The following is a 144,179-nucleotide window of genomic DNA, read 5'->3' on the forward strand; positions in this document are numbered from 1 at the left end:
GATCCACGATCCGCGGATTTGCGGATCGTGGATCCGCGGATTTTGCGGATTTACGGATTTGTGGATTTGGGCTGATGAATGAGTCACTGAATTTGAGCTTCAACTAGTTCCAGCGGCCATGTGTATGTTACTATGCAATCGCCCCGAAGGGCGCAGGGGTCCCTTGGGTGAGCTGTCCATCATAGTGGGTCAATGGCGGGAAGACGGTGCACACCGCGAGTGGGCGGGGCTTCCATGCAAGTGCACATGCCTCTTGTGTGTATAAAAGGTCTGAGACCGATCAGAGCAGTAGATGAAGAGACAGAAGCTCCTGGTCACAGGAACAGCAAAGTGATTGCGCTCGTGAAAGTCAAGGATGCAAAGGCCTCTATCCAGCATCACAGCTGATTTTCGACGGTAGATTTGGGAAGAAGGCACACCTCCCCAGCCTCGACGACGCTCACGATTGTTTTTGGGCTGATGAATAAGTCACTTAATTTGAGCTTCAGCTAGTTCCAGCGACCATGTGTGTGTTACTATGCAATAGCCCCGAAGGGGGCAGGGGTCCCTTCAGCTCCTGGCCACAGGAACAGCACGAGGATTGCACTCGTGAAAGTCAAGGATGCAAAGGCCTCTATCCGGCTTCCATGCGAGTCCATGCCTCTTGTGTGTATCAAAGGTCAGAGACCGATCAGGAAGCACTAATAGATAAAATAAAGCAGGTGCTCGAGCACCTGCTTTATTTTATCTATTAGTGCTTCCTGTTGAAGCTAACTTAGCTGACTTTGTAACAATTTTAGGATGGCGCTGGCAGCTTGCCGGCGCCATCCTAAAATAGTTACAACTTCAAGCTTGAATGCTTGAACTTTTGCCCCCCGAATCCGCAGTTCGCGGATTCGCGGATTTTCGGTAAATTCGCGGGACTGCACGGATTGCGGATTTACCAAAAATCCGCGAAATCCGTGAGCGAAACGGATTTGACGCTCATGCTTAGCTGGGATGAGCTGCCACCGGAACCAGGTATCGAACCGTGTGCCCCGTGCTCCAGAGTCAGTTTCCCTGGTCGCTGCCCCACATACAACAGGTGTTGTATAGATAATAGTACGAGGGATGGTGTTGGGGTCACTTAACGTACACAGGCCAGCAGCATCGCAGAGTGCCAAGCAGCGTTAGGTGGTTAGGACTTTAATGAAAGCTCCATGGTGGTTTAGGTTTGTGCACAGGGCTGTTTGCTGGGGTGTCCTTATTACTTGCGTCTTTCACAATGTAGATAATCTTTTAGCATGCGCGAGTCCCGTCGCGGTGGGTACAGAGTTCGGGTGTACCCTGTGTTGGGTTGTAGTTATCCTGACGGGCAAGGTTTGTATCCTCCATACTCCTACCTCCAGGTCTGTTCTCTGCTATTGTGTGCTCTCTAAAATGTCTGCCTGTGCCTTGTTCTCCCTCACTGTGCTCCAACTTCAATGAGTGTTTATGAAGAGAGTTCTGTGATATATCCCCTTACTCCACCCTGACTTTTCCCAGACCTCATTCTACTACTGTCTACAATGCACTACCCTATTTCTCACCCTATACCACTCTCAATATATCCTCTACCTCAACTCTCTGTGTCATCTCAACCTCATTCTACTACTCTTTCCAATGTACTACCCTATTTCTTACCCTAAACCTCTCTCAATATATATCCTCTACCTCCACACTCTCATTCATCTCAAACTCCATACCACTACTATGATCCCAAAAATAACCCTTTCTAGACTCTTCCTTCCCCTACCCCTCCAAGAATCATCTCATACCTCTTTTACAATTTAGATCTCTCAAACAAGCCTTTCTAAACCCTTCCCTCTGACTCTTCCCTTTCCACCTCCCAAACCCCTCCTACAGCTATGAACTCCTCCAAAAAAGGAACAAAACTTCCTAGACCCTTCCCTCTACTATCCCCCAATCCAAATAACAGACTAACATGTCCACTGTTCAAATTAATTTCATATTTCCCTGTACTAATTCCCCACTAACCCTGCTTGGGTTCCGGAGTAGCGTACTACCCACCAAAAAGCGCTTCAACATCTCATCAGGGGGTAGCAAGAGCTATATAAATGCAAACCTTTCCCTTTCCATCCCTCCACTATCCTTTTACAATCCAAATAACATGCTAACGTCCATCGATCAAGTTAATTTCATATTTCCCTATACTAATTCCCCACTAATCCTGTTTGGCTTCTGGAGTGGCATGCTAGTCACCGAAAAGTGCGTTAACACCTCATCAGGGATAGAAAGTGCTATAGAAATGCAAACCTTTCCCTCTTCTATCCGTCCACACTCTTTGTCAATCCAATAACAGAATAGCATATCCACGGCTCCAACTAATTTAATATTTTACTATGCTAATTCACCACTAATCCTTTTGGGTTCTCGAGTAGCATGTTCCTCCCCGAAAAAGTGCTTTGACTCCTCATCATGGGCAGCAAGCTCTACATAAATGCAAACCTTTCCCTCTTCTATCACTCCACTATCCGTCTCAATCAAAATAACAAATTAACATATCCACCGCTCAGATTAATTTCATATTTCTGTGTACTAAATCACAACTAATCCCGTAGGTTTACGGAGTAGCATGCTACTCACCTAAAAAAATATTCAACGCCTCGTCAGGGGGAGTAAGCGCCATTTAAGTGCAATTTCAATACAATACAATGTCAAAAATATCATCAAAAGGAGTATGGAAGGTAAAAATATGTTTTTAATATTATTGTAACAAATATTTATGTAGAAAACATTGCTGTATGTCATATTGTTAGTACGTGTTAATTAGTATGTAACTTTCTGTAGTGTGTTGGATTCTACATGTTTATTGATTTTTTATTTGTGCTTTTAGTAATGTAACTTATTAATTATGAAATTGCAACATTTTAATTTTCAGATGTACTAATTACATAAATAATGGTTTTAGTAGTGAGATATAATCATTCATAATCATTTAAATTATATAAACAGTATTAATTACAAAATGTAAATATTAAACAAATACATTTTAAACAATAACAAATAAAAATGTATAACTATTTCTTTTAGTAAAGAAAAATAATCAGAATCTTTTTATCATTTTTGTGAGAAATGCATTTTTTTATTCAAACATTTGAAAATGTTTGTTTTAAAATTACAATTTTAGAAGAAAATATATTTTTTTGTTAATTGGGTTATATATTGTATGATTGTTAATTATTTAGTATGATTGTTTTTTTAATTTTCTGGTTTAAAGATTAGAAATGGTAGAAAATATTAAAAAATATAGATGAATAATAGTAATACAAATATTTTATGTTAATGTTTAAATATAAATAGATAGGTTTGTAGCTTTGGTTAGTGTGGTTTAGATTACATTTTAGTTTAATTTATGATTACATGATTTTGTGTAAGTAGGGAATAATAATTGTGTATATAAAATGTCTAGTTTGTAATATCTTGTATAAAGTATTTTAGAATTTGTGAAAATAGTAAATTTCACCTCTTTAGTGTCCAACACTTTCTGTCCAACATCTTCCCCAAATTGGTATAGATTGGAGCGTGAATAGTAAATGACACCCCTTTAATGTCCAACACCTCCCCCAATATGGTTAGATTGGAGTAATAATAGTGAAGGTCACTCTTTAGTGTCCAACATATTCCTCAAAATGGTTAGATTGGAGTGGGAATAGCAAGTGTCACACCTTTAGTGTCCAACACCATCCCCTAGTAATTGGAGTGGAAATAGTAAATGTTACCCTTTTAGTGTCAAAACACCTTGCCCATATTGGATGAATTTGGAGTGGGAATAATAAATGCCATTCCCCTGCTAATCAACACCTTCCACGAAGTAGTTTATGTTGGAGTGGGGATTTAAATGTCACCCTTTTAGTATTCAACACCTTCTTCAAATTGATACAGACTGGAGTGGGAATCGTAAATGTTGCCGTTTTAGTATCCAACACCTTTCCCAAATTCGTATAGGGTGGAGAGGGAACAATAAATTACACCCTTTTAGTGTACAACACCTTCCTCAAATCAGTTTAGATTGGAGTGGGAATTGTATATGTCATCTCTTTAGTGTCCAACACTATCCCCAAATTGGTTTAGTTTAGAGTGGGAATGGTATTTTTCAACCCTTTAATCTCCAACACCTTGTTCAAATTAATATAGATTGGAATGGGAATAGTACATTTTACCCTTTTAGTGTTTGAAACCTTACCCAAATTGGTATAGGTTGGAGTGGGAATAGTAAACAACCTTGTGTGTCTAACACTGTCCACAAACTGCTTTTGGTTGGAGAGGTAATAGGAAATGTCACCCCTTTAGCATCAAATACTGCCTCAAATTGCTTTTGATTGGAATGAGAATGGTAAATATCACCCCTTTAGTGTCCAACACTTTCGTCAAAATGGTTTATGTGATTATTTAATTGAATGATTTTAGTCAGAAATTCTTTGTTTTGCTTTTATTTACATGTAGTAGAAATAGTTTGTGATATTTAATTAACATTGTTGGTTTTTACAAATATAATAAAAAAGATAGTTGTATGTTTATAATCAATATTATAATTATTTACATTTTCTTATTGAATAAAGGCATGTAACACATTTTTCTTATTTTACTTACTTAATATATATTTTTCAATTTTAAACATATATTTCAACTTAGAAATAAAGACCTAGGGGCCGATTATGATTGCGTTTTTTCCGCATCCGCATATTAGGATGGCTGGTGGGTCTGGAATTCCGTCCGCCGCTCTTCCGCAGCGGTCGCATTGCGACCGTGGCAGAAATGCCCTAATGCGGTGGCGGTGTCTAACAGACACCGCCAGCCATATTGGGATGGTGGGAAAGACATGCTTTTCCGCGGCGGCTTTTACGCCGTGGAAAAGCATACAGACTTTCACTTCGGGGGCCCGTTGCGGGCCCCCTGGGTGAAGTGGTTGTGGGGGGTGCACATGGGGGGTACCTATGGTACCCCCCTGCATTTGCGTGTACAAAGCAGCAGGCACTGCGCGGTGCCTGCCGCTTTGTGCATGCAAAAGCGATGCATGCATTTTTGACTTTGCGGCGGGTGCAGCTTGATGCTGCACCCGTCGCAATGTTAAAGATAGAGGATGTGACCGCCACCCTGGCGGTCACATCCTAATCTGCTTGGAGGGAACGCCGCAGCCCCTGCGAACATTCCCTCCTCCTCAGGGTTCGCGTGCGGACTCAAGTCCGTCCGCGATCCTAATCGGGCCCTTAACTAGTTGAATAAAAAAAGATTTCAAAAAAATATTTATTACTTTCATATATAACAAATCAGGAGTGTGCGTACACCGCAATCTTATATCAATAGACCATTATTAATTCATTACAATGCAAGTTCATCGCACCCACCCCATCTTCTTCCCTCCCCCTTGTGCTGGGTCTTAATTGCTGGAGTCTGTCTTTGCAGATCATATCTTAGGGCATTCCTTTGGTGTGTTGTTTTCCCTATCCACCTCCTTCCACTCCCATGTGTTTTGCTTCAAGTGAATAAACAGGTATTAAACCGGCTAATCCTCTATGCCCCCAGTGTCACAGGCCCGTCAGCTCTTCTTGTGTTTCTTTTATAGCCTCTATTTCTATTGACCTTTTTTCATACCCTCTTCCCAATTTTTTTAGGATGGCGCCGTGTCACATCACCACTTCTGTGCTATGTCTGTTTTGGCTATTATAAATCCCATATTCACTAAGGTCTTCTAGCACATTCTGAGGTCTCAGACATTTTTTATTATTAAATAATAAATGCTAATTATATTTAAATAGTATTGTATGTTGTACCTTTTCTACTTTTTCCTATGTTTATTTTTTATTTTTCTTAAATCATTTTATATTCATATTTTCCACATTATTTTACCATACGTTTAAAAAATATAATAATCATATATATTATATTGTACATATTTTATACTATTATTTCATTTATAATTTACAATTTCTTTTTGTTTTTCATAACATATGACATGCTTGACATGTTTGAAAAATGCAAATATTTTTCATACATTAATTCAACATTTTTACATTAGTTCTCATTCATTTCTATGGGGAGATAGTCTAGTATAATTTAGTGGCCATTGTTTGCTGTACCGTTACCTTCTATTTTGTGATCAATTTGTGTTATTTGTGGTCTACTTTCCAGGAAACAGGTTGTGGTAAGGCCCTGCTGTTCATGTTAACAGGTAAATCCTTTTTTAAGGATTTTGTGGGTGTGGGTTTTGGGGGGTGAAGGACTAGAATTTAGTTATGCTGTTGTTTGTAGGTTTTTTGTTGTATTCGTGTTTTTTACTAGCTTGTAGTTTTGAGCATCGTACACTGTTTTAGTAATGTATTGTTATGTAAAATTTTGATATATCACTTATTTTTTGATGATTAATTGTGATGTATATGTATTTTTGGGAAGTAGTGTGTTTTACTGGTGAGATTTCTAGTTTGCTTTACAGTTTTTTTCTACAAACTTTTCCTATGAGCATTGGGATTTTCCCCCAACCACCACACCACTGAGAGTTCGCCAGTCCGATGGACCTCCAAACTCGTATACAGGCCCTAAATTGTTTGGCTGATTTTATTGGTTAAAGTTGCTTACAATTAGATTTTATTGGTATAGTTAGTTTTAGTTTCAATCTATTTATCAGGTATATCCTCCTATGATAATGTAATTTAAGTTTTGTTTATAATGTGAGATATATTTGAGTTTGGCAGTCTTGGAGCAGGCCGCAACACTAGAGCCCAACTCCAAGATAGTCAAACCCATAAAGAGACTGCTTGCCGGATTCTGACTGGAATCCAGGTCGGGTGGCCCTTCGGCAGCCTGCCCACAGCGGTGCCATGCTAAGGCTCATCAGTGAGCCTTTGCAAAGCACTACAATGGGAACACCATTGCACGTTCAAGCATGGACTGTGAGGTCCATGCTGTGCAGGAACTGGGGGTGAATGCAGAGGGGGAGGTATAACCTGCATACATTCCCTGATGCAGAGGCAACAGGCCTTAGTTTCCTTAGGGCACACTTTTCATGGCAGGCTCACTGCCATGAAACCTGTGGCAGCGAGGAAGCTCGTAATATGCTTGGCAGTGCTGCAGTGGCACAGCCAGCATTTTGCAGCCTCAGAGCGCTGCACCACCGTTGAGGGATCGCGAATCCCCGGTGGTAGCAGTGGTCCATTTGCAGTCCGACCACCACAGTCAGAATATGGCTGGTGGACTTCCAGGCTGCCGGTCGATTGACCGCCACCATTAGTACAGCCCACCGTAGTTGTAAAAAGGGCCTATATCTATATATGTATATATATATATATAAATATATATATATATATATTCACTGAAAAAACCATAGGTTTCACACAAGTTATAGTTAGCTGGAAATTTTACGCGCATAAAACCATTGAAATTCCCACGTTATAGTTAGTTGGACTCACTATAACCTGCGCGGCAATGCACTGCTGATGACGTCACATATTACATCACTCATGACATGGTCAGTGACATCACTCATGACATCACTGATGACACCATCCAGTGAATGTGTGTCTTTTTAAAAAATAAATATGTGTTATATATGTATATGTAAAGGTTGATGGAAGAATAAATGTTTAAATAAGTGTTTACATGGAGGTTTAAAAAAAAAAATTGATTGGTTAACTGGTTTATTAAGGATATCTTAATGAATACATATATTAGAGAGTAATGTTTAAATATTTAAATATATGTATTAGTGTTTCACTTTGTGTATAAGTGGCTGCATGGGTTGGTGAGTAGCTACATGTGTATGTATATGGGTTATTAGATGTTTTTCTTAGTATCAGTATGAGTGTTTGTATGGTTTGGTGGGGGTATTACTTAGCACATAGATGCATGAATGACTGACTCTCTCTTTGTATGTGTTTTGAAGACAGCATATGTGCAGGACTGTATGGGTGGATGAGTGTGTATATGTGTGTGTTAGTGAGTGAATGACTGTCTCACTAGTGTCTTTATCAGTAACTACATATGTTTTAATCTAGTATATGTGAATATTGATGTATATAAATGAGTATATGTGAGAGTAAGGGATTGTAAGAGTTCCTGTTTAAATTAGTATGTGTTTCTATAAGTGATTGTTTAAGAGAGTAAGTATGTGTAAGTTTCCTTAGAAGTAAAGTGGTAGTGAGTGTATAGCTGTATATGCAAATAAATGGATGTTCAATAGTTTATTTGCATGTGTGAGTATGTGTGAGAGTATCTTTTGGATGACTGTCGGTGTGTAACAGGATGTATAGGTGTATCACTACATATGATGAGTGAGTATACGTATGAGTGACTATATAGAACTGTTGGTGCATGAGTGGATGTGTATATAGATGGTGGATTTATTGAATTGGTTGTTGTAACTGGTATGGGTATCTCCATTTTTTTGAAAATTTTAGTTTCTATTTTTGAATATGTGTTTCCAGGGTTACATTACAGTGAAAGGAGGTCTGTCACTCTGTCACAAGGATGGTGTCATCAGTGATGTCATGAGTGATGTCACTGACCATGTCATGAGTGATGTAATATGTGACGTCATCAGCAGTGCATTGCACGCGCAAGTTATAGTGAGTCCAACTAACTATAACGTGGGAATTTCAATGGTTTTATGCGAGTAAAATTTCCAGCTAACTATAACTGGTGTGAAACCTATGGTTTTTTCAGTGAATTTAATAGGTTTTTTAAATGCTAATTCCTAACTATAACTGGTGTGAAACCTATGGTTTTTTCAGTGAATTTCATAGGTTTTTTAAATGCTAATTCCTAACTATAACTGGTGTGAAACCTATGGTTTTTTTTCAGTGAATTTCATAGGATTTGTAAATGCTAATTCCTAACTCTATATAGGGCCTCAAACCTAAGTTTTTTTCAGTGAATTTCATATGTTTTTTAATAGCTAATATCTGTAGCTATGATATATAATATTTTTATAATAAATCCTATATTGTATATTTATATAATACTTTTTTTATGTAAATTTTCCCTTTTCCTATTTTATTTTTTTGCCTTGGTGCGCTCCCAAGGGGGCGTACCGATGCGCTCACCGGTAAGCGCAGCGTTACGTGTCCCGTTGCGCGTACCGGTGAGCTTCCCGTTAGCGCTATTGCCGCGAACGAAAACATCATTGTGACGTATTGCGTAGCTGCGTAAGCGCACCAGGAAGCGCCCGAGCGCATACGATCGGGCAACGTAAGCGCCGCCGGGCGCGCCCCCAGGAGCGCACAGGGGCGCGTAGTGTAAGCGCGTCGGGTCATGTGACCTGAAAATAACACTTTTCATTGGTTCAGACCAGTTTTGGTTTCCGAATGATGAAAGCCCGGATCATGTGACTTGAAAATAACACTTTTCATTGGTTCAGAACAGTTTTGTTTTCCAAATGATGAAAGCCCCCACCTTTTTTCCTCATTCTCACTTTGTTCTTTGAGTGAGGAAGACCTGCTTTTTGCTTACAGATATGGCTACAGTACTATCAGCAGCTGGAGCATCTGCCCCACCACCACCACCACCACCACAATGACCACCAGAACATCACTTTGGTGGTCAAGAAGAGGAGGAGGAGGAGGAGGAAGAGGAGGAAGAGAGAAGGCAGTTCCTGCCTGAAGACTCAACCCCATACAATCGTAGGGAGCACTTCATATGGGAGTTTTATAAAATCCCAAGGGGTTCCAAAAAAGTGAACGCTGCGAAGGTAACCTGTCTGATCTGTGGTGCTGTGCTATCCAGGGGGAACCCTGCAAAAAAATATTCCTTTGGGAATCATACAATGATTCGGCACATGCAGCGTTTGCACCCAAATAACTATTCTGCAGCAGAGGTGAGAGAACTCTGCAGAAACCTACCCCAATCATCTTCTCGAACCTCGACAACCAAAGAACCCACTCCATCGGGTCCAGAGGCAAGTCAGATGATTCCAAATATACAAACAAAGTTTGGGGGATACAAAAGTGTTTATATATATTGTAACAAAACAATTAGTTATGGTGAGCAAAGCATTACCCTAATCAATGTTGCTGGTGATAACCACAAATGCCCCAAGAAACCTTAATTTTTCCAGATTTTTTTTTTGCTCCAGTTGAGCCGTTTTCAATGCCCTGTTTTTTGTTTCTCCCAATAAAAATACAAAAAAATATAAAACTGTTCAGAAAAGCCCAAAAAAGTTAAAAATGTTCAAAAAAGCAATAAATAAAAATATAAAACAACAAAAAGAATAAAAAAAACAGTTCTTTTTAGAACTACCTCTAATTTATAAAAAAAAAAAACATTTTTAAAAAACTCTGTCATTCTTTTTTCTCCACGGTACGCGTAACGGTACGCTCCCCGGTACAAGGTACCGGGGCGCGCACCAAAAAAAAAAGAAAAAAAAAAAGAATGAAGAAGTGAGCATGAGGGAAAGGGACAGAGAGAGTGATGTTAAGAGAAAGAGAGCTAGAGGGAGCAACACAAAGGAACTGTGTATTAGATAGTAAAACAGTGAGGGAGGATTAGAAAAGAGCAGTGACTCTAAGTAAAGAGGGGTGAAAGAGGGTGGATAAAAGTGAATAAGGTTAAGACATGGGTAGTGACAGAGAGAAAGGAGAGAGAGAGTAAAGGAAGGAGTGACTGAAAGGGATTAAGTGAAGCAGCAAAGAAAGGTAAATGAAGGAGTGTGGGTGAGTTGTAGGGAGTGAGCATGACGGAAGAGTATTGACAGAATTAGGGGACAGAGACAGCGACGGTAAGAGAGACAGACTGAGGAATCAGAAGTGAGGAACTGTGAGGACAGACGGACTGAGAGAAGGAGTGACAGGAGTGAAGTAAATGATTAAGGGAAAGAGAATGAGTGAGGGAGCAAAGGAAGAGAACAGAGGGTCAGGGAAGTAAAGCAGGGGGACTGAAAGAAGTTGAATGTGGAAGGGGATTTAGAGAAAGGGGAGTAAACATGGAGGATAAGAATAAGTGAGGGAAGCAGAGTAAGGAAACAGGAGTGAGGTAGGGTGAGAGAATAATAGTGAGGTTAAAGCAAAGGGTGATGACAAACTACATTTTTTTAGTCACACTTACCATATAATTAATGTAACTTTAATTACATTTTTTTACTACACTTTGTATCTGTGAAAGAGAGAAGAAAAAATAAGTTATAATTAGTCAAATATATATTTTAAAATAAAAGATACAAATGAAGAGGTTAACAATCATAACAGTGTATTAAGAAATAAAGTATGAGTGAAAGACACAGAAAGGGAAATAAAGTAATGTAGAAGGACACAAAGAGGGTAAAAGAAATAGAAGGAGAGCAAATTACTGAGAGTAAGGCATATAGATTCACTGACAGAGAGGAAGATAAGAAGAGAGAAATGAACTGAAGGTAAGAAATATACTAAAAGAATGTGAGTTAGCAAAACTAAATCAGGAAACAGGAGTAAGTAAAAAGACAATGACTGAGAGGGAAAGGAGTCTAATTAAGGATGCATTTAGAAGAATGAGGAATGGAAGATAACTGAGAGTAAGTGAAGGAGAATCATAGAGTGAAGGGATGAAGGGAGAGAGGATAATATAGAAGGATTGAGGGAAAAGGATTGAGGAAGTTAGTACACAGAGAGACTAAGGGAAGGACTGAGTGAAGTGGAATACAATGAGTGAGGAAAGGAAAATGAGTAAGGGAGCAAAAGAAGGAAAGAGAGGGTAAGAGGAGTAAAGCAATGGAACAGAGAGAATGTGATTCGGTGATGAAAGTAAAGAGAAGGACACTGAATAATAGGAAATGAGAAGTAGTAATGGAACCGGAGTAAAAAAAAAAGGAGATGAAGAACTATGAGAGAGGAGCAGTGAATTTGAATTAGGAGAAATGATAGAAGCTAGATAAACATAAGTGAGCATAACACAAGGAGAGTCAGGGACTGAGGACATAGAGGTAGTGAAGGAAAAAAAAAGAGAAGAGGACAAAAGAAAAGAGCATAGAAAGATAAGTCAGGGAGAGTGGGTGAGTTATAGTGACAGACTACGACAAAAGAGCTGAATGAGTAAAGAGGAATTACTAAAACAGGAAAGAAGGAAAACACGGAAAAGGGAAATAAAACAGAGAGACTGAAAGTTGAAAACTGATGCAAGGGAGAGAGGGGATGCAGACAGTTGAAATGGGAATAAGGGGTTGTGAATGAAGTGGAGTAAAGGAACAGTGGTGAAACAGAGTGAGAGAAAGACATTATAAGTGATTAAAAAGAGCTGAAAGAGGGTGCAAAAAGGAAAGTGAGTGTGAGACAATTGGAATGCAATTTAAATTACACAATATAAACTATAGAATAACTTGGACAACATGTTACATAGTTTATTTTTGCTGTTCTCACAATATATTGAATTTCACTTAAAACAGTGAGTTCAAACTACTCATCATATGACAGCGGGAAAAAAACCCACAATCAAAAAGATTGTGTTTTAAAAAAAACATATAAACTTAAAAATCACAAATGTACACTAATCTTTGATTCACTTACTTTTCCTTTAGGCCAAATAGTACATCATGAAGGTCCTTTTCGTTGGAAAGTACTCTGCTGTTCACTAAAAAATCCATTTCATCGACTTTCTAGAAGAAAAGCTCTAAGAACATCTGAAATATGTTTCAATATTTTCATATACTCCTTTTTTTCAGTCATGACTCTTTGCTCATTCCTTCACTTTTCCTTAAGGCCAAATAGTGTCAGATGTATCAGTATATTTTCAAATTACTTAAAACAAACTCTGAAATTACCGTTTTCCCGATGTTCTGAAAGAAAGGCTTATACAACATTTTCACAATATTTAAATATTCATAATTCCATATCTGGCTCACTCATGTTCAACATTTCGTATGATACTAATATCATTTACTATGAGATCCACTTACAGTACCTATATGACATCTCAATTTTTTATATTATCTTGATCAATTTTACTCAGAATATAATTTTAAACAATAAACTAACTTTTATTAACTGCTCCCGTCTTCATAGGCCAATTACCTTTACTTAAATTTTGGTTCTAAAAACACTAGGTATGAGTTTTTTAAGTCAAAAGGCAAACGTTGTTTGAAAGTCAAATGAGTATCATTACACAACTTCCATCCTTTTTGACATTTTAAATAGCATGTGTAATGCCCTGATCTTGTCGATGGACCTTCATGATAAATAATAGCTACAGTTGCAAAGGTTCTTCCTGAAATTGATAACTGAGAAGCCACAAAATTTTTAACAGAAGTTATCAATTTCGTTCCATCAGGTCTACATTGTTGGAACATTAAAATTACATAGTGACCATAACTTTGTAGAAATAATGTGGACAGCATTGCAGACTTACATTGGGTACATACCATATTGTGATCATCTGCTTTAACTAGATTATTGAAAGACACTGATTTGCAGTCTGGTAAAGTCAAATATATAAATATTTCAGTGTCTATTCTAGTACTACTTGATAAACTACAATTGTCACAGTCGTGCTGCCATTGATAAGAAAGGCCAAATAGATTTTCTACATCTACACCTTCATCTTCTAATACACCAAACATATACATTAAAAATTCCTGACAATACTGCTGAATATTCTGTGAAAATTGATTTTGACCAGAACATATATGTAAAAGATTTTGAATTTCTGAAACACTTTCTATTTTTGCTCTATCACTGTTACATTTCTCAAACACAGAATTCAATAAACAGCAGAATGTTTGATCTCGATTTTCAACAATCTGTTCTTGTAGATTTTGAAGAAATAAAACAATATTAACCACTACATTAGCATAGCAGTTGACACCAGAACTGTTTTAAACGTGAAATCCAACAACATCTTCAACAGAATCCTTTTTCTGTCTGCTTACAATTACAGTTTCATCTACTTTTTGTCTTTTTGCTAGTACCTCACTGCATTTATTCTAATTTCTTCTTTTTCGGCCTACCACACGTTTTTCAAACAGAGGATATTGAGGCAAATGTGGAGCATACTCTCCTCTTAACCTATTGTATTGTTTAACACAATCTAGATCTGCACAAATCTTTGTCTCATCACACTCAACCAAGTACAATCCTGATAAAGTTCTGACTCGTGATAATGCCACATATGCCATACCCTCTTTAAACACAGAATTTCCAATGTTCACCAAAGCACTATCTACACTTAAACCTTGAGATTTATGAATTGTCACCGCATATGCCAAACAAACAGGAAACTGTTTTCGGCGAACATATAAGTCTTTTACAAGCAAAAATCGAGCAGAACAATGACTGATTTGTTGTACTTCCTCAATGCCATCAAATTTAATTTTTAAAAATTCAATTCCATCTCTCTTTCTGTAATTCACAAAATCAACAACATGACCCATTGCTCCATTTACCAGACCTCTTTCAATATTTAAATTCCTTCTCAAAATGATACGACAATTTAAACACACATTCAGAGTCTTTTCAAAACCAGCAGTTTTAGATATACTCTTCTCTAATGAATCCAATTTTGATTTCAAATTTTAAGACAAAATAATTGTTGCTCCCATATGCTCTATTTTATCTATAGCTTCCAGTTTCACAATCTCTTCATTTTCTAACTTTAACATTTTGTTGTTGAACATGGAACATTCTTTCACAGTTGGCATCAAACATATCCCAGATTTGTTGTCAGTAATTTTCATAGAAATATCCTCTGGAAGAATGTTTTCATCTGGATACAAGTTTGAAATTAATCGTGCATGTAAAGCTTCCTTCCCATGCTCACTTAGTTTTCCGATTCTTACATCTTGTAGAATATTTTTATAATCTTCATCCTTTGCCTGTCGCATATTTTGAAGCAGTTCTGCATATTTGAAGTTTAACCATATATTAACGTTTCCAATGCTTCCTAGGCACTTCCTGGTATCTTCATGCGTGAGCATTTTAAACACAGGTTGTCCTTTCACTGGAGTCAACTGCAGTAGATCTCCAAAAACAATAATGTGTTTTCCTCCAAATAACACATCATAGTCTGTTCTAAGAATTTCTTGCATTCTCAAATGCACAAAAGCAAGCATTAGATTTGAGACCATGCTTACTTCATCAATGATAAGAAGTTTCATTTTCTTCAGGATTCTCGAAACTTCAGAACACGCATCTCCAGATAACTTGTGGTATTGCAATGTATTATCATGCTCAACTGGTAGCATCAGTAAACGATGTAGAGTGATCCCTTTAATGTTATGTGCTGCCAGCCCAGTTGGAGCGGTTACAACACAAGACAGCGGTGATTCAGTCCTTTTCTGCAAATAAGTTGCAATTTGCTTTAATCAGAAAACTTTTTCTAGTTCCCGCTTCTCCACTCACGTACATTCGGACAGGCTTAAATGATATACATGAGCACTCTTTTTTCTCATGACTGAATCCATGTTCAATCTGTTCTGTGACTTCGTCATATATCTGTTTCTGCTCAATGTTTAGTTGTTTCACCAAATCTTCTAGGTTAATTACATCCTCTTCAGCTTGTTCCATAGCTCTTTCCACCTCATCCATGGCAGTGGCAGTCTCATTTTGAATAATTGGTCCTCCTAGTGGATCCTGACTCAATGAAGTAGAACTCTGACTGTCTTGAGAACTGTCTCTAGCAATCTCTGCAGCAATTGTTGCTTCTTGCTCTATTTCTTCGTTCAACATTTGCAGATAATTTGGAAAAACAGGACATTCTATGGTATCCTTGGTTGCATTAAAAGAATCTTCGCAACAGAGAAAATCTCCAAGTAGTTCCTCTTCTGTACGCCATGGTTAAAAGAGTTGCAAAAGAGCCAAATAGTAAAATTCCCCTTTGTCTGCATTTTCGCAACTCAATTTTCGATGATTAATCAAATGACCTTTTCTGTGTTTCACTAGACATCCTTCACATCCAATGACAGCATATATTCCATTATTGATATCTTCTCTGATGTTCCTCTTATAAATATAGCTTTGCAGAGCTTCATAGAGACAAGCGTTCTCAAGGTGAGGACTTCTATTTGGATAGTGTGTATCCAACATGTTTGTCTTCAAAATATCTGTACTTTCTGGTTCTTTCTCCGCCAAATACTCGATTTCTTGTACAGATTTCAAAACTCGGTTTCGTGTTGTAGCAAGACCTAGACTTACCCAAATGATGGTTCTAGATTTGGCATATAGACTTGCTGATGACAATCGATCAGAACATTCATATGCTCCAATTTCTCGATGTGACAACATCTTCAGACTGTAACTGTATAATTTCTTGCTTAGGCTCTTTTCATGTGAAATATCCTCCCACATTTCCTTCAGTTCTGTCTTTTCTTTTTTTGTGATGTAAGACGTCACATATCGAGCCACAGCAATAGAGTTGTCAGCAACGAATTGAATATCCATGTTAGCATTCCACATGGACAAAATCACTGGGTTGTAGTCGTTGATGTACTTGGATTCTTCGTTTCTTTTAAATTGTATGTATTTTTGGGTCATTTCCTCGTCACAGTATGTCGTAGAGAAGACATCAAATTATTTACTCTTCCTTTAGAAATCACTGGTCGTGGAAAGCCGAAACGACATTTTGTGTAGAACTTTTCCTTGTTTTTGAATTTTCGACGACAATACTTCCCACAACGATGGGATTGAAAGCGTAAAACTTGTTGCCTTAAACTGTTTTCCTCGGTAGTTTTCGGAACAGCACATGTTGAATACTCTTCAATGAAACTCATCACTGTTTCATCCGAATCTGTTCCAAATTTGGGTGCATCTTTAATCCACAACAACATATGTATGTGAGGAGCACCTCTCGCTTGATACTCCTTTCTCCAAAAAAAATCCAAAACCTCTCCAAGGGGAGGATTTTTTTTGTTGGTAATAAAAGACATCATAGCATCAAATCTATGATTAAAATATCTGCATACATTCACTGGATCCAAAGGACACAGTTCTCCAGGTGTTTTGAATTCTATATTTTGTATATTTGCATTTGCCTCGCGTATAAATTAAAGTAAGTCGTCCCATGCATACTCGGCACAGCTAAGAGTGAGGAACTATGTAGGAGTTCCTAAGTTTCTTAGCATACATTTCAATTCCCCATGACGACGGTACCAATACTCGTTTGTACCACGCTGACTTGCCATGAGATTGATTAGATGAGATTCCAAAATATTATCTTGCAGATTCACTTTCTCCATAAAGTCCCTCGCCGAAACATTTTGCAGATGTGCTCCACTTTTCAGTATATGATTTACTGCATAAGAAAGCCCAGACAAGTCACTTTCATACAGTAGATGAAACAAATATGGAATGCATTGACGAAACCTTGAATCGTAAGCATATAATCTTAAAGTCCGGTATTCAGATGTTGGAATTTGAAGTGGTCGATCATCATATCGTCCACCTCGACCTGTTGGAAATAGCTGTGGAAAAGAACGAGCTTCCAAACTTTCTTCCCATACACTAATGGGACTTCCTTTCGCTGCTTTCATTTGAAACAATTCAATTGCATTCCCCATTACTACTTTGGAATGCAAAGGATGAACAGTATAATGTTCATATATTTCTTCACTTCTAGACACATCAACTTTTTCAATTTGGCCGCCTGAACACTCACTGTCTTCTTCTGCAGCTATTTCCTCTGCTCCAACACATACATGTTTGTAGTACTCATTGTTTTTGACTAAATACAACGTTGCCTTTTTGACTTTCCTAACATCCACTAAATCTTGCCAAATGTTCTTACTCTTTGTCGGAACTAAGGGTGGGCGTAGTGGGCGTAGTGGGGCTTCGCAAAGCTACGTGAAGTGGGCAAAAAACTACGCCCACCCACGCACTTCGCGTAGACCCACTACGCGCCACCCGCCTCCCTCCCGCCCTCCCTAAATGCTTACATTAATATAGAAATGAAGTATAAATCCACTTACCTTGTCAGCCGCGTCCCCAGGGCTCCCGCTCGTCATCGCGCCACCGGCGCTCGCGTCTTGGATTCCAATGAGCATGCGCGGCCACCCGCGCAAGCGCATTTCTCATGAGCAATGCGCATGCGTGGGCGGCCGCGCATGCGCATTAGAATCCAAGACGCGCGCGCCGGCGGCGCGATGACGAGCGGGAGCCCCGGGGACGCGGCGGACAAGGTAAGTGGTTTTATACTTCATTTCTATATTAATGTAAGCATTTAGGGAGGGCGGGAGGGAGGCGGGTGGCGGGCAACTTTGCTACGCCCACAAAGTGGGCATAGTGTTGCCTGCTTCGCCTACTTTGCAAAGGGCGAAGTAGGCCTAGTCGGAACCCCATGAACTAGAATAACTAAAGGTTCCTCTTACACTTTTTCTACACCAATTGTATCAATATTTTTCTTGAAATCTAGAGGCAAATAAACAACTCTTCCCTTTAATCCTCTCTGTAAATCTGAAGGAGGCAATTTCCCTATCTTAGGCTCCATGCGAACAATAGCCTGAAAAGGATGGACACATTGAATCAAAATAGATTCATATGTATTTAAATCCATCAATTCAGCAGGAATGTCTACCAACTCAAGATTATTATGAACAGCTCTAGCAGGCATTCTGTTTTCATTTAATTTATTATAACAATATTTACAAATACGCTGATCAGAACTCATATCAAAAGAATTCTCCACCAACAAATAAGTTGCAAAATTCTTCCATTCACTATTATTTTCCATTTCACTTTTTGCATATAAATCAATTAACCTAGCCTGAATCTTATAATGAGTCCGTCGACAACACACACAAGTAAATTTAGGCCTTTCACTTGATTTCTCCTTAAACTTGGTAATTTTCTGGTCAAACTTTTCTGTACTTGAAATCTGTACATTGTCTTCCACATTACCTTGTAATACTGTGTCAATTTCTACACTGTCCTATTTTTCACAAAAATAACAAATCTCAATTTCTTCACAAATCTTCTTCACATCTAATTCAGTTCAATGCAAAAGAGCACTATTTAACTGTTTAAGCTTAAGTGCTGGACTTTTTGCATAATACAACCTTCACACTAATTTCCTCACTTTGTTATGATGCACTGCTAACATCCTAAAATGATGAAAAACACTCTGACATACTTTTCTTGAAAGACAAGCCAGTGAATGTCCATGCAAACCTGTGTTTCCTCTCACTCTACAAGGATCTAAGTCTTGCAACATCTTCATTTTCTGTTTTAGACTTTTCTTACTATATATACGTAAGAAATTACGAAGCACATCGATTGAATCCTGTCGCACACTACAAATACTACTACACTTCCAAGTGTACACTGGACCCTTAGTACGTCTCCCTAAAACTTCATCAGCTAACACCTCTTCTGCATCTCTAGACACAAGTTTCTCTTTTTCAATCGGACAACCATCTTTCACCTCATATACTCGACCACTGGTGTCAAATGCATGCACCAAATCCTTCTCCTGGAAGTAACTCTCCTCATTAAAAAATGGCTCACAACTTGACCTATGCATCCATTCTCCAGAAAAAACTTTACAAAAATTAGTTCGATTAATTACTCTTTTGCATCTACTGTTTGATTTGAAAATATCAACTGTCTTGTTAAGTGTCCTAATTCTATTAATTACTAAAATAAATAATTTTTTCTTAACTTCAAAAGCTTGATCAACAATCTTCTCTACATTTTTCTTTTTCTTGTAAAAAGCAGCTCTCTGTTTACCTTTCTTAACGTTTTTTTAACAAATTTAAAACTACCCTATTGCGAAACATTTGTTTACGAATGTCCCTAAATTGATTTTGCCTTCTATTCCTATACATATTATTGTCTCCTGCTGCAGTAGTAACATTTTTGGGGGGCCGCGCCTTCCTCTTCAAATTTGCTCTCTCCTTCTGTAAATTCACATGTATATTATCTTTTTTTTTTTTATCTACATATGTTCCGAAAAAAAGACTTAGTTGTCTTACCAGGAGCTTTTTTCGCGTTTTTGGAAGTATTTGTTGTAGGAGACTGCTTTAATTCCGTTGCTGTTTTTGTTTTTTTCCGCTTAGCATCTTTCCTTTTCCTCTGCCTTGAGGGCATATTTCCTTACTATTGAAATCTTGATATCAATCTGTGGTAAACAAAAAAAAACCACATTATAGACCACTATTCCCAAACAACAAAGCAATGACAATAAGTAAACAATATAAACACTATAATGCTTATACATATGACCTTATCTCTGTTTTTTAAATGTTATTCTAAAAAAATATTTCGGGCACATGAATTGGTTTTACATTATTGACAAGGATTAGATAATATCTGCATGATTAAAAAAATATATTAGCACATTTCACAATCATATCACCTGTGTTTCCTCAGATTAGTAAGCAGATTGTACACATGAGGTAAGGCCTGTCCTGGGGAGCATAGGTGGTGAGGCCGGTGTCTAAGAGTGCACTGGACTGCACTTCATGAAGCCTATCCCCCCACTACACTCTTAGACACAGCCCTCACCTCCTTTCCACCCCTGGACAGACCTCTCTCCCACTACACTCTTCAACACAGGCATCACCTCCTATGCACCCCTGGACAAGCCTCACCTCATCTGCAACCCTGAATAGACCTCAACTCATCTGCACCATTAGACAGGCCTCAGTTCATCTACACCCCTGGACATGCCTCATCTCATCTGCACCCTGTTACCATCAATTATACTCAATGTATTGAGGCCTGTCCAAGGGGCACAGATTAGATAATGCTTGTCTAAGGGTCAGAGGAGGTAAGTCCTCTCCATTGCACTCATGAACACAGGCCTCAACTCCTTTGCACCCCTGGACATGCCTCACCTCATCTGCACAATCCACTTCCTAATTTGAGGAAACACAGGTAACATACATTTCCTCTCTCTTGCAAACATTCCTACCAAGCATTACCAGAAAAATGACACAAATCAACCGCAAAGAAGCTCAGTGTCCTTCCTAATCTGAAGTAACACAGGTGACATGATTGTGAAAGGTTCAAATATTTTTATTTAATCATGCACACACTATTTATTCCTTCTCAAAAATGTAAAACCCATTGATTTGCCCTAAAATTGTTTTTTAAATAACATTTTAGAAACAGAGCACAGGTCCTATGTACAAGCATTCCATTTCAGTACTGAAACCTCACTAATTTACAAAGTACATTTCCTCTCTCTTGCAAACATTCCTACCAAGCATTACCAAAAAAATGACACAAACCAACAGCAAAGAAGGTCAGTATGCTTCCTAATCTGAGCTAACACAGTTGACATGATTGTGAAAGGTTCAAATATTTTTATGTAATCATGCACACACTATTTATTCCTTCTCAAAAATGTAAAAGCCATTGATTTGCCCTAAAATCGTTTTTTAAATAACATTTTAGAAACAGAGCGCAGGTCCTATGTACAAGCATTCAATTTCACTACTGAAACCTCACTATTTCACAAAATACAAATCCTCTATCTTGCCAATGTAGATACTAAGCATTATCAAAAAACATGACACAAACCAACAGCAAAGAAGGTCAGTGTGCTTCCTAATCTGAGGTAACACAGGTGACATGATTGTAAAAGGTTCAAATATTTTTTTTAATCATGCACACACTATTTATTCCTACTCAAAAATATAAAAACCATTGATTTGCCCCAAAATCGTTTTTTAAATACCATTTTAGAAACAGAGCGCAGGTCCTATGTACAAGCATTCAATTCACTACTGAAACCCATTGATTTGCCCTAAAATCGTTTTTTAAATTACATTTTAGAAACAGAGCGCAGTTCCTATGTACAAGCATTCCATTCACTACTAAAACCTCACTATTTCACAAAATACAAATCCTCTATCTTGCAAATATTGATACCATGCATTTTCAAAAAGCATGACACAAACCAACAGCAAAGAAGCTCAATGTGCTTCCTAATCTGAACTCTCTATCTATATTAAATGAATCATAACTCACCTTTACAAATGCTTTGGGAGATTGAGAACAGGGTCAGATACACACACCGATATTTCTTTAGCAGAGCAAAAGGTATGTACTCCAGGCACTGCAACCATGAATGGCACAGAAAACGAACCCTGGGCGAAGCACTACGCTACGCTCGCTTAGTTTGCGAAGTTTGCGCAACTTCGCAGTACGTGAGCTGCACGTAGCACAGTGCGAACACGCGTAGCGCAGCATAGCGTAGTGCAGCGGTCATTTTTTGCTTGGTCGCGGTCCTCAACGTCATGTTCGCGACCGCGAGCAAGCAAAATGACATCCCGGCGAGACTCTCAACGCGGGGAGGTCAGGTTTCTCATTGCGAGTGGTCATGCATGCTCGCGACCGCTCGTGAGGAGAAACTACCAGTTCGCGTTGAGAAAGCTGCCGCTCGAGTAAAAACCTACTCGAGCGGCAGAAAACTACAGCTCGCACTGTGCAAGATGCAGTTTTCAATGATTGCAGTGCCAGATGCTTGTTCGCACTGTGCAATCATTGAAAATGCATCTTGCACAGTGCGAACATGCTACTACGCAGCTCGCGTAGTGCTACGTGAAGTTCGCGTAGTGCAAAGTGCACTTCGCGTAGCTTCGCATAGCTTCGCGTAGCGCTACTTCGCGAACTACGCCCACCCTTACAGAAAACCTCTAATTCTACACATATATCCATTATATTAACCAATGAAAACTCTTCCCTCTCTATTTTCAAACCAACACCCTTCTGCCCCTCAGCCCTTTCTACCTGTTACCGTAGCAACTCCCTCCTCACTGAGCTCTCAATCAATCAATCAATCAATCATGGCATTTGTATCGCGCGCTACTCACCCGGAAGGGTCTCAGAGCGCTGGGGGGAGGGGGTTGCTACTGCTCGAACAGCCAGGTCTTGAGTTGTTTCCTGAAGGCGAGGTGGTCCTGTGTCAGCTGGAGGTGGATGGGGAGGGAGTTCCATGTCTTGGCTGCCAGGTAGGAGAAGGATCTTCCTCCGGCGGTGGCTCTTCGGATGCGTGGTACGGCGGCGAGGGCGAGGCTTGTAGAGCGTAGCTGGCAGGTGGGTGTGTCGAAGGTCAGGCGGTCGTTGAGGTACTTGGGGCCCAGGTCGTGGAGAGACTTGTGAGCGTGGGTGAGAAGCCTGAACGTGATCCTTTTGCTGACGGGGAGCCAGTGCAGGTCCCTCAGGTGTCCGGAGATGTGGCTGCATCGGGGGATGTCCAAGATGAGTCGGGCGGAGGTGTTCTGTATGCGCTGGAGTTTTTTCTGTAGTTTGGCTGTGGTTCCCGCGTAGAGGGTGTTACCGTAGTCCAGTCGGCTGGTGACGAGTGCCTGGGTGAAGCTCTCAGGGTTAAAAGTTTATTCTACAATGTTGCAAATGAACTCAGCAAGGATGTGTGACCTCTCAATACACCAGCTTATCAGGTGCAATGTTTCTTTACATGACTTTTTCTTAACCATTCAAATTACTTCTTTCACAGAACAGAACCATGCACCCTAACTTTCAGTTTTCAACTATCTGAATCCACCAATCTTTGCTTGTGATTCTGCACTGCACTGAAACTCCACAGTTTTTTTTTGCAAACTCCTACTGTTCCAACTGCCATTTTATTCCTACACTTCATCTGACTGCACCAGAACCTCCTCTCACCATGTATTCTGTCTGGATTATTGGACATAGCTACATCCACTGGGCTCCAAGTTATGGAGCTCTCAGAAATTTTCACAACCTTGATTTACCAAATGTGCACATCAAGTGGATTGGCCAAAGAGGATTGAGATGTCATCAATTGATACCATTGGTGAAAACCTTTCACCATCTGCCACACCCTGACCTTATAAATGTGCACTGTGGTGGAAATGACCTAGGCACTTTGACTGGGGTAGGTCTGGAAATAGTTTTAAAGGACACCTTTGGGCAATTGATGACACTTTTTCCACAAACTGCCTTGGTATATTCCAATATATGCCAAAGACAGAAATGGAAGTGGTCCAGCCAATTTTTTCCACAATTTGAGAAAGCACGGAAACATGTGAATAAATCTGTTTCTGCTTACATGAGAGACTATGGAATGGGTTCTATATACAACAATAACTTGCGTTACAACATGCAAGATATCTACAGAGGAGATGGTGTCCACTTCTCAGATGAGGGGAATAGAATATTTCTCCTGAATTTTAAGACTGTGCATCGGACCCTACTTGTAGGTACCTAAATCAGCCACAGAACCCAAAAGCTCTTTTCAGGGCTATCCTACCTCTGATCACTCAAAATGATTACTTTACTCTAACTTTTTTCACTGTTTTTCACCAAAGTACGCTCCCCGGTACGCTCCCCGGTGCGCGTGCCGGGCGCTCCCCCGCGAATTTTTTTTTAAAAAAAATTGTGGTTTTTTGGCATATATATGCGCCTCCTAAGACCCCCTCGGAAAACCTAGGGGGTCAGGGGGTGTCTACCGTGCCCCCTTTTACCCATTCCCAACGTTGTTTGTCCTCCATCTTATGTCTCAATTCTTCCGAAACACAAGATGGAGGACTTCCGTAGCGCTGCCGGTACGCGTACTGGGGCGCTCACCGGTAAGCACTCCCAAAAAATGTTAAAAGTTAATTTACATAAAAACCTCTGTAGAAATGTTCACCAAATATAGAATAGGCCATACTACATACCAGTCCCTACCATTTTCCCAAATTTGGTGGAATTCCATTGAGCCATTTGGCCTGTAGCCCTGCATAATATCCTGAGGTAAATTACATGACAAAAACACATCTGAAGTGTTAGAATTTACAACCAATTAAAATGTTACTTTCATTTTCTACTATTATTTCCTGACATTTAATTGGTTATGTACATGAATATAAATGAAAAAAGAGGGAAACACAGCCATTTTGACTACAACTACCTGAGGTACATCTTGAAAGGATTTTCGCATTTTTTCTTCTTACCTCTCTGTAAAGTAAGTTGTTAATTTGTAAGGGGCACTTTAAGTTAATTTGTAAAAACGTTTTCTGATAGTTATTTACTGTCCCGCTGTTATAGTTATAAATTGAGATAGGCTTCTCTGTTATATTTATGGATTGAGTTAGGCTTCTCTGGTATAATTATGAATTTACTTAGGCTTCATCACATGCATTTTTTAATATTTATACTTCCTACCCGATACCATACACTGCCCAAATATAAATTGAGTATTAAAAAATCAGAACTACCTGTCTGAACTTAAACCCAACAGTGCCCTAACTCTACTGATATAGTTATTTTTTATGCAATTTACAGCAAGAAAATGGAAGGAGAGCAAGAAAAAATCAATGTTTCTTTCGAAATTACAAATGAAGAGATTCTTCAAGATGATTTGGTTGACGAGGATTTTATGGATGAGTCTTTGGACCAAAAATGTATTGACTGTTTACAAGATATTGAATCATGCAATTTTGAGGAGATTCCAGATGAACTAATGCTGGAAGTTTTATTAAACTATGAAGATTGTAACCAATACATTTTTATTTCATAATTAAAAATTGTTTCAGACTTTATTCATTTTTATATGTAATTCATAAAGTACTACCAAAATGATTATATTTATATTATAATATGAAGTGAAACTTACAGTATACTGTGCAATTTTAAAACATCATAAGGGAGCAGGGTAGACTACCCATGATCCCCTAGGTCTTCTCAGGGAGTGCTTGAAAGGATCTGTTTCTGCTTTCCTGACAGATTATGGTATGGATTCCATATACCACAATAACTTCTGTAACAACATGCAAGATATCTACAGAAAAAAAGGTGTACATTGAATTTAAGACTCTGCATTGGTAACTACATGTTGGTACTTAAATCACCCATACAACACAACAACTCTATTCAGAGCTACCCTACCTCTAAGCACTTTAAATTATTATTTTACTGTTTCACTGGGTTTTCCCCATGGTACGCTCCCCGGTGCGCGTACCGGGCGTTCCCCCCGCGAAAATCGTTTTTTTCCCCCCGCGGGGCCCTTTTATGGCCCCCACATCAAACCTAGGGGGTCAGGGGGGTCTACCCTACCCCCTTTTAGTGATTTCCCCCTTAGTTTTTGCCACCTCTTGTGTCTCGATCCTACCGAGACACAAGATGGCGGCCGCTCTGGACTGTTTGGAATGTTGACAAGACACCCGAGAGCCAATCAGCTTTTCACTCGCAAACTCGCGCGTACCGGGGCGCGCTTATCGATATATATATTTTTTGGAACCTAAATTACTCAGAATCCACTGGAGCACATATCTTGAGACATATCAAAGGCACATCGGGCTACCAGTCCCTACAATTTTGCCAAGTTTTGTGAAAATCCATTCAGCCGTTCGAGCTAAAAGTGAGTCCAACCGCCCTATGGAAATTAACGTGGGGAAAACACGTTTTGGGACCCCACTTTTATCTCGGCCCCCGCTTGACGAATCCCCCCCAAACTTTCAGGGAAGGAGCAGAGCGGAGCGGGCCATCTTCTGTGAGAAATTCGCGAAGATTCGTCCACCGGCGCCAAAGTTATTCCCAATAGAATGTTAGATCCTAACTATAACTACCTACTGGCGACCCCCAGTAGGTAATATATATATATTATACATATCAGTGATGTCAATTGAGATGTCATCTGTAGTGTCATCAGTGATGTCACTGACTACGTCATGAATGATGTAATATGTGACGTCATCAGCAGTGCATTGCGTGGACGCGAGTTATAGTTAGCTGAACTAACTATTACGTGGGAATTTCTATTGTTTTGTACGATTGAAATGTGCAACTAACTATAACATCCCTGAAACCTATGGTTTTTTCTGGGAATTTCTAAGGTTTTTTAAATGCTAATTTCTAACTGTAACATGCCTGAAACCTATGTTTTTTTCCTGTGAATTTCAATGTTTTTTTAAATGCTAATATCGAACTATAACATACCCTAAACCTATGGTTTTTTTCAGAGAATTTCAATGGTTATTTAAATGCTAAATTCTAACTATGCTACACAGGTAGGACATGTGAAGAAAGAGGACGAAAAGCGCAGAAAGAAGCAAGACAAATGCTGAAAGAGTCAACAGGAGTCCATAAAGACGAACAAAAGTGCAGAAAGATCCAACAAAGGAGCAGAAAGTCCTCATGTGCCCCCAACTTTCTACTGACAGGTAATGGTGGTAACTGACTCTGACTAACCAGGACTGGAGCCAGTGCTATGGTAAAAGACACTTAGAATACAGTGAAAGCACCTACATACAGTAGGAACACTATGTGCTGGGGTACCCTGTAATTAGCATGACCTCCTCTGTATTTGCCATGAGTTAGTGCCTGTGTCACTGCATGATTACATGGGTGTTGAGTGGATGATTAGAGAACTGCAAGGAGAGTGTATGGTGAATTTATAAGTGCTTGGGTTTTGGCGGAGTGATTGGATAAGTACATGGTCCTGGCTGGGTGATTGGAGGAGTGCATGGGTAGTGACAAGGAGATGGCTGGACAGACTCAGTAGTGCTCAGGGGATTGCAGCAGTGCATGTGTTACTGCCTGGGTCATTGCATGAGTACAGTGGTAGTGACTGGATGGTTAGAGTGCTGCAAGGACAGTGCATGGTGATTTTATAGCTGCTTGGGTTTTGGCGGAGTGATTGGATAAGTACATGATACTGGATGGGTGTTTTGAGGAGTGCATGAGTAGTGACAGAGTGATTTCTGGACTGCATGGGTACAATCTGGGTAATTGGAGGACTGAATCAGTACTGTGTAGATGGTTAGAGGTCTGCATGGGTAGTGCAAAGGGGATAGTAGCAGTGCATGTGTTAGGGCCTGGGTCATTCCATGAGTACATGGGTACTGACTGGAATATTAAAGTACAGCAAGGGGAACGCATGGTGAATTTATCAGTGCTTGGGTTTTGATGGAGTGATTGGATAAATACATGGTGCTGACTGCATGATTAAAAGAGTGCATGGGTACTGACGGAGATGGCTGGACTGTATGGTTAATGCTCAGAGGATTGTAGCAGTGCATGTCTTAATGCCTGGGTCATTGCATACATACATGGGTACTGATTGGATGATTAGAGTACTGCAAGGACAGTGCATGGTAAATGTATAAGTGCCTGGATTTTGACGGAGTGATTGGATAAGTACATGGTGCTCACTGGGTGATTGGAGGTGTGCATGGGTAGTGACAGGGTGATGGCTGGACTGCATGGGTACTGCTCAGGGTATTGTAGCAGTGCATAAGTTAGTGCATGGGTCATTGCATGAGTGGATGGGTAGTGACTGGATGATTACCGTGCTGCAAGGAGAGTGCATGGTGACTTTAGCAGTGCTTGGATTCTGGCAGAGGGAATGCATAAGTACACACACATGTCACATTAGGCCCGCCCCCTCCCTTCACCACTATGCAAACACCCCGCCTGGCGGGCTTTAACCTCTTCGGTGCTGCGAACGGCCCCTGGCTGTCCCACGTCATGGTGGGCATGTATGGAGGATGGCCGGGGGCCGTCCGAATCCCGCTCACTCGTTAATTTGCCTGCACAGCGGTAGAATTAGCACAGCGTGCAAGGGGTTACGTTGGTGAATTAATTCCCCTTGAATCCTGAGGGTCCCTGGGGGTCAACTAGCCCACCAAGTACCTCCATTAAGCACCACAGAGCTGTGTTGCCAAGAGGTATCCGAGGCAATGCCCCTTTTTACACCTCTCTGCAAAGTAACTCTGTGGCACTTACTGGATGTACCTGGTGGGTAGTTGGCCCCCAGGGACCCTCAAGATTCAAGGGGACTTAATTCCCCAACTTAAAACACACCACAGGGCGCGTTTGCACACTTGTCACATCAGGCCATCCCCGGTCCCTGCACCACTGTGCAAACGCAACCCCTGGTGCGTTGCAAATTGAGGGATTAAGTCCCCTTGAGTCCTGAGGGTACCTAGGGGCCAAATAGCCCACCAGCTACCTCAAGTAAGCTGCACAGAGCTGCGTTGCAGAGTGGTGTAAAAAGGAGGCATGGCCTTGGACCACCTCTCTGCAACGCAGCTCCCTGGAGCTTACTGGAGGTACCTGGTGGGCTAGTCGACCCACAGGGACCCTCTAGATTCAAGGGGGCTTAATCCCCTAACTTATAACACGCCACAGGGTATGTTTGCACACTTGTTACATCAGGCCACGCCCCATCCATGCACCCCTGTGCAAACACGCCCCCTGGAGCATTGTCAATTGGGAGGAAAAGGGGCATGGCCTCTAAACACCACTCTGCAACACAGTTCCCTGGCGCATACTGTAGGCACCTAGTGGGCTAGCTGGCCAGCAAGGACCCTTAGGATTGAAGGGGACTTCATCCTCCAATTCAAAACGCGCCACAGGGCACGTTTGTACACTTGTCAAATCAGGCCAGGCCCCCTCCCTGCACCACTGTGCAAACGCGCACCCTGGTGCATTGTAAATTAGGGGATTAAATCCCCTTGAGTCCTGATGGTCCCTGGGGTCCAACTAGCCCACCAGGTAGCTCAATTAAGCGTCACAGAGCTGCATTGCAGAGCGGTGTAAAAGGGGCCATGGCCTTGAACCACCTATTTGCAAGGCAGCCCTGTGGCGCATACTGGAGGTACCTGGTGGGCTAGTTGGCCCCCAGGAACCCCCAGTATTGAAGGGGAATTAAGTCCCCATCGTCAAAATGCACCACCGGGTGCGTTTGCAGAGAGTTGCTGCAAGGTGACGGGCCCTGGGGTCCCATTCTCCCAAGGTCTGGAAGTAATATATTATTTTACGTTTAAGAACACTAGAAATTGAAGAAAACAAAGGTTAATTGACTGTAGGAATATACCCCTTTTGCATGGCCAACCCCATTTTGTGCTAGATTTTTCTGCAGGATTTTGGACTCTGCAAACTGGGACTCTACTGTCCATTTCTCAGTATATGAACTCTGACCCTTAAAAACATGTCAGATTGGCTCTGATGGCAATTAATATGTTTACCTTACCTGTAAGTCTGAATAATATGGAACAACTCATAGTCAGGGACTGTAAGTAAATTTCACTACTGAACTGCAGCACATCTTGTGCCACAGCTAAAGTAAACATGCACAGCATATCTCCAGGTCTGCCCCTTCAACCTCTGTAGGCCGTGTTAGCCCTGCCAATTTGACATGCAAAATAATTCAAGACTCATTTTAATGATAATTTAAAATCCAAATTAATGGTCAAGTAGGATTTTAGATTGCTACACTCAAGAAGACACACTTAGAAGTAATCATTTTACTGCATGGGCCAAATCTGCCTTTCTTCCAGTGTTCCTTTTCATCGGACTGTTAATAGCTCCCCTGTGGAGAAATGTGTATTGATTCCAGACAGTGGCCAGAGGGCTTGGGTTAGGGGGGAGATGTTTTATCCCTGACAGGATGGCCATCTGGGATGTACCCAGGAACTTAAATAACTTCAAAGGCTGCCTACGCTGTCACAGGCCGATGTAGCTCACACCTTCTCCTTACTTCTCTAGTGTTCTGCTAAACATCCAGGCACCAATGAGAGTGAGCAAGGTGCTGCCCCCAGAACTGATTCTGTGTGACCATAATGGAGAACTTGCTCATAATCATAGCCATATCTCTGGGTGAGCACAGGGATCTCTGAATAGGTAAAGAAAGTTTCTGCCATATTGCTTTTAGGTAGAAAGGGGCACTGTGAAATGCTGTAAAAGTGGGCAGGGGGTGGCAAGGAGTTTTCCCACTCACAGGTTGGCACTGGAAATAAATATGGAACCTCCAGTACTCTCTGAAGAACACCTCTGGACCTGCAGAAAACAGAAGAAGGACTGAAACTGCTCTTGTGACCTGTAAGGATACCTCCCCAAGGGCTGGACCTGTTCCCGCTTGTGCTCAAGACTTAAAATGGCGCTCGAAGGATCAGTTACCTGACCTCATTTTTAAGCAACAGGAACACACAAGCTGCAAGAAGGTGTTTTCCTAATACCAGCTAAAACATGAGACTTAGGAACTCGATGACCAGTACAAACCTACCAAGTCAAACCAAAAAAGGTGTGTTGCTGCTGGGCCGAAGATTCAGGTTGCTTCTGCACAAAGCTTTTACACATCATCAATCCCATTTCAACAGGAACAGATAAGGGTTCCATCTCATGGAGCCCTGTTCAGTTACGGCTTGCAGAATTTCACCATTAGAAGAATCCATGCTCCAAAAACATGTGTGAAGGTAATAATCTTCAGGGGGAAAATGCATTAAAAGTATCAAGTCAGTGAGGCACCTTCTTTGGGTGTGAATTTTGGATTTCTCGCAATCTAAGCTTTTTTGCCAAACATCAGTGCTCCACCAGAACTTTGTCCAAAGGCTATGTGGCTTAGTGGAATCCATCTCACCCGCAACCTGCTGCCTTGGCCCACGAGGATTTTTTGCTTCCATTTCAGAAACTAAGTCAGAAGGTAAAGCTTCCAACTGGGAGGACCTCAAATCTTATCTTTACCTCAATCTAGTGTGATGACTGCAGTTAACCTTTGCACGTTGTGGTGCTATGTTTGAATAAATAAAGAGTCATGCATATTTCTGGTTCCTATTGCAGAATTTTTGTTGTCATTTTGTTAATTCAAATGTTTATTTTTATTGTGTTGTGTTTTTTTACTTTTTAACTGTTTTTGTACTTCTATATGTTTTTCACATTTTATTAAGTGGATTGTTTCTGCTCTGTGACATAACTACCAAGGGATGAGCTCAGGTTTAAGAAACAGAAGGCTTTACTGGGTCTAACAGGAACAGTGACACTATTACTTGTGGTGGGATACTATCCACCTTAACTAATAATCCACTTTCTCACAGTGGCATTTTAGTAAAGTGAAGAAGCCAGCTAAAAAATAAAATAAAAAATACACTGAAATTCACCATTTATAGTTGACTGAACTAATTATAACTTGTGTCCCACCCATGCAGTGCTTATGACCGCACATATTACATCAGCCCTGACATGCTCACTAACATCATTGATGACATCACTGAGAAATAATGTAGTTCTATTTTGCTGTTTAACATCCCAAACAAATCTTATCTATATCATTTACAATATGTAATAGTAATTGCTATTGTTTTAGAGAAACATTTAAGCCCTCGTTATGAGTTAGCCAATATTTGTTGTAAGAGAACATCAAAATCCAGCTATTAGTGTGTTTTTTAGCTGAAATAGGGAAAAGCAGCTTGGAACCAGATTTTCAAGCAGTTTGTCCCCATTTTGTAAATAAAATGTACTTTCTGGCAGTGGGTTAGGGGCTTCTAGGGCACCATTCTTCTTGTAGAAGAGGAGCATTGACTGCTCCACTAGGCTACTGTCCTCCTATCCCCTACAGCTAATGTGACAGGCTTGGTGTGTCCAGGCCCAAAATTATAGGGTCTGCAGCTTTTCGACTTGATAATTTCAGGCCTCAAGACTCATAATTCTGACTTCCGTGTTTGGTGGGTGGCCTAAAACATTCGCATTAATCCATTAAGCATCTATTTTCATCTCCTGGCTTCCGCCTTCATAAGCATTCGGGATATTATACCCAACATCATCCCTCTGGCTGAAATGTCAAACTTTTAATCAGGGCCTAGTTCGAGAGACTAAAAGAGTTATTTAATACATGCATTCTAATCTTGTTGGTTGTCACTTAGGTTGAACCATTTCCAATCTAATTTCCTCTGCTCTTTCACCATTAGCTATATCTGTTAGCCACCCTTTGATTGTGGATGGTTCATGGTTCATCCATTTTACCGCGGTTTTTCATTTAGCCATACATTATAGCAATCTTTAATTTCCAAGCAATTGTGTTTCCAGAGATTTTTTTTAATTCACAATGCATTTAACACCCTTTATATTCTCAGCACCTGGAGATATTGCTGAGTCTCACTACCCTGCATTAATGTATTTAAGCAATGATATTAAGGACATTAATGCTCTCATTCCAAGTTGAATAAGTCAGATGAAAGTTGGACAACAAAAAAAAAGAGGCAACGTTTTTTCAATCAGTTACAAAAAAATCTTTAACTCAAAGTCCAAATAATAAGGCACCAGAAATTCCCAATGAGTGTTGTTTAAAAGCAGTTCTTAATTAATTGTCTCTTCATGATAAAACAGCCAAAACAGCCAACGTGTTTCACTCATGCAAGAGCTTCATCAGGGCTGGAATGTACAAAAGAGCCAACTATTAAAATCTATAATCACGTATTAAAATAAAAACATACACGTTTGATTACATTCTTGCGAAACCGTGCAAAATGGTCTAACAAATGAACTGGCAGGCAAAATCAATATTCAATCCAATAAAGTACCTGAAAAAAAAATATCATTATGATATTTTCTTCTCTGTACACAATTGGAAATTTTCGGGAAACGTATTATTTCTACTTTGAACTAAAGAGTTGTTTGTAGCTTATTTTAAACACGCTGCTTCTCTTTTTTTGTGGTATAATTCTTAATACTGTGATGTTGGGCAGCTAACCCAGAGAGGTGGGCAACGATCTGATACAAATAGTAAAGGAAATTATTAGTGGTACAGTGTATCGGTCCTTAGCTCTCCTAGATATTTGACTTGTTCAGAAGTAAGTTGCACATTGTGGCGAGGGGGTTGTTTGCCTGCAGGTGTTTCAGGTTTGTAAACCATAGAAAAAAACGAAAATGTGCTATTATAATGTTATCACTCGCACTCTGGTGCAAAAATTAGACTGGTGCAAACAATGCTCAACGTTTCTATAGAATATCATTAGGTGTCTGCAATTAACTGGGGTTGTATTACGAGTGCTCCCCAGTCACAATAGGCATGTGCCCCTGCTTTGCGTGTGCCCGGCACACTTTGGTATTACAGAAAGGGCAGCAGACGCTTGTGCGTCTACTTCTGTGATACCGATGAATGTGTGACATTGATCCACATTCTGTCCATCATTGTTGTGTTTGCAGTTACCGATAGGGATGGCACTTCCATCATAGGGCATTCCCTCATTTGCCCCATGCAAATGAAGGAATCCCTTTGCATCTGTGCCAACATCATATTACAAATGCGGGCACCGAGGCAAAGAAGCATTCAGAAGGTATACTGACAGTGCGCTACCTAAAAGGTGGCACTCTGTCAATGAGCCTCTTGATGGCAGCCCTCTAGAGGGGGAAAAGGAGTCCCATGGACCCCACCAGATATCCCCTTACAGGTGGGTGCAGTCACACACTGCCCCCACCTGCAAGGATACCTCTAAACCCCATTAAAAGTGCAGGAAGGTTTCTGCCTCCACAGAGAAACACTGAGTGGCTGCTTTAAAGTATGGGTGGGTGGAATTTGCGTAAAGCTCCGTGAAATGGTAAAAAAGTTCTGCGAGCCCACAGAGTTCCGCGAACACGTGGAATTGGTTGAACCACCCCTTCGCGATGCTTTTTTCCTGTTCGCGAACGCTGTTTGCATGCTCGGTGGAAATACCTTGCGAACATGCATTTTGAAAGCCCGAACAAGCAAAAAATTCTGGAAAGTCGCGTAATGTGAAATAACCCAAATTCCGCTAATTCCTTGAGCAGAACGGAATTTTCCGCAAATACCTTGAGCAGAATGGAATTTTCCGCCCAGGCCTACTTTAAAGCCGCTCTATTTTTGATATGAAAGCCTGCCCCCTGGGCAGCACGAGTTTGTGGCTGACCAGGGGACAGTGCATTCATCCAAAAACACCACATTTTCCTTGTTTGCGCTGGGCGCACCTTTTAAAAGGTGCGCCCTGGACTTATAAGCAAAATGCGCTGCATTTGAAAAGGGGGGGCCCTCGGCCCCCCCGCACGCATGGCGGCGCGGCGACCGTCTCCCCCCCTTTCCCCTCGTGTCATTCGACGGTGGGGGCGTGCCCTGGGGGCGCGGCCCACCGCCGATTGGCCGGCGCCCCTCCTGACCCGGATTCAATGGAGTGGTTCCGGGTCGGGAGGGGCGGGCGATAGGAGGGGCCACCCGGCCCCTCGGGAATAAGAGGTAGGGAGCGCCCAGGAGACCCCCTTGTCCCTGGACGCTCCCTCGCTGAACGTTGTGCCCCGCGTTTGGGGCTTCTTTGTTTTAATAAATCCCGTGTTCCTTTTTTCTTCCAGGTGGTGAAACGCGGGAGCCGGTTTCCAGTACTGAAAAGGACGGTCTGGGTTCGGAGCGGTGCTGCGGGGAGAGAGCTGCGGACATCGCCAGAGGAGTATCGTGTGGCAGGGGATCAGGCATTAGCTTGCTCGGATTCAGAGGTATTCCTCGGGGGGATTGCGCATCGGCCGACCAGGTCCACGCTTGATGCGGTGCCAGCCGATCGTTGGTGAACGGAGCTGTTCCAGTATTGTCCGGACTCAGTCACAGTAATATCGGGCAATTCGGGGGAGCGTTGTAACAAGGCGCATTTGCGTGGTGCATCAAAGGGGCGCGGATTCCAGCGTACATTTCCCGCCATCCTTTGCTAGCGCGGTTTTCTTCGGTGTGCCCCACGTTGGGTTGTGATTTGTCCCGTGTTTTCTGTGCTCTGCACCTGCCCCCCCCCCCTCTTTGCTAGCGCGGGTTTTCTTCGGTGTGCCCCACGTTGGGTTGTGATTTGTCCCGTGTTTTCTGTGCCCTAGACCTGCCCCCCCCCTGCATCCGCTAATTATCTCCTCGTGCGGGCACTTTCAGCAAGCTGACGCTAGAGGAGCAATCGGGCTGAATAATTGTTGTCAAATCGCACGGACTGTGAAGAGAGGCGAAGCAGGGTCAGGCAGGGTAGGCCCTGGAAGGGAGACCTGAGTGGAGGGGAGGCAATTCTGTGTTTTCTAATAAAATCCGGTGATTTTGCATGACAGAAGTTTTTAATTATTCAAGGCCACCTCTACTAGGTTAAGTGTGGGGCTATTGGCCAATGTGGGGATTTAACAACTTTGTGTTTTTAAATTACAAATAAGTGCAGCCTTGTGGGTGGTTAACAGTGGGGGTGCGAGCCTCCAAGAAGTTCAATCTTTGTGTTCTAAATTCTGCTCATGCTTTATAGTCCCCATAGTCAGTAACTGTGGTAGGCGTATTGCATTGCCTGATCTAACCTAGTAATTGCTTAATCTGTACTTAAGATTATGATTAAATAACCGTGTAATTACGTGTATATAGTGCCCATACAGGGTGTTTTACTGGCGCACATCTGCAGTGCGATCTGTCAGGGAGGGTCAAATATTCCTCTGTATTAAGACTAGGTTTCTCCTCATCTGCTCCTACTTTTATACACGGTGTTAATATATTTCTCGATTCCAGGCTATTTTACAAACATTACCGGTACAAGTCACTCGCAGACAAGACGTGGTGGCATTCAGCACGCAACGTGGTGTGGGGCGTGAGCGCAGATCATCATCGCCGGCGAGGACACGGGACTGATCGGTAAGAGGGGTACGGGGGGCTAGCACTCATCGCTCCTGGTGGCCGCCGGGTGGGTCTACATTAGGTTTACTCACCCCTTACATAAGCGGACAAGCCGCTAGTGTTGCGGTCGCCGTTGCATGGTGCTGAAAGCCCCCTGGTGACCCTCCATCTGAAAGGTACACACAGTTGACCTGTTGGGAACTAAGAGAGTAGGCAGCGGGTGTTTTCTGGGGTAAGCGTCATGCCAGGTCCAAGGGGTGGAAAAAGGGGGTCCAACATGGAGGCTATGATGCGGGCTATGATGCGGGAGATGAGCGACATTAAGCAACAGCTAGGAAAAATTAAGGAGCGGGAAGCTCAGTTGGATGACAGAGAGGGTGATGCACCGGGCCCGTCCGGGAGACCGATCCGCAAGAGGGTGGCACCATTGCCAAGAGGGGAATTTGTCACCCCGCAAGGGAAACCTAGGTCCAAAAGACCCAAGGAGGCGGTCCCCACCCCAGGCCCAGTGGATCCGTTACCCGCCGCACCGCCCGCGGTGGTCCCACCCCCGCATGTGCCTACACCCATTGCCCCTGTGGTGCCGGTGCCGGCAGGTCAACCAGTAGACGCTGGGTCTGCTCCCGCACCGGTGCCCACAATCCCGGGGACAGGCTGGCCTCACCCGGCGCCCGCCCTGCCACCTGTGCCAGGACCACCGGGCTTAACCCCAGTGGTACCTGTTGTCCCGGGGGGTAATGTAGATTCGATGCCACCCGAATTGGTATCTCAGTTAACGGCCATGATGCCATGGCTCCAAAAAGGGGGAGCCTTCCCGAATTCTGCAGACCATGCAGCAGAGGCGGCAAGGTTTGTAGAAAAAATCAGATCGGCACCGGTCACCGACAGTGTTGCATTGCCAATATCTTCTCCCCTTGCAGGTACAAGTGTTCCCCAGCCGGACGGAGTTAAGGGGCAGCCGCCCTCGGTGCCCACACCTGGTAAGGAAGTGGCATTGCCGCTCTTGGGGGACGGTGTGATACCTTCCAGGAGCGAAAATCTAGTTCAGCATGTGTCATTAGCTGTGAAAGAAATGATTTGGGCTGATAAATACGTGTACATTTATTCTTTATTGTTGGATAATAGGGAAATGGAGCAGGCAAAAGCACTAAAAGAGTGGATGCTCCCAAGTGAGTGGAGGGCGCAGTGTACTAGATTCAGGGTTGAGGAAAATCTCAATAATTGGATGCAAGCATGGGCTGTATTCACTGCAATTAAAGCTGAGCGTCCTCCAGATCTACAGGCTGCATTGGCTTGCTACTCGAGCAGGATTGTGGGGTGGAGTCAACAGTATTCTGGGGAAGCATGGAAGGGTTATGATGTCAATTTTAGGAAGGCATTGGAATTCAATAGATCGTTGCCATGGGACTCGGTAGATTCCATGGCTTGGCACAAACAGTTCTCTGACACTGCACCTCCCCCTCAGTTCGGTGCGGTCAAGGTGTTCACTAGACCGCAGCAGCCCTTTCGGCCCCCCCAAACGAGTGAGGTACCTGGGAAATTTAGGGCAGGTGGGCCAGAGAAAAAAGGGGTGTGCTGGGATTTTAATAGGCGCACCTGCACAAGGGCCGCGTGTAAGTTTAGACATGCATGTTCCTCCTGTGGGCACCCCTCTCATCCAGAAACTACCTGTAGGTCCAAGCAAGGTAACACAGGACAGAGGGGTAGGGGAAAGCCACTATAAGTCAGACAGGTTACGCCCCCCCACTCCAGTGGATGTTGTGGCAATGATTCCATGGTTGAACAGATACCCTGACCACAAATCGGCCACCCTACTCCAGGAAGGTTTTTCTAAAGGTTTTAGGATCCCGGCCGGGGGATACACAGGCAGTGCGCACTGTAGAAATCAATTATCAGTCAAACACAATCCGGCTGTTGTGGCCGCCAAAATTGACAAGGAGCTTTCATTAGGCAGGATAGCTGGCCCTTTTCCTGAAGTGCCAGTACCCAATTTTGTGTGTTCCCCACTGGGAGTTGTCCCCAAGAAAGAGAAGGGGCAATTCAGATTGATTCATAACCTGTCAGCACCAAAGGGGGCGTCACTGAATGATGCCATTGACGAGGGTATCTGTAGTGTTAAGTACGCCTCTTTTGATCAGGCTGTTACCTTATTGCAGGCCACAGGACCCGGGGCGCTGATGGCGAAATCAGACATAGAATCCGCCTTCCGCCTCCTCCCAGTCCACCCGGCGGACCAGCATCTTTTAGGTTTCACCTTTAGGGATAGGTTCTACATGGACAAATGCATGCCTATGGGTTGTTCTATTTCTTGCGCCTACTTTGAGATGTTTAGTTCCTTTCTTGAATGGGCCATGAGACAAGTGACGGGCCATCAAAGGGTCATGCATTACTTAGATGATTTCCTCTTCCTCGGTACAGCGGGATCTCAGGAGTGCGCACTGGCATTGCAGGAATTTTGCGTGCTCATGCGGGCTTTTGGGGTCCCGCTTGCGCCTGGGAAGACGGTGGGCCCGACCACCTGCTTAGAATTTCTTGGCATCGAGATTGACTCAATGGAGAGATGTTTTAGACTACCTAAGGACAAGGTGTGCAAATTCAAGACATCGCTACAGTTATGCCTCCGGAAGGAGAAGGTCACTTTGCAGCAATTACAGGAGGTGGTAGGGCAATTGAATTTCGCACTAAGAATTATCCCAATGGCTCGCCCCTTCTCTCGCTCCATCGCACACGCGATGAGGGGGCTGAGGGAAAAGCACCACCGCACGCGCCTATCGTCTGAAATTCGCCAGGATATGCTTATTTGGATGGCATTCCTGGAGGATTTTAACGGTAGGGTGGTCTGGCCCGGCCCGCTCACGACATCGGCGGAGTTGGGACTATGGACTGATGCGGCCGGTAGTGTGGGCTTTGGTGCCATCCTAGGGAATAGGTGGGTCGCTCAACAATGGCCAGAAGAATGGAAAACATGGGGTCTGATCAGCAACATTGGCTTCCTTGAACTCTTCCCAATATGGGTGGCACTGATGGTTTGGCCCGAACACCTATGTAACCAATCAGTGGTGTTTTGGTCAGATAACATGACAGTGGTGGAATGTATCAATCAGCAGGGGGCGCGGTGTCCTTTCATACTTCGTCTGATCAAAGAAATTGTTCTGCGGTGCCTTAAACTGAATGCAAATTTTAGAGCCAAACATGTCCCTGGTGTTTTAAACAATGCGGCTGACTCCCTTTCTCGCTTCAAAATGCAGGTTTTCAGGGAACATCTTCCCACAGCAGACCCCTCGCCAGCACACTTCCCAGCAGTACTTTGGCAGATTGGTGCCCCAGATTACAGGACCTCGTGGTCGCTAGCCTAGCCCCCAGGACCAAGACGGCTTACGAAGGGGCGTTTCTGTCTTATTGTTCTTTCTTGGGGCCACAGTGGGAAGTGCTTTGGGCGAAGGAGGATGGGTTTGCAGCCTATTTAGAATGGATGCACAAGGAGGGGCGCTCGGTGGCAGCGGCGACCAGACATAGGGCAGCAGTATCATTCTTCGCTCAAGCTAGGGGCTTCCGGGATCCCACTAATACCTTTATGATACGTAAGGCTTTAAGGGGATGGCGCCGTATTCAGGGACACCAGAAGGATAAGAGGAAGCCCATGGGGTTGGCCCGGCTAACAGCCTTACTGGGCACGCTGGAGACTGTTTGTAACTCGGAGTGGGAAGTGCTTCTTTTTAAGGCGGCATTCTCCCTGGCATTCTATGGGGCGCTGAGAATTAGTGAACTTGTGACAGGGTCCAAGTCTGACCTACTAGGCGGCTTGCAGAAGGCTGGGGTGACGATAAGGGGTGACACCATGTGGGTGACTATCCAGAAATCAAAGACCGACCAAGAAGCTAGGGGTCACACCATAGTTCTGCAACGGGCCCCCGCCAACCCGTGCTGCCCGGTGAGGCACGTAGAATCACTCATTGGACTATTGGTAGGTTCAGCGGGCAGGGCATTGCTCTGTCACGCCGACGGGAGCCCCTTGACCAGGTATCAATTCAGGAGAGTGTTCGAAATAGGGGTTACAAAAGCGGGTCTTGATCCTAGAGATTTTGGATCTCATTCCTTCAGGATTGGGGCAGCAACTGAGGCGGTGGCGGGGGGCCTCCCGGTGGAAAGAGTGAAGACAATTGGGAGGTGGTCTTCAGACTACTATAAACGTTATGTTCGGATTGACATGCTATGATTACTTGTCACTCACGCTTGGTCTCTTTCCGCTCTCTTACAGTTTCTCAGACCTGTTACGCAGGGGAGGAATTTGTCGTCGGGCACCGCCAATATTCATCGGCACGGAGCGGCGAACAGGAAACAACAAAGAACAATGTCTGGATTGTCGGTCATTCATATGTGAAGCGAGCAGAATGTGTCTTCCTGTCAGGTGACAAGAAGGAAAGGGCGGCACAACTAGGGTTGAACATCACGTTCTTTGGCAGAGGAGGGTTGTGTCTTCACGAGTTTAGGGGATTCTTCCAAGGGCTGTTAGCACGCCAGCAGTCTCCACTGTCAGTGGTGATACTTCACCTGGGGAGAACGACTTGGCAACACTGGGCAGGCACATCTTGATTGAGGAGATTATCTCAACGGCGGGTTGGATAGCTAGGACCTGCCCCGGGTGCACACTAGTATGGTCACAACTCATACCTCGACTTCAGTGGCGGGGGGGTCATTCGGTCAGGGCGTTGAATCACTCGGTAAAGAGGATCAACACACGGTTGGATAGGTTGTTTCGAACCCCCTTGTTACAGTCAATACCTCATGGGTGCATCTGGGGTCACAAGTATTACTTGAAGGACGGGGTTCACTTGACAGAAGAGGGTAATGTCCTATGGTCTGACAATATCTGGGCTTGGCTAGAGGGCTTTGAAAGGAGGAGTGTGTCCTTAGGCAGGGGCTTGAGGGGGAGGCCAGATCGTCGGTTAACAATACTGGCCTGTGGCGGTAAGGTCATTATCGGTGAGCACATATTTGAGGTCTGAGGGGGCGGGCATCATCCTATGGAGGTTCCCGCCCGGGGGGAGGGGCCTGCGGGCCACTCCCAGTACTCCAGGGGCAAGGTAATATGCAAAGGAGCGCGGGTAGGAGTAGTTCACGCTTTCCTTAGGCTGGTAGCCACCCCGCGCGCGTGGACTCATGACGCTACCGGCGCAGAGTAAGGGCCCTCCTTTAGTGGGTAAATGGAGTTTAGGGCGTAGACCGGGCAACTCCCGGGGTAACACTGCGCATGCGCACTTCTAGGGGGGAGGCGCAGCTTGTAGGACCTGACACCGGTAGTGACCCTGCCATATGGCCAGAAATGTACAAAAATCAAGTGTAGGATGTTTAGTTTAAGCTAGGAACAACATGTATTAGAGTTTTGTTAAGGTCAGGCTCTCAAACTTGTTGATAACAATTGTATAACTGAATGTCCTGCTGATTTTTGTATTCATTGTTGATTATGCAATTAAAACCTTTTTTAATTTCATACTTTAATAAATACGGCCGGGCGACTAGCGCCCGCCTTCCAAAAGTAAAACACGTCTCGTGTCCACGTTCCTGGGTGTTGGGTGCCGGATTGGGGGGGAGGCGGCAGCTAGTCGCTGACCATGTGAAAAGGGGGGGCCCTCGGCCCCCCAGCACGCATGGCGGCGCGGCGACCGTCTCCCCCCCTTTCCCCTCGTGTCATTCGACGGTGGGGGCGTGCCCTGGGGGCGCGGCCCACCGCCGATTGGCCGGCGCCCCTCCTGACCCGGATTCAATGGAGTGGTTCCGGGTCGGGAGGGGCGGGCGATAGGAGGGGCCACCCGGCCCCTCGGGAATAAGAGGTAGGGAGCGCCCAGGAGACCCCCTTGTCCCTGGACGCTCCCTCGCTGAACGTTGTGCCCCGCGTTCGGGGCTTCTTTGTTTCCCACCCACCATCCCTTGGTACAAAGTTTAAGCAGCGTTATGTCCGGTTTAATGATAAGTTTCAAAGGTATGGACCACGGGAGAGAGTAGGCTGTTGGTGTATTTTGTTATCTGTTGTTTAGGAATTTTTTCCCCTTTGTAGAAAAGTGATGTGTGAAGTGAACTGTATTTGAAGATATGTGTCTTTAGGCCTTTTTTCCCTTTATAGCTATACGTTGATATTGTGATTTTGAGTAACATGAGTGAACCGAATTGTAATTTTATGCCATGTGTCGTTAGGCCTTTTTTCCCTTTTAGCTATGCGTGGATACTGTTATTTATTAGCCAGTGTAGTTGTCCTTTAGAATTTTTTCCATAGGTCGTCGTATTTATTAGGTATGGGGCATGCGGTAAGGTCATTATCGGTGAGCACATATTTGAGGTCTGAGGGGGCGGGCATCATCCTATGGAGGTTCCCGCCCGGGGGAGGGGCCTGCGGGCCACTCCCAGTACTCCAGGGGCAAGGTAATATGCAAAGGAGCGCGGGTAGGAGTAGTTCACGCTTTCCTTAGGCTGGTAGCCACCCCGCGCGCGTGGACTCATGACGCCACCGGCGCAGAGTAAGGGCCCTCCTTTAGTGGGTAAATGGAGTTTAGGGCGTAGACCGGGCAACTCCCGGGGTAACACTGCGCATGCGCACTTCTAGGGGGGAGGCGCAGCTTGTAGGACCTGACACCGGTAGTGACCCTGCCATATGGCCAGAAATGTACAAAAATCAAGTGTAGGATGTTTAGTTTAAGCTAGGAACAACATGTATTAGAGTTTTGTTAAGGTCAGGCTCTCAAACTTGTTGATAACAATTGTATAACTGAATGTCCTGCTGATTTTTGTATTCATTGTTGATTATGCAATTAAAACCTTTTTTAATTTCATACTTTAATAAATACGGCCGGGCGACTAGCGCCCGCCTTCCAAAAGTAAAACACGTCTCGTGTCCACGTTCCTGGGTGTTGGGTGCCGGATTGGGGGGGAGGCGGCAGCTAGTCGCTGACCATGGTAAAATACGGCCCATGGTGCGCAATTTGCATTTATGACGGTGCAACAATTAGAATGAAGCCCTACATGTTTCATTCTGAGGTGGCTGCAGAGTGCAAAATTGTGTACAAATCCCTGCTATTCCACAACCACGTCTCACTCCTAATTTCTTTCACGAACATTTACCACCTGGTCCTATGTTCTGGAAGCTGCCATAAATAACTGTGATCTAATATAAAAAAAGTATGCAATTAATTACAATAGAATGCTTGCCCACATTATTCTCCAATGTTATATTGATGTGCAAATTGCATCCGATACCTGCCACAAAATGTATTACCATCCATTGTAACCAAAGCAAATGAATCATTCAAGCTGAATGCCTTCTATAAAGTATCATTTTCAAGATACAAACAATGGTTACAAGGTCACACTTTTCCATGATTTAATTTGCATCATTGCGTTCTGAGACAAGCTAGGAGTAGGCTGAACCTTGTTCTTAAAGAGTTCCTTTCCTGGCTTTGGGAAATGTATTTTCTATCCTTCAGAAGCCATTTTTTGCTTTCATTCCAGAAGCTTCAAAATAGGCTTGCTGGTTGGTCTAAGTCATGTACTATTATACAGTAGGTCAGAATGGCTTATCGAATTAAAGGTCGCCTTGAGACAGAATATATTCCTGCCATGCAAACTCGTGACATTTATAGAGTAATTCATATTATAATTCAGAATTATGCGGCCAGGCCGTGACAGGCTGGATGTACATTACGAAACGTGAAGCCTCCTTGTCTGGCCTGGATTTAGTATCTGAAGCTATGGACATCCTCGGGACGTACAGCTCATATTTAGTGCAATTTATCAGGTCATTAGTTACCCACCGTGACTGAGGGATATCGAAAATCATGCAAAGCGATCTGAATCATTAGCTGCATAAGAGTTCGCATTCACCTCAAAGTAAGTCCCTGCCGATGAAGCCTTCTTCTGTGTCTATTGTTGCCAGACATACCTCAAATGTCTTTTTTAAGCAAGCGGCAGGGGTCGTATCGCACGGGACGCTCTGATATTGCAGGGTACAGTACTTTTTGTGTACACTGGTTCCTACATATTGACCTCATTCTTCCCGCTGCACACGTCACTTGGAAGTGCAGTAATTCTGCAATAGTCGTAATCCCCATTCCACTGTAAAATCATGTTTATGGCCTAATCTGCGTTACAGTAATACTTATAATGACGAGGGCCTATGTTTTAGGTCTGAAATGTACTTCAAAACAGATCAAAGCAAATATTTTACCTAACATAATTTGTGGGCAGGGTCAACACTTCTTGCACCAAGCTTTATTCCTTTGAGATATAACTTTTCTTTCAATGTGTATCACTGATAAATTGTCATAATTTGATTTAAAAATGAATTACAGGAAGTAAACATTAATTGGCTTGGCTTTGATGACTTCGTCTCAAACAATTCTTTAAGAATGCAATTAGCAAATATATAAACAGCGGCGCATATATGGACACTGGAATTTATATGTCAGCAAATAATTAAATCATATTGCAGCTAGAGTAGAGAATCTTCGGGAAAGGAGTTAAGGAGAAAGTGTTCCTTTCCACAGTAACTAACTCACCAATAGGCAATCATGATTCCAAAAGAAAACTTAGTTATCAAGCAAACAGATGGCTGGGAATGTCCTACCCATGCTTGATTGCATAGTCGGTATAAAACATAAAATGTTTCAAAGACCGGCCCCCTTCATAAAATGGGTGCACTCTTCATAGAAAGAGGCGAGGTGCCCTGCCCACCGATGTTAATTACCTAATACATTATTTGATTACCCGGCGTTCATAAGAAGTCAGACATCTTGGCGAGGTAATTGAATCAATCTCCGCTGACACCCGTAAGTGAGCTGTTAATCAGTCAGCGTGTAAAAGCGGCCTAATCGCTGTTTGAGGAACTCAGTCAGGGCAGGGGCGCCTTTCACCCTCTACACACCCTTCATTTTTCTATTTCTCTAAAACTGCCTTCGCGGTTGTCATCAGAAATAACTCAAACACTTAATAGTCAAACGCGTCGCCTTCCTGAATGTGTTCACGTGCGGCAGCTCAACAAGTTTCATGGCCATTAATAAGAAGCAGTTACTCTGCAAGTCTCTGTAGATTTTCTGAATGACCCCTGTGGGTCCGAGAAGCCAACTCAGGGGTCGGCAACTGTGTCATAACATTGAATAATATTAAACGTAGTAAATTAAAATCAATAAAGTAAATATAAATAGAGAAGCAACGTTGAAAATGTGAAAACTTCTATATTTGACTGTGAATTACACAAAATATCTCAATGTTTTAAGTATTTATTTGGTGCATACCTGTTTTAGTTTATTGTTGTGAAGTTCAAATCATAAAAGATGCATAAGTTGGGGTTTCCAGCTTCCAGTGATGATTCAGTGGGGCTCCCCACATTCCATTAATGATTTAATGGGGGTCGATCGACAGAAGTCTACAGATTGAGAACTGCTGCTGTAGCTTATGTTATGAATGCACTGATCATTAGCAACAAGGCACGTTGAAACACCTTAAAACCAAGCAGCCATATTGTTTTGGAGAATGCTATGGGAAGGTTAGCTTGATGGCCTCTATTTTAAATAACTCTAGATTAAAATAATTACTGGGAACAATAATTTCCAACTCCAACACAGAGGGCTTCATATATCAAAGGGTCGCCACTCTGTGTCTACAGACAAATGCTCTGATGCATAAGGACCTTTGTTCAGAGTCTTGCCCCAAACAAGTGGAGCTACTTATTATGGAACAATACGACAAGACGTTTTCTGCCAAATGTCAGATTGTAATTCAAATATAAAAAAAGGTGGAGGTGTGTTATTTGTATCACTATATTGATTAATATTTACGAACAATAAGTGATTGTCAAATGTAGACCACACGCCATGCTGGATGATTGAACCCAATGTAGGCGATGACCAAGAACACAAATCTCAGGCAGTGCATAATGTGGTTGTGCCACGATTGAGAACGATGTATAGCTGCGGGACTCCTATATGTCTTACTTGAAGCGATGGTCTCAAACCCCTTTATACTGTCCTTGTTTACTAATGTTTTCAACTGTTTCCAAGTTCCCCTGCTTGCTGGATTATAAGGCCACAAAAGGAACAAGGAACTGTTAGTAATCTGTTCTTGTATATTTGCAACCGAATAAGGAAAATCTATCGAATATATTCTGTGAAAAATTACAGTATTCATAAGAATTTCGGGACATTGACAAGAGGCAATTCGTGCAACTAGAATATCTGTAACAGAAGTTCTGTATGTCCTTGTGCATGAAGGCAGGCTAAGTATTGCTTAAAACCATGCGACTGGCCATTTATATTTTCATATTCACACTGTCAATGTTCCAGTATGGATTAGGGTTTTACTTGCAAGTGACCCATAAAACAAAAATACAACTGTGAACGAGAGGAAGAACATTTTTGTAATAAGCAGTGTGGCTTTCGGAGTCTTAATGGGTTCAACAGATGGCTCGCTTATTTGACAAACTGGTCCTTTAAAGATAATTCTTCTCTCGAGTGAGAATGTAATACCTTCAATCTGTGTTTACTTTATGATGCCTCTAATGGTGAATTCTAAATTGGTCCAAAATGGCAAATGGACGCAGCTGGTCCTCGGCTTTCCCAACTGCGAGTGCTTTACAATGAATGTGGGATCAGCATGCACAGCTTGAGCGCCTTCATGAACCGCAGGCATGACTTACAGGGGACGGGGAGTGGAGTTTTCAAGGGAATTTATAGTGATGTACTGGCGACCATATTGGCAAAGTGGTGCGTCATGAGGGTGGGGAGGTTTGTCCTGCAATTACTGAGTTCAATAAAAAAAGGAGGTACTCATGTGGACATTGTGCATTATGAAAATATAGATGAATTTGCATCTGTTTCAAACGGTATTTGTCATCCAATTAAAGGCGAAATTCAACCATGCACAAATGCAGGTTCTTTTTTAGCTGCATATGTGGCAGAGCACAATAAAATAATACAAAATGTACATTACAATAGGCTCCTGATAAACCCCTTCATGGCATGTTAATTTCAGATGGAAATACTTTGTGTCATTTTCACACGTTTCCTGCATCTGTTTATTTCAGACCTCGCATTTTTTACATTGTGGGTTTTGTTTGGTGGGAGGAATTCTGTTTGATTTACTGCTCGTTAAACGGTTACCTTATTTACATAGTGCCCTTCAGTCTGCCGCAGCAGTAGCTGTTTGTGAGGCAAGAGCAGTTAGGCAGATTGAATTCTATTGGTTGCTGCCCACTTCCTGGTTGGTCAGCGGTCTAGCACTCAGGGCCGGACAGGAAATCCAAAGCAGCCCTAGCAATTTTGTTGGACTAGCCCTGAGGGTGTGGGAGAGGCTGCAAGTTTGAAGCACTGCTGCTTGATACTGAGCCCCATATTGCAGCACCACTGCAAAGCCACCCCACCACTATAAAACCAGCCCCCACTATTCCAGCCTCCTGGGGAAACGTCCAATACCTGCAATGGCCAGTCCGGCTCTGCTAGCGCTCATCTCGGCTGCACTTATTTCAGCCAGATGACAGCATGGACGCACCGAAGGCAGAGATCAGTGTCAGAGGTACTGTCCTTTAACAGATGGCTGATTTCTTAAAAGAGCAGACTCAAATAATTACCATGGGTCCTTTTAAATCTTGTCTGGTTTCCATTACCAAAAGAGTACCGAAGGGCTCATTGTTGAGACCTATGCAGTTAAATATCTATGTTGCTCCTTTTCGCCGATTGTTAAAACATCTGGTTTTGAAGTACTTTCCTTCTTATGCCAATGACGCTCAGCTGATCATCTCTTTGGGACAGGTCATTGATGGTAGTATGTGCCTTTTTCGAGATTGCATGAGGAATATTGCAGCCTGGATGTCCAAGTACTGTCTTCAGCATAATAGAGAGAAGACAGAAATCCTGCTGCTTGGCAAAGGCCAACATCTCTGGTTCACTGACTGGTGGCCTTCTGAATTTGGGTCTGCCCCCTGCTCAGGCCAATCGGCAAAAAATCTAGGTATCAAAATTGACAAAGAATAGTCTAAGAATAGCCTTGTAGCCGCTACAAGAGGAAATGCTTTGCCACCATGCGGATTTTCCCATGGCTTTCGTCCTCGACTAAGAAAATCTGGGTACAGGTTTTGATAATTAGCCATTTAGTCTATAGCAATGCTTTGCTTATCGCAGCATATGACACCCGCCTGACCAAACTACAGGTGGAGCAAAATACGAATGCCCGGTTAGTTTGTAACATTCCGGCAGGCTCTTCTTCTGCCCCCATCCTCAGATCCCTTCACTGGCTTCTGGTGAGAAAGCGCATTGTCTTTAAAATATGCTGTCTTGCCCACAAAGCTTTGTTGGGCAAATCCCCTCTGTATCTTAAAAAAAATTACACTACTATTGTCTCTCTCGCACATTGAGACCCAGTGATAAGTGATAAGGCAGTTCTCTCCATTCCCCACATCCATACCTCAAGAGCTGGGTGCAGAGTGTTCTCCTATGCTGCCCAGATGGCGTGGAATAAGCTTCCAGGCCACCTTCGCTGCTGCTCAAACCCTACCCAATTCAAAAGATTGTTTAAAACCTGGTTGTTTTAATTACTAGATGCAACTTATGTGGAGTTTGAGCACCGAGATACACTTACGGGTGTGATTCTCTGATCTTTAATAAATAAATATAACATAACATTTTGACGGATAGTGAATGTAAATATGCCACAGTCAGATACTTGTTCAACTATTCTGAAAAGATTTTTAATAAACCAGCATTAAATATGATTAAGAACATATTGGGTCTTCTTCATAAAATGCTAGTTGTTAATTGTGACATGATTTGCAATACGTCAGCTTTCACATGTGGGGCTGGCCTCATAATCAGTATTTGGTGGGGATTCTAAAACATTTCCATCTGCATTGGATATACATTTCAAGTGGGGTTCTATGCTCATGTAAAATGTTTCTGTAGAATGGGAAAAATATGATCTTAGATGGCTTTCACAGTCACAAGGAAAATTCAGTATAGCACCTGCATTTGGAACATCAATTGAGTTATTGCAGCACTTAATAAACGTGCAAAATAGTTGTCTATGATGGGTTTATGTACCAGGAACAATTTATTGATTGTCTTTCAATTTTCCCCATCTGAAAAGTACAGTAAGGCCAAGTACAACAAGCATTGATAAGGTCAATACATCCGGTGTTGATTAAGAGCCATTTTGGTTTTGTCAATGCTTGTTATGTTTTGTCATGGCTTTTGTAAAACTATCGTTGGGAGAGCTGCTAGCCCTTCATTAAAATAAAAAATAAAACATTGTCTGAAAGCAAACTTTTTTATTCTCAAAAATCACACATTGCTATTGTAGTCATAGGTACTAAAGGAAAGTACTTTATGTGTAGATGTGCTCCTTTTGAAAGAGCGCAATGCTGTCACTCAGAGTGAAGTTAGCCAATAGCTAAATTGGGCTGACTCAATGCCCCTAGTGAGTGGAATGGGGGAGTGAATGGAATCAAAAATATGAATGACACAAGAAACTTCCATGACAAAACAAAATTCCAACGGCTGAAGTGCGCTGGCAAAAGTTCATATTAGTAAGTATTTTAGGGATGACATTTTAGTAAAATCAAAAGATCTTAGCAAATGGCAGTCTTGAAAATAATGTAACCCACAGCCAGAGAAAACCAAGCAAATTGTTGCTTCTGTTATGTGAAATATCAGTTTAATCCAAAGGCATTTAATCCTCTATCGGTAGTAACTTAGGGCCCTATTTATAATTTCACGGGTGCCCCGTCCTCCACCAGGGTGACGGAGTAAGGTACTCTGTTGCCCTGACAGAGGTGACACCCGCCAAATTATCAAATGTCCACTCGTTCAGCTGACATTTCAAGCATTGATAGGTTCCTGCCAATATCTTGTAACTGTGCTGGGCAACTCCATCAAACATGACGGAGCCATACATCAAAGTTGCATTTTTTTATATAGAAAAAAAATCTCAGAGTGGGAAAACAATGCCCCCATCATCATGACAGTTTCCTCCCTAGGCGAGGGTAGCATTGAGTACTTTTCAGTTACCCTTGCTGCCAGGTTTTTCCTGTCGGTGACAGGCATTAAAAAACGGCTATATATCCGCACATCTAAATTAGGTGGGCAGATATATAGCTATGCTACCGACGTTCATTACTCCATCGGGCCGTCAGAGTAGATCGATCATGGCAGAGACAGAGTAGTCGCCGCCATTGTCAAAGTATGGTCTGCCTGAATGGAAATTAGGCGTGTGTACCATAGTCTAAGCAGGGAGGAACGTCTGTCGCTGTTATGACCGATTAACCTCTCTGCCAAGGTATAAATCAGGCCCTTAATTTCCAGTTTGTGGATCAATACCTCTTCTCAAATGCTCTGTTTTTGCAATTGTAGTTGTTTGATTTTGCTGCATCGGGCCTCCTCTCACCTCTTCATACCCCAACTCAATAGTTGTGCTTCAAGAAGTGACATTCATATCCGGAACCTTACTCACACATAACTGTCATATAAGGCTCATATGTTTATCACATATGCAAAATACTCTTTTTATAAGTAAGTCAGGGGAGGTGTGGAATTGCCCTGAAAATATTCAAAGTATGTTACTACAAGTTTGCAACCTATTATTAAACTATCTATCAGAATTGTTTACTTATTGTTAAAAAGTGCTTGGCAAATATTTCCTTATTTGCAACATCAAGAAAGTGTATGTTGTGCAGAATGAATTGCAAATAACCTACAATGTTGCTTACTCACAGCTTTGAAACCTCACTTGCCGTTAACAATATAAGTGGCATAAAATAATGTATCACCATGTATTAAGAGTATCCCTTGTGCTTAGGTGCAGATAACCATCTTTGGACAGCTGACACATTTTTGAAAGCTGTTTAATATTTTACCATTGGTGTTGTCTATTCATGTTTTGCACATTCACATAAAATCACTTTTCTTCGGAAAACATTACTAATCTTGTCAAAGAGTAAACATCGGAGTCCAGGTGTCTTATGGCAATTATACATGTGATATGTCTTAAAGTATTTGTAGATGTGCTTTTTTCCTTTTGCTATTTCTTCTTTCGAGAGATACTTCAACTTTTAAAAAAAATCTATTTTATTGTTGCCTCAAACGTCTCTCATTTCGTTAACTTGACAGGTGTAATAACATTTATTTTAATGTGAATATTCCATTGGCTATGGGGGCGGTAGTTAAGAAACTTGATCTACATATTTTTGATTTCACAGTGACATCAATGGGGCAACTTTTTACAGCCCTTTTTTTTAAAGACTTTGGGCCAGATGTAGGTGGGCAAATACCGGTCGGTAACGGTGAAATTCGTTAAATTTCACCGTTACCGACCGGTATTTAGCGGTGTGGAATGTAGGGAAGGAATCGGTAATAAGGAATAGGTAAATACCGATACCTTATTGGCCTTGCATTTAAGGAATCGGTAATACCGATTCCTTACATGCAATGTAGGTAGCACTTAAAACAGTGCACCTCAGCCTTAAGGAATCGCTATTTACCACGAACTTCAAGTTAGTGGTAAGTAGCGATTTCCTTTCAAAAAGCACTTTTTTGCTTTTTGAAATGTGCCATGTGGCACACATCCATGCCCTTAGGGCATGCATGTGTGCCACATGTGCACACATGCACATTTCAGGGGTGCAACAGGGTGTCCTTTGGACACCCTGGCACCCTTGAAATACCTCCCAGTATTACCGATTCGGTAATACCGAATCGGTAATACCGAATGTCTTCACATTCATTCCTATGGGCCTCCAAACCCATAGGAATGAATGGGTAGGTATTCGTTATTACTGAATCTCAATTACCGATTTGGTAATAACGAATATTAAGAATTAATGATTTTTTACCGAATTCTTACCTACATCTGAAATACTGATTTCTAAATACCGAATCGGTAAAATTCGGTATTTAGGAATCAGTATTTCCCTATTACCTATATCGGGCCCTTTGCAGTTTATTGGTCATTTTTCATCTTCCGCCCCCCCTTCCCGAAGTCATACTCTGGGCCTTAATTTTTATTAAAAACAATTTCTTTCTGGTTGCTTCAAAGAACAAGTGTGATCGTTGACCGGTCTACTACAGTTTCTCAATTGTTCTTTGTTTTTATGTTGGCATATCTCACTTGATCTTCTTTAACACTCTTCCAAATTATTTTGTTCTTTTATCCACCTGAAATTGTTTCTGACAGTTGACACATCCCCTAGCCCCTAGTTGTAAGTGAAGTGGTAATGCCTGTTGCGATTTTCACAACACTAGGAATTACCACTCCCAGGCTGGTAAAACTTTATCTTTTAACATATTTTTTTATTAAGCAGAATTTCATTAAAACGAAAACTTTTAATTCATCAATCATGATTACAAATAATCATAAATTGGGGAAAATCCAAATGAAAATAACATTCAGAAAAATACATTTTAAACCTATTGATAGATTGATAAATGCAGGATATCTAAACATTCATTTATAAGGTTTCCGAAAAGAGCAAAGTAAGAAAAACATAAAAAAAATATTCATTACTGCTGTTCCTTTCAGATATAATAAAGTGCATATGTGTAGTTTATAAAGTTCATATAAAATTGAATAATATTTATTATGGCAATTCCTTACTGATATAATAAAGTGCTTGATGCAAAACCCATATAGTATTGAAAAGGACCCCATCTCGCTATAAATGCAGAAGGAAAAGATACTCTGACAACAAAGTGCAGCAAGCCAGCAATGGTGTTTTCAATCAACCTGGATTAATTCAGCTAAAACAGTGTCATAATAAAAAAGAACTGTGGTCCGTCCTCGGGGACATATAAAATTAATGAATATACAATACCTAAAGTGCTTTATAAATATAGTAAAGTATATATGCATGTGCAAATTCAACTAGTATCCAAAGTTTCTTCAACTATCAAGTGCATAGACAAGTATTGATATGTTCATCTCACAAAATTAGATCAATCATTCGGCCTATAGCCCATTAAAAACAGCACTACAGCCCTTTACTTAAAGGCATATTACAAGTGGAGGAGATCTCAAAGTGTACTGGGCCCCCAGTCCCTGGTTTTCAATCAAGTCGAAATATTGCCAGTGTGCATAAAATAGCTTTAAGCCCCGACCCTCTTTGCATAGGCTTCTTCAAATTGCTTTGTTCTGATCATTTTTTTCAGCCATACTTGATAGACAGGAACTTTACAGGCTCGCCACATGTGCACAATCAAAGATTAAGCTATAATAAAACCAATTGACAAGAACCTCTTTCCTGCTTTTACCAAGTTCGAAGAGTGCCAGTTTAAAAAAAAAACATAAGTACCAAGGCATGATCTAAATCAATCGTTACCCCCATGGCAGAGCCCAAAACTGTAGACAACCGCCTCCAGGAGGAGATTAACTTAGGGCAAGAATAAAAAATTGGCAAACAACCCCCTTCGCCCTGCTGCTTACAATGAAAACAACAATTGTCCAGTGTTGGATACATTCTATTCAAGGCTTCAGGAGCCTAATATGCCATCCAAAGAGAGAGGAACAACATCTTAAATTTTGCTGCTCTCAATGACTTATGTCCTAAAAGTGATATGGTCTGCCATTCACCCTCTGAGAAATGGCAGTGTATTCTACACAGATGTTTTCTAAAATATTCTTAATAAAATCAGATCGTCCCTCTAAATTCTGTATTAAGCAATACCAATTCCCTATCCCAACCATCCTAGACCTAAGAAAATCTCAAAATAGAGAGTGGGTATCCATACTAGAATCAAAGAGTTGAGCCCTTGATAAAGAAAAAATCTGATTATAGCCCAGAGAAAGTTGTGGCCCATCTTCACTGCACCGAGCAAAAACCTCAAGCCATATCATCCATCTACCTTGCAAAAGAAAATGTCCCAACTCTCTTAACCCAGGATGGCCCCAAAGGCTAACTTCAGCATAGGAAATGGTCAAACCAAAATGCCCTAATTACTGAAGTGTGAGAAAATCCAGCATCAGGAAAAATCACGAGAACAATATATATTCAAGAGTCTTACTCTTAAATCTAAAAAACCTTACATCTGGTATTTTTGGGAATTTCTAAACCCTAATAAAAAATGGCAGTTGAGCACCGACATCCTGCATCATTATATATAAAAAAATAATCAATCATGCGTCTGCCGTCCGGAACCCTTGTGCACTAATCTAAAAGAGCTGCCTGATAATAACTCTGAAAATGGGGTAAAGCCAATCTCCCTTGTAAGTTATCCAACCGTAAGGCAGAATTTCACCCTGGGTGCTTTGTTGTTCCAGATGAACTGCTTTAAAAGCACATCCAAATCAGCAAAATAGCTGCTGTTCACTTTAATAAGGACATTAGAAAAAAGAAACAGCAAAAACAGAAGAGACATTTTACTAAGAGGGGCTCTCCTAATCAAGGTACAAGGAAGCAAAGTCCATCTATCAAGTAGCCCCTTGATTTTATAGTACATTGGGAGATAGTTTCATTGAAAAAGTTTAGAATATTCTTGGGTGACATAAACCCCAAAGTAGCGAATCAGTGACTGATCTCGGGCCTGTGATTGTTAAAGGGCCAGGAGAGCATTGGCAGAAGAATTAAAAAGCAAAACTTCTGTATTTATTAGTTTTATCGTATATCCCTCAATCACTTTAAAATAAACAAATGCCTCTAAAACGTTCAAGCTATTGCTTTTTTCTGGTTGCAAATAAAGAATAACATCGTCTGCGAACATTTGTAACATAGTCATACCTGAAAGAGGGGCCTCATTTGCCTGGGAAGCCCTAATCCTGATTATAAGAGGTTCTATAAAAAAAGTAAGGAAAATGGGTGAAAGGGGGCGCCCCTGTCGGGTTCCCCTATTTATCGCCACAGTGCCTGCTAGTTACGAGTTAACAAAAATGTGGGCATTAGCCCCATGATAGACATTTGATAACATTCTAATAAAGTGCTGAGGAAATTCAAATGTTTCGAAGCCAAAGAATAACGTATCCCAGTTAACCTGATCAAAGGCTTTTTCTGCATCAACCATTATAACTACAGCCATTGTCTGATTAACTGAGAAAAAAATCAATTGCCTGAAACAAAAGAGCTCTATTTGCATCACCTCTCTGATACCTGTGAATTAAAGCCAGAGCAAGCCGAGTGAAACAAATTGCCCATAGTTTCATGAACAGTTCATAATCAGCATTGAGCAAATTAAGAGGCATGTAGGAATTTACATCCTCAGGATCCTTGCCCTTTTTTGAAAAACTGACTATAGTTGATTCCTTAAAATAGGATAAAACTTCACCTCCATCTTTAATATGATTGAATAATTCAACCAAGATAGGCAATAATTCAACAGTGCAAACTTTATAAATTTCAGCGGGAAAGCCATCATTACCACAGACCTTGCCATTATGCATTCTGGCTAGAGCAACTTTTGCCTCTTTAAGAGAAAAAGCGTTTATAAAATTGTCCATCTGATTTTCTCACAGAGATGGCATTCTAATAGCCTGAAAATATTGGTCTAAACTTAAGTGGGAAGTAGAATAACTGATTTCATATACATGCTTGTAATGATCTACAAAGAGCTCATAGACTTGTTCCTTATTCACTACTCTATCTCCTGATTCTGGATTTTTCGATTTCTTAACAATTCAGGCTCTTGTTTTTCCCAAGCTGACCAGCCCAAAAAACCTACCAATCTGTTGACTTTGTTCATATAATTGCTGATGAAAGGCCATTGAGCTGGTAATTTCTTGCGCCACAAAATAATCCCTCAAATTCTGCTTGCCATAAGCCTATGAATATCTACAACCATTTGCAACTGAGCAATTTTGTCTTCTGTATGTTGATTTGACTGATAGGCTATATTTTGCCCTCTAGCTGAAGCCTTAAAAGCTTTCCATATAGTAAACCAAGATACCATACCCTTATGTTGTTAAAAATTCAAAAATAAATGTTCTCATACCAATAAGCCATTGTTGATACAACAGTAACGAGCGGTCCAGCTGCCACCTGGGTCTATCCTTCCGGTTTCCTGCCACCTCTATAACAACTGAAATAAGTGAAGGATCAGAAAAAGAACTGATCCAAAAATCACAGCCTGTCTTAGTAATCGAATGAGAAAGTAAAAAAATCAATACAAAAGGCTGTCTGGTACCGACCTGAAAAACAAGTGAATTGTTTAAAACCAGGGTGGTCTGACCTCCATGGCTCTACCAAATCGAAATCCAACTTACGGGTATCAATGACCTTTTTAATTTGAGGTTTTAATTGTTTTTTTTGTTTTATTGGAAGTGTCCTTGGCAAGCTCCTGGATGTAATTAAAATCTCCCCACTATGATCGACCCGACCACCCCCACCTCATTCCTCAATCTGCTGTAATGGTCCGCGCTCATCCATCACGGAGGCATAATAGTTTACTAAATGTAGGGGAAGCCCTTTTAACCTAACTTTAACCCGCAAGCGACAACCCTGTGGATTCTTTATCATATTGTTAAGATCCCAGTCCAGCACTCTGCCTAGATAGATAGCAACTCCTCTTACTGCAGGGCCAGCTGAGGCAAACAAACCATGTGAATTTGCCTTGGTATGTGCGCCTTCAGCACATTAACCTTGAGATGAGTCTCTTGTAAACATAATATTTCAGCAGAAAAAGAAGCCACTCATCTCATCAATGCTCCACCATTTATTTTTCCCTCTACAATCTCCCTAAGAAAATCTATACAGAACCCCTCACTCATTTCTAACAAGGGCTCTAAACAAGCTGCTTGATTCTTAAAGTGCAAAAAAAACTAAACCCACAACTTTTTCCTTTAGAAATTCATTACAAAACTGCTAATTTTTGGATATGTGCACCTACCACCTAACCCTACCACAACATCCCAGTGACCCCTGAAGAAATATACCATAAGGAGACCACAGAAAAATCTTCAACCCCACCGAGAAGGGAATGTACCCACCATTCCCCTCCCAAAGTGCACCTACCTAATCAGGGTGCCATGACACTGTTGTCTATGCATTTTACAAGAAGAAAAATAGTTGCACTCTTCTAAATGTTGACAAAATTCCACTTTATATCTTCTGGGTGAGTAAAACTGTGTAGGGTGCAGGTGGATGTCACCCACCGATCAGAGGAGTAAACTACAAATAGACAGGTTATGATTGCCTTGTCCTGGAGTTGGACAATGTCCCCACTTTGCACTCCAATAATGATTTTCAAGATTTTTCATTTTTTCTTTTGAAGGTAAACAATCAGTAATCAGTTCTTGTAATGTAAATCTTATTTCATTCCATTTTGCAATAATTCCTATCAATAATGTTGAAGCATCACACTATGATGGAAACAATTTCCGATGCCTTTACGAGGAATCCCAATGCATTTCGGAACTAATCCTTCATAAGATGAAATTGTCCTAAACCATAATTAAATATAATCAACTACTCAAATTTCCACAGTCACTTTATGATTAAAGGTGAACTAGAGACTAAAAATCTGTGCGTTCATTCAGCAAGTAAAACATCCATGTGTCCGTGAGTGCAATAAGAAATACTGGGTGAAGAAATAGGCTCTTGCCAGTAAAGAAAAAAGTTTGTGCAAGTCAAAGGTGATAACTGACTTTAATTAAATGATAATTGCGACAAACTTCTTGCATCTATGTCAATTTTAATAGTTAAACCATGCAGTAATGTTGAAGTAACAACGCATTACATAAACATAAATCCGTCAAAACTGAAGCAAAAAAGAATGGGGGCATGCAAGCCGAGTGAACCATTCGTCAAAGTGCTGAAATTATACCTGAGTTTTGATGTGGATGCAAGTTTCTAAATAGTTTTTTAAATAGATGGAATCTTGCGTCTAGAGGTCGACGATCTTCCCGAGTGAAATGCATGCCGAACACACTTGTGTCTTTAAGATAACAGGTTAAAGTCGTAACCACCCAGTAAAAATACAGATAGAAATGAGGCTACGTTTCAAGGAGCAAAACCATGCTGTAGTGAATCCCTTTTAATATTGAAGTAACCATGCATTAAGCAAACCAAACACATCCTAAGTGAAAGAAAAATCAACATGGGTATTCAAACCGAGTGAACCGCTCGATAACGTGCCTAAAAGTACAATCGTGTTCGTGATGTGAGTGTAAATTTCTGAATACTCATGCTCAATAATTACCTACCATGAATCTCCTAAACACACACGTCTGTTGGTCAGTGATCTCCCCGACTGAATGCATGCCGAACTCACTCGAGCCATTTAAAGTGTTGAGTTGGAGTCAGAATCAGAATCAGAAACAGCTTTATTCGAATGCAATTTCATACAATCATAAAAGCTCATAAAAAAAGCATACATGCTATTACACACAAGAGTTTAAAAACATATTAAATGACAACTGCTGTTTCAAACAATCATAAAAAACATATAAAATGGACAAATAATATCAGCAAAGTTCTATGTTTAAAATCATAACTAATATTAATATGCCCTATGCAACTATTCTGCCTTATACTTATGTAACAATACTTTCACTAAGGCTGACTACTTTCTTTAACAACATTGCTGTTCACCATACGATATGTACATCTAAGAATTGTACTGCAATGAACGCTGGTTGACACTGTCTCAACCCCAAAGATTTAAAATAGGTACCATCCGTATTTTTCTTAATTCATTATTCCATTTACAAAATAAAAATACATGAATAGTGGATTGGTCTTAGTGGTTGTCACAGGACACAATTGCAGTTTACGTCCCCAGTCGTTCATTTTAGGGAAGCTGACAATTCTATGAAGGATCCCAAACCTAAATCATGTTAATAAGTACCTATCGTAGCCACCTGGAACAGTTTTAAGAAAGGTTAAATACTAAAAGTAGTTAAAATTGTCGGATTGTGCAGGACACTAGGCTTAATAATTTCAGCTGAAAGTCTTATCTTGTCCAGCAGCAAAAGGCCCTCTTTTTTTAAGTCCTTTCTCCCTACCATCTGCATGGTATTTGGGTCAGTAAAGTATTCTAAATGTCCCATATCATGCATAAAAATTCGGACATACCTAAGCCAAGGGATCTTTTAACACTGTTTCCAGCTTTAAACTGTTGATTAGAATGTCCCTATTTAAGTGGGTCTCCATTTTCGTCCAGATCCAGTGCCATAAAAGAACAGGCTCCATTTTTATCAGATCAGAAAGGTATGGTAAACCCAGTTCGGCATGGGAATCGTACGAGGATGTACTACCTGGGACTGACAAAATATATCTCAGAAATGATTTTCCAGTGTTTGTAGTGAGTGCGTATCAGTAAAGCCCCAGACCCCTGCTCCACACATTGCTGTGGAGATGCATTTAGCTTTATAAATCTGCAAGAGCTCCACTAGCGGTCTCCTAGCTAATTTTCTTGAGAAATAGATGAGAGTGGTAATAGTTCTTGAAAATAATATTTTTTAGCTGGTACAGCTTGAGCCCACGAATCGTGTTGGTCAAAGAGTGTTCCTAAATATGAAAATCTCTTTGTGGGCCCTATTACCTGTCCGTACACAAACATATCCCTACACCTCCGACTGCCACAGCAACACCTCATTATGAAGGTCTTTGTCGTGTTCACCTTAAGACCCACATCATTCATCCATTTGGAAAAACTGTCTAAAACCCTTTTGCAGACCGACATGGGTACGTAACATTATAACTGCGTTGTCTGCATATAAAAGGGTGGGAATAGGGCATCCCGCTATCGGAGGAAAATCTTTATTATCCATTAGCAGAGCATCTCCAGGGCCATTAATATATAAATTAAAAAGGAAGGGGGCCAGGACACATCCTTGCCTAACTCCCCTCCTGTCAGGAATGGGGGAAGTGCAATCACCGATCGGACTGAATCGAACTCGCGTCTGAGCGTTGCAATAAAAGCGTTTAAGAAAATGTATAATTGGTGTTTCCACCCCCAACTCCTCAAGGATCTCCCAGAGCTTAGCATGTCTTACGGAATCAAAGGCTGCAGTGAGATCCACAAAAGCTAAAAAAAAAGTCTACCCTCCTTAACCTGTGTATATTTCCCAATAAGGATACTTGAATTCAGGCTCTGCTTGATCGTCCCCATGCCCTCCTGAAAACCATATTGGATGTCAGAGAGGACTTTGTTATCCTCGGCCCACACATGTAATCATTCGAGAATTATTCGGCCCATTACCTTAGTCATGGAGTCCAATAAGGAGATGGGCCTGTAACATCCCAGGTCCTCACGATTTTCCTTTTTATATATTGGTACAATGACAGTTTCAACCCAGGTCGGCAATAAAGGTGTAAAACAACTGGCATGTATACCCTCGGTGATGATTGGCCCCCATAAAGTCATATTTGACTAAAGCAGGTCTACTGGAACACGGTCCGGACCGGGGACCATCCCGCCCCGATTTACTTTGTCCAAAGTAAATTGAAGACCAGGGTATTGTGTCAAGGAATCTGAGGTAATAACCTCTTTGTCTTTATCAATTCCACCCACACCGTTAAATACCATTGAGAAATGTTTACTCCATTGCTCCTCATTTATCGCAATTTCTATTGTGGGACCATCTCCAGGGGTCAAAAAAGGTGCTTTAACAGCTTTCCAAAAAGCCGAACTATTTCCCCTTAAGGAGGCCATATGCAAAGAACCCCATGCTTCATTTCTCAAAACTAGTGGTCTCCCTTTTTTGACTTCTGAACAAACAATGCCTCCCTTACGGCCCCTGATATTATTTGAAAAGAAGTCAAAATGCTCTTTGGGGTAGCTGCATCACTTAGGCCGATCTAAAAAGCCTGTTTGGATTTAGATATTACTTGCTTAGTGTAGAAATGGGGGTCTCTAGTTGGCAATGGCTGGGCCAATGTCCAAATAGGGACCCTTCTTCCTAAGTCAGGGCAAGTGGGCTACCCCCTTTGACAACCGCTGCTCAACCCTGTGGTAACGTAGCACGAACAGTTAGGCCTATCTCAGAGGCAGTGTGTGAAGCATTTATGACCATGTACAACAAGTCAGTAACGACACCACAAAAGGACACAACTCAGGTAGATATAGAAAAATAGTATCTTTATCCAACAGTTTAACTCAAAACTCTCAAAAAAGGTAATGTATTCACTAGAACGTGGAAATGACTGAGTTTAAGGCCGGGGCCTATGCGACCCGTTGCGCACCAGATACCTGCCGTTGAAACAGGACACGCAGCTTCTCAGAGAAGCGGAGACGATGACAGGCGGACTCCCAGCGACCACAAGTCTTGGCTGCAGAGGTCCACAGCATGCACCCACAATGATTCAGGCACTCGGGTACAGGTGGTCTCTCAGCAGCAGCTGCACGTGGCTGTGGCGGCCCGGCTGGTGGGGTCGATGATTCTTGTCTTGCCGCTCCGTGGTGGGCTTACAACAGCAGCAGCTCTCTCTTAGCTGCGGTGGCCCACAAGACAATAGCGACAATCCTCGACAGTGGGGAACAAGATGCGGGCACTCCGCAGCAACAGCTCTCTCTTAGCTGCGGTGGCCCACGGGACAATCCACAATGACGCAAAGAGGACAAAGGTGCGGGCACTCAGCAGCAGCAGCTCTCCCTTAGCTGCGACGGCCCGCTGGACAAATCTCAATGGGGCAAGGATAGCAAAGGTGCGGGCACTCAGTGGCAGCAGCTCTCCTTTAGCTGCGACGGCCCACAGGACAAATCACAATGAGGCAAAGTGAGCAAAGGTGCGGGCACTCAGCGGCACCAGCTCTCTCTTAGTTGCAGCAGCCCACAAGACGAAGGGTGATGCAAAGTTGGCAAAGGTGTGGGAGCTCAGCGGTGGCAGCTCTATCTTAGCTGCAGCGGCCCACACGGATTCAGAGAGGGTTTCAAAGTTTTAAATTCAGGTGGACTCTCAGCGGCGGCAGCTCTCTCTCAGCTGCAGCGACCTACACGGATTCAGCGACAGTTCCAAGGGTTCAGACTCAGGCGGGCTCTCAGAGGCGACAGCTCTCTCTTAGCTGCAGCGGCCCACCCAGGTTCAGCGAAAGTTTAGAAGGTTCAAATTCAGGTGGGCTCTCAGCGGCGGCAGCTCTCTCTCTCAGCTGCAGCGGCCCACACAGATTCAGCAAAAGTTTCAAAATTTCAGTCCGCAGTCTTCACAGTAGAACTAGAGGCTTCGGATTACTCTACGGAGGCCTCACCTGCAAGCAGAATTCCTCGCACAGGAATTCCGACAGCTGACGGGCGAAGTCTAATGTCCCTGAGACTTCTGCAGGAGGCGCTCTTGATTCAGGCCCTCGGGTAGTGTCTTCTGCAAGCTTGGTGAAAGTTTCAAAGAGCTTTCCTCTTTTCACATGGACAGAGTTTCGTCTTGACATCCAAAAGGAACACACCTGGTTCTAGCGCAGCGTTTTATACCTAAAAAGTCTTTGTTCTTTAAAGTCACAAATAACTCGGGCCAGTCAGAACCAGTTCGGTGGGGTCGGGGAGCACTTGGTTTATGAGGTGACATCCTGCCCTTTCAGAATGAGGGGGTCTGCTATCAGACACCCAGTGGGAGGTGGAGCCAACATTCACCTTGCCAGGCACGGCTCTGCACGGATCAAAGAGTCACCCCTCCCCATTCCCTGAATACCGATCTCTCTCTCCAGCCAGGTCTGACCCAGCTGGCCCTGCTGCTCCAAAACCAGACGGCCAATAAACATGCTCGCCAAGCCTACAGTAACACTTAGGCAAAAAACGACTGCGTTTTCAAAAGAGGCATTTCCCAACATGGGATACATATACTGTCCTTACTAAAAGGTGTCTCTCAATGTCCTGAAAATAAACATATCAAACTCGAAGTTCCTATAAGGTTCCTGGGGTTAGATGGGATGATAGAAGGTAATCCTCCATTGGCCCATTGTGGCCTATGAGAGCGGATCGTATCACAGTAGCGACAGTGAAGGGGAGGGTAACTGACTCTTAGAACATGCTACACAGATCTAGGCATTATGGTTATCCTAATTCATATAGTCATATGTACACGGGGAGCATCCGCACTGTGGCACTGATTAGCAGTGGCACAGCGCCCAGAGCATATAAATCCAGCCAACATAACAGAGAGGAAGAGAAAAGAGGTAGGGTGACCCACGCCAATGATGCCAGGTCTAACACTTAGTAATCGATGGGGGGTCCAACAGTGACCAGCACAATGAATAACCATTTGTCTTATCGATTATGATATTTGATTACATCTGGTCATCTTTGAGACATCTATCAGAGTTAATTAACAGCAAGGATACAGACAGAATGGAAAATCGCTCAATGAATTATCACCAACATGAAAAGTACGGAGTCGCGATGCATACTTATTCGACAATAATATATAATCTATAGTGGAACTTAGCCCCCTTCCATTAAAGGTATAACACATGGGGATGGGAGTGGGGCATAACTCATTTGCAAAACCCAGGTCAGTGCCAAGCACCAGGTCATTAAACATTTCACCTAGTGTAGAATGACAAAAATGGGTATTACTAGTCCCTTCTTCATTCATAAGACCACACAGTTTTCCATCATCATTAGGACACAAGGCACAATTAAAATCCCCTCCCACAATTACCATTGTATCTTTAGTGGTCCTACAACATAAATAATTTATATCATTGCCCACTTTTTTACTACAGGACCTATTTTCATAGATGGAATGTTGTAAAAGTTAGATAATGCAATAAATAATTTAACATCTATATCAATTTTAATCAATTGGTAATAAATTTCCCCCGCATACAACTCTATCTTTTTTGGTTCCAACCTATTTGATATATAAGTGCAAAGCCCTCCCTTTGCCCTACCACTTAATCCCTCAATTGCCGAGGTGTGGACGGTTTTGAACCCATTAATGTGAATTATATCTCTAGCTCACGTCTCTTGGATACATAATACATCATTTTTTAATAAAAATTCACAACAGATAGGGTTGGTCAACTTGGAGTGCAAACCCGCAATATACCATGAGGCAAAATTACAAAGGGTTTCTACCCCCTTGCCTGGAGAGCCTACTAGAGCTATTGGGCTTGATACAAGGCCACCAACAGTAGTATGTGCCAGTTCTCTAGTTGTACTTGCTATATCCTCAGAACGCAAGCCCCAAGCCACGTTATAAATACCCATACTCTTTTCTGTCTCCTCAGTGGTGGCCTGACATAGCTCGTTAATTACTAAAGCTGTCTGAGAATGAGCAGGGTTAGTTTCAACATTTTGTAGTTTATGACATCGATATCCCTTATATTCCTGTTTGTTGATTGTGGGAGGAGGTCTTGGGCTGGTCAGTCAGTCTATGTCTTCAAATAAATCTAAGATTTCATAAGGATTACCAAGAGGAACCGTGCATCTAGGCTGTCTACAATACGTGAGTGTCTCCCCCCCAGTCACACCAGAGATTGGGTTGATAGAAGAACCCCAAAGGGAGAATATTTATACCATTAGTCAAAATGTGTCGATTTCCAGCCCTATCCAAAATATGCTGTACCAAATTTGGGGATTTAAAAGTTAGGACCACACAATCGCCGGGTAGAAACTTGGTTGATTTACCAACCCAAGCTAATCTACGTGCCATTTTGAACTCCGAAAAAAGTGTGGTTTTTATGCCAGTCCTAGTATTCAATAAATGTAATGACTTATTGTGTAGTGTTGGCCAATGTTCATAGGCATTAGACGGTAATAAGGGAACTTTTGCCAGGACGACTTTATAAGGAGTTGCTTGTGGCAGAAAATGCTAATTCAAATTTAAATTAGGAATAAGTCCATGGTTTGATGACTGATAACTCTGTGTATGTGAGGCTCGAGAGCCTTCCCCTGATGAGTTACTATTCTGCTTGACTACAGTAAGCCCTTCTGGGGGAACCGGAGTCAGGGTCAGGAACAGATTAAGGACTATTCTGAGGCCCCAAATGAGCTGGTGCAGGAGGTGTACCACTTTCATCTAAACGACTATTTCGATTTGACTCAGTAATTCTGCCTACAGATATTGAAGGGCAATGTACTTTAATTGCAGGGCTACTAGCCTCTTTTCCTCTTCCCCTCATAAGCAGTGTATCATCAGTCCCCCTATATGAGCACCCAGCCGCATTTGCTATGGGAGTGCTAATGATGGACTGCTCTAGCATGGTTAATCTATCTTCAATTAAAGTCAATTTCTGTAGTAATGGTTCCAATAAAGCTGATACCCTTGTTTCCAACCCTTTATAAAACTCTTCCTCGTTTGTCCATGGAAAAGTTCCATTTATACTACAGGTTGGTAACATCACATTGGTCTTTTGGTTACCATCATTACTGTTAATAGTGATTTGTTTCATGTTTTCTTCTTTTGCCCAGCGTACCAGGGCTCACGTAAGCACTGGCTACTTGCAATTTGTAGAAACTTAGGTTTCTGCCAGTGTGCACATGCATTTAGGGTGTTAAAATATGATACACACCCCCCTATTATTTTTTCTGTCTCCCGCTTTTTGAATGCAATGTGGCACAAACGCAGGAAATTGATTACCGTACCCAGTGTCTAGTACAAATGCCTGTTTTAAATTCAATGTGATGTTCGATAATGAATTCTAAGTTTAATCTCATTTTATTCTGTGCATAGTATTGTATGTTTACATGTAAATCTGTAAATGTAACGTATTTTAAATGTAATTCTTATTTATTATCTTAAATTTCGTATTATATGTATTTCTATGAACTTTTATGGTCCGTGGTGGCCGAAATAAAGTTATCGAACGAATAGTGATTTTACGCCTTGTAACCCTAGGAGATTGCTGCTTTTGTTTCTCTGGGCCTCAACCCATTCTTTTTTTTAGGGTGGCTCGCAACTATTGGCTTGGGTGACTTGCTGGCCCCTAGTCATGACATTAGACTTGCCTGGCCCACTTACTGGCTCAGAGGAAGTAGTTATTTCTGGGTTTAGATCTACGGGCTGTGTCTGGTTGATTTGGGAAGTAATACCTTTGATAGAATTTGGGAAAGGGGGCTCTACTAGTAAATTGCAATTCTGGGGAAACTGTATTTCTAGAGATAACCTGTGTTCTGATCGTTCACTCTCATGAATGAGCGCCGATTCCACTCTTAATAAAGAGGCATCTAGGGTCTCCACTACCCCAGAACCAACGCCCGTCTTGCGCCCACTCATTTTGAAAGAACCAAGATAGTTATAACAATAATGGCAAATAACACAATACCCTACAGTTTTTCGGCACAAAAAACAAATGTTAATAATTGACAGGTGGCAATAAAAATAGAAAGAGGACTTAAAAAAAGAGCTACATTTAGAAAACGGAGTCATAAACGTCAGCACCATTTTATACATGGATGTGTCACAAAATGTTCAACCTAAAGGGTAATAAAGTGCAATAGAAGTAAGTCTAAAACAAGTAAATTGGAAAAATCAAAGAGAAAGAAAAGCAGTCTTCCTACATTGTTTACCAATACAGGGGGAGCCAAATGATGATTAAAGGTAACAACTTGAATCTATCCATTCGTTCAAACCTTTTGGGCTACACAAGTCCAATTTTTTGGTCCAGAATGTCTCCCTTCGTAGAAGGTGTTTTTTGTTGTCTCTGCCCTCTTGATTAAGTACGATTTCAGGCACCAAAAATCTCAGTTGACCTATGTTGTGTTTATGTATGTTGAAGTGAACAGCCACTGTGGATTTTTCATTATGATTTTGAATGTTACTTTTTGCTCATTCAGTCTTGTTTTCACTTTTCGTTCAGATTTCCCCACATATACTAACCCACATGGGCATTTCAACATATATACATCATTTTTTAAATCACTAATAGCTCTGGTGTGTAACTTAATGGGGGTACCTTGGCCTGGGTGCAAAATGGTGTTGTCTTTTATTATGTTATTACAATGTCCACAATTATGATACGGGGTGGTTCCATTATGAATAACATTGTGGTTTAAGATTTTTGGTTCTCTGATATGCAAAAAGCAGTAAGTCATTGAAGATATCTTTAAAATTATCTTTGGTTTGCAGCATTTGCCAGTGTTTTAACACTGCTTTCTTGATGAGATAACTCCTTGTGGAAAATTTGGAAAACAAAAACAGATGTGATTTTTTTTTTGTTGGTGCGATTGCATAATTTCTGACTTGGGAGTAAATGCTCCTGTCTCTGAGATGTGCACTTTCCTTTTTTTATTTTTTTTATTTTTATAAGGTTTTTTTTATTTCATGCAAGGAAGAAACAGCAAGTACAAATCAAATATTTCACAGTCGTGCAAAATAATTAATTACATTCAGTCCATAGTAAAAAAAAAAAACATCTTGAGGGCATTACACTATCCTAAATCCAATCCGTTATGGGTGCCCATATCTTTACTCCCATAACCCTCCTCTTTGTCCCTTTAGTTTTGTAAATAGCCATTTCAAGATTGTATATTGCTAATAGTCTTTCGCGCCAACTGAAAAAAGAAGGGGGATCGGGATTAATCCAGTCTCTTGTGATAGATGCTCGTACCACGGCCATACAAATAAAGAGAAAACATGTGGTAGCTTTTGATGTTAGTTGATGTTAGTTGATCAGCCGTTCCCGAGCTACAGCCAATCAATACCGTCTCGTCAGGGACACTCCTTTGCTGAAACTGGGATTTGAATCCGGCGCTGCTACTTGCCCCAGGCTCACCGACCCACACCTTGCGGTACCCGCTCCGCGGGTCCCGCTTCGTTTGTGAACTGACCTGCCTGACTCTTTGGTGTTCCCTGCACCCATCTGCTCCTGTGGGATCCTGTGAGGCTGTGAGGCGGCAGGGCTGCGAGCGCGACCCGGGACTCGCTTTCCCAGGAGTCCCGGTGTCTCTGGCCGAGTCACCTGGCCACGCTCTCCCTGACCGCCCCGCCCCAGCTGCTCCAAGTGAAAAGGAGGGAAGGAACTCCTCGCTGTGGGACACTCCTTTGCTGAAACTGGGATTTGAATCCGGCGCTGCTACTTGCCCCAGGCTCACCGACCCACACCTTGCGGTACCCGCTCCGCGGGTCCCGCTTCGTTTGTGAACTGACCTGCCTGACTCTTTGGTGTTCCCTGCACCCATCTGCTCCTGTGGGATCCTGTGAGGCTGTGAGGCGGCAGGGCTGCGAGCGCGACCCGGGACTCGCTTTCCCAGGAGTCCCGGTGTCTCTGGCCGAGTCACCTGGCCACGCTCTCCCTGACCGCCCCGCCCCACCACGCCCTATTGATTTATGACTATATATTGGTGAGTCCCTCGCTGCGCGGGAGCACGCGGGAGCGCCCGGGGCTAAGCCCGGGCAAAGGGCGGGCCCTCTGTGGCCCTCCGTGGTCTGTAGTGTCTGGTCTGGGCGCACCCTAATTTTACCTCTTACCCTCACCTTTTGGATTGACGCTTCTGGGGTTATTTTTCTTTGTATAGCCAATCTGTTTCCTCTGTGCTCATTGTAACCTGTGGGTCACTTGTTGTGATATTCTTATTGTTCTTTGCTTTTTCTTTGCTTTTTTACGCTGTTAGAGATGTCCACTCGCAAAACTAGGAGTCAGAGAGCGGGAAACGACAAAACCAAAAAAGTTATTGGTACACTAGATAATTTTATTTCTCGAACAAACTCTCTGATAGACCAGGGTATCTCTTTAATGGAAAGGAGGGTTTCATTGGACCTTGCTCACGCAAAAAGGTCTTCATTGGGCAATATTGCCATGATACACTCCCCACCGCAAAGTTTGACCACCCTTGTTGCTGCTCCTGCTGGGTTGCCCATTATTGACCCTACTCCTGCTAGTTGCCAATCACTAATTTCCAGCAATGCCCCCGTTACTAGCATACCACCTTCTAACATCCCCCAACCAGTCGTAATAATTAATCACGACGATACAGCTTCTTCGAAGACGGGTGGGCCAGACATTACTATGGCAACTTTAAATATTTTGAACTCAACAAATCCTCTAACAGACAATCCCGCTATATTCTCAGAAGGATCTATGGATTCTAATCCTAGGGGGGAGACTACAGGTATGGCGATAGTAAATGATGGGACTCTTCAGGCCCCCACTGATCATAGAGAGTCTGATCCTTTAGATTCCACTCCCCATTTATTATCTTTAGGGGTCCCGGGCGATATAACTCATGATAGCAGCCTGGCCAGTATTTTGGACATTAGTGGATCTAATGATACACTATCCAGCTCAGGGGATGGGCTTGACTCCTTAATGGAGTCTATGTCTACTTTGTTAAAATCCCTGCTTTCGCCACTGGAGAATAGGCTTTCCAACATCGAACAACAACTAGCTACCATTCTAGCGCTTCAAGACCCTAGATTGACTACCCCTGGTCCCCCTATTTCGGTGGCTGCTCCACCGATTGTTAATATTAGGAGTACCAACTTAAATCCACCTACGAGGAGTATTCCGGTTCCTACAACCACCCCCTCTATTTCCCCTCTACCGGTATCAAGCACAGTGAATACTATTAAACCCTCCATTTCTACATGCTCGAGTGCAGCGAATGGAATGGCCCCTAGTGCAGTGAGCAGAAAGACCCCTAACAACCCAGCCCCCAGTACTGCCCCGCCACAGCCCAGAAAAACCACATCGCGACGTAACATCAATTTACCACCTGATGCATGCCCGTATGTGGTCGTTCTGACAGGGATTCCTGAGCTGCCAATGTCCACCTCTGAGCCCTTCTGGGCGATTAAAAATAAAATATGCCACTGGCTTGACAAAAATTACCCTCCACCACCTAGCCTAAATAAGAATATACTTATGGTAGAACGGGCACCTTGGGTAGGTGGGAAAAAGAAAAGTATAAAGGGTGATTGTGTCGTCATCACGTTTGAGGACCCGCGACTTGTAGAATTTATTTGTTCCTCTCCTCCCTGTGACAGCAAGTCAGTGGTATCAGCTAAACCCCTGTCTTTTTTCTATGTGCAAGAGGGGCAGGAGGACGTTAGATGGAGTTGGATGAGGCCGGTTAGGAAAGGTTTAGGTAGAGGTGGTACATACCAGAATCAGCAACAGTGGGGAATGCCTGTAGAGGAAGGATGGAATCTAGTCCATAGGAGGAGGGGGAATCAGTGGAAGGGAGCTACACAGTCCTATGGAGAAGTTTGGGGCCCACAGCTCAACTACCCTCTATTCCCCTGTTATAATCGATTTAGTGGGCTGGAAGAAGTGGACTGACCATCACCCCACAGTACTGAAGTTGCCATGGGCAGTGGGGTACCTACTCCTGTAGATGGAGGTTTTATTGTTACTGCTAGGGAGGAAGTACCCATTCAGGACAGCGCTATTCCAGACCCCTTGACAGTGGATGTTGCTTCTCATGCCGTCCTGGATACACCTAGGCTGTCCCCTTCCATTGTCAAAATCTTGTCCTGGAACATAGCGGGCCTAAAGAAAAACTTGCCCGATGCGGAATGGAACACTTTCTTAGAAGATTTCCATATCTGCATGTTCCAGGAAACCTGGTGTGTAGAGCCAGAATATAAGCAGGGTTATTCTACATTTTTTGTCCCTGCAATACAGCTTGGGAGAGGGCGCCCTTCAGGTGGTCTACTTATTTGGATTAGGCTAGACTTGAATTGTGAGGTTACAGTTAATTATGTCCCCTGTAATGATATTCTCCATCTAACTGTTAAAAGGCAGTCCGCCAGGAATGTTTTTGAACTTTTTTGTATCTATGCTAGGGGGCTCCCAGGGGGCCAATCATCTCCAATACTGGAGTTGCTGGATAGTAGACTCTCAGCTCTCCCTTCCAAATCATCAGTATTAGTGGGAGGTGACCTTAATTGTACATTTGAGCCTCTCGATGAGGATGAATTTTTGGGCTCTTTTATGAAACAAGGAAACCAGTTAATTCCATCCCTATCTTTGGCCCCAATTAAGAAGTGGTCGGCTCGAGCCATTCAGCTGAATGCCCTGGTGTCCGCTTACGACCTATGGGCCCTAAACGGCCGTACCACATCTGATCGTATGGGCGCTATGACCTTTAATCGAATAGGCTGCCCATCACGGATTGACTACATCCTTTTGGATGTACGGTCATGGGCCAATCTAATTGATATGGAGGTCAGCCAGAGGGCTGATAGTGATCATAATCCCCTCTGCATGGGTATGTTTTGGGGAAACAATACTGGTAAAGAGGTTCAAAATGAGCTGATCACTAAAGAACTAGTCCCCTCTAACTGTAATCGCAGGATTAAGTGGAATGTGGTTCAGTGTAATGAAGGGACACTTGAGATTATTAGGGCTCTAGTTTCAGCTGCTTCATCTGCCCTGGCACCAGCGAACCAAACTGCACTTTAGCTTCAGGGGCTGGAGCTGGCAACCAAGTATAAAGACCTGATATGGGAGATCAGTATGTTTTTTTCTAAAAAAAACAAGGGTGGTGATCTGACTAAATGTATACAAAAAAAGGGGAACCCTTGGTATACTGCCTCCTGTAGAGGGAAAAGGAAAGCAATTTCATTAGCTATCAAAAATAAGGATGCCTTAGCTGCTAGACTAGCTAGAAATGAGTATCGCATTAGTATTGCGAAAGCCAAAAAGGATTGGGAAGAGGATCACTGGCAGGCTTTAAAGGAAGCGGCGCATGGGAAAAATGCGACTGCATTTTGGAAACTGATTAACGTCATTGACAGACGAGGCGCTGAGCCTATTTCCAACCATATTACTGAGACCCAGTGGTATTCCCACTTCTCGAAATTATATGGCGTAGACTCCTTGGAAGTGGATCTAGCATCTACTATAATTGGCACCGATCTTTTGGTCCATCGGAAAGATGGCATTACAGAGGTATTCTTCACGTCCCGTGAGGTACAGGAGGCCATTCTTAAAATAAAATCGGGCAAGGCACCTGGCCCGGACGGAATTCCGGGTGATTTACTGTTGTCTAACCCACTGGTTTGGGCTGATTTTATTGTAAATCTTTTGAACCTCATCCAGTTGGGCCAGCAAGTACCGGATTCATGGAAGGGTGCAGAAGTTGTCACTGTTTTTAAAAAGGGTGAGAGAGAGGACCCTGCCAATTACAGACCAATTAGTTTAATTGATGTCGTCCAAAAAGTAGTTGGTAGGGTAATTGTAAATAGGATTGAGGGTTGGCTTATGGAAGAAAACATTTTGTCCCATTTTCAGGCAGGATTCAGAAGCAATGTAGGGGCCATTGACCAAGTTTTTAGATTCTGTGCAGTTTTTTGGAAAACCGTGTCAATTACCAGAGGGAGCCTTTATCTGGCTTTTATTGATCTTAAAACTGCTTTTGATGTAATACCCCGTGTTAAACTCTGGAATGTCCTATTGGATATGGGTTTCCCACCCTATTTGCTAAATCTTATCATCAAACTCCATGAGGGTACTTATGCGAAGATACGCTGGGGGACACAGGGGCAACTCACCAAGAGTATACCCGTTAATAGAGGGGTACGGCAGGGGTGCGTGATGGCCCCCACTTTATTCTCCCTCTTTATAAATGGGGTGGTGATACATCTGCAAGAGATACCAGCCGACGCCCCAGTTGTGGCTGGGGAGAAAATGCCATCGCTCCTCTTTGCCGATGACACCCTGCTTTTATCTAAAACCCCCACAGGCCTCCAAACCCTTCTTGATCAGTTTAGTGTTTTTTGTCAGGAACGGGGTCTCACAATAAACACAACTAAAACTAAACTAATGGTTATGACCGCCAAGAGGAAATATAGGAATATCCATTTGACCTTGAATGGATCTCCCTTGGAGGTGGTCGAAGAGTTTGATTACCTTGGTGTTAGGATTAATAATCACCTGAAATGGGAACCCCATATATATAAAATGCTTTTAAATCTTAAGAGGGTTTCCGGCACTATTTTAAAAAACCAACGTCTCTCTGTGAGTAGGCCAGTTTCCCCTGCCCTATCTGTTTATGAGGGTAAAGCTATTGCCTCAGCTGTATATGGCTCGGAACTGTGGGGCAATGAGAATACCAAAGATCACGTTCGATCAGAGAATAAGTTTATGAGGGACCTGGTATCACTTCCTTCCTCCACACCACTTAAACCGCTATTTTTAGACCTAGGTAGAAAATCTATTCGGGATATCCTCCAGCTTCGTCCTCTTTTATACTGGGTCCGTTTGAGGAGGACCCCAGAGTTAGCTAACTATGCCTCGGTTTTAGATGAAATGCTAAAATTAAATACTTCAGGCAAAATCAAGTGGCTAAATGCCCTAAAACACCTTGCAGCAAATGTGGGTTTAAGAGATGCTTGGGAATCCCAATCACCCCCACCAAAACAAGTGGTGAAAAAATTATATTGGGATTGGATAGAGGCCAGGGCATTACAAAACCCAAACTGGGGCCATTTGACCGAGACATTTTTGACCCATAAATGCACCTTAAAACTGGAGTTGTTCCTGGATTTTATTCAAATTCCTCGGGAAAGGACCTTATATCTTAAATTTAGACATGGAACATTGCCCCTCAAAACTTTCACATCTAGATGGAACAATAAGAGGGAAGAGGATATAAAATGTCCAGGGTGTGCAAATCCCGAAGAATCATTGGGCCATTTTTTCTTTGCCTGTAAGGCATACATTCTACCTAGGAAGAAATGGTTAAAACCAGCTCTAAAGAATCTTGGTGTTAGAGATTACAAATCAGCCTTACGTATTCTTATTTCCAACACCACTTCCATGGTTATTATCTGTGGAGTTGCAAAGTTTTTATCTTGTGCATGGATCATCAGGACTAAGATTTTAAAAAATGTTCATCAAGTCAATTCTTCCACATAATTCTTATATGTATTTTTGTAAATAATGAACTGTTTTTTATAATTGTGTGTATTATATGTTTGTACTTTTTATGATACATGTGTCGAATAAAAGTATAATGACTTGACTTGACTTGAATTGTACATCCTGAAATTACAGCCAAAAAATGTTCAATATGCAAAAAGAACTCAGAAAGTTTAGGGCATTGAAAAAACATATGAACCGCATCAGTGGCAAATTGGCCACACCTATTACATTTCGACCCTATTGTCATACTCCATTTGGATACCTTCCTAGGGGTGTAATAAAAATCATGTATGGACATAAAATATTGTGACTTCATCATCCCTGTTATAAACACTCAGTTGGTTAACATGATAGATTCAAGAATATTGATTTCAGGTATCCCGAGCATGTTTACCCACTTTATTTGACAATTTCCCAAATCATCCAGGAGTTCATGAATCAAACAAGAGTAGAATAGGCCAATAGGTGTATTTTTTGCCATGAATTCAATAAGGGGGACTTTGTTCATTTGATGTTCTATTACTGGTCGAACACTCAGTAAAAAACTACGAATTTGCAAGTATTTAAAAAAAGTCATTTTTTAGTAAAACAAAATTAACTTTTAAATCATTAAATGAGACTAAGTGACCCTCCTTAAACAAATCCCCTAAACAACGGATTCCTTAGGCCCCCCAGCTAATAGCAACTTGATCCTGAAAAATATAAGGTAATAAATCAGGTGAAGCAAAAGGCGTATATATATTTAATTTTGGTATGCCCAAGTGTCGCCTAACTACTTTCCAAACTGCAAAAGCAGCTTTTAAAATCTTAAATTTAGTCTTTTTGAAGTAACTTGGTTCGATTACCCTTACAAGACATCCTTTCATCTCTTCTCCCAGACCTAACTCATAGATAGAGGGGGTATTACACAAAGGAATTCGGGCTTTGTCGCCAATTATAAGTGGGCTGATGGGTTGTAAGGACGCAGCAATATAATAGAATAGGAAATACAGAATGTTCCACCCACCATACTCATTAGGAAGAATCATCTTTTCATAGGCTCTGCGTTGCCGTTTGTAGCCCCACAAAAATCTGGAGGTGACCCTCTCTAATTTTTTTAAATAAGCAAAAGGAAATTCGACTGGTATTGTACGAAACATATATAAAAATGTAGCTAAGATCAGCAATTTCAATACGTTAGCTCTGCCATATAAAGACAAATGAAGATGATCTAATCTTTCTAGTATCGCATTGACTTTTGCCACAGCAGGATTTATATTTAGCTCTGGAATATTAGAAACTGGGAGGGAAATCTTGATTCCCAAATATGTAACTTCTGGCACTATTAATATAGTAATGGGGGGCGTACATCCAACATACAAAATCTGCGTTTTGGATAAGTTCAACTTATATCCAGAAAAGGATCCGAACTGTGCTGCTAAATCATTGATAGCTGGAAGAGCAGTTTTAACATCTGTTGTGACTACGACAATATCATCTGCATAAGCTAGGGCTCGATAGTCTATGTGGGCTAAATTAATTGGTTTGATATTCTCAGCAGAATTTAAATGGTTTACAAAAGGACCCATATATATAGAGAAAAGTAAGGGTGAGCACGGGTACTCTTGCCGCGTACCACGAGTAATTAAAAATGGAGTAGAAATTTGACCATCCAGGAGAATAGAGGCAGACGGGGAGCAATACATTGTTTTTAAAGCTGTTAAGATACCAGTACCAAATCCCTTTTTAGTTAAGATATCCCACATATATGCCCAGGCAGCCCTGTCGAATGCTTTCTCAGCATCCAACAGGGTGAGACCGATGGAAGAGCCTGTTGCCTGGGCCCAGTCCAAGAATGTAATCACACGACGGATATGATCAGCCGTGTCACGTGCGAGGATAAACCCATGTTGAAATTTTGAAACAAGTGGTGTAATAATCCTAGAAATGCGTGAGGCTAGGATCTTGGAGTAAACTTTGCTATCCGCATTGATCAATGAGATTGGACGGAATGACGACGGAAGTAATGGGGATTTGTCTTTTTTAAGGAAGACAGTAATTACTGAATTTTGCCAAGAAGATGGAGCCTTACCTCTTTGGACCTCCATAAAAAGTATAGTCATTTCTTTTCTAAGAATGTTTCTGAAAGTCCGGAAAAACTCGAGAGGTATAGCATCAGGGCCCACAGCCTTGCCAGAAGCTAATGACATTAAGGATAATTCTATTTCTTCCCAGGTAATAGGGGTATCTAATTGTTCAGACTCTTCTAATGATAGTGTAATATTAGGTAAGGAATCCATAAAATCTGATACCCTTGCTTCAATATCTCTGGTATTCTCTTCCATATATAGATCGGAATAAAATTCGCGAAAACCCCCAATATATCCAATGGATTGTCCTGTAGCTGCCCTAAGTTATCCATGATTTTATCGATATTTTCGGATACCACCTTCTGTCGAAGTCTTTTCGCTAAACGCCTGCCAGAGTTTTCCCCCACCTCATACATCTCTGATCTAAAAGTGGCAATTTGTTGAGACAATTTCGTGGAAAAAGTCTGATAGATCCTGGCATTCTGTACGGCTAGGTTTTTTCAAATTAGCTCAGTACTAGTCCCTCTATTGCAAGCCGTCATCAGCAGAATTTCAATATCTTGCAATTTGGCCATTTCCATATCGTCTACCTTCCTAATTTCGCTCTGTTTGTTTATTGAATAGCTTAACTTTTCTCCCCGAACTCCTGATTTAAAAGCATCCCATAGGATCTCAATTGACACTGAGCCTTGATTAAATTTAAAAAACTCGGGAATTCAAGGATTGTCTAAGATCAATGTCTAAATCGAGAATAATGGGGTTGTGGTCGGAAATTATTTTAGGCACGATTTCAAATCTGAGATTTTTGGCAGTATTGATAAATCCAGTCGTAACAAAAAAATAATCTAGGTGGAAATGTTTCTGGTGCGGAGCGGAATAGAAAGTTCTCCCAGGAGCACCTCCTCCCATTAGAAATCCTACATCTACCAACCCAAACTCATCAATGATCCCTTTAGTCGCCTTAAACACATTTTTCTTCCTACCCCCATCCATATAATTACTTGATATATCATCTTTCCCGTCCAAATGTAGGTTGAAATCCACACATAAAACTAGCGGTGACGGCCACAGGGATCACTGAAATAATATCGACTACCAAAATATCGACTACCCAAAATATCGAGGAAAAAATATCTACAACCAAAATATCGAGTTTGTATGTACAAACAGGTAAGTACAAAAATATCGAGTACAAAATATCGTTTACAAAAATATAGTTGTAAAAAATATCGACTTTAATAAAAACAATGTTTAATTACATTAATATAAAAAATTAATTACTAAAATATAATTAACAATACTTAAAATAACTTTTAATAATTAAATAACTAATGAAAGTAAAAAAATAATATTTTTTTAATCATATTTCTTAAAACATATATATATATAGTAACAAAATTTAATTAAATAATAGCCAATATTATTAACGTACAAATACAAAAGAGTAAAAATTACTATTCCCACTGCAAAGAGTGCAACAGTGGATATATGACGTTACAACGCAACTTTTACAACGCACTACCATTACAACGTAAGTATTGGTAAGTATATAATAATTTTTTTAATTTAAATTATTTAAAATTATTTAAATATAATTTAATTTAATTTAATTTCATTACATTAAATTAATGTAAATTTAATTTTACTTTATTTTTACACTGTACCCCTGTACCCCAAAAACCCAAAACTGACCCTGAACCCTAAAAAAACCCTTTACCCAAAAACCCAAAACTGACCCTGAACCCTAAAAATACCCCTTTACCCAAAAACTAAAAACTGACCCTGAACCCTAAAAATACCCCTTTACCCAAAAACTAAAAACTGACTCGGAACCCTAAAAATTCCCCTTTACCCAAAAACCCAAAACTGACCCTGAACCCTAAAAATACCCCTTTACCCAAAAACTAAAAACTGACCCTGAACCCTAAAAATACCCCTTTACCCAAAAACTAGAAACTGACCCTGAACCCTAAAAATACCCCTTTACCCAAAAACTAAAAACTGAACCTGAACCCTAAAAATACCCCTTTACCCAAAAACTAAAAACCTGACCCTGAACCCTAAAAATACCCCTTTACCCAAAAACTAAAAACTGACCCTGAACCCTAAAAATAACCCTTTACCCAAAAACTAAAAACTGACCTGAACCCTAAAAATACCCCTTTAATTTAACATAATTAGCAATTAATCAATTAAATTAAATTAATTACCAATTACATTTTAATTAATTAACAAATATTATTTAATTACCAATTAATTAAATATTACTACCAATTAATACATTTATATATTTAATAAATAATAATTAAATTACTTCCCACCCTATTCCCCTATAAACCCACAACCCGCTACAGGAAATACATTATTTTAATTTACATAATTAGCAATTAATAAATTAAATTAAATTAATTACCAATTAAATTTTAAATAATTAACATATATTATTTAATTACCAATTAATTAATTATTACTACCAATTAATACATTTACATATTTAATTAATTATAATTAAATTACTTCCCACCCTATTCCCCTATAAACCCACAACCCGCTACAGAATAAAATTACACAATAATTAAAAAAAATCATTAATTAAAAATAATTATAACATAAAATGACACTTTTCACACATATAACATAAAAACAATATAAATAATTACATATTATTTAAAAAACGATATTTTTTACTATCTAGATTATATACTTGGATATTTTCACTTTCTATATTATTTACAGTCGATATTACTTCACTTACCTTAAAAACGATATTTTGGCTGTCGATATTCTGTCCTGTCGATATTTTCTCCAAACGATATTTAAAACTCGATATTCTGTCCAAACGATATTTTGGAGTCGATATTATGTCTGTGCACCGGCCACAGTGCTAATTCAATACTCAATTGATTCAACATATCCGGATCATCGGAATTGGGGCCATAGATGGAGCATAAGGTTAAAAGTGTAGCCTCTAATCGTAATTCAATAATTACCCATCGCCCCAAGGGATCCTCTTTAACCTGTTTAGTTCACCCTACCCCATACCTTTTTAGACTAGCAACTCCTCTTGTGGTAGTTCCCTGCCGAGTACAACCTGCTAATTCAAATCCCAAATCTTTAAACCAATTTCTATTTTTCCAGGGTATGTGGGTTTCTTGAACACACAAAATATCAATTTCCAAAGTTCTCATTACATGAGCCAATATACCCCTTTTCCTTTGTCATTAAGCCCACAAATGTTCCATGAGCATATTATAAATCTACCCATATTCAAATCTGAAAATAACCGCACCCATTACTACAATAAAAAGATAACACAATTTGGCACTGTCTCGATTTTGATTTGCACACAAATTTCTTTTACTGTTTTCCTTGCCCCACACACCAACCCCTCCCCCCCTCCCTCTTCTGCTGGCCCACCCCACCCACCCCGACCCCCCTGTGACCCCACCCAAAAGAGGCTTAAGCACCAAGTCCTCCGTGATGGTGAGTGATCGAGCAATGAGTGAGTCCCGCCATGTCACTCTTCAGATACATCTCTTTCTGTTACCGTGACAGAATACACCAAGGCGGGGAACTAATAACAGTTTCTACTATACACAGGAAAACTCAACCTAATTAGTGACAAAATTTACATTACATGCTCTCCACAAACTCCTGTGCCTTAATTTCTGAAAAAAAAAATATTGTTTTCCCCTTATAAATCACTTTCAGTTTGGCAGGGTTTAATAAAAACGCCGGTCCCCTTTGGTTTGAATAGGTGATATCATTTGCCTTAAGCGCCATCTTTGTTGTACCGTCACTTGACAAAAGTCCGGGCGAACAAAAAAATCAAAACAATTGAAACATTGCCTTTCCTTGGGCTTGCTGGTCTGGCCAAGTCGTAGAGAATTTCACGGAGTAAATAGTTATGAAAGCATATAAGAATTGCTCTGGGTTTCTCCACCCCACCCCCTGAATTTGGTTTCTGCACAAAAGGGAATCTATGAGCCCTTATAATTTCAGTGTCCCACTTCCAATCCTTTAAGTCTGGAAAGGCTGTTGAAAATAATTCCACCACATACCGCCGCGTATCCTTCCCCTCACTACCTTCTGGCACCCCTAAAACCCGTAGGTGATTTCTGCACGCACGATTCTCCAAGTCAATAATTTTCCAATCCACATCCTGCCCACTTTTCTGTAGGGTTGTAATTGAGGATGTTTGCAAAACAGTTGATCCTCGACTGCCGAGACCCGCTCCTCTGCTTCATGTACTCTGGAAGTTACCTCTGTGCATGACTTGGCAATGCGCCGGACAGTGTTTTGTAATTTGCGTACGGCTCCTTGAGTACGCAACCCTTCAGATTTGGTCTCTTCTCAATGCGCCATGATGATTTTATCAATGGTTCTAAGAGTGATCTCCGTTTCTAGTTCATCTTCTTCACTTATCGTATCTTGGTCACTCTGTATACAGGGCAGAGTATCCCATTGCAGTGGATTAACCATACTAGGTCCAGCGCTTAACAACACTTTCGCTGACTCAGCCATTCTACGAACTGTCTGTTGGCCATTTTGATTCTTTACAGAATCTGAACTTAGGATATCATCTTCTAGGGAAAGGCTCCCATCATCAGCCCAATCACCCGAAAAGCTTTGCCTATCATTCTCATTCTCGTCCTCTGAAGTAATAGAAACGTCAGACAGAGAATAAAATTGGCCTCCAGAACCGGCTGATTCTCCATCATTCACCACTGCCATTCCTATATCATTAGGGCTTTCAATATTTTGAATAACAGTCTTAGGAGAAACTGTGACTTTGCCCACAGCCTGACACAGTTCGGCCATCGCATCCTCCCCCACTCCTCCAGGGGTAGATTTAGGTATTGCCCCCATATCTACTTTACTAGCTCCAGATAAGGTTATAGGGGCTGTTTGTTTGATGGACGATGTGATCTTCTTTTTAAATATATCAGCTACTGTGCGCTCTTTCGTCACATTATCTAAAAAGGAGGTCTCATGAAAATTTTCTCTAATATGACCATTCACCACTTTTGTTGCTAGGTGGCTGGGAGCGCTTTGAACCATTTTCTCCATTTACACCATTCACAACATTCGCCACAGATGGGCTTCGACCAGCACCTTCAGCCCTTAACCCAGTTAATGCTGTCTCACTTAAGGTACCAGGCTACCGCTGTTCCACGCCACTCCAGAAACGCTTGAAAATCGCCATTTAACACACCTGCAGCCTGCCAACTGCTCCTCGGTAAACTTCTCTCTTCAGTACATCATCTTACTCGGCAGCGGGCTACCCGCATCTGCAGGAGCCAAATTGCAGGTACATACGGTGCAAACAACCTTCAGACGGGACCTCACTCGCCCGACCTCTTACTCAGCCACACACACGACCGCCATCTTGAAATGTGCACTTTCCAAAGTAGTAGTTATGATGCTATTGAGGTACCCTCTTTGTTTGAATTTGTTGACTAGTGTACTACAATTTTTCTTGTGAAACTCTTCATGAGATATTATTCTTTTAATTATGAGTAACTGGGAATATGGTAAGTGTTGTTTCAAAGCCCTTTGGTGACAACTGTTGTAGTGCAGTAAGTTGTTTTTGTCTGTGGGTTTAGTGAATACATTTGTAGTAAGGGTTTGGCCTTGAAATGTAACTTCAATAACCAAAAATGTAATCCGACTTTGGTTGATAGTTTTGGTGAAACCAATGCGTTCGTCGATGGTATTCAATTTCTCGATGGCAGAAATTAGCTCTGTTTCTTGAACTTTCCATATAGGAAATATATTGTCAATGTACCTGCAAAAGGTGATCAGATTATTAGACCAGTCATGTTTTTGAAAGAAATTGTCCTAGTAGATGCATTGGAAATCGTTTCAATCATAGTGTGAGGCTTTAATATTATAAATATGAATTATTTCAAAATCGAATAAAAGAAGATTTACATTACAAGAACTGATTACTAATTGTTCAAAAGAAAAAAGAAAAAATCATTATTGGAGGGCAAAGTGGGTACGTTGTCCGGCTACAGTACAACGAAATCATAACAACTGCACCCTATGTACCCACACCTTCTCCCCAGTTCCGTCACTGATCAGAAAATTAAACTACATCTCTATATATCCACTGCCAGCTTCTTGGATCCCTATATTGTTGAAAACACAATTAGGTCTGCTGCAAAAGCTTATGCGCTTCTGTGACATTACAAAACAGATGAAATTGCCCCTTTACCAGAACCTTCAATTTAGATTGTTGCACAATTGCTACTTGTGCCTCCTGTGCATTAAATAAATTAAGCATTAAAAAAAAAATCCTTCCGTCTTCTAGCTGCAGAGGCAGACAAATCACAAAAGATGCTGCAAAGGGGTACATCAGGCATAGGAAACTGCATCTGGGAATTGGCTTCAACAGAACTTGCTCTTTGACTCAATAGTTCCCAAAATTAACAAGAATTGTGTGTGGGTATTTTGAAAAGGGGCGATTGCTGCGCTGGAATATGAGAAGCTGTTGTTATTGTTAAATCGCTAGAAATTCTCGTAGAACATGGGTCTTAATAAATGAATCAGCCCACTAAAGAATTTGTTGGCCCTCACAGTCCTCCAGGACCCCAACAATGCAAACTGGAAGACGTGAATGATTTTCAAGTACCTCAATCTTATTTTCAATAAAATACTGTGGTTTATGGATCTGGCTGATCTACTTCTGCGTCATAATACGCCGGTCCTCCAACTCAGAAACCCAGAATTCAGCCTACTTTAGCTTATCTAGGAGTTGAGCAACTTGATTTTGAAAAGCCTGGCATATAGGGCATCTGACTCTGATATTTGAGAGACCGTCAAACCCCTAATCTAATCCAAACTAAGATTGCGCATATTTTTAACTTTTAATTACACAATAGGGCTTACAACATCCTGTGGTGTCTTAGCAAATTTGGGCCGCTCAGGCCCCCTTGACTCTGTTGCCAATCCATTCAATTGAGAAGCCCTAGATAGAGCCTCTTGCAGAGCCAATGAGGATAATTGAAGTATATAATGATTAGGCATTAAAGCAATACCAGGTGTTGGAAAGGGAGGAGAAGAAGCAATTGCCTGTGCATTCTCCAATACAACGACCCAAGTACCAACTGAATTTCTTTGGAGCAAAGATACTTCTTAGCTGTATTAGAACCCTGACCCAGGCTTAATTCTTACTCCATAGGGGTTGCGGCTATATCTCCCTGACCATCTGCTTGTGAATACGGGCCCCAGTACCCAAATACTTTTTGCCAACCTGCAAGGGAGCAAAGTCCGCTGCTTTAAGATCGGAACGTTCAGTTGCATCTGGAACTATAAATTATCATCAAAATTTCATGTGCCTGCAGTCATCATGGTATCTTTTTGTAACAAGGAAGTGTAGTTAGCCCTCACTGATGCCTGAACTCCATATTTTTTATCCTCTATGCCAAGGCTGAAGTCATGCCTCATGCCTTGGAATACTTTTGCATAGTCAACAGACTACACTTTAAAGCATGTCGCAAAAAAGTCAATGGAGTCAAGAGACTTTAAAAAGCCACCGATTACCTGAACCAAATGAGCGACCCCCCAGCTGGGCGGAATCCCTAATGCCTCTTAGTAACCAAGTTTAAGGAGAGAGCACTTACCCTCCCAGCGGGAAACCTGGCGATTCAGTCCAATCTCCAGCAACAGCCCCCAGATGCCAGTTCTAGCCTGGCTCTCAATATAATCTTCCCTGCTTGCACGCATCCGTAATATCAACAGAGGTCAGTGGAAGATGTACTGCCTAGGCTGCACAGGCTACCAATGGTGGAAGCAGAAAGCAGACCACTCTACAACTGATACCTGCTTCCTGGCTGCTTCTGATAGCTAGGTGTGCGCAGCATGCACCTCCCCTCCCCCCCCCCATTTAGATCCAACTAAGGACCTTCAGCGTCCGGGCTGCGGTCAGAAAAGCAATGCATACTGCTACTGTAACATTGCTAGCTTCAGACAGCACTACTGTTGCTACCAGACTCTCAGCTCCTCGATGCGGAAACATTGATACTACAGCACAAAATAGAGACAGTGTCCTGGTGGCCTGATGTCTTGACAGCAATGAAAGGGAGGGGCTGCGTGTACCCAGCCGCCAATCATGTGGGATCTGCCACGGCCTCTCTGGAATCCCCAGGCTGGTATATCTGACTATCTAAGGCGAAATCAAATTCAAGTATCAATATTTTCTAGAACCGCATTTTCAGAAATACTTGGTGAGATTTTCCACATGCTATTTTTTCCATGCCGTTTTATTAGCGAGCAACAACCTATGCAGAAAAGTCAAGTACGCTGACACATTGTGCAGAAAGAAAATTTTACAATAATCAACAGAAACTGCATTATTTCCTACTGAAGCAAAATGTTTCAGTGCTCTAAAGAGCATACTGCCTTCTCCTTAATCATTTTGAGTAGCTACATCCAATACAATCTCAGTATTGTCAACCACCTTCAGTACAAACACCTCCAACAGGTATTGTTGGGATTTAGAATCCACTTCAATCCCTCAGAAGACATTGCCATCCACATCATCTGATCTGCAAAATCAATAATTTGCTGCCAGGCTACCAAACGTGGTATCTTGAGGAAAACCTCGAAGATTTCATTTGGAGATGTTGAACTACAGATTAATGGATATAAAATACAGACCTGCATAGTACACGCCAATGCTTCCAGAGTCAGGGAAATCAGTTCCGCTGCAGCAGGAAAGATAATACAAAGACCTATCAAGTGCATAAGGAAGCTATCTGGCAACAGCGGTTGTTACCATGTTGCTTATGTTTTAGTTCACACTCTGCTTATTGTTTTTATCCTTTGCATTGCCCACAGTTCCTGACCCCTTATTGTTATTGTCACCGTATAGTATCCTATGTTGTCCTCCTACTCTTAAGCTCCCTCCTCCTGTTGCTACAATGAGGTTACACCTTACTTCAGCCTACTTCTGGTTTCATGCTGCACTGGGTAAGGCCATATTGCATTCCAGTGATAATGCTTTCTGTATACGTTTAGCATCTTGTTCCTTTACTTATTTGCACTATCTCTCCCCTAGGAGGAGCACTGCAGACCCCTTGAACCTTAGTCAAAGACGCTGTTCTATAGCAATCCAGTTGGGGTTTTCCAACAGCCAACCTACAGGAGTGTGTACCTCTTTCTCCATTTCCTTACTCCCTTTTCTTTTTACACTGGAGTCCTGTACACAGACCTTGAGATATCCACAAGGGAGAGAAGACCCAAAGAGGAAAGAGAAGGGTTGGCAATGGCACCCTTAAAGTTGGGGGTCATAGCTCATGGCGTCTGAGAGACAAAATATTTTGGGTGATTTAATAGGTATATGGAAGACATGAGTACATGTAAGGTATCCGCATTCTCGCATCTTCCATACTTTAATCGGATAATACTTCCAGACAATGAATAAGTGGGCATACCGACAGCCAGGGATTTGGAATTAGGAAGCCTGAGTGCAGAGGTAGACAGCTAATACTTACAGCTTTCTTGCTTCCTACTTTTCCTGTATACATAATTGGATGCTTAAGGTTGTGAGGAATATTTATTTTTGATGGACGATACACACATTTTCAGATTAATTATGGATATAATCCTAGTTATTTTGTATTGGACACACATGTCAGACTACTAATCCTGATGGCCGGGTTGGAATTAGAACCGGTGTCCAGGTTGTTACTGACTGTGAGAGCATCAAGCATGCAACCCTGAAGAAGTCATGAGGGACTCCCTCACAGAAGAAACACGTGTTGGTTGGCTATAGAAACAAAGGAAGAGGCCAATGGGCCGAAAAAAAAGCCAATGTGCTGAAAATAATAAATACAATATAAGAAAACTAAAGACATTATTTATTTAATTTTCTACTGCTGGACTGTAATAGTACTATTTGGATTAATTACTGCATGTGCTAGAGTTGTGCATGTTCATTGTCAAATAATATAAACATCTCATGCATGGCTCAGGTTATTATAACATTGTATATGCTTGTATTGTGATATCCTTGTCAAATCATTGAACAGGGTCACAGTATTTTTGTTGCAGGTGACAGCACATGATGAGCCTGATCAGCCCTCTACTTGATATTCACCATCACCTCTATTGTCTAAACATGCTAAGGGCAAGTCATCACAATACACCAATGACAACAGTGGCTCCACAGTTCTAAATCTTCCTTAACTACAGCAACTTCGACAACTTCCACTGTTGTCTCCAGTACTACACCAAGTGCCATTCAAAATTCAAGAACCATCCTGATTGGCAATATCACACTGAGCCAGCCTGATCATATTGGTATTGTCACCACTGTCCAAGCTCATTGATGTGAATTAACTACTGCACCAGTGCCAATTACTTCGCCCATTGTTGCAATACAAATTCAACAAATTGTCTGAGATATATTGAAGGTGAAGAAAGGAGGAGAAGGAGGATGTGCTACTAACAAATCAAGGTGCAAGCATAAATTACTGTCTTCTTGCAGCCAGTATCAACTGACTTTCAATCACCTGTGGCCACTGCCACCAGAACTGTAGCCCAGATATTTAACCATGTTTCACAAAGAATTGCTGCTATGAGGAGGCTCGTGATTCACTGCAGAGAAATACAAGAGACTCCACAGATGCTATTGTAATGAGCAGTGATCACATGAAAAAACTGTGCAAGAGTATGTCAGCTGGCTAGGGTGTAGCAGGTGCAACAACAAGGCCAGTGAGGTGTCTTGAAAATGCAAGTGTATGAACAAGGAGTAGGTGTCATGGAAAGATCAGTAAAAGCTAAAGATGTTTGTCTGATATGAATGGTTGTTGCTATATATGTATAATTAGAAAGACTCTACTAAATTAAATACCTTAATCAGGAATGTCACTCCACCTGGAGATAACTTCGTAGTGTCAACAGACAGCAAAACAACAATGAAAAAAGTACGAAGAAAAACATGGGTAGCCATTGGTATTTTGGAAAAACAGTGTCAATCTTATTTAGACATTCAATATAAAAATGAGGTACATAATATGAATGGATCAAGATTATTTACAGCAACAGAATTATGTAAGGAAGACAAAAATCAAGTTGTGCTAACAATACATAACTAAAACACCTATTCCACATGTAATAACCAAAGTCACAAAAATCAAGGGTTGAAAAGATGTAACTTTCAGAAAAATAAATTCACAATCCCTCAACCTTCTTTCCTGGTAATGCAATGATATCCAAAGAGATAGTTACATTTGAGAATGCGGTGCTCACTGAGGTAGAAAATTATTTCAAGAAACCACATTTTGTCAAATATAATTTGTCTAAGGAACGACAACAAGCACTTCGACAATTACAGACTTTGCCAGATACGATCATTAAGCCCGCAGATAAGGGCGGGGGGATTGTCCTATGGGACCAACAAGCATGCAGGACTGAAATTTTTAAACAACTTTCAGTTGAATCCCACTACAAGATATTATCTGTGAATCCCACCAAACGCCTTGAAGAAATTATAGCTGAATTCAGCAAAACTGGCTTTGATGGCGGGTGGTTGAGTGCCAAAGAAGCAGCCTTCCTGATCAATAAGTCACCAACGGTGCAGGCAATATATATTCTGCCAAAAGTGCACAAAGATCTTGTGACACCCCAGGGTCGACCAATTGTCTCCGGGTGCAATTCAATTTTGAAGCCATTGGCACAATATTCAGACTTTTGTATTCGCCCGTTTGCCACTGAGGTCTCGAGCTACATCAGGGACACCACCTCTGTGATCAATGTTGTTGAAAATCACCCTTTTGATATGTTATGTGAACTTATGGTATCCATGGATATCGTAAGTTTATATACAAATATTCCACAACATGAAGTTTTATCCATTTTGCAGAATCTTTTGGATCTTAGACCAAGGCCTCACAGAGTGCCCACAGAGTTTATAATGGAGTGCATCAGGATCGCACTCTGTGAAAACTTTTTCCTATGTGAGAAGTCGTTTTTCAGCAACAAAAAGCAGTTGCAATGGGAGCAATTTTTGCTCCAGACATCGCCAATATCTATGTCAATGACTTCGAAAATAAATTCATCTATGCTTCCAGTAATCCATTCGCAGCCAACCTCAGCTGTTGGCTGCGCTACATAGATGACATTTTTCTAATTTGGAAAGGTGACGAAGATCTTTTGCATGAATTCCATCTCTGGATTAATTCAAGAAATCCTAATCTGCAGTTTACAATCACGAGTGATCGATCACAAATGGATTTCCTTGATATTTCCCTTAAAGCTAGTGAAGAGAAGACATTATACAACACTCTATTCACTAAACCTACAGCTAAAAACACGCTGCTCAAATATAATAGTCATCATCCTCAGGCCCTTAAGGATGGGCTCCCCTTTGGGCAGTTCCTTCGTCTCCGAAGGAATTGCACAAGGAGAATAGACTATTTTCATGAAGCTAGGAAACTCCAAGTTAAACTTAAACAATGCAGTTATCCAAACAAATTGTTAAAACGTTCACTTAAAAGAGCCTGGTACAATGACAGAGATGCATTGCTCACAACCAAATGTAAAATGTCTACTCCACAATTGGCTTGTGTCACCACGTTTGGCACAGCCACCAATAAAGTCAAAAGAATTGTTAAAAAATATTGGCCTCCACTTGGCATCTCTTCCAGAACTTATTGAGAAACCTCTTTTTTCATTTAAAAGAGGTCCCAATCTTAGAGATCGCCTAGTACATGCCTATCCAAAGGAGCAGACCAACATAGTACAGGACATGAGACAACTAAGCCCCTTGATAGGACATTATAAATGCAATCAATGCACTGCCTGCAATATCACCACCAATCTTAAAGAGTTTGACCTTAATGATGCTAAAATCACATTACGCAATTTTTCTAATTGCACCACCACCAATGTGGTGTTTTGCATCCAATGCCCTTGTGGCCTAAAGTATATCGGCAAAACCATTCAGCCAATAAAGAAAAGAATTCTCCAACACCAATCTAGAGTGAGATGCAAAACTGAAAATGCACCTCTGGTTGACCACTACATTCTGATGAATCACACAGAGAAAGATATACAGAGGTGGGTTATAGAGGTTGTCAAATCTAACATCAGACAATACAATTTAGATAGGGAATTGACGTTAAGAGAACAACGTTGGAGTTGCCGTGCTGACAGTGTCAAGAATGGTTTGAACTCTTATACAGAGTGGCATACATTGGCATGCCTTTAGGTCAACCCCTTCTTTGCTCTGGATTCGCTCATCACAACACTCAGGCCGATCTCTCTCTCTCTTTTTTGTCACTTTACAATTATTGTGTTAGGCCTCTTCTGTGTCCAAGTAGAGAATCTGTTTTAGAACTTATGATACTATGAACTGTTACTTTGTGATACAAGTTGAACTGTTTATATTCATGTTTGTTTTGGACATATGTATCATGTTTCCCGGGACTCTGATTTGGTTCTGTCTTACAGACACACTACTTTTGCAATATACATATGATTAAGAGTTCGTGGCCTGTTTGATATAATAAGGCGACTTTTTCATTTTTGTCAAATTATGATTATCTAATGCATAGATTGTATTTACTGATTTCCAATTGTATGTGTATGTGGTACAAACGCTTTTGATATTATCAATTTATTGCATTTATTGTTTTTCAGCTCTCCTTGTATTAAGGCTTATTGCACTCCCCTGTAAGTCTGGATGACACCTACAAAGAGACTTATACTCATTTTAACATTGTTTTACGGCCGATGTGGGTGTATCATCCACTCAATATGGCCGCCAATGTGACTTTCATTAGGTGTCCTCTTTCACTTTCTATGAAGCGATCTCACGCCCAGTCAGGTTTTTACTTCCGGCTTAAGACGTCTTGAAAAACAAGCGAACTCACAGCCGCGTCTTAGAGATTCTCCTGTGATTTCCATTGAGAGACGCTGGTCGTGATTTTTCAAGTATGCAAGCATTCCATTTTCTGAGTCGATACGGGGCTCGTGATTACTTAACTCTGAAGTATTTCACATCATTAACTTTTTCGTTTTAGCCGTGCTAATTATGTCGCCCTATGTCAGCCCACGGCAAAAACATAGTTGCGCTTGGCACTTCGATCCTCATTTTCAGGGTGATGTTCAGTATCTGAATTGACCAACACGCATGTGGCATGAATTGTCTTTGAAATAATATCATTAGAATTTGTAAATGTGACATAATTCTACTCTAATTATGAGAAGCATTAAGCAGTAAGATTTTTAACTCATTTTTCCGATAGCGTTTCCGCTCTAACTGAAGAGTTTCTTAGCCACCTAACAGACTCCTCTGATCGGTCCGAATACCAGCATTTGTTAAAGATAATGTGATTCCCATATCCAAGATGTGTGTTCTTTAAACTTCTAGAAACACCATCTGTGAGCCCATCGGCATATACATTGTTTGCACACAGTGTTTGACCCATGGGTCTTTCCTTTCAGATTGCACTGATTTATCTTCAAGTAACACGAAGCTACCCACAGAGTCGCAAACGATTGAAGCACTCAACTTTAAAAGATCAATGTGAAAATATAGGTAACTTATTTAACGTTTGGCAACATTGACGGTCTAGTTAAAACCATAGTTAAATACCTATGAGTCATTTCTTTTCCCCATTGATTTCACAGACAGAAATTGCTGCAGAAAATTAAATAAAACAATATTATCCCAAGACAGTGATCTACTGTCATCAGACTGTAAGCATTCAGCAGCTTCTTTCATTTATATTGTCTTTATTACATCAAAAAGGTGATGGTGTCATTCACTCCTACTCGGGTTTGTGCATGCTCAGATATGTGCACTACTTTTCCTTACACACGGGTCCTTGGTTCCTTTTAAATTGCTGTTACATGTCAAGTATGTATGTACATATTGATATCTTTATGTTTAAATATTAGGTTTTACCTGACAGCTTCAAAGCAAATTGTCCTGAAGATGGTCTGATGGACGAAAGCGGAACAGACCGGAACGTCGACCTCTGCATCTATTTCCAAGCGGAAATTAATTTTTCTGAAAGTTACATCTTTTCAATCCTTGATTTTTGTGACTTTGGTTATTACATGTGGAATAGTTGTTTTAGTTATGTATTGTTAGCACAATTTGATTTTGGCTTCCTTACATAATTCTGTTGCTGTAAATAATCTTGATCCATTTATATTATGTACCCCATTTTTATATTGAATGTCTAAATAAGATTGACACTTTTTTCCAAATTACCAAAGGCTTCCCGTGTTTTTCTTCGTACTTTTTTCATTGTTGTTTTGCTGTCTGTTGACACCACGAAGTTATCTCCAGGTGGAGTGACATTCCTGATTAAGTCATTTATTTTAATAGAGTCTTTCTGCTTAAACAAAATCCCTTGCAGGTATTGTTTACTTTATTCTCTTATTGCCCAAACCTACAAGGGTCGATTGGGTTGTCCCTCCTATTATTCATATATGTATAATATCATAATAGAAAAGTACAAAATGCTATTTCAATTTATACTCCATTAAGATTTACACTGTTGTATTGTGAACACGGCAGGTCCAATAGAATGAATATAAAAAAATGCAAAATAGCAAAAACAGCTTAATTTTTTGGCATACTCCCTGTTGCTAGCAGATGAGAAACGGGGTTTTCTTGAGAAGTGCAATAGCTACCTCTCCAGATTCTGCAAGATCTAGCTCAATTTGTCAAGGCTGTTGAAGCCCCTAGCAATCCAACTGAACTACTTTAAGGTAGGGCTGGGTGGAACTCACTGAGTTTTACTCTGTGCAATTCTGCAGAGCTATGTAAAAACACTGTGAGATTTCACGGAGGCCCACTCACCCCTTGGAAATTCAATAGCCTCTTCATTTTTGATATTCTTAAGTAAAAATGAAATCATTTGTCTAATATTTCAATCAACCACATCAGCCCACTCCAAAATGTGCCAGCCATGGCTTTTGTTCTCTATTTAAATATTTTTTTATCTCTTACAAATAGATATTTTAGAGGAAGAAAATGGGCCAAAAGCACAACAGCCACTCTGTATAAAACGTCTGCTATCTCTTGTGATGTTTGCCATACATTCAGCTTTGAAAACAATGGGGTGGTATGGGCATGTCGGGCATTTCTGCACTGAGCTGGCAATTTGTCCATAGAGTGTAAATAAAAAAAACTAGAGTAAACCACCACAAAAGAGGGAGCCTCTACGGTGCACACTCATTTTACATCTCACTGCGCCTTTTCCAGATGCAAGGTACAAGGCTATTATTTTTACCGGGTACCCTAGCCATTCATCCCTCTTCACATGCTTGCAACACTTGTTATACAAACATTCAGGGACCAAATTCTTTCCTTGGCTGTCACTTGAAATGTGCACTGGGCTGACCACCTGCCCTATCAAAGAAGCACTAGCAGTGAACCAAAAAAGGGGATCCCGGTAAACCAATTGAATACTTAAGACTGTAAACAGAGGAGAAAATAATCAAGAGGAACCCTAGAGTAAAAAATACACAAGAAAAAGCACTGAGGAGTAGGGAATCATTAGTGGGTGAAAGGGTATTCTGGAGTGCTGCTAGTGACCGATTGAGGACCCAATAGAGAGAGAAGGTGGGGCACAGGCACACCTGGGCAGAGGCAGGGTGATGCAGATAATCACTCTTCCTAAATTAGTATGGCTAGATAGGACTATCTCCCTTAGTATTGGAGTTCTGAACATGTGTAAGGTGTTCTTTGCTAAGGCTCTATTGAGTGAAGGGTGCTCCCTAACTAACTGAGTTCTGTTTTCTTTATTTCTTGCAGACCCTATCAAATGAAGGGCATATAGGAACCCTGTGATGTATCATTTAGGCCTAAGTAGGCAGCATTATAACAACATTGGAGGTTATTCCCTAATGGTGCTAGAGGTAGGTTGATATTTGTATAATTCTGGCAAGAATAGACCTTTTGGGAGTTGCATTATAAACAGTACAATATCCCGTTGTTTTGGATTCCACGATGAAAGAAGGACAGTGAGACTAGCTGTTGTTCGAATTTTCATTTCGTATTGATCCTATACAAGGTGAAACAGGATCCTATTTACAAGTGATTAGGGCCTCCAACACCGAATGAGGATATAAGAGAAATAATAAGATGCAATATGCTGATTCTTAGACACTATTTCTGTTATTTATTTAGTTTAAAAAATATATATATTCTGGTGTCGGGAGAAGCATTTTCTATTCCCCGACAAGGAGTTTCAGGATAGAAGTGACTTATGCACTTTGGTCAAGCTACTTTTTAAGGTGAGAAAATGTCCAGTCAAGTATGGGTTCATACTGTACTGCCAATTGGATAGAACTAAGTGTGAATTTATGGATGTGTTATGTGATACGTATGGAGGGAGTTTGAGGTAATTGTTAAAGCAGTAATGTCATGAACTTTGTGATTGACTTGTAGTTTTAGATGTATATTTTTACAATTTAACAGATTAATCATGTGATTGAAATGTTCTGTTTGTATTGCCCATTTTGATTATTGTCTATGTGTAGTAATTGTATGTTTTTAATTGTAGATATCATCAGAGATTAATATTTCTAGTCTTGATAAAGATGGTTTCAATCAAGATAATACCATCTAAACGCATTGACGCAATAGAACCATAATCCGCACAGTGGGCTGCCACACTAGATATTGATTGTCTTTTGTACATCAGGGTCCAGCCCCATTGTTACCTCATACGGATATGGTCCCTTTCTGACAAAGTGTTGTGTATTTTTAATACTTCGTCTAATTGTCTTTGTTATTGAGTCTGTTCATTTGTTTATTTATAGTGTGATGTTTTTCGATTTTGAACATAAATATACTATGTATGATTAACTGTTTTTCTAATTTGCTACAATTGCTTTCTATACTTTTAATAAATTGATATATGACATTTCTAATATTTTTCTTGTGTACTGGCACACTGCTTTTTCAATTGGTACTGTATCCCCCATGAATGAATGTGTGTGATTTAGGTAAGTTAATGGTTAGGAGTTCTCTCAGTATTTGCCAACCAAAGGATATATTGTGATTTTTCCTGAAATTAATTAGGCAAAGAAAAAGAGGAAGATCTCTCACTGTCCTAACAGCCAAGATGTGGAATTCTCTCCCAATAAATCTGTGTAGAGTCACGTCCATTTGCATTTTTAAGAAAGAATTAAAAACTTTTCTTTTTGGCAAAAACTAACTCCTCTCTTTATTGCACTGAATGCACTGTCTGTCAACTGTCAGCTTGAGTGTCGTGACACTTACGGGAGCAGCTGGGCACCATAGAAATGGATGATTGATTCATTCACACAATAAGGTCGCTCCAAAGAAATGTAACAAGTGCCAGTTTCGTTGGCACTCTACACAAGAAAAGAATTATAATTTCCAATTCATAACTCCAGTGTATTGCCAAGTGAACAATCCTTGGAATTCAGACATGCACCCTGTCACCCACATATCCACAGGACACAATCAATCAATCAGGGGTTCATAAAGTGCAGCTACTCACCTGTGAGGGTCTCAAAGCGCTTGGGGTGGTGGCTCCGTTGGGTGCTGGGATCATCTGAAGAGCCAATCCTTGAGGTCGTTCCAGAACTGGAGCAGTGTAGGGCTTTGCTGGAGGTGGTGGACGGGGAGGTCTTGACAGGTCTGTGAGGTACGAGAAGGACTTTCTACCAGTTCTGGTCTTGTAGATGCATGGGATGGTGGCCAGGGAGAGGTCGGCTGATCTGAGGTTTCTCTTTGGGGCGTGGAAGGAGAGGTGGTTGTTTAGGTATGCTGGGCCGATGTTGTGGAGGGCCATGTATGCTCATGTGAGGAGCTTGAAGGTTATTCTTCTTTCCATGGGGAGACGGGTGGAGATCGCGGAGGTGTTGGGTGATGTGATTTTGACAGTGTATGTCTAGGATCAGTCTGGATGTGGCGTTCTGGGTGCTCTGGAGCTTGCAGAGGAGCGTTTTGTTGATTCCGGCAAAGAAGGCATTGCCGTAGTCCAGTCTGCTAGTGATGAGGACGTGCATGACCGTTTTTCTGGATTCAGGGGGGACGCATTTGAATGTTTTTCAGAGTATGCGGAGGGTGTTGAAGCATGCAGAGGATACAGCGTTGATCTGGCAGCTCATAGTGAGGCATGAGTCCAGTATGATGCCGAGGTTTTGTGCACGGTCTGTCGGGTGGGGGGGGTTCTGAGGGCCGGGGGCCACCAGGTGTTGTCCCATACTGAGTGGATGGGGCCAAGGATGAGGATTTCTCGTTTCGCTGAGTAGAGTTTCAGGCAGCTCTTCTTCATCCAGGTTGCAACATCTTTCATCTCTTCTTGGAAATTGTGCCTGGTGATGTTGGGTTCCTTGGTCAGGGTGAGGATGAGTTGGGTGTCGTCAGTTTAGGAGACCATGTTGAGCCTGTGGTTTCTGACAATGGTTGAGAGGGGGGCCATGTAGATGTTGAAAAGGGTGGGGTACTCCACATCTGGTCTTTGTCAGTTCTAAAAGGTGAGGCGGGAATCTGACTTGCTGTGTTCTGCCTGTGAGAAATTAGCATGTCCAGTCGTGGGTCTTTCCTTGGATGCTGGCATCGTGGAGTCTGGTAGCTAGTGTGCAGTGGGAGACGTGTCGAAGGCAGCTGAAAGGTCCAGGAGGATGAGGGCTGCCATTTGGCCCTGGTTGAGGAGGGTTGGATGTCATCGGTGGCAGTGAGAAGGGTGGTCTTGCTGCTGTGGTTGGTGCAGAATCCGGATTGGGAGATGTCCAGGATGTTGTTATCTTCGATTAATTTGCTACCTGGGTGTTGCCGGCCTTTTTGATGACCTTGGCTGTGAATGGAAGCAGTGAGATAGGCCTGAAGTTCTTGAGGTAAGTTGGATCTGCGGAGGGTTGCTTCAGGAGGGTTTTGACTTCGGCGCGCTTCCAGACATTGGGGAAAGTGGCGGTCTTGAAGGAGCAGTTGATCGTCTGGCATAGTTCGGGTACAATGGCAGCCCTGTGGAAGATTTAGGGGAGACAGGAGTCTGAGGGTGCTCCGGAGTGGTTGCTCTTCATGGTCTTTAAGGTGTCTTCTGTCGTGAACAGGGTCCAAGTGAGTAGGATCTGTTGGCGGTGTCACTGGGGGTTGGGGCGGAAGCAGTGCAGAGGTCTTGGTCATCAAAGTTGTCACAGAGTGTCTTAATCTTGAGGTGAAAGATGAAACTGAGACAGTTGCAGAGGTCTTAGGAGGGTGGGACGTCTGTTGTTTCGCTGCACAGTATCACCCTCATAATATCGACTGAAAAGCAGAGGGCGCAAAGAATGCGAAACGACTTTTCAAATATAGGATATTGGGGACATTTGTCGAAACAGCAGAATATTAAAACCCTTACATGAATATCTGCAACTGAGCAAGAAAGTAATTGAATTAATCCCGAGCACAATGTACCATGAACACCTGGGTATACCTAAATGGAAAATATGTCTCAAGAAAACCTGTGTCTGCTTTACATACACAAGATGCGGCACTAACCCCTGGAAAAAATTTGCAAGAAGCCGTAAAAAACTAGGGCTGGGTGCCGGTAAACAACGCCACTTAGCAGTTGGCGGAGATTTTGATGAATTTTGTACTCTGAGTAGAGCGTGAAATAGCAAAATTCTCTGAACTCCACTGGTGGAGCTGAGTTTACCACCCAACTCTAATTTAAAGTAGCTTCAATGCCTCCATCAACCATTATTGATTGACAAAAAGACAAATTACCTTAATGAGAGATTAGCGTTCACTAAAAATACTCCAATTCCTAGAGAAAACTATAAATGATGGAGCAAAATTCACTAGCAGAATTAATCCGCCGTAGTATAGTTGAAGAAATTTAGTTGGTGGATTCAACTTCTTGTATAGAGTTTCAACATGAAATTGTTGAATTATCAGTTTCCTCCAAACACTAAATAAGACCTCAAGTTACAAGGACATCCAAACAGCGCCTAACTTTCTCATAATACCTAATTAAAAGTTCAGTTAAAATGCGAACTGTGAACCTAACAGGGTCTGAAGTAACATGGGCGCCTGCAGTGTTGATTTATCTCATTCATACTAAGAGGAATTCCAATTACAGTGAATATATTCCACAAATTGTGCTACACCAATAAACCACTAGACCTACCACACTGAAACCAAAACCTGTAAGAGCTCACCACAACCCACTCCCTGAAAATAAAAACAATTATTAACAAGGGAAAATCAACAGTACTTCAAATATAGGGGTTTCTTCCTACAAGGCATTCATCCTGTGTTTCAGTTAGACATTCTGGTGTCTTTTAGTACCATGACATCCCTGCCATTAGGATAGTCAAGAGAAAGTGGTCTCTTGGCACTTAGCGGGATATCTCTTCCAGAAAGGCATGGTCTAATATATTGATGTAGAATATATATTCTTGGATATCAATTACTGTCTTGGTCGCAGTTCAGCAAGAATCAATTCTCCCATACCATCATCCATTTCAAATCAAGACACCTAACGAGTGGACGTATCATAAAGTATCAATAGATGGAAAGAAAAATGCATCCACTGTGGTCCCTTGCAAGTAAGTAATGTTTTCATTAGACTTAATATAAAAAGAAAATCAGCCATATCTCATAAAACCTTTTACTGTGATGTAAGGTATACAGTGCATGAATTGCAAATGTTCACTAAACAGAGAGAAGAAACTTAGGGAGATAATATATACCTTGGTGGGATGCCTGCCAAGGCAACAGACGTTAAGGCCTCCTCTCTGTTGATAAGGGAGGATGCCCGCCTGGCAAGAATCCTACTGCCTTCAGAACAATCACTTGTGCATCAGTAGCTGTGAAGGCAGAAGAGTTTACTGAGCGATTGTCTATCTGTGTTTGGCCATACTCAGCGAAAGTTTTAAAAGAAAGTTTTTTTTTTAAAGGCAACAGAAAAATGGCCCTGATATATAGGAACTTTGCTCCTTGTGCTTCAGGGTTGGTTTGCCAGCCTGAGGCCATCACGCCTCAGGTGGCTGTCCCATGCAGGAAAATGTAGTGGTAATAGGGTGGGGTGGCCGTCGCATTGACACGTGAACCTGTAATAAGTGGGCTTCCAGGCCAAGGACTTTCACCTTTGAAGCCATCTAAGTCTCCACTGGTGGAAGCCCTTCAGTCCCCCAACCTCTAAATGGGATGTTCAGGAGTTCTCATTTCCCCCACTATTATCTGCACTACTCCCCACAATTACTGTCACCATCTTTTCAGGTTTAAGAAAACAAGAGTCTAACGAGTTCATGGCATGTTCTGGTGACAAAACTAGTGATGTTCAATGGGAAGCTGTTTATACTCAAGCCTCTTGTTAACAGACATAAATAATTTTTTGAGCGCTTGCATAGTTACTTAAAGTATTACGCAAGAAATATGGCAACCTTTACCATAGTAAAAATGCACTGGTGATATACTGTTCCATACTCAAAAGAGACCCTATGAAACTGAGAGAATAGTTTGTTTCCCACGTAAAACCTGACTTCACAAAATAGAAGTTGGGATGCACCACCTAAATTATTGGACCGCCCTTCCTCTTGCCACTAGAAAAGTTCATGCACGCACGTTTTAAATAAAAACTTAAAGATCTCTGAACTCAGACAGTTGGCCCCACTGAAGAGAAATGTATCTGCATAAGTTAAAATCTAGCTCTGGGCTTAACCATACATATGACGAACTGGCCTACTCGCTGTTTCTTGAAAGTAGACGCAAATGTACGCAGTGCATCTTGCTTGGAACACAGAACCAGACTTTCATACAAAAGTCTCATTATCAGTCTTTTGCCATGTGTTCAATTCTGTGAATTTAATTTCTATGATGTTTCAATTATAAAAAACCAATACCAGTTTAACTGTTTCTTTAAATTTGCAGTATGGAATGCTGTATTCTGAACTGTATGCTTTACTTTGTTTTAGTTTGGATTAGATGTGTTTAATGTCATAAAGTTTAAAGGTCGATGGATCCGGGCCCAGGTGGTAGAGTCAGCACAAGTCGTGCCGACAGAGACCGAAGAAGGCCTCTCTGACCCACTGGAATTCCCGATGAGGTACTAATAATAACCTAAACAAAAGGTACCTAGAGACCTTCAAGGAGCCAGAATAAATGACGCTTCCTATTTGAAAACTAGCATACTAGGAAATACCTATATTGCTCACCACACATAGAGACGCCTTAGGGCTCTCCACATTCTGCACATTGGTCCTGAAGAAAGCCCGACAGACCTTTTGGCATCTGAGGGCTGAAACATGTCGACCTATTTCACGTATTACAATGTGAGAGAGTCATAATCACTCTCAGTCACTTAAATTAATGTTATTGTCTCCTAACCAGAACCAATAAACATACAAATCTGGTAACAAGAGATTTTTAAACTTTTTTCACCTCACTTTATCACGTACAAATCACTGATCACTACTGCTCTTACCTAAGGGTACAACCTCCTGGTGGAGGGTGCAAAAACAACTAAACCCAATGATTATGCACACGCGTGTGAGGGAAAGCGGAGAACCAAGATATACCGCTTGAGCGGCCATCTAAAACACGTGCATGAGGGTTCTATTGGGACTGGTAAGAACGAACACTGCATACTCTAGTAATGCAGGACAAGTGATCTTTCTCTATTGATTATATGATAAAGTTTAAAGGCTCATAAGTCTTCTTTTTTGTAGGCTATGTGCAGCTACTCAAAGTCAGTAGCTATTTGTTGTGCAGAAAATCATAAGGGAAAGTGTCATTGGGCCTTTGACAGAGGGCAGCTGTTCTGGGAGCCACGAAGAGCTACCCTGGCAATAAGAGGAATGGCACTGATTGAGAGCCATCTACCAGGTGCCCTCTTCAAGCATATCATGAATAGATATCATGCCGAGCATGCATGTGTGCCCTCAGCCTAAATTGTTATGTTTATTTCAAACTTTTATATAGCACTGAACACCAAGTGGAGTAAAGCACTTTACATGGTAACATAAACTTTTACAGTTCACATAAACAAGAGGGCCAAATATTGAAACCAAAAACACAGAACTAATACTTTGTACATCACAGTAGGATGAGGTGAGGAAAGGAGACAAGAGACTAGGACAGAATAGGAGAGAAGTAGAAGGGAGGTGGAGTAAGTAAAGAAAAGTGAAACGGAGAAAAGAGGGACCAAGGGAGGCAAATTGAGTTGGTAGTCATGGAGATGTGGTGAGAAGTGTACGGAGAAAGAGGAAGAGTGTGAACAAGAACGATGTAGCATATTGATGCTGTATGTGTTAGGATCCTTGTGGTTCTGGGCAGACTCTGAATAGGTACTATATGATATGCAGGGGAGGTATTACGGTGTGGTTCTGGGAAGTATGACACAATGTGCAGAGTGTGAATGAATTTTAAGATATGCTCAAACGCAGCTCTCGTGAGTGGCGTAATTTATTTACTTGCTCCAGGACTGGGGAAGATGCTACAACTGTCAACGAGTACGGGATACGTGCCTGTGGAAAATGAGACTGCTCCCCCTTAGAGTTTGCAACAGTACGACAAACTGCTTGTGCCCAGAATTGAAGTAAAGCAGTCTGTGACCTGCACATGTGAATTCAAAGCTGTGCTGTAGTTCATACACAGCTGCAGAAGCAATCGAAGGCCCTGCAGAGGAGCATATTTCAAAACACTCACAAATACCGCTGGTGAGGTTGTCAGCAGGGACGCTGCGCTGTGCCCCGAACATAGAGCCACTATTCAAACAATTTGAAAAAATAACTATAGCACCAACAAAATACAAAAACAGAAAGCAAAGAGAAATGAAGACATTGTGATGGACAATCCAAGCATGCTGCAACTCATGTTCATACCAGAGGCTGGTGCTTGCAGAAGTTGTTGATTCACCCCGTGCAGTGCCACCCGCCAAAGACATGTAAACTCAATGGCGACAAAAGGGAGCGCAAAATACAATGTGGCCGTATTCTTGAAGCCCACGCAGTCATTCAACACATCCAAGAAAATTAAACATTGGTGCCAGGCGGATTTTGTGGATTTAAACATTCAGTGACTTCATAGCTAGAAGAGGAAACCAAGTTTCTGATGTGTATTTTCGTTTTCCTATGAAGGCAAATGTCCAGCCCTAAAAAAAATCTGTAAGGGTTGTGGGAAAGAGATCCACTCCATAACTGTGTCGAGTCAAGGAAAAATCAAGTCCATCATGATGGAAAGAAAAAATGGATGTGAGAACGTACCAGAAGCACTTTCTACGTGCCCACAAAATCAAGAAACAACATCAGCTTCAACAAGTAGAGACCAAGCAAAATCAATTGTCGTCAATGGTATCGTACAAATGTTCTTCAACATAGCTTTGGAGTAACAGCAAAGAAGATGGGTGCGTGCTGAGGAAGCCCATCAAAAGAGGGCATGCACATGTGGGGTTAGCTGCCTGTGAAGAAGAACAAAGCACAAAATAATTCACCAAACAAAGGACCAACCTTCATTCAGACATTGTCCAAAAATTACATTGAAGGTGATCGTCACCTGATGGCCTTCAAAATCACCAGTGGGGCATAAATTAATATCATGACAGTGGAAAAGTTCAATAGCCTATCGCCTGTGCCACAGCTCACTTCTTCAGACATAAAGGTGTCGCTTTTAAAACCTTACGAAGCCAAGGGTCATTCACAGTGGCCATGCACCACAAAACTATGTCAGTACGACCCACCATTCATGTTCTTCAAGGTACCTTGTCTGGTGCATGTTTCTTCAGTTTTGCCACAGCGGCTGATCTAGGATTAATATCCCTCAACAATAAACTCTGCACTCAGGCTGATATCATGAGCCAATTCAGTTGTTGCATCATGCCTTTGGAAAACTCAAGAAAATGAAAGTACAGCTTCTCATCACTGAAGACGTTTATCCTGTTGCCCAGTGACACAGTTAAGTTGTTTTTCATTTGCATAAAGTTGTAAAGAAAGAGTTGGCAACACTTTTGAAACATGGCATCATTGAAAGTTCAATAGGTCCCACACCATGGGTTTCACCCATAATAGTTGTACCAATAAAGGACATTAGTAGAGAAATGAGCATTTTTGTTTATATGCACCAGCCAAACAGAGCCTTTGAAAGAGAGAGACACCCTGGTCCCCATATAGCGGGCATTATCATGAAACTAAAATGGGCTAAAGTATTTTCCCATCTTGACCTAAATAAAGGATACCACGAACTTGAGCTACAATAGAACTCAAGGTATATTACCACTTTATCCACTCATGTTGTTTGTTCAGTTACAAGAGACTGAGGGCTTGATTTAGATCTTGGCAGATCTAGTCTCGCTGTCACTTTTCCGATGGTTTCACCGTCTGCCTACTTGGTGGCCTGCCCACTCTATTTAGATATTGGTGGGTCTAGTCCAGCCAAGATTTCCACCGCGTCAATCACGATGTGCCTTTCCATTGAGGAAACTGTGACGAAGACACCTCCAGCTTGAGTTGGCGAAATCAAAAGAAATAAGGTAGAAATTTCCACTTCCATTTCCATCTTGTACCCCATTTTCCAGGTCCTTACTTTGCTGCTGCTTTTACTTGACCAAGTCGCTAATCAACTCCGTTGTTGCCAGAATCTAAGGTAAGTTTCGTTTTCCCTTGTTTTAGTATGAATCATCTGCTAATATTTGCTTTGGCCTTAAATATTTTTACAGTGCTCATACATGCAATTTTTTTCGTATGTGTAATGCAGTGGTGTTGGTATTGCAACTTATCAACGTAAAATGAACACACTTGTATTGACACTTAAAACAACATTTGTTTGTTGCTGTGGTTGAGGGTGTTGTGCTGTGGTGCCTTTGGTTGTACATTTAATAGTGTGTGTATGTTGTTTGTGTGCTATGCTATGTGTAACAAAAGTGTAATAACACATTACCTACATGTATTTTTAAAGCAAATACAACATATTTCCGTAGTGACACATTAACAAGTAGTACTTACCAGTCTCCACTCCACCAGGGACTCACTCCATCAGGAATCTGCCCCTAGGACAGCACCAAAACAACATGGCAATCTAAATAGGTTTGGTGCAAACAGGCTGGCCTGATGGGGATGAAGTTCTGTTAGCCAGCAGAGGAGTCCGCTGCAGGATGGGATCACGTTTTCACATTTGTCCAGCAAATCTGGGTCCAGGTCTTGAAAGGAAGGAAGGAAATATTATAACTTGCAAGCCTCGAGCTACTTATTTCAGATCAATGTACCTTTTGATTATGGTGAGATCCCACCATCTTGACAGCTCTTGCATTCTGAGACATTCAAGTATAATGAATTTCTGCCTAAGACTCTCCTGACTTGTGTTTGGTATGTCGATCCTAGTACTAGCTTTTGAGCCAGAGAGAGGTTCTTGTTAAAGCTTGCCTCTATCATCATCAAAGGATGCCATTGTGCTTTATAATCGTATGTAAGGAAGTAAATAGTGTCTCCCACAATCAGAAGATAACAATGGTAGTCATAAATATTCATGTTTTCCTTTGGTGAAAACAATCCTCAACAGCTCATGATAAAGTCATAGAAAGACTTGATGATATCTTTGCAATATGCGGTATCGCTGAGATCTTCAAATCCGATAATGGCTCACCCTTCAACAGCAAAGAGTTCAAAGAGTTTATTGTACTACTCATCATCATCAATCACCAAAGGAGGACATCCCTTTGGCCCCAAGCCAATGGTGTAGTCAAAAGAGTTACGCGAACCCTTAGGAGGGTAATTAAATGAGCATCGATGGAAGGAATTGACTTGTACCAAGCTATGTGCCAGACCCTGCAGGCCTATTGATCAACTCCTCACTCCACAACGGGTGAGACCCTAGCTACATTGTTGTTTGGGAGAGCCATCAGAACAAAACTACATCAATGGACATCAGATCGATCAGTGAATGCTGACAAACTTGATAACACCGACACTGCTCATAAGAGCAAAATGAAAGCATATGCTGATCAGCGTCGCAATGCCCAGGAATCAGTTTTTCACAAAGGAGACTGGGTACTAGTAAAGCAGAGGCAGAAACAAAAAAAAAACACCCCTTTCACCACTGGTCCTTTACAGGTGGTGGTGTGCAAGGAATGTATGGTGACAGCAAATCGTACTGGGAAATCTATCACTTGGTACACATCTCATTTTAAACACCTATCTCAATACTCACCAGCCCCTGAAAATACGTCATAGGCGATCATGACTGCAGGTCCGCCTCTCGAGTCTAAGCCTGTGCCTCCGTTGCCTGATAAGGGTGAACCTTGATCACCCGAGCTGGCAGACAACTGGGACGTCCTCGCGGACTGATTTAGGAGATGTGATTTCATATTATGCTTGTCACTTTGTAGATGTAGCATATTGATGCTGCATTCACTAGGACTCTTGCGGTTCTGGGCGGACTCTGAAAAGAAACTGCGTAATATGCGGGGGAGTTGTTAGGGTGTGCCTGTGGACTATCAGAGACCGGGCAAAAGAGGGCATGAAAGAGCTGAAATGGATCAGGAATTCAAAGTTGTTATGAACAGAGTCCCCAAAAATATGTTTGACCCTGGGCCCTTGTAATCCTTAAGATGTCTGTCAGGGATATCAAAGTCCTAACCCTGCTGATGTGCCTGTTTCATTGGAAGTGGTTGCAGGTGCTTGACCCTGTAGAATTAACCCATCCTGTGCTGCATGAGTAGAATAGACGGATCAACACTGTTGCGGGACCAGAACTGACATATCTCACTTCGATCCAGCTCATACCATCAGAACTGATGCAGCAGAACCACTGCATCACCTCTGCTGCAGGAGAAAGATGATCAAAGCATTCCCTTGACTGCATGGAAAAAACGGTCACATCTGCTTTTGATATAATGCAACTTGAACATAGCGCTTCATCTTTGGAACCAGTGCATTGTCCTCGCTACATGGAGAAAATTGATGCATCACCTTGACTGGAGGATCGACACCAACGCATTGCTTGGCTGCACCCCGTAACTTGCTGTTGTGATCAGGATTATGGTTCTTTTGTTCATGAGGCCTTGCGTGACTCCTGTATCCAGCTCCCATTCCACCACGGTCAGCCTGAACTCTTGACTTTGCCCAGGTCCAGGGCGACCAGATAACCCCATAGGTGCTTATTGCTTCTAGGCACTATTTTTCACTTTTAACTTTTTAAAATTCCGATCTTGATTGCTACTTATTGGATATTTGCGATTTTGATCTTGTTTTATTTATAAAATCATAATCTATTTTTGCTAAACTGTTGTGGAGTCTTTTTGTGGTGTTTTCACTGTCTTAGTGTTTGAAGTGTTGCCCAAATACTTTACCCATTGCCTCCTAAGTTAATCCTGCCCGCTGTGTGCCAAGCTCCTGGAGGGTGAGCACAGTTTAATTTATAGTGTGTACCTGGTTTACCCTGACTAGGATTGTAGCTCCTGTTTGGACAGGGTGCACACCTCTACCCAACGAGAAATTTCTAACAATGTATTTAATCTCATTTACAATGATGTGTGTTTTAGTTCTGAGATATCGTTACAGAGTATAGTTAGATATCCTTTGAGAATAACTTTCCAAAAAGTCCCTTTTACTATCAGCAGATATCAATTTGTTCAGTATAATTCCAGCCATGTGCATTTATTTATAAAATTATTCTGCTGTGTTTTTTTAATGAAGCAGCTAGGGAGTTCAAATGAGTAGCTTTAGTTTTATTAACAAGTACATTTTCAGACAAAACAAAACTACAAATGTGATGTTCAAGAGACAATAACCTAGTCCTATTTAAGTTCAGAGGCAATGAACTGTGGTTGTTTATTGTGGATTTTATCCGTCCGTTTAGTAAACCTCACTTAATACTTTTAAGCAGATTTACCAAGACTTGCACTGCCACAGTCATGGTGCGATACTAAACTGCATAGTCTTAGAAGGGTATTAACTTCCCAGCACAAAAGGTATTTTGCTCTGGTATATACCCCATTCTTAGTGTATATAGCACTTTGCATCGAGGGGACAGCATTTGTGCTTATCACTACAAACATCCATCATTTTCAACATAAACCCTGATCTACAAAGACCAGGCTTTGCGTCGAAAACGACACCTCCTAGAAGCAGGTGCTAACTTGAAAAATGATTTTGTTTTTTCAATCATTTCACACTGCACTGTCAAGCATACATCTAAGTTAAAGAATGTATTAGAATTTGTCTAGGCATAGAGTTTTGTATTGGAGTGGTATGCTGCATGTAAAACACTGTTCTAGACTTATGCCTCTGCCCCATGCTACAAATGTTGCTAGTGGCGCTAGACAGCCTGTGCGTCAGAGCAGGCAAAGACAGCAGCCGCAGGTCACTTTTATGAATAAATATGGCTGTCTCCTGGGGAAACAACCATTACAATGCAGTCATTACAACGCACTACCTTTACAACACAGCTGTTACAATGCAGCTGCCTTTACATCGCATGCCATTACAACGCATGTCACTACAATGCATTCCATTACAACAAATAGCATTACAACGAATGCCATTACAATGCATTATAAGGTAAGTAATTGGGATGTTTTAGTTTTAGCGTGGGTATGGGTTTTGGGGTATATGGGGACAGTAGTTTACCCTACACTATCCAACATTTACCCTACTTTTGCACTCACTGGAGTTTGAATAGTCATTTTTACACCTACACTATCCAACACCCTACTGTTGAACTCACTAGAGTAGGAATAGTAATTTGAATCCCTACACTATCCAACACTTATCCCACAGTTGTCCCAAAAGTATTATGCTTTGTAATGGTATGTGTTGCAATGGTATGTGTTTTAATGGTAGTTTCTAAAAATGCGCTGTAATGGCATGCATTGTAAAATCATGCATTGTAAAGGTGGTTGCAATGTAAAAACTGCATTGTAAAGGCATGCATTGTAATTGTTTGTGTTGTAACGTCATATATTCTGTGCCCTGCTTTCCTTCCCTTACGCAACACAGTGCAGCATCTTTTGGTTGCTGTCCTGCATTACGCAAAAAAAAAATCTGGATTGAATGTCACTCGATGTGTTTCTTTTATGAAGAACTATGCCTTCTTTTCGCTTCTAATCATACAGTACACCGTTCAGGAGACCACGCCCAATTTAAGAAATGGGTTATAATAGAAGATATATGTACCATGTTTGCAAAGTGATCATTTGTCCTTATATTTTGTTATCGAGGCAAATTCCCCACAGCATCACTTTCAAAACAAAAGTCTTGCCTGGAATTGCAGAGAGGTTCTTGCGACAGAAGTGAAGAAATGTTAAACGAAGAACACATCAATGCAATATAAATGTCCATTACAGGATCTTTTCCCATCCGCAACCCCCACCTTTTTTCGCGATATTTCACCTAGCGTGCATTCTTTGTAAAATAATGCTGACAAGTAATTTCATGTAGCAGTTTTCACGTGTGCCACCTGGCTAACGGCGCTTTACAGACGAGCTGTGACTGCCCTGGCATCACACATGCCGGCCAGGAATGCTGTGCTTGACACTGCGATGCCAAATGGTGTAAATGCCTTCTAAAACCTACATGCTCCCCATCATAATCAGGCTCAAGGTCTGAAGCAATCACCTCCACAATGAGGTTAGCGACAGCATCTGCTTCTGAATGCTTGGCTGGGTATTTGGCCTTTCTTACATATGTTTCAGCGGTGGAGAGCCATATTCCAACAGATGGTCGTTCTAGTGGAACAATTAACAGGCTGGAAGAAGGTAACTAAAGCAGTTATACAGGAGGGGCAAAGGTCTAAATAGACGACTAGCCAAGGATAAGTGCTGATTTCTCCTACCTTTGTAGAGGTTCTGCGTCCAGTTTCAAACCGTTTTTGTCTCCAGGCATATATCTTTATGGGTGGCTTCCAAATCGAAGAGAGACATGCATGAAATCGTTTTTTCGTTATTTGTTATTATAAAATCCATATTTACACAAGTTGGTATTGTTGAAACTACATACACTTAGAAACACGCCGTAGCGACTCAGCTTGGTTGCTCGGAGTATTGAATGAATTCAGGTAAATTATTATGCAGCTAATAGATATCAAATAACCTACCTTCTTCATACATAAAAACAAACACTTTGTTTTCCACTAAGAACTTTTCCTACCGATTTTGCGTTTGTTCTGCTTGTCATTTACTGCTGCCAAGTTACCGTGATTTAGCCACAATAAAGAGGGACAGGTATATTGATACATACAAAATAATGCATGAATTGATATCTATGTTTCATGCAGACAGGCCATATACCACTGTTTCTCAAAAGTGGAGCTGACATGATGGAACCGTAATTGAAGAGTGTGCATGTTTAACAAGGCTTTCTGCACTTGGGTTGCTTTATCACTACATGAACTAAAAACAACAATGCACAATATCTTAAAACAATACATACATCATCACATTCAGTGGCTAATAGCAAAGTAATAAGTGCCTGGCCCAAGCGTTTTGCTCAGAAACCCGTTGCCGAACTATTGAAGGTGAAAGTGCTGAATACCAAGGCTTCCTACTCTTGATTCCATCTCACGCAACCGGACATCTCATACTTCTTTATCTCATTCCTTGTTCTTTTTAGGTTTCGTTTGCACAGCGCTTTCGCTGTGGTTGTGAAATCTCTTGTATTAAAAAAACATAATCTTAAAAGGGACTTCGAACCCGCTCATTGCTTACCGGTCTTATGTTTGCAGGAGGGTGGAAGGGAGACGCATTGCTGAACCTCACCAGTATGGTTTGATTCGATTGAAGAAAGAGTTGTCCCATCTTCAAACTTCTGGACTGTCTCATCTCCGGTTTTAAAGGCGGGAAACTCCAATCATGTCGGCCGGTGAAAGAGGCATCTTATTTAAGAGAGGTGACGCAAGATCGAGGCTTCTTCTCCTTCATCATCACATCGCTCCAGTGAAACAGAGAGTGGGCAATTATATTTTGAAGTCAAAATCTAGAGATCAGGGTAGTGAAACTAACTACTAACCTGGCTTTTCTTTGCACGCTCTCTGTGTTACTGTGGGGGATGTAGGAGAATCCAAGATGTCAGGGTGACTGATTAGCATGCTTATAACTCGTGCTACGGCCTCTGTTACTGGAGTTTGAAGACGAAAGCCCTGACCAGACCCAGGAATCCTGAAAAGAGGGCGAGAGTCACATCTTGCAGGAACCGCTCGGCCTTAACTACAGTCCCGTTCACATTCAGCATTAAAGGGAGAACACTAGAATATGAACCCACACTTGACCGAGACTGAACTGATCCTGGAAGCAACGAACCTGGTGGAGGTTGAGCTGGAAGATTATTTTGAGGTTCTGCAAGAGCTTGGCTCTGGCGCCTATGAATCACTGCTGATGGCACAAAACAGGACAACCGACCAGAAAGTGGCCCTGAAGCTTCTCAGGAAAGGCCGTACATCACAGAGGAGCTTTTTGATGGAGTATTTCATAGCTTTCTGTCTCTCCTCGCTCCCCAATATTATCGCCAGCTGCTGAGTTGCTTTCCAGGCCAAGGAGCACTATGTATTTGCCGAAGTGAGGTGATCTTTTCTCCTTGAGTCAGGATCAGGTTGGAATTCCAGAAGAGAAACTAAAGCGCTGTGCAGTTCAGATATCTAGTGCTTTGGGCTTCATGCGGAGTAAAGGACTTGTGCACCATGGAGCTGCTCTGTTCAGCTGATTGAGGAGATTGGCCTTGGTTCATCCTCTGACCATCACCTGCCCAGCCGGACCTTGGGAACAGTTTCTCCCCGTCTCCCTGTCTCACCCCCCTCCCTGCATATTTCTACTGTTCTGCCTTTTTCTTGTCTCCTTTCTTTCCATCTTTCTGACCGATGCCCGTTGGAGCTTCCTAGTTGTTATAGAGGAGACTGTGTTTCGGATAATCTCCCTGGCAGACTCCTACCCACTCGGTCTTTGGGCTGACTTTCCCTTTATCTCTTTGCCGTCTTCCCCCTTGTCCTCTCCCTTCTCACTCCACCTCTCCCCTTTCCCTATCTATTTGTCTCTCCGGTTATTGGGCACAGCTCTTCCTCGTCTCCCTTCTATGGCTCCTTCCTCCCCTCCTTTCCTATAAATTCTCTCAACCTCGTTGTTTGTTTACTGTACCTTACTACACTATTGTAACTGATGCAATTTGTAATACAATGTTCCTCTGTTACAGTGCTCTGATACCTACGGGTCTAGCCAGCACTTTATAATCCTTTTGATGTACCTTCTAATGCAACATTCCCCTCGTTATGTGCTCTGATACCTCCGGGTCTAGATAGCACTATAACACCTTCGCAAATCAAATAAACTAAAAACAGTTTTTTCCTGAACGCTGAGACCTGAGCAACATGGCTTATGACCGGTGGAGCTGCTTGACAGCTAATGAGGAGATTGGCCCTGGTTTCCCCCTTGACCGTCACCTACCCAGTCGGACATAGGGCATTGTTCCTCCTTGTCTCCTGCTATTACTCCTTCCTCCCCTCCCTCCTACGAATGATTGAAACATTGTTTATGTGTACTGTACCTTACTATGCTCTTGTATCTTTTTTTTAAAACTTTTTTTATTGAAGTCCAAAAATAACAACGCATTAAATCCATTACAGCCAATACATCCATCCAAAGAAATTACCTTTAGGCAAACATAACATTTCCACAATATCCTAAATAATACACAAAGCATTATTTTTTGTTCCAGGACCGCAGAGACGAGATACAGCTTCCTAACAGAATCATGATCTTGACCTACGCCAACACCAGACCCTTGCCTTGAAAAAGCCCACGGCCTACAGGCCACCAGGGCGAAACACGTGTCGGCTGTTCTTTATCCACAGATGTAACATGAAATAAAAACTACGGACTTAAGACTTTCAAAGAAAGTCTGTATTTCATTTTCGGATCACTTCTGACAAAACGTGAGGGCACAGTCCTCCACTTTTCCTCTATACAAAGCATTATGAAGTCAGGGACAAATACATAGAAACCCAAGAAGTTGTTTTTTAACCACATAAATACGGTAATCCCCCTCTCAATCTCAGTCAAAGTACGTAGCCCATATTTTCCCAAATTACCTAAGACCCCCTCACATGTAGTGCATAAGTACGTTGACTGTTTCTAACTGCTTTCATTTTATGGGCCCATTCCGGGACAGAAGGAATCTCAGCGGTGCACCACCTTTGCAGTATGAGTGATCTGGCTACTGCCATTGCAATATATAAGAAATGTAACCAAGTGGTGAGAAAGGGAAAGGACAGGATCGTAACCAATAACGATTAACAAATCACTCACTGCTAATTGAGTGCCACATTCGATTTCCAAATAACAAAAGATATCCTTCCAGAATTTCAGGATCATAGGGCATCGTAAAATTATATATAACCAACTGGCTAAAGGAAAATTGACACAATGAAAGCAGTGTGGTGAATGATTGGCATACATTTTCGACAAAGATAAAGGGGTTCGATAAGGTTGCCATTTGCTAAAGAAAAGCATCCTACACCAGTTCGCACCTCTAAGCGTGTTAAAATTAAGATTGTTAATAGATGACCACAGGTTAGCTGAGATATCTAGGTCTTCACAATCCTTCCATTTTTTAATAGCCTTCTGCCCAAGATCTAGGGCCCTGACTGAGGCTAAGTTTTTCCATGCCCCTGGTTTCCTCACCGATGGATCTTCAAAGAGTTAGTTAGTTAGCTGATGTTGTTCGCTAATTTGAGAGACATCTAGCTCAGCAAGGAATTTAAGGAAGATGTTATATGACCCCAAAATAATAAAGTCATTGACTATTAAATGTGCCATTTCGATCATGGTCAGCCATTTTCCATTCATCAGAAAGTCTAAAACCTTACAAAATCCTACCGACGCCCATTTTAGAGTGAGTTCTGCGGATTGTGTGATCCCTTCTAGTGGTAAAATATCAGCTAGTAAAGTGGTTGAATTGATTACCGGAATAGAATATCTTTTATAAAGTGCCTGTCATTGTTCAAAAACCAGTGAAGGCACTTATAGAGAACCCGCTTAGGGGATCGGAAAATAAACAATGGGGAATGGATCTGACTTTCCTTACACATTAATTCCATAAAGCAATTAATAAAAAGATTTGACTGAGATTGAGATTTAAATCTAGACAAATACTGAGCAAAATAAGCAAAGTAATAATCCCTGAGGTTCGCGAGGGCTAAACCTCTTTGGTCCTGTTCTTTATATAAAGTGCTGAGTGCGATACGTGATGATTTTTTTGCCCAAAGAAAAGATGTAAACATAGACTCTACTTGGGTGAAAAAGGCGCTTGACAAACAACAAGGAATGGTTGAAACCAAAAAATTAAACAGAGGAAGAACAGACATTTTAATCAAGGCGATCCAGCCCAAAATTGATAACGGCAAAGAATTCCAGCGTGAAAACAAAGCCTAGATTTTCCTCAAAAGCGGAAGAAAATTTTGATGATATAGATTGGAAACGCTTTCAGAGAAATATACTCCAAGATAACTTTTAGGATGGGTATTGGCGCAAGCAAGGATATCAGGGTGCAGATCCAAACCTGCACCACCGCATTGTAAAATTTTGGTCTTCCTTTTATTAATGCGATACCCCCAAGCGCCTCAAAGTCTTCAAAAACCTGGAAGACTTTGACCTGAACCTCTGTTTCTGGTTTAATAATAAGCATGATATCGTCGGCGTATAATTTAAATTTCGCCATAGATGGAATAGGGGGACGGATATCAGAGCAGTTCCTTATAGCTATCGCCAATTGTTCGATAAAAAAGGCGAACAACACAGGTGACAGAGGGCACCCTTGCCTTGTGCCCCGTTTTACTTTGACCCGTCCGACCACCGAGTTATTACCTATTACATTAGCTTCCGCATTATTGTATAAATTATGAATCAGGGCCATGATCTTTGAGGAGATACCAAAGTGATCTAGAATCTTAAACAAGGTTTCCCAACAACAATATCAAAAGCCTTCTCGGCGTCTAGCAGAAGAACTAACGCAGGTATCCATTGAGTCTCGAAACATTATAACGCCTCCGATAGATAATGTGTGTTAGATCCTAGTTGCCTCTCAGCGATAAAACTGTTCTGGTCCAAATGTATCAATTGTGCCGCATGATGATTGAACCGGAGTGACAGCAATTTAGTAACGATTTTACACACAGAGTTTAACAACGTTATTGGCCGATAGGAGTTCGGATCCTCACTGTTCTTGCCTTTTTTCGGAAAGCTGACTATGTTTCCTTGTCTAAAGGACTCTGGTATTTCCCCCCTTTTGAGCACAGAATTCGCCAAACAAAGCTAAAGAAGACTTAAAAAAATTCAGGCAAAAACCCATCCGGGCCTCAGGCCTTCCCATTTGGTAGATTTTTAATAACGTCCTCCAGCTCTTCCATAATGAAGAGGCTTGCCATAGAGAGTTTCTCAAAATCCAAAAGTGTTGGGGGCCTGTTGTTCTGCAAAACTTCTTTTAACAAGGCCATATCCAAGGTCTGGAGTTGACCATAGATGGACTCATAATGCCGTAGCATTATTTCCCCAATTTTAACTAGGTCGTCTATGCATAAGGCAGTTGAGGGGCATTTCAGTGTCTTAATCTGATTTGAGGTGGCTTGCTCCTTGGCCTGCCAAGCTAAGAACCTGCCTCTAAAATTGCTTTACTCATAAGATTTTTGGCGATGTTGTTGAAAGTAGGCATCGCTCTGAGTGTAATAATTGGCACTGAGAGCATGCTTAGCCTGATCCAACTGCCGCTGATTAGAGACGGAGGGGTTACTTAAAAAAGCAGAATAGGACATTTCTCTTCTGCTCCAAGATTCTCTTATCTTTCTTAACTTTTTTAACAGTTTCTGCATCTTTGCCAATAATTAACCCCCGAATGAAGGCCTTATGTGTGTCTCATACCACACTCAGAGAGGCAGACTCAATATTTTGTGATGAAAACTCCTTAATCTCTATCCCCATAAAGTTCACCCAGTCCTCTTCATTCAAATATTGTCTATTCAATGACCACCATTTAGGAGACCTAGTGCAGTTACCTAGAAATAGCTCAAGAACCAACAAGGCATGATCAGAGAATCCATTATATAGGAAGGGTTCTCAAGGATTTAGGTTTGAACTGTTTTTTACCCTTCACTGACTAATCTATTTTGGGGTTCATTAGGATATTAAAATCGCCCCCCACAAAGAACTCCCCAGGAACCTGAATTAAGGACTGAAAAAGATCCTCGTAGGGCTTATGATTATCCTCAACCGGGGCATAAATACTGACAAATGTTAACGGTCTCTTACTTTGTCTAAGAGAACAGGTAACCCAACACCAGCGCCCGTGCAGATCTTTATCAAAATTAACAGCCTCTGCTTGAAGTTTTTTGCTTAAAAATATTGCTGTCCCTCTATGGGAGGCTGAGGACGAAGAAAATCCCCTATAGGTAGCCCAGGATCTGAACATCGAAAAATCGGGCAGCTTTACAGCTGGTAAAGGAGTCTCTTGTAACAAAATCACTTCCGGATTTTCTGTTTTAATCCATGATTCGATTGCTCGCATTTTCTTTTTGTTATTAAGACCGTTAACGTTAAGAGATACCACTTTCAGCAGGTCTTTACTAGCCATGGTTGAGACCCAACAAGGTTGTGAGCCCCTTAAACATCCTACCAAGAGTCAAGCTAACAAAACAGGAGTATAAGACCTGAATGGAATCAAAAAACAAAAAAAGGACTGCATTTCTTCGCTCATTATGCTCTGCACCCATCCCTTGTGACCAGTCCCCCTGAAATGTGGAAGCCCCCAACCACGCAACCACATTTCACCCTCCCCCTCTAACCTGGGTGTCATGTAATTACACCCGATGATTTTGCCCCTGACCCCCAATTGAATATACAGACAAGCAGACATGCACGATAAGAATACAGAGTCAACTATAATCAGATAGTAGCTAAACAGACCACATATCCTTAGCTGGGCCTACAAATGAGAGAAGCAACGGGTAAGCATTGCTCCACCCACCTAACCCTCAGTGTCCCTGCCCGCATGGTTAGCACAATAAATGGGCTCTCCCCCCTAGACCCCAGAGCCCTGCAAGATCTCTTTTAATAATTCTTGGGCTTCATCCAAATCGGAAAACATAAAAAATGTGCCCTTCACCAGGACCCTCAATTTGGACTGCTGGGTGATGGATGCGTGTGCCCCATTAGCTTTAAAGAAATAAAGCATCTTCACAAACTCTTTCCTCCTACGTGCCGCCACAGCTGTCATATCGGAGAAAATGCAACATTTTGCAGTCTCATTCACTGGAAATTGTCTCTGCTGGATTGCCTTAGACAATATCCTCTCTTTTATGCGATAGTCTGCAAAATTTAACAGAATCGTCCATGGTATTGTGGAATTCGGAAATGGGTGGGCAGGAACATGATGAGCCCTGGTGATGGTGAGATCACCTTCAAACCCTGGCATGACCTTTTGTTTGATAAATGAATAAACCCACTACATGGTTTGGGAGCCCTTCCAGAATTCCCACTAGCCGAAGATTGGCCCTCCGAGAGTGGTTTTCTAACTCCTCCAGTTTGTTCTAAAGGGCATGCTTGCTTTTAACCGCCGCTTTGGCCTCACCAATTACGATAGTCATCTGGTCCTCTAATGCTGAGATCCTGACTTCTGCCTCCTGCAACCTAACTGGGAAGGATGTCATTGTGCCTTCAATTTTCTCTAGACGTTGATGGATAGAGGCAAGTTTGACTTTCTGAGTTCTTTTCAACTCACTGACTTCCTCCAGGATTAAGTTTAGCATGTCATTGACACTCATCTAAAATTCACCAATTGGTTCCGGATTAGAACTAGAGATAATATGGGCAGGGTCCACAGACAGAGAAGAGCTCCCTTCCAAAATCTCCTCAGGGGGCCTCGCTCGAGTTGAGGGTAGAGTCTCTCTTAAGGGGGCCTGAGCCTGAGCCTGGATCTGAGGCAGTAAGTTAACTTGAAGAGTTGAGGTTGTGCTGGAGGAACTAGATGTAATTACGGTCAGATCTGGACCATCAAAATTTTCCGGGATCTCCACAGACTCTAAATGTCCCCCTCATCTCCCTTCCTGATTGATCAGTGGAGTTAGAAATGTTTTCTTGGCCTGATTGGGTGTTTGGCCCGGGTGTGACTCAGTAATTGCGGTGAAACCAGCATTCGGATTCACTTGCGATTTAGCCAAACTCGAAGGAATCAAATCTACTACTACTGGTGTTGTTAGAGCCGATGGAAAGATGGCACCTGAAGGTTCCTTAGAGAGTTTAAGGGCGGGACTTGAGCCAGGAGAAGGGGACTGCAAAGTTTCCTTTTTCAGGAATAATGCTAATTGTTTTGCCTCTTTTGTTGCTTTCACATTTTTGGGGCCTTCGGACCCCAAGATGTCTTGTGGAGCTAGCTTAGGCATAGCTGTAGCTGTGTTCTTATCTGCCAAACCTGCTACGCTGGCTTGATCTGAAGACACAACCGAGGGTAGCTCCTCTTCCTCTGAACTCTCAAAAGTCGAGTTGAGGTCAAGCAGATTGGGGACATTCTCCTTACATGCCAATCTGGCTGCCTCTTTAACCTCCTTTGCCTGGGTTCAACGGGTTTTATCTTTAAGGCAAGCATTAAGCAATTTCCCCATACTGGTGCCTCCTTGCCACTCCTCACAGCACCTCAGGATAGTGTAGAGAGAGCTTATAGGATATTTAAACAGGAACACCTGATGAGGCGCTCGACGAACTTCTACACACTACTTCTCCCAGAATGCAGCATGAGATTAAATCAGGAAAAAGCCAGCATATAGTCAACTGCTAAAGAGCAGGGGGAGGCACTTTGCATGAAAAAAGCCAAACGGGGCTAGTATCTATGCTATTGCCTGTCAAAGCGAGTTGTGCCGAGGCCTCTTATAGGAGCAGACGAACAATTGAGGCCAGAGTCAGAACTGTTACTGATAACAGCAAAGGCAACAAATGCAGAGATATTGCAGTAATGTCTATGTTAATTTCCTCCCCCAGCCAGCAGCCAGCAAGGGATCAGCAAGAGCTCGAACCCTGTGCCAAGACCTTGGCGCCTGCAGCGCAGCCAAGGAATGAAACATACAGCGCGCAAGCATCAAAGTGCCGCCACCACCGCCGTGGCCTCTCTCTTCTGCCTCTCCTCACCTCCCTGGTAGGAGATCGTAGTCCGGAAAAAGGGCTTCAAAATGTTCGAGTGGGAGAGCAAATACCGCAGGGAACAAATGCGCTCCTCTGCATCATTCCTCGGAGCCAAGCTCCACCGCAATGCTGCATTGCCGCTATCTCTTCTTCAGAAGCCGAGAGGTGAGAACGCCAGCATCCCGCACACACGCCAGGTACAATCCGCTATTACTGGGGGGCGGGGCTCCGATCACCTGAGGCTACGCGGCGTGGTGTTCTGCAGCCCTTCTTTCACGTCCTCCACACCACTATGCTCTTGTATCTGATGTTACTTGTAACGCAACAATCCTAAATGCAAAGCACTCTGATACCCTCTTGGGTCAAGTTCACGCTATATAAAACTTAAATAAATACCTTCAGTTGCCAGTCGTTGGAATCAATGTTGCTCTAATTTCCTTGCTTCTGATTGGTCAGCGTGTCATCTGCTTTCCAGTTGTGGCCGGTGCAGATAAAGGGCGGTGGGGAGGAGTGGAGGAAAGTCGACAGGCGACGATTAGAGAAAATACAAAATAAAAAAGTAAACCACTTACCTTGCGCTCGCTGCATTGCCGAGCAAAATGATTGTTGGGCGATTCACAGAGAGTCTGTTGGAATAAAATTTGAAAAAAACATATTTTTGCAATAACTCACCAGCTCACTCGAGATGTACTTGCAAAATAATAATCTCAGGATGACACGGACAGGGGCCTTGTTGTAGTGCTTATATATTTTTTTTTTTATACTTTCAGCCATGTTTGAGTACCTCTTTAGTTGTTCAACAAGTTAAAAAAAGCATTGACAAAGCCAATAGATTTGCATAGCAGAAACATATTGGCTTGCCCATGCTTGTTCGTCCCTGCTTCCACCCTTTACCACTATTTTTTCTGTCTTCTTGGTCCTCCTTCTTTCCCACTTTTGAGTTATTTGTTCTCTTTCTTTGGATCAAAGTCTGTTGAGAAAAATAACTGTTAGTCTCAAAACCTGATTGCGGGGGTCCCACCTGCAGCCACCCCCTCAAATTAGGCACTGATGATATTAAACTGAAGCAAAATATTACCACAGGGATATATCAGCAAACCCAACTTCAACTGGACAATTCAGCTGTACGACAAAACAATAGACTGCAATATAACACAGTAACATCACTAAGCACAATAGAAAAAAGACAATATAACACCGACAGCAGGACATAACTAAACACACCGGTGAAATACACCACAATCACCGAATGGTAATACAAAAAAAACACATGAATGCTACACCACACCACTCAACACACCAACACAACACAATAGCTCACCAATAAAAATAAGAGCTAAACACAATAAAACAGTACAAAACAATAACAGAATACACCAACATAACAAATACCTTACCACAAAAATGCAACAACTGAACAGCACAACATTAGGCACACTGACAACTTCAACAAAACAATCATGCAAAAGAAATATTTAGCGTTATGAGGATTATATGTGCTATACCATGTTCTTTTGCTGTGTCTTTTTATCATCCTCTAATGTTGTGGTTTGTTTTTCTTTTGCACTGTGTTGAGTTGCTGAGTTCATCTGCTGTATTGTAGTGATGTGGTGTTGTTGCACTGTGTTGGAATATTGAGAGATGTGTTTTGTTCTGAATTATTGATTTGTATTCTCATGTTGCTGGACTTATGTTGTTGGTGTTTTTGGTGGATCTGTTTTGCTTGTGTTCTATTGTAGTATATTTGCATATGTTGATGCATTTTTCTTTTCTTCTTATAGTGTTGTTGTTCCTGGGTTGCGTTGTTCTGTTTGTTTGTCATTTTGTTGATTTAAACTGTTATTTTGCTGTTAGGTTCTTGTCATGCTCTATATTTGTTGTGCCAAGTAGTTTCCTCTACCTACTTCGACTTATACTGTTAGGTTTCCAGTCAGATGTACCACAGTTTATTAGAATGTCAATGCAAAACAAATAATTGCCTCTTCTTAAGGTGAAATAAATACCACCTCTCTTGCTCTGCATCTTTACGTGAATAGAAAGACCATTACACACATACTGGACCATGCTTTGAAATAGCCTTTCCTGATTTCTCTTTATAGATCTGGTCTGTTCTAACCTGACTTTTACCTTAAAGCCAGGTCGCATTTGTTTTTCAGAAAAGTGTTTTTGATGCAGCCTGTTTACTTAATAGAAGCTAGTTTTATAATGGGTGGAAGCAATGCTCACAGTTGTTTGTATGTGTCATAAGAGACGTATGCAGTCATTGAGAGTTTGGTGGAGTAGGGCCTCAAAAAGAAATCAATGACTATCCTACCTTAGCCAAACTTCTGGTTCCAACGAGTCCATTTACAGTCAATGGAAGCACTGTGTTTACATTGAAGAGCCTCAACTCTGTCGATGTAAACCCTTGACCTGTCCATCAATGGATCACAACATCACCATGGAGGTTCTGGGTAGGGAAAATATACAATGGCCCCTGCACACTTGGCGAAAGACTCCCTGCTTGTGTACGCTCATGATGTTTTGTTTTCTGAAAGCTCATCTGTTGCACATATTTTTCAGGAAACAAAACAATGTGCCAAGAAAACACATACAACATGGTGCCCATTTGACAAAGTTTCTGTGTATTCAATGGGGCTGCCACAGCGATGGCAAGGCTGAAGGCCCACTCTACACATCACCAATCTTTAAATCACAGCTGAGCATGCAGGACTCATGTGTATTGCAACATGACTAGTTCAATTGTGTATCGTCTCCTCCTTCATCTGGCTCTGTGAATTATTTGCAGATTACAGTTTCAGGGATGGTAGTGTGCACATCACCTATATGTGGAGAGACACCTATCTGGTCTAATTCTAAAAGTAGTTTGTAGGATACAATAGCAAGTCACTATGGAACCCACTGTGCTATGAAAATGTGCATGCGGAGATGTTCCAGGTAAGATGACCTGAAAGTCTGTCTTGAAAAGTGAACAACTAAGTTCTTTCCGAATCAGCAATCTTTTTTCCAGCCTGCCATCTCATTGGACAACAAGCTGAAGTGACACAGAAAAGTGAGTAAACTCCTCAAATGACTTGTTTCACCCACTCATCTGGAGTGAGAATCGCTAAAGCCTGTATTATCCTTCTGCATGGGCATACATTTTTTTGCCCCCCCTTAGCTCTTCCAGGTCACAACGAGTTTCATGATTATTGGACCTAGAAGACCAAAATATTCCCTAAGAATTTGTAATGGTTGGAATGTGTCTCCCTAAAGTAGGAATTCCCCAAAAAACAACCACCCTTCGACAAGTGGTTGGCCCTTTCTGCTCTTTTTCCTTCCTGCATGCTATGGACCACAAGTGCATGGCTGTATATATGGTAAATTAATCTGTATGCTGTGCAAGAACAAAGGAGCTTGGAGTTAACACTCATGGAGATAAGAGCTCGAGCCTAATTTGGAAAAATCAAAATCCTTAAAAAGTCAACCGCAGACTATCACAGATTATTGATTTGTACATTAAAAATGTCTAAGAAAATTTGAGGTTCATTGTAAAACTGTGTTATGCTTATTCTAAAAAAGATATGTCCTCCTTTGCCTTTGCGTATCTATCTGATATCATGAAACATTTCCTTGCTGCCCCTTCTATTGAACAGAGAAAATCTTTTCTGGGCATGACATCCGCAGGAGTCCATTATTCCCTCCTGTGAGATGAATCCAGTGGAAAAAATGTTGTTTTTTTATAACTCTGATATCAGAGTAGTGGAAAACCAGGCTCAGAAGCCAGTGCTCTAGAGGATGCTGATCTGCCGTCTTTTCGGTATCTCTAGAAAACCAACGGCGGCTGTAAGGAGTTACTTTATAGTCAGCCGTCTCTCCGCCTTTCTTAGGTTTCCACAGACTGAGAGAGATGGGGAAGGTCAACTTCAGATTTCCCTTGCTGTGCTGGATCTGCTCTGAAAGGGGAATCCATGTAATTCTGACACGATTAGTATGGCATCAGCTTATGCATACCAGCTTCTTATGAGGTGAGGAGGGAGAATGCACATGGTGGGGATGAAAGGTGTCAGGATAACAAGTTTGGATTTTTTATCGTTGGAAGTAGAACGGAGTTATTGCAGGTGGTCTGATAGGGTAACAGGGTATTTTTTAATAGTGGAAAGAGTTGTTTAGAAGGTCATGTTGATGGAATGGAGGAAGCCAGTAGGATGCCACATGTGTTTTATGCACTTTGATGAGAAAAGGTGATAGAGCTGCTAAGGTTGACAGTGGGATGGCAAGACACACTTTTTTAGAACATATTTGGGCTGGGTTGGGTGCAACGATGGGCAGGGAGTTTCTGGGGTGGATGGAAGGATACCAGTTATGTGCTATTTTGTAGTACAGCTATGGGCCATGTTCTGCATCCTCACTGCTTAATCCTCCTAAGACATCTGGATGTTAGAGTATCTTTCATTGTAAAGACCAACACATCTTCTGCAGCCACTGATGCCATTCTTTCTCAGAGGCATATTCTGATAAAAGAATTACACTTGGATGCCACTTGTGCTCTACTCTCCTAAATGCCTGTGTGCTCTGCTTTGGGCAAAATGATGTATTAGCCCAAGGGTGGTGTGTTCCTTTTTTAAGCTATTGTGCAAATTACCACACCTTACATAGCTCTGTTGTTACATATGAGAATCACTGTCTAAGGGCCTGATTCTGAGTTTGGCGGTCTGCCGGACCGCTGTTGCGGCAGATGGGAGAATGTCGCCAAGCCGGCGGCATCCCGAATGCCGTATTATGATAAAATCACTAGGCTGGAAGTGTTGTGTCAGCAGTGCCACCGTGGCAGCATGCTTTGGCTCATAGAAAGAGCCTGAAGTATTTGCCAGCAGTGGGGCAGCACTGCTTGAACGTTGGTGCACTGTGTACCATCCACCATGTCATGCATGGCACAGTGCACACATGACAGTGCAAGCAGAGGGGGGCACAACATATGCCCCTATGCACAACCCCCCATGGTCAAATTTGCCCTCGGACCGTGTTTGGGGCCCTTTCCCTGTTTTTCCTTCGACCTTTTCAGGTCAGCGGAAAGGCAGGTCGTGATCAGAATTGGCGGTGCCGGTAACAGCACCACTGCCATTGATCACTACTATCCCCACTGCCACCTCTGCAGGATCCAGGATCCTCACGGTGGCAACGGTCTTGCATTGGGCATGTGGCAGTCCAAGTACCAACCTTGAAATTAGGTGGCTGGACTGCTGAGGAGGCAAGGGTCGGACCGCCACAACGGGTACAACAGTTTTGGGACCACCGTACACATAATCAGGCCTTTAGTGTGCAGAGCGCCCAGTAATAGTAGGTACAAACCTTCAATATCCATCTACAGAGTAATCCAGTGCTTCTCCCTTTCCTTCACCTCTTCCCTGCTTCTCCTAAGTCTTTTTCTGAGCTCATGTCCCTAATCAACTGCAGAGCCTTAGATTGTGGAGTGACTTGGGACTGTACTGCAAAATTCCAATCCACTGGCATTGATACTACATTGTCTGCAAAATTGGGCATTAGTTTATGCATGACTATTTGGTTGCATTTTATTGTAGCTATATTGATAAATATGTAGTCAGTTAATTCAGTTTCCAGTCCCACTGTGTTCATAATTCTCATTCTGCATTTTATATATACTTCTCATTGTGCTTGCTCATATAGAATAAAAATTAATCTTTCACAATTATACCAGGTGCAATATTTACTCAGACCAACAGTTGTCCTGGTTTCCAGAGCTGTTCTCTGACATCAACATATTATTTTTAAAGACGAAGCATCACAATGGCAACTGCATTTTACTATGCGCTAAGAATGACCAGCTCTTGGTCTAATAATGAAACAATTTCCTGTAGGTCATAGTCTTGCTCACTAGTGGTTCCTACGTTCATCACCACTGAATATGAGTTGGAATCCCACTGCATGTAATTTAACTTATTTGAAAAAACTTTGGTGTCTATACTACAAAAATACATTATTTAAATAAAGGAATTATATTAGCGGTATGAGCTAAATAGTGGGGTAGTATATGGGATTGAAACGTTTATGGGCTATATAATGTGTGATTCTAATAACAATGAATTGGTTTTATAATTGCAATGGGAAATACTAAATAAACTCAATAAAAAGAGGAAGAGAATAACGCATGATTCTATCAAACACATTTGAAAGGTGCAAATCAACTTCATGGTTCACAGACGCCCTCAAAGAATCAAAGAAAACCTGCAGAACCCTCGAAAAAACCTGGCGCCACGAACGAACCACAGAAAACAGAACAGCCCTCAAGACCGCCACCCGCAAACACCACCAGCTGATCCGCACCACCAAAAGAACATCATTCAAAGAGCGACTAGACAACAACACCCACAACAGCAAAGAACTCTTCAACATCGTCAAAGAGCTCTCCAACCCCAGCGCCAGCAACGACATCACACCGTCACAAGAACTCTGCAACTCCCTCGCCACGTTCTTCCACTGAAAGATCGCAGATATACACGACAGCTTCGGACCCCAGACTCCGCCTCCGGTCACCAAACCAGCGACCCCCACCACCACCCTCAACGCCTGGACCCCCACCAGCACTGAAGACACCACCAACGTCATGAACTCCATCCACTCCGGCTCCCCCTTGGACCCTTGCCCCCATCATATCTTCAACAAAGCCGGCACCATCATCGCACCCCATCTCCGGAATGTTATAAACATCTCATTCGCTACAGCATCCTTCCCCGAAAGCTGGAAGCACGCAAAAATCAACGCCCTTTTGAAGAAACCCACAGCGGACCCCAAAGACCTCAAGAACTTCCTCCCCATCTCACTTCTTCCCTTCCCGGCCAAAGTCATTGAGAAGACCGTCAATAAACAGCTGACAGCTTTCCTCGAGGCAAACAACTCGCTCGACCCATCCCAGCCCGGATTCCGAGCCAACCACAGCACTGAGACTGCCTTCATCGCAGCCACCGATGACATGAGAAACGACTGCCCTCATCCTCCTAGACCTGTAGGCAGCCGTCAATACCGTATGCCATCGCACCCTAATAGCCTGCCTCTTCAACACTGGGATCCAAGGAAAGGCCCTGGACTGGATCACCTCTTTTCTCTCCAACAGAACCCAGAGAGTCCGCCTCCCTCCCTTCCGCTCGGAGGCCACCGAGATCATCTGCGGCATACCCCAAGGCTCCTCGCTCAGCCCAACCCTCTTCAATATCTACATGAGCCCCCTTGCCGCCATCGCACGCCAACACAACATCAACATCATCTCCTACGACGACGACACACAGCTGATACTCTCTCTCACCAAAGACCCAGCCACTGCCAAAACCAACCTACAGTCTCAGAATGGATGAAGCTCAGCCGTCTGAAATTGAACTAAGACAAAACGGAGGTCCTCATCCTCGGACAATCCCCATCCGCCTGAGACGATTCCTGGTGGCCCTCAGCTCTGGGCTCTGCGGCAACACCCTCGGACCACGCACGCAACCTAGGATTCAACCTGGACTCCTCCCTCACGATGACCAAGCAAGTCAACGCTGTCTCGTCATCATGTTTCAACACCCTGTGCATGCTCCGAAAGATCTTCCAGTGGATCCCCACCGAAACCAGAAAGACGGTCACCCAGGCCCTCGTCACCAGCCACCTGGATTACGGAAACGTCCTATACGCAGGAACGACCGCCAAACTTCAGAAACAACTACAACGCATACAGAACGCCTCTGCACGACTCATCCTCGACATCCCTCGCCATAGCCACATATCCGCCCACCTCAAAAACCTGCACTGGCTCCCCATCAACAAGAGGATCACGTTCAGGCTCCTCACCCACGCACACAAAGCGCTCTACAAAATGGGCCCTGAATACCTCCACAACCGCCTCTCGTTCTACACTCCCACCCGCCAGCTCCGCTCAGCCAACCTCGCCCTCGCCACCGTCCCACGGATTCGAAGAACCACCGCCGGAGGAAGATCGTTCTCCTACCTGGCAACCAAAACATGGAACTCCCTCCCCGCACACCTACGTATGACCCAGGACCATCTCACCTTCAGGAAACACCTCAAGACCTGGCTCTTCGAGCAGTAGCAGCCCCCCCCCCCTTCTCAGCGCCTTGAGATCCTCAGGGCTGAGTAGCGCGCTATATAAATGTGTTGATTGATTGATTGAATCAATAGTACATGCTACTCAAAATAAAGTACAATGATTTCTTTTTTGTTCTTATCAAAACCTCAAGTTTCTCAAAGGTAATTATAATGATGAGAACTGATGAACATACAATTAAGTCTACCAATTTGTTGTTTTTTGTTTATTTTTTTTTGTTGCAATTATGAAGTATTTTTACTGCCAACCCTGAAGATGTGCCAGTGCCGTGTGAAAAAAATATTGACTGTGCGTGATGTTTGCAAAGGAATGAACAGGTTAGCTCTACAAAAATTCCTAGTTTAATCTAAAAAAGAAATGAAGAGCAAAAATCGAGTTCCTGAAAAAAACACAAAGGATGTGCTTCAGCCTGTATTTCGACTTTGCAGGAACATCAGAAGACTGCAGATTGCTAAGTATTCAAGTTAGCGCGGGTAAGCTTTTTCCAAAATTCCCCTGTTATTAAATGATTCTTACTTTGATGCCCTCCTCTTCCAAGAAACAGTTTCACAATGGCTACTGCAAGGTGTTAAGACCACTTCTAGTTGTTTTCCTTGTTGCAATGTCCTTCCTCTTTCAGAAATTCTAATATCTTTGTTGGACTTAGGTGTATAAATACATTATTTTGCAACAACATTGTACGTTGCTGACATTTTGACACTAATTATTGTTCACCCTGTCTTATGTCACTATGACTCTCAATCGCACGTTTACAACTCAGCTCCTATATTATTGTGCGCTAACTACTTGGATGTAAGTATTTTTGTTAGGACATTCCTTCTCATCTGCCATGTTTGACTAATTCTTGTCAAAGAGTTATCTTGGCCCTTTTTGTAAGCAGTTTAAAAAGAGAGCATGCTGGCGTGTACTTTCCAGCTGGAGGTGCCATTTTTACAATCATGTAAATATAAAATTCTGAAACGACTGCAGAAGAATGTTCTAACATGTTTGAAAAGCGCAGCTAGAAAATTGCGCATTTTAACTGATTTATTCCTATATTTGTTTTCAAGCAACCCTTTCAATCCTCAAGGGTACATGACTGACAGCTCTTTTCTTACTTCAACCGCATAAATAACTTCTTTAGTTTGAGTGACTTCAAAGAAAAGACTCACAGAGCAGGTATACATGCATTTGCATGTTTAATGTGGAAATGTTGTGTACTAACAGGGGTGCCTGTTCTGCATCATTAATATGTAGAACACCTCAGAGCTTTATTTACAAACATTTCATCAACTGTACATGATTACTTTACCACTATATGTTTTTCCTTTTCTTCCTGCCTCTAGACATATCTACATGAATGCACCTCACTCACACACACTCCGCATCCATGCAGCCGCAGCGGTGGCTGCTCCTTCTCCTACAATTGTTGCCAAGACTTGGAATGACCTTCCCCTCCATCTCCGTACAGTCCCCTCGCTGGCAGACTTCCAAAAGAGAGTCAAGACCTGGCTCTGCAATGGAGACACAGCACACAGATACTCCTGGAAGTGACAGTGTGCACTTTACAAATGCTATTTGATTGATTGACTGCACTGGTGGTTGAGAGCAGGAGTGTGCATAAGTATACATATGTGTATGTCTGTGTATGTGCAAGTTTCTGTGCCGGTTCAAAACTATTTTGTGAAACATTTTTTGTCTTGCCATTGTGGTTCTCAATTACATCTATGTGGGCCTAATACGCATAGGTATTTTGCAGTTGCAAAGTTATGGGCTTGTGTTGGCTAAATTACTTTTTACTATTTAGAAGGAACATTCTTTCTAAACTTGTATGGGGTAGTTTGTGAAGCTTTTATAATCGTGAATAGGGGAGTGTTGAAAGGGCATACCCTTCCTGTCTGCAATTTGAAGAGGAAAGTATCAATAGTTTATGGCAAATTTAGTTGCAAATCATTGATCTGATTAGCGATAACTTAATGGAACGTGTTGGGAAAATGCAGATTTTTGTGCAGCCACCCCTATAATTTGCTAGATTTCATTCCTGTTTTTTGGATTCTGCATACTGGGATACTGCTGTCCAGTTACAAGTGCATGTGCTCTGACTCCCAAAACATGTTGAATTGGCAAAATCCCTGACTGACTCATTGAACTTACCTATCAGTCCCTAGTATATGGTACATAATGTATACTGGGCATGTAAGTTAACCGTCAATTGTGGACTGCTGTACTTATTATGCCACAACTAAAGTGACAATGAAGGAAGTGACCTGTTTAGGGTCACCCGAGTCTTGTGACCACCTCTTGGCCTTCCGTACCAAATGAAGAGTCGGTCAGACAGTAGAGAATACAAACCAATAACTGTTTATATATATCTACACAGTGGCGGCTGGTGACATTTGAAAGTGGGGCGTCGTAAAACCTCTGAATGCCCTGTGGTGAGAGAGCACAATGTGCGAACCTGACTGTAATAAAGAGGGGTTCAGGGCGTACTACCCCCGAAATATTTTTTAATAAAAGAGTGGTCAAAGGGTGCATTCTCCATCAAATATTCGATCGGTCTGTCTCGCAAATACTTTAAACATGAGCATGCATTGCATATATACAAGCAGAGTCGCGTTCATCTCAGCATGACAAACTTAAACAAGCTACGATTCCAAGATGTCCCAGTGTTTGATAGCATGTGACTGCTGTTGAGACTCTTGGCACCATCCACTGGATTACGCTTTGAAATGAAGACTGTTACCCAGCCGTCTTTCTTTTTTCCCACACACCTCCAACTCCAGTTTGCTTCTTTATCCTTCTGTTTTGCAGCAGTCTCGTGTCTCCTGAGTGTCTGAAGTCAATAGATGTGTGTCCGCCTGTCATCCTTCCTAAACACCCACCAAGTCATAAACCATTGAATGTGAAATTCACCCCGCCCCCTTCTCCCATTTATTCTACGGCTGACAATAGCCAGAAATACAGCGTAACGCTGCAAGCATGCCTGTTACCCGAGTTATAGAGAGGCACACATCACAAGGGCTCTTTACACTAGAAGGCCAGGCCTCTTCTCCACCTTAACTTGGTTTAAACATCGTTATTTTCACAGCACACATCATTGCGGCCGGCATTATGGGTGGGGGGGAAGCGGGATAAATGAAATAAATAAAAGTTAAACTTACCTTCTTCCCGCCTTCAAGTTCCGACTACGAGACTCCAGACTCCCGACTCCCGCCATCCTGTTCTTCTTTTGAATTCCGAGTCGTGCTCGTCGTCACGCAGGAAGGCTGCAGGCAGCCTCCCTCCCCTTCACCACAGCACAGCGCTGTGATTGGTTCGGCCGGCTGCCCCAACCACGTCATTTCTCTCTGTATGCTGTAGCATACAGAGAGCATGGAGAGTGAGATGGGTTACTCGAGAGCAGGGGGAGCGGCTTGCCCACTGTTCTTAATACAGTTAATACTGTCTGTTTGGACAGCCTCCAGGCTGCCCAAACAGACAGTATTAACAACAGTGGGAAAGCCAATCCCCCTGCCCTCGAGTAACGCCGCCCACTCTCTCACCAGGAACTTCTGCTTTTTCGCCGTGCTGATGGTAGTTCTCTACTATTTGTTTCTGCCTTCTCGTACGTCAGGAAAGCAGTGGGGCGGCGCCCAAACGCCCCCATGGAGGATCCGCCACTGTATCTACACTCAGAGCGGAGCCCAGTCAGCCCAGTTGCTAGGAGTGCTGCAGAGAGGACTGAAATCAACAAGCATAAAGATACATTATGTACAATTCATGATCGAACAAAGGCACACCCACAGTGGAATTTTCCAAGCAGATGCAGCTGAACAGTGAAATACAAAAAAAGTTGGGTTAAATATTACTATAAAAAAAGAAACAGATACTTTTAGGAAGTTATCTGTTTTCTGCCCAAAACCAAAATGCTTCACTACCAGTGTCCAGTTGTCAACTGATCCCTGATGGCTCTCCTGGAGAGAGATGTGGATTGCTCTGAGATTGAGGACAAAGGGCTTTGGTTGTTGGGAAGGGTTGTCTTTCTTCATTGAGTAGGATGACCGGAGGCTGTACTCAGTTCCTTACTGAGCTTTAATGGTGCCTACCCAGTCACTGGAATATATAGCTCATACCTGGGCCTGACTCACTTTTTTTTTCTTCTTGTCACGCTGACTCCAAACCCAGTGGAAGGGGGAAAGTTGCCCAGCACCAGATTATGGGGTAGACAAAGAATTGTCTTCCAACCACGGGCTTGCAGCATGCATAAATGTGGCACCCCTGGATACCTTCTTCAGAACACTGCTGCACCTGTAGAAGACAGAAGAAGGTTGCACCTGCTGTTAAGACCAGTAAGGAGAACCATAAAGACTGGAACTGCTCCCTCTTGTACCAAGGGTAAAAAAGTGGCCTCCAAGGTTCAGTTGGATGAACGTCTGTTAACCTACAGGGACACAAAAGCTGTAAAAAGCCACTGTTCTGAAAGAGACCAGCTTATCAATTTCCACTGAAGCTTCACAGGAATCTGCTGGTGGCTTCTGTTGGAGAAATTCCTGACCCCCAAGTGCAGTTCTTGAGGTCCAGGGACCCATGGCTGTGTGTTTGAGTGCACTCCTGCCTAAATCTAAAAGCTGGCCTGAATTTTTTTTCTAAATGTCTGCCTAGAGAACCATTATGAGACTGGAAACCAACTGCCAGATGATCTACTGAGGGTGCATCATTGGTGGGATTGACCTCACAGTGGCTCTTATTATGTTCTCCAATCGACATTGGAATCCGTCGAAGCCAAAGCTACTTCAACTTTATCCTGCAGCTGCCGTTGACAAGGAACCGTTCAATGCTGAAGAACTACAGATTATAGAAATCCAAACTTCTCCCACCTTTGTTGAGAACTGTGTTGGGAACCTGGCCTCTTGCAACCCTTTGCCTTCTACCGCTTTGTCTTCCGCTTGCTGACTTCTACGCCAATGTATTCCTCGATGAACCGCGATGTCCTGAACTGTTTCTAGAAAAAGAAAGGTAATTCTTTAACTGGGGCAAACCCAGTCCCTCTATTCAACTTGTGATCAACCCCAGTATACCTTAAATTTTCATTTTGCCCAAGTGCTGCGTGACTGGTTGCCTGAGGTTGACGCTTTGTGCTTTTTTGGCACTAAACTGATTAACAATTTTGGAAATTCATATGTCTGGTTCACCTTATTGAATGTTCCTCATTTAGGTGTCATTCTATTCATGAAAATGTAGTATACTTTTATAAATTGAAGTCGGATTTTTATTTTGTCGTGTTGTCCACTTTTTGACTGTTTATGACTTCTTAAGACTTTACACATTTTCTTATATAAGCTTCCCTGCGTCATGGCTACCAGGGACGGAGCTCACATTTAAAATACTGAGGGGCATATTTACAATAAAGTGGTGAAGTGTGTTGTTAAGCCAAGAGGCTAACGACACACTTTGTCACTTTAGAAATTCAGGTCTGCACCATATTTACTAGAATATGGTGCAGTCCTGCGTTTCCCCCTGCGCTAACTTTAGCTTCCTAGCGCCAACACAGGTACCCTTGCACCATAGTGCAAGGATGCCTGTGTTGCGGGGAAGAACGTTTATGTGCAGGAATGTCCCCCTTCCTGCACATAAACAATCTTTAAATGCTGTTTTGTAACTTCTATGTGTGCTGCTTAATGCAGCACACACAGAAGTTGCAAAAATGCATTTTTTTAAAAGATTGTTTATATGCAGGAAGGGTGGCCTTCATGCACATAAACAATCATAGGCAATTTGCTGTTTTTGTGTGCTGCAAAAGGCAGCACACATGATACAGCAAAACAAGGAGAAATGAAGCATTTCTACTCATTTTACCCTTGTAAATAGGGAACAGCATCAAAATCAATAGGTGCTACGGTAGAACGCCCACCACAACACCAATTGCCCTCCCTGTTCACACTAAACACAGCGCAAAAGGGTGGCTTATTTACAAGGCAGCGTTAAGCCACATTCAGTGGCTTAAGGCTGCCTTGTAAATTAGGCAAGGCCCCGATCTCTATCACAACATCACTTACAGTGACGTTGTGGTGGAGATAGAGGCTTGTAAATATGCCTCTGAAACTTTTGCGGAAGCTAACAAGAATAGAGACATTATTACTTTCAGTGGACGACCATCCACCTCAGCTAATAATCAACTTTATCACAGGTCTGTTATCTGATTTGCAGAGGGGAAGCTATCGCAAATGTCTCCCCAACTTAAGGAAACATGGTACCTCTAAAAAAAAAAAGGGGTTCTGTTTGGAAATGAAAACATGCAAAGGAAGGGACAGAGTTCTGCTGTCTCTTGCTAGCCTGCCTTTGCAATGAATCACGTGTGGTAGTAAACTACAATGCAACCTACTTGGTTTATATTCATTAGCCACGCGATATTGCAACCCAGAGCGAATGTACCATTTACAATGTGACCTATCAGTTTATTGGATGCATCACAAATTGCATTCCGATTTGTAAAGTGAACATCTCTGGTTTGTGAATGGTAATAGTACTTTGGGGTCTTTATCTCTAATCATTATTTAAAATAGTTGTACACCAACATCACTTCACACCTTGCATTTTAACTCTCATTAAATATTGTACAAGTGAACGCTTGCAACTGTAATTAGCACACGTTTGTAATTCCTTTGAATTGCATATGTGATAATGAATAACATTACAACGGAAAAAAATGGGAAAAGAAATACCCCTCACATTTGATTGATTTTGAATTGTAAGACATTTTAAAGGTTTTGCTCCACAGTGTTTTCACACTGCCTTGATTTGGCCGCCTTGGTTGGAAAGGTACGTTTCCATATGCATAGTATTGTGACATTGTTTACAAGAGGCAGAAATTAAGTTACCCGAAAATGTAATTTCCGCATTGCAATGCATTATCAAAAATGGTATCAAAGTGAAGATAGAGAATATCAGAATTATCAGCAGAATATGTGAATTTAAATCGTCTGAAGACTTCACCATATTTTCTCATGTCTAATCCCAGGAAATATGATAATGTATGAGGATTTAATTTCGAACATTGCTTGATAGAGTGGATTGTATGGCATTCGTGTGGAAGTATTTTTCGCAGTGATTCTTTTTTCGCCCTGAACATTGCCTGTGACGATAAGGGAATGGTTTGTATCGCTGTGTTTGTGAATAGGGTCCAAGTGTTCACATTCCACAGGGGAACAGGTACATGATCTAGTTATGTCAAAAGGAAGTGTTTTCCCATGCCTATATGTACTTTCTCAGTTAATCTGTGCTGGCTTTAAATCCAGGGGCTGTCACGGTCACTTTCCAGATGAATTTTTATTGTAAATCAAAAGTGAAATGTGTAGGCTTTCTGCCACATACGGCAATTCGTCTCATTTGTTTTATTTTCTATTTTCAAGTATGGAAGCCTTTTTTCAAGATGAATGACATATGCTATGTGTTACTGTAAACGTCCATTAAACAATGTGAACATCAGCTTGTTGCCAAAGATGCTATAACGATGGCTCCTGAGTTGTGTACTTCCCACTGTAGGTAAGAAATATTTAGGTACATAGCCAAGAAGATATGTTATACAAAAATTGAAAATAACACTTTTTAGCTCATGTTTTACACTTATGAAGCCTCAACGTAAAACAAATTAAAAAAAGTGTCATTTGTTAGTCCTTAGTGTAGAACATATTTGTTACTAATATTCCTTTTTCCAGGTAGGTATTCAACTGTGCATTTTTAAACTGGTATGTTCTTTCGAATTTACATTTAAAAACAATCATTTTGATTTGACTTAATAATTTTATTGATATATAATTAAATGGAAATTCAAAATTAGAATTGGTACCATGATATATGGTCATTGTTAAATATTTTTAACTTGGCACTCAGAATCTAATTTAATGCCATAATTGAGAACCAATGAAATTCCGCTGATTATTTACAATACATTATATATTGAAATATATTTATAATCAATAACAAATGCAAGCGAAACCAGCCATGAATTGAATGCCTGGTAAAGATGACTGCTCATTCTAAAACATGGCGCTCATACAGATTGCCTTTTTCCCAACTCACTTGTATAAATGGCCTCGAAAAGAAGCAGATTACAAAAACATGCTTTTCTCACAATTGTTTACTTACCTCCAATTATCCATATTCCAGTTTTTAGCACCCTCCACCCTGCCCCTCCCCCGCCCCGCCTTTCTGCCCCACTGGAACTCCCTCCATGGGCCGCGGCTACTGTCTGACTGTATGATCATAGGCTGTATAAGTCTATTCTAGAGTGCAATAGGCAGAAAAATGGCAAGCCTATACACATTGGCAACTCCCTTGCAAATAGAAACGCATACACTTATACTTTCACTCACACTCTCTCTCTCTTTGTCTCTCTCTCTTTCTTTATTTCACACATACAAAACTCACAATTATAGCTGTCAGAGAGCCCACTGCTGCTCATTCTGTTCAGGACATGCTGGACTTTTCCGATCAAAGATGGCAGAAAGTGTGTTTATTTGTTGATATTTACCTTTCAGTAGTTTCCGCCTCTGCATCAAAATTAAGGAAATCTCAGAGTGATTTTACTTTAAATTGCAGTTAGGGAGGTGGTGGTTGTGAGGTGAAGGTTAGAAATGTTAGGTAAGAGACCAACACATCATATTTCAGGTACATTCAAATGGTGCTGGAAAAAAAAACAACTAACATTGGCAAAAGGCAACTGCCCTGGCTTTTAACTGGCCATGCCTGATGCTTCCACTTATGCAGTCACTCATCTATCCATGCACTCAGTCATTCATCCTTGTTATTTTTCAGCTATTCATCTATACATTGACACATTCATGTATATATCCACTCACCCGTTTTGAATACGACACACACAAAAACAAAGACTGGTCAATCAAAGAAGTGTCTTTTTCAGATATCTGGCAGACATTTTTTCCTTGCTTATAGTTTGTGAGGGTTGTGTGTGTGCCTCTGGTAGTGATCTACTGCTAGGATCTCACCTGTGTCAGAGTGCTGTCAGTGGTGTGACTGCTTGTGAGGGTGAGAATGTTTCTGGTAATGAGTATCTACTAGTCTGTAAGGGGTGTGGGAGTACCTTTGGTGGTGTGGGACTACTAAATTATGAAGGGTGTGAAATGGTCGCTAATTTATGACTATTGATTTGGGATGGTTGTGAGGTTGAGGGTGATGTCAGTAGTGTGAGACTGCTAGTGTTTGAGGGTGCAAGAGTGTAAGAATGCTTCTGGTAGTGTATACCTGATACTCCGTTAGATGTGTGAGTGCTGTTAGTATGAGACTGCTAGTATCTGAGGGGTGTAAGGAATCTTCTTGTAGAATATGGCTATGAAGAATGTGAGAGTGCTCCAGTATTGTGTGACTGATATTCTGGGAGAAGTGTGAGAGTGCTATAAATACGTAGGCATTTTCTTTCCCACTATAATGCCTTTAACAGTTTTGTGCAGCCACCTACATTTCTGCTGACTGTATTGATTTCTAAACTGTGCATGCTGGGGTACAGATGTCCAAGCTCCAGTGTACGTGTACTGACCCGTAAAACATGGTAAAACTGGCTATTCCCTAATTGACATGGTTAACTTTACAGCAAGGTTGTAGTATATGGTGTAGGAAGCTGGTGCTGTATATACTATACCAAAATGAGGATTAGTGTGCAGAGAGTCCAGTGAAACCCCAAAAGTAGGCAGAGGTAAAAGTAGATAGCACCTCACTCACTATTTGTGGTAGTGTGGGCGAGCAGTAGGGCTTTATCAGAGGGTAGTGTTAAGCATTTGTTGTACACACTCAGGCAACAAATGATACTACACACTCAAAGACTGATTTGTTTGTATACAAAATATTATTTAGTAATATTTATTTTCTAGAACCAAGCAAGCCTGGTACAGGTAAGTGTAAATGGTACTTTTCAAGGCAGGTTGAACAACACAAGCAAACTGAATGAAAATGTCTTTGTTACAGGTTTGTAAATCTTTTCAATACAGTGGAAATTATTGTTTGATTACTTATGATTACTTTTCAGATTAATTTATGGATTACCTTTTCTATTCAGTGTGATATGCCTAGATATCGCACTGGGACATCTCCTAGAGAAAAGGTAAGTATAGCAGTTTTTAGTTATTTGCGGTTTTCAAGTTCTCACACAAAACCAACTCCACATCTAGAACAATTTCCAAGGAAAAACAGTTAATGTATTCCTATGGAGAAAATGTGGTTATTGGTTAACAGGTAAGTACTTGGTTGTGGGAGGTGGTATTCTGAGGTGAGAATCAGGGTTCCCCTAGGGTCAAGGATGTACTCTGAAAGCATCCTCGGCAGCACTAGGGTGGCCGGGTGCAGAGTGCTGAGGCCCAATGTTATGCAGAGTGGTGCAGCCTTGTGGTTTTGGTTGGGGCCAGAGTCTGTGACTGAGCAAATCCGGCGTTCACGGGAAACAAAGTATTTGACATGGAAGACAGGGCATGTCCTCAGGGTTCTTGAGGTTTCTGGCTGCAGGGCACACTGGGATTTTTCTGGAGCATGTTCGAGGTGGGGCCAAGTCAGTCGGTGTCCTCCTCTTCTTAGTTTCAGCACAGGTTCTTCAGTCCTTCTTGTCTTCTTCGTGTTGCTTATTGTCTGAGGATGCAAGGTTCAGAGTTGTCCTTAAATACTTGATTTAAGGGGTGTTACAGGTAGGTAAAGGTTGGGACCAATGGGTCCCTACCTTGGGGTGGGTACCCCCCTATGCCACCGTCCAGTGGGAGAGGGCATATGCCTCACTCTGATTGACTGGGTCCCCCATCTGCAAGATGGCAGGGACTGAAAGTTGTGCTTCACCTTGCTACCCACACCTGAGGGGTGGGGTTGGCAAAGGTGTGTACACCTCCCTTCCTCACATTGTTTTCCTGCTGATTCTCCCACTCAAAGTGGGGGTCAGAACCGGTGGGGGCCAGTTGCTGAAAGCAGCAAAGGCCTGGCGTAGCTCACAAAGGTGGCAAACCTTTGAAGCTTCCCCTTTGTGGACCCTGCCCATCTTGGGGGAGGAGGCTTGGCACCTCGTCCCGGGATGTGCTTTGTTTCAGACACCCGAGTGCAGCAGGCTCTTGATCCAGGGGTCCAGAATCATGTCTGGTGGTGGCAGCTGACGAGCAGCCACTCAGCGTGGACACTAGTGTTAGATAGTTTTCAGGGGGCATTTCTAAGATGCCCTCTGAGTGCATTTTTCATTAAATCCCACACTGGCATCAGTGTGGGTTTAATGTGCTGGAACGCTTGATACCAAACGTCCCAGTTTTCAGTAAAGCCATTTTGATGCTGTGGAGTTCATAATGACAAACTCCCGGCACCATATACTCTTAATGGCATTACTGAACTTACAATGTCTAAGAATTGGCTTAGACACTGTAGGGTGCAGGGTTCAAGTACCTTTACCCTCTCCACTGGTATAGTGCACCCAGCTAGAGGGGTGGCTGATCTATGCAAGGGCAGTGGGCTGTAGGCATGACACAGTGATGGGTGCCATGTTGACTCTTCACTTTATTCTGCACCAAAACACGGAGCCTGCAATGGCAGTGTGTGTGAGTAAAGGTACCAGGCCTCTAAGGGTGGCACAATAAGTGCTGCAGCCCTTAGAGGCCTTCCCTGGCCACAGTGCCTTTGTACCTGTGGTACCATTTACAAGGGACTGACCTGTAACCAGGGAGTGCCAATTGGGTTTTGTTTTTAAGGCAATTTATAGAAAGAACATAGGCCCTGGGTACCTGTTTGGCAGGAACCCAGGGCACACTCAGCAGTTTAGCAAAAAGTGGGGCAAACCATGCAAAAAGACGGCACTTTCTTACACACTATGCAGGAAAGTACACCCCTGGCATGGAAAGTTAAATGTCACCAGGGGACTGCAGCATGTACTGTGCTATCCACAAGAGTTTCAAAGAAAACATGGCTTCATGCCTACCTGGGTAGCCCGACTCCTGAAGCTTTAAACCTGCAGAAAAAACTGTCAAATTATTCCTTTTGACAGGCAAGAGCGCCATTTTAAAATCTTAAATGTCATCCTAAGTAGGCCTTGTAGCCTACAGGCTAGGGTACCTAATATTTAAACGTGTTACATTATAGTTTTTAATGAATGTTGTGCTGACAGTGAAAAGCTAGTGAATGCTACTTAAGTGGCACCTCACCCACAGCTCATAAGAACACTTTCTAGACCTGCATAAGAACAGATGATGATTGGACTTTTTGTTTGAGACTTGTGTGGAAACCTGAGGGGCTGGATCTGCTCCCACTTGTACACAGGACTAAGATTTGGACCCCAAGAGTCAGTTGGCCGACCTCTTGTGTGGCTACAGGGACACAACAAAGTGCAAGATTCCTTTTTAGGTCTCGCTAGAGTCAGCGCATGCAGGCGAGACATTTAGTAGCTGCTTCAAAAAGCGCTACATTGCCGGCCACCAGCTTGCTAGAACGCGCACAAGCGCATGCGACGTGCACAGCACTTTTTCCGATCACACGGTCGCCTGCGCACAACTTGTGTCACCACTCACGTTTTTTTTTATTGCCGCGCGGCATTACTTTTACGGCTGAACGGCCAATGCTTGTTTTATCAATGCCGCTTGTTGTGTGTTTAGGGGCTCAGAGTTGGGCTTCTCCTCTGCAGGACAAGCGATGAACCAATGGAAAAACATCCAATGTCTTGGGGTTTATTTGCCGACCAGGGTCTCCTATTCTGTGCGTGTGACAGACGTCCGCCGGAAAAAGGCTCTTTCTGTTTACGCGTCATCCATCTTTGCGAGCTCTTTTGTTTGCACCACCGTCCATTTACTTCACTGCCATTACCGAAAACAGCTTGGAAATGCGGTGTCACACTAAAGAGCATGGTGCAAAAAGGGCATTATGCATTCAGCTGACAAAGAGGGGAGCCTGGAGCGACCATGGTCTTTATCGGGAAATCCAATGGTTATGTCGCTTCTCAATGCAAAACCTTTCTCGTGCTTCTTTACCGCAAATACTGGAATATGCCCGCAGGCGTATTCTTGATGCAACCCCCTACCCGTTGCGCACAGTAAATACAAGTCCCAATATCTATAGGGTCATTGTTTCAAAGCCCTTAGGTCTTATGAACCCTCAATTGCACACAGTCTTCATCCTTCCCATAAACCCACTGAACTGCTTAGGGTGTTTGTGTTACCCTATAGATATTGGAACTTGTATTTACTGTGCGCAACGGGGTAGGGGGTTGCATCAAGAATACGCCTGCGGGCATATTCCAGTATTTACGGTAAAGAAGCGCGAGAAAGGTTTTGCATTAAGAAGCGAGATAACCATTGGATTTCCTGATAAAGACAGCGGACGGTGAAGGCATCCTTACAGCCTGACCTTACAGCCTGCAGCGGCCCGGGCAGGCTGCTGGCACCGTAACTTTCTATCTGATCTATAGCTGCTAGCAGGGAAGCCTCGCTCCGATACTTACTAAATCCACTCTAAATGTTAATGTCGACCCTAGTTAATTGATCAGGGTGGCAGCGTGTCTGTGTGAGCGTGGAATGCCTTACCTGCCCAGCTGGCAAGGCTCCTCTGATCTGTGGGCATCGAGCCATCTCCAGCCTCATGCTTCTTGCACTGAACTGTTGTCACTGTGCCCACGCTATGATTATAGGAATGTCTCCACATTGGTTTATTGTTAATTACCTCTTAAGACAGTTTCAACTAGAGGTCGTTGACTTGAGCCGATCTAGTGACAGAAAGATATCAGACGAGTTTAGTGTCATTGTGCCATGAAGGAGATGGGGCATTGCCCATTCCTTAACCCCGGCATATAGGTCTGTTACTTAATGCTATAGTTGCTAGCATGTGTGTAGTGTATTTCACTAGTGTGGCATTGTAGCACTCAGACGTCCTGGAGCGATTGCAAGTGGCCGTACATATTGCAGGTGACGGACGGTATTATATGTTGGTCTGTAATTTAATTATATCGCTTCTAGCATGTGTGTAGTGCTAAACTTCCACTTTTGTGGCTTCGCAGTGCTCAAACGCTCTGGAGTGATTACAAGCGGTGAAAGCACGTGGGGCTGTGATATGCTCTATTGAACGTGAAGGCAGCTAACACTTAATGTGACTGCATAAGACATCTGTAGCATCTGTGGAGCAGCACCACCAGGGAGAAGTCTGGCAGAACCCTTCACCAAGCCCTGCCAATCTCTTTCTCACATGACCTCCCTCTTGCACAGTCCCGTGAGAGAGGGTTAGTTATGCAACATATACGTATGTGATTTTAATTTTAATAAATCATCAAAAAGACAAAGGCACCAAGTTGTCTAATGAAGAAGTAATTGGAGTGATTACAATGCATCGTGTCAGCAGCACTGGTCGTGCCATTGAGACAGCTCAATCCGTCAATACTTTTACTGCAAGAATCTGAGTACCACCCACAGGCAAGCAAGGCTTTGAGCCCAGGCGGGACAGGCTTGTTCCTTAAGTGACCAGCTGACCAGTAGTAAAGTGACCTTGACTGAACCCTGCTGGTAGTTTGAGTTTATGGTCTAAGGGCTGTCCATAGGATCATGGAAGCCTTAGAAGTGACCATAAGGAACTGATCCACAAAAATTCCAAATAATTGGAGCTTAAAACATTTTGGGGTTCCAAGACTTTCTGAATGTCAGCTTGACCTCTTAGCAAAGGTGTCCAATTTTGCGGGGAGTACGTTGAATACAGCTTCAGGCTTTCTTCCCTGGAAAACTTTAAACTCTATAAACAAATTCTAGTTCTGATGGAAGAAATCTTGACCGGTGCAAAGTATCCGGCCAACACGAGTACCTCGAGTCCCACAAAATGTTGTTTCCCATTCTGAGCCATTAAAACCAACAGCTTCAGAGGGACCTTATCCAATGGCTATTTTGCTTTGAAATAACCTTTGTGGAAAAAGCATGCAACCTTGCTGTTCTGGAAGATTTTGGCTTTCATTTCAGACATTAAGACAGAAGATAAAATATTTGACTGGTATGAACGATCTTGGTGTATCTGACCCATGCTCCAGCGTGGTTGGCCTGAAATCATGTCTCTGTTCAGTTTAACTGTCAAGAGTGAATACTGATCAGCGCTTTATTTTTTTAGCCACTTTTTGCCTCAAATCTTTAAAGATTCATATCTCCAGTCTCCCTTTTTGGATGTTTGTAAATTTGTTATCATTTTATGAACTAAATTTTTCCCCAGTCTCAGAAAATTGTTTTGGGATTTTGTCCTGTGTTTTCACTTTTAAAAACTGGTTTGTTACTGCTAAATACTTTACACTATTTTGTAAGTTAGGCATGTCTGCTCTGTGCCATAGCTACCAGGGAGTTAGCACAGGTGTAAATGATTGAAACTGTTTTTTACCCTGTTAACTTTTCTGTCTTCTTCCTTGTCTTCTTCCTTGTGGTGGGCTAACAGCCACACCAACTACTATCCCATTTACTTGCATTGGTATTCAGCTGTGGGATCCAGAAGAGGAGGAAGCAGAGGATAACTTGTCTCAAAATGGACTTGCTGGTGCACCTTCCAGGGAAGGAAGTGCTGCAAGTTCCCACAGTCTGAGCCCCTCAGAGCTGGTAAACTGCCAGCTGGGTACATTCGCATGAAATCAGAAAGGGATCTGCCAGACAAACTGGCTGCCATACCCCTGGAGGAGAAGTTATCACTGGAGGAATAGAAGAGGTACTTAGACAAATCGAAAGCTAGATTGGGACTTGTGCAGTCAAATGATAATACTGGCAGCACAGTTAGGAGTCAACAGGGCTGTCACTCACTCCTCAATCACCAAAAGATGGGGTGCCTAGTTTTGTGGTGGGGGTTGACATTGATAAAGAGTTAATTTCTCAAGAGAGGGCATTGATGATGTGCAGGGCAGAGAGTTGTTGTGGGGTATGGTGCCTACACTGGGGAGAAACTCCAGAAGAGAAGGTATCAGATTCATACATGCACGTGAAGGAAAGCTAGAGAAGAAGTTTGGTCTCACATGTGAAGCATCCTGTCAAAATTCGGAGGCACACATAATGAGTCACAAAACTCTTGAATTGACTTTGTAAACAACTATTTGAAAACTCTGGGAGTCTAGGTGAAGGGAAATTCACTGAACACTTATGAAGGGCAATACTATTTGTTTATGAAGGAGTACATTGTGAGTAGCTGTTGTTTATAGTTGTATCAGTTTAAGAAAATGGAATATGAATTGGGTAGGTGACTACCCAACTGAAGGAATAATCACAATGCTTTTCAGGGTTAACCTTCATAGTCACTAAATTAACTTGACCTCAACACCTCAACTAGTAGCTATGACACAGAGCATTGAGGGTTAACTTAGGCCTGTCTTAACTCACTTCATTGGCTTCCGTTGTGCAAGAGAGGCAAGTTTACGTATTATGTTATGTACATCAGGCACTCCATGACACTAGGCCAGCAATTTTGCACAATCACGTCACTTTTTATAAGCCACCACAAGAACTTCAATCCCTGAAACAAGCTCTGGTATGTAGCATGCAAATTAAAGTCAGAATGGGTGACTGCTCTTTTAATCGCCAATCAACTCTCCACTGGAATACTTTGTCCCTTGAACTTCGCCTAACTGCAGATCTCCTCACCTTTCGGAGGAGGTTGAAGACTTGGGTATACCTTGTCTTGTGGCTGTTAGTATATGGGGCTCCTGTAACATTGGTTCAGCGGCAGGATGTCTTTTATGAGATGAGGGAGCATTTAATAAATATTGTAATAAAAGAATAATAGTAAAAGATGGGGGTCATTAATGACACAGTTAACCCATCTATTTACTATTGAGAGCTCCTGCCCAGTGAACACTATAGGTAGTCCTACCCAAAGACCTCGCACATTGAGCACTTGCACGTCAGGGAAGTGAGGCAGAACAGTTCAAGGATTGCTTCAAGGAGGTTGTGTGGGTTAAAAAGTCTGTAAATAATACAATAAAAGATAAAACATTTAGCTATTGTCCAATCAGTATGTTCACTGTTAAAAAAGAAAAAAGAGTACCTGAAAGGCATTCACTCAAAGGATTACTCAATGCTAAACATAAATGACTAATATACAAATGCATACCAGACACATCTAGTCCCATTTTAACCAGAAATCTGTGTGAGAAGGAATCTTTATGTAAAGTAATGTAAAGCCCCTTCCATTGTATTTGTCACTGTGTTCACAATGCAAAACCCCTTCCTTCTGTATTTATCACAGACTTGACAATGTTTGCACTACTAAGCCATGCCTGTTGTATTTGTCAGGGAGTTATGTCACACAAGGCCTCTTGGTACTGTATTGGACACAGGTATGCATTAGCAAAGTCTTTATCAATTGAGAGCAATTGAACTACTTCATAGGTGGACTAACAGAATTGCTGCCCAATAATATTGCTCTGAAAAAGAAAATCAAAAAGGAGAAGAGCTAAGTCCCTGTTCATTTTCTTTAACTATTTTTGTGACTACATAAACTATGGCAGATAGCTCAAGATTTCTATAGTCATATATAAAAAGTAATGTTTAACACTGTTTGTTGTCAGTCACTTCCCTTTCCGGGGGGAATCAGTTTTGATACAGAACCATAAGGAAGGTTGACTCACAGGCATAGTATGAGATGCAAATTGGTCAAATTCTCTTTTGCTTTTTTGTCAGTGGGTCAGTCAGGAGGAGAGGAGTGGGGCAGGCAGCGAGGGCACAAAACAGAGACATTGTGGGGACTTGTGTGTTTTGGGTAATGTCCATGCCAGCAGAGAGAGATTGATTGAGACCTTCTTTTCTTGCTCCAGGGATATTCGTTTGTGCATGTGTTTTCGGATAGATTGCTTGATCTGGCCATTCCATTTCAGTTATCACCTTGGTTTTGAAAGATAGTTTGTGTGCAAGGTGGCCATGGTCAAGCATGCTGGATGGGACTTTGACCAGCTAATAGAACGAAGTCTGATTTCAGCAGCCTTGGTATTTTAGACTGTGCCAGGCTTGGTCTGAAATCTTCAAGCTGATAGTAAGAATTAGTCGAGGACAAAACACACAGCAGGCAATATTGTCCTGATTTCAGTTTTTAACTGATTTACAAAAACTGAAATTAATTAATGAAGATTCAATAAGACAGTAGATAAATAAACTTAGCTCTATCATTAGTCCTGTGTGGAAAGGAAAACATACTGTGGAGGAGCGCTGGTCTCTTGGGCTATTATAGACTTACCGACGTATGTCAAGGGTCTATAGAGGAAGAAACATGAAATAGGTTAGAAAGGAACTAATGCATACAGAAATTGAGAAAAGGGAAAACAGACTGTGGGGTAAAAGAAAAGAAAAAGAAGAACGATTAGAAGAACACAAACAAAGAGAGGACTATAAAGGGTCCTTTCTCCCAAACATAACTTATAATCCGGGAGTCCAGGGAAACCCTCAGCTGGAGCTGCAAGGACACGCTGAGAAGGATGCTGCAATCTGTTGGGATACAGATGCAGGAGGACAAGGGCATCCATACCAAACAAACTACAGGAAACCAGGAGAATATGACAGAAGAAGGAAGTCCAGTGTTCTGGAAGGAGCAAATGACAGAGGACGACAGATGACAGAGTACTAAACTGATGCCAATGGCCACTAGACTTCACCAGGAGGAATAGCATTTTGCCATTGTTCAGAGAGGCACCATGGACACACAGGTGTATGAACTGGGACTGTACATGAGAGAGGGTGGGAGAGACAGGGTAGACAGAAGAGCTGTGTCTATGACCAGGGACACCAAGATATCTGACACAAGGGAATCACCATGGGCTAAATCTCCGCCACCGGCCGGAATTCCAACCTCCGGGGCGGAAGTCCAACCTATGGGCCGTAAGTCCCACCTACAGGCTGTAATCTCCACCTCCGGGCCATAATCTCCGGCCCGAGTGCGGACGTAAAGTTAGTAGTCGTAAATCCATTCTTTGAATACCAAAATTAGTAAGTGCATTCTGTGAATACCAAAAGTAGTAAGTTTAGGATTGTGTCTTAAGTTAGTTGTGTGAATCGGGCCCTCAGTTATGAAAGTGTTTCTTCAACTATGAAACATTTTTACAACTGTTTCACAAATATAATAAATATTTATTAATA

The sequence above is a fragment of the Lissotriton helveticus genome, chromosome 5_1 (genome assembly GCF_964261635.1).
Source record: "Lissotriton helveticus chromosome 5_1, aLisHel1.1, whole genome shotgun sequence".
Classification (NCBI taxonomy): Eukaryota; Metazoa; Chordata; class Amphibia; order Caudata; family Salamandridae; genus Lissotriton; species Lissotriton helveticus.